A 100,985-nucleotide genomic window follows, 5' to 3' on the forward strand; every position below is an offset into this window, starting at 1 on the left:
GAGAAATCTGAAAGGCTGTGATCCATGAGATAACTGACCTTTCTCTCTTAACTGCTGAATGGCAATGCTTCCTTCCCTGCTGAACGCTGACCTGAATACATTTACAAGTGCTGAAATATAAGTGCAGAATTTGAAATGGCAATGCTTATCCTTTTAATTAGAGGCTAATGCTTGACATTATAGCACTGTGACTGTTTCTGTGGTTTAATTTATACGCTTTCCAAATGCACACAAATTTTCACTCGTAAAAGCTTAAATATTAACACATAACAATAATATATGGAAACAGGAGTAGTACATATTGAATTAAAAATCATGTGTATGCAAAATATGAGTCAGTGTTTCTACATTTACGTTGCCACAATTTGTAACAAAGCACAATGTTTTCTTTGTAATTTCTAATCCTCTTAATGTTCATCAAACCATAACCATTCAATATGGTGTCCACTGTTCATCCACCACCTGCAGGTATTACATAGGTGCTTTTATTTGTATTCGCTGAATATTTAATCACTCACAGAGCAGATGTAAACACGCAACTCGCACTGTGAGGCTTCAAAGCTGGACAGTGCACCAGAAGTGTCCGACTGAGACAAGGCTGACTGAGCAGATACAATGAAGGCTTGTCCTGCATTACATGACAGACTTGGAGAAAGGCAAAGCGGTGCTAACACGGTGCAAATTCAAATGACCTGAGTGGCTAGTGGGAGAGCAAAGGGGGAGGGTTGAGAAGAATCTCTGTTAATTCAGATATTCCCAAAATGCTCATTTGTTCCTAAGTGAGATGAATGAGGCTCGTGGTTCAGTGGTTGGCTGATTGAACGGAGTAGATATGTGAGGAAATTGAGTTGCTTGACCCACCACTGGCCCGACAGGATGGGGCAGTGCACAGCAAGAAAGAAATGCGTGGGTGTAACACCTGCCCTCTAGAAAGGACACGGTGTGGATTGACAAAGCTTTAAACAAAGCAGTCTCACAACGTGATCCATTCTGAAGGTGTTTCTGGCAGGGGCAGGTCCAAAAATGCTTTTCTATAGGGGTGACAAGCTGAGATCACCACATATTTTGTGGTGGTACCGAAGGCTAATCATTTTACTCAAAGGAGTATAAAGACAATGACAATGTGTCTGCATGGCAACAACAGTAATAGAGCTCTGGCTCTGCAAAAAAGCTCTGTGGGAAAAATGCAAGTAACTGGATGTAACTTTTGTAAGTTTGATGACTTTAACGTGCTTTTTGAGACCCTCAAAGCGCTTTACAATTCCCCTCTGGCCATCACCAGTAGGTGAAGTGTCTTGCCCAAGGACACAACGACCGAGAGTGTCCGAGCCGGGGCTCGAACCGGCAACCTTCTGATTACAAGGCGAACTCCCAACTCTTGAGCCACAATCGCCCTGATGACTTTAACCCCTCCAGCAGCACTTTATTCTGAGTGGTGGCCATATTTAGTCTTTTGTGGCACTAGCCACCCCTGGCCACCACTTAGCATTGCCTCATGTGTCCTGAAACTTTTACTCATACTAAATGGTTTCTTGCAATGACCATTTTGCTCAAGTCTTCAGAAAAAAGCAACATTGAAAATGTACGCATAATAATTAGTTACCCCTAATTTCTTCATATTTTTCTATCAAAATAGAAAATATGTACAGTGGTGTTGTATGAAAAATATGCAAACATAAATGGAAACATACCATATAGCATGACCACAACATAGCCTGGACTCTCTGAGGCAAGCCATCTTGTAATTTCCTTAAGTAGCCTTCAGGAATAGTTGTAAGACATTTCTCCTTGTAAGACATTTAAAGCTCCTCTTTGGATGCTGTCTGCCTTTTGTTCCATTCACTATCAACATGATCCCACACTGCTTCAATAGTGTTGACATTTGGGCTCTGGGGAGGCCAGTCTATGATGAATGGTGTTCCATTGTATCTTGATGCATGTTCAATCATCCAGGTAAGGAAATCCCAGAAAGTTGATTCTGCTCACAATAGATATGCCAAGTTGTCAGCTCTTCGGACGTTACCTTTTGGAGATTCAGTTAAAGAAATGGGAACATATTATGTGTTTTGTGACAGGCTGCTTGAAATAACGTAGCTAAAGATACTATTTAAAATGGGTTCTGTGATGAGTAGACACAAAAACATCCGTTTTGTTAGGTGCTTTTTATATGCTGGATTAATACACAGGTCAGTGTTAAATGGCTTAACAACCAAACAAAAGCATTTTTCTAAGAATGGTCACGTGCAAGGAATGGATTAAAAATGAGCGAAAAACCAAACAATGTCCAAAAGAAAAACTGGAGAACGATTGCTAAAGATCACTTTAAAAAAATTAAAAGAAACATCTTGTAATGTTGAACCAATTAAAATCATCTGTCACACTTGAATTTTTGTTTTTGTTTTTTTTTTGTCCTGTGGCACAAACTCATAAAGACAGATTTATCAGTGTGGAGACATCATTTTGATTTACACAGGTCTGTAGATAAGGATTTCAAAGCTTCAATAACAGATTATTAGAAAGAGAAAACGCACAGAGCAAGCATGCTCCGTGTCTTTGCACCTAGAGGTTGTGTGTGGCCAAGTTCATGATGCGATATTTCAGGGGTGGATTACTGTGGAATGTTGATCTTATATGTTGTGTCCCTCTCAAATAACAAGCGTTGGCAGGCAGTCTCTCACATCCACTGTGCCACAATAACAACCAGGCTGCCAGTGGAGAGCTTGAAGGTTGTACAGTAAGTCATTTGCCAGCGCTAAAAGAATCTTTTACGTGGTTCAATGCGTTTTAATTCTCGAGTCATCGACAGGCAGCGTGTCGAAGATGGATCTTAGTTTGGATGCCTGAGTTTACTCGCGACAATGAATGTTGTGATTTTTATTTTTCATCTAGTCACCCTAACAGGTAAGAAATTGTTCTAAACTAATGTGTGCTTGATAACTTTTGACATAGTGTACTCGCCTTTTTTACATTAATTAAATGTTTCAGACATCAGTTATAATTATACATAAATAAAAATACAAATAAATTCCTCATTAATTATATTTACAGAAACTTCTCTGAGGTCAGTGTAAACTGATCCAATTCACAGAACACAACTAATGAGCAAATTTAAGCTTTGTACAAACTGGCTCTCTTGCGAGGCCAAGTACAGTGAGGCTTTTTCTTCTGCGTTTCAACCCTTCATCTGCCTGTCACCACATGAAGTCATCTGCATAATTATAGACAGGCAATTCCTTAGTTTACTGTGTTGAATGTCCCGAGAATCATTCAAGCATTCAAACTACATGTTGCTGTAAAATGGCCTTCATTTCAAGGTCAAGGGAAACGAAAGGAGGTCCTGCTTTGGCTTGTGACAGATGCGTAATGGAAAATGGAAAAAGAATATCTCTGTTAACAACCCACACAGTGGAGCCATCACATGTTTCAATGAAGTGTTGCCAAAATTAAACTCTCTGCACATACACACTGTTTGTTGTGTTTACACTACAGGCAGTCCCTATGTCTCCAGGACACAAATATATTGACAAAAACGAAGCCAAAATGCAGAAGCAGTGCGTAAAAAAATTAAGTTATATCGAAGATTCAGTGCCCGAGTTGTCCAGAGCCTGTCCTCACCTCCTCACCACTCCACCATTGTATTTAACAGTTGGAGGATGTTTGTGCTGATATGCTGTGTTTAGTTTTCGCTCAGTGTGATGCCGTGCATTACTGCCAGACATCTCCACACTAGTCTTCTATGTTGTCCCAGAGGTCTTGTAGTTTGTTCAGATGCAACTCTGCAAACCTTGGCTCTGCTGTCATGTTCCTTTTCTTCCCTCCTGGCAAACCTTCCAAACAAGCAACTGTTAATTTGTACTGTTGTGAACTTGAAAATGAAATTGAACATGCACAGGCCAGTAGAGCTCTCTGTGCATTGCAAAGTCTAACTTTGGGATGAATTTGCTGGGACATCAACTCATGGGAAGATTGGTTTTCCACTTGCAAACAATCTTTCTCACTATTAACCCTGGAGAACCCATGGGGTCAGAGCCGACCCCATTGGTTTTCTAGGGAAACCATGGGGTCAAATTTGACCCCATGGGTTCTCCCGGGTTAAATGATGGATGATTGGCATGGGCCTTATAACCTCTCCCAGATTGATGGGCAACAACAATTCCTTCGCAATTCCTTAATCCAGTGCTGATTTTTGCTCCTTAGCATTCTATTAAAACACACTTGAATGTCCCAGAACAGCAAAATGCCCAAACTTCTGCTTTTATAAAGGTGCTCACACTTGCTGATGATTAGTTAACCAACTGCATTTTACTAGCAGCACCCGGCTGCTACCTATCCTTTTAATTCCTATGAAACCAGTCACAGTATAATTAGTTTTTTACTCACAAATTTTGCATTTTTACTCAACTTTTGTTAAATAAATAACAGAACAGTATATTTTTTCATGTCTGTAGTTCATCTGAGGTAATATTTAAATAACTTCAAGTCCTGCTAAGGAAAAAATAATAATGTCCAGATACAAAAACCCTTAAAACCCTTAGAACTAAAAGGTATACTTTCTTTTTACAGTCTGCATGTATACGTTTTATTTATATATCAAGTAAAAGTCTATTTTACATTGTAAAATTTCATGTCAGCACATTAAGAGTTATGCAGCACACATACTATAGATACTACACATTATCACGTCTGTTTTCCAGTCACATTAATTTAAGTCACCCTAAGTGTCAGGTGTTCTTAAAAACCATCTGATTTTCCAGCACTCAAGGAGAGCTACCAAGAGTGGTGTCACTGTTTAAATGACTCCAGACGTAACTCATCACAAAGCAACTATGTTGTCTGTTTCAGGCACGGCCTGGGGCTCCTTGGAAGAAACACTTCTATTTAAAACCCTTTTCACTGGTTACAATAAGGTTGTCCGTCCTGTCAGTCATTTCAAGGACAAAGTAAACGTTACTGTCGGTCTTCAGCTCATTCAGCTCATCAGTGTGGTGAGGTCTTAGTTCGCAGTATATCACCTGTCATAAGATTCACTGTTGTCACACAATGCTAATCTCTGTATGAGTAACACAACACATTTTTTGGATCCACAGGATGAGGTTAACCAGATTGTCACCAGCAATGTGCGACTGAAACAGGTTTGTTAATTTTTTGTTGTGTTGTCGTGTATGAAGGAGAAGGAAGGTATTCCTCTATAGTCACTTCTGGCATTGACAAAAAGGCCAAACTCAGTCTAATATTATCCTGCACTGACTTTGTTTTGATAAAAATTCTTCCTTTAATTCATTGGTAGGTGATTTTTGCCAAATACCCAGGATACTATTTTATATTTTATACTATTACTTCCTCTAGTATTGTTCAAAAAAGACAGATTAACCAAAAAAATCTGAATTCGAATTATTATATGCTGTCAGCTTGAAGAAACACAATGAAACACAGAGTAGCTGGTACTCCTCTACAACACTGCAAATTTTGGTATCAATCTGATTCTTTTGGAGAATTGGAATATAAATGTGCCTGTCTCTAAAACCCTTTGGATCAGTTTCTGTTGTTTAAATTATGGTACTTGTTTGGGGTAAATTATATTTTTTTGTTTCCAAAAAATAATGAATTAACCCAGGACAATGGGCTACATACTGACCATATAAGAAACAAAGTATTGATCCTGTCAGACTAGTATCGATGCAGTACCATAACCAGCATTGGTATCAATACTATGGGTATTTTGATAGACCCATCTACCTCTAGTAGCTGGACAGGGTTAGGGCAAATCCATCACTTCCTTTCAAACCAGGACCACAGCTATATTTGAGCTACCAAAGCCAATACAAGGAGGTTTTTCCCAGCTGGCTGAGATTTTTCCCTACCGACACAGGGTCGCCACAGGGACACCGATGGTCTGTAGGGCTGCTGACCACTAACCACTAACAACCAATTGGGGAATATAAATTTTCCCCTCAGGACAGGTTCCCTATAGCCTGTTCACTGACCAGTCTATAGGCCTGTGCGACTAGAGCTTTATTCACCTGTTCCTACAATGTTTGATTGTCGCACATCCGAAAAGACTGGTTAACATCATATGGTTAGTGATCACATGTCTGCAAAACCTCAAAAGTAGACAGCAATCATTTCCACGAGAACTGCCTGAGAAATGACAAATCATCATTATGTTTGGTCTATAATTAACTCACACTTTTCTAAGTAGTTTATGATAAACTATGATCCAAACACCAAAAATCACAGAACAGTAACTATTGATTCATTACTGATTACTTCAAGATAGTTTGTTGTCCTCCAAGCATTGTGCAAAATACTTTGTCCCTCATTACTTCAGGCTTGCTTCACCATCATTGTGTCCACTTTCAGCATGATGATCAGAATTTTCACTCATTAACAGCTTTTGTGATGTTTTCTGTTTTTTCCACTAAACGAACCATTTATACTGGCTGCTATTTTTGAAGTATAAACTATTGTCCTGGCTGTCCCTCTCTGTATTTCAGAAATGGAAAGATGTGAACTTGCAGTGGAACCCAGAGGATTATGGTGGCATCAAAAAGATCAGAGTACCTTCCAGGGACATTTGGCGTCCTGATCTGGTTCTTTACAACAAGTACGTATTCAAGCTATAACTGACCAATGCCAGGTATACATTTTTTTTTTTTTCCTAAAACAATTTCCTTAATAAAATTATACTTGACCTGAAAATTCTGACTGCAAGAAAACAATCAGCACACTCATTAGTGATATTTTGGATCACACATTTCTATACTTGCAGCATGTAGTGCGTGATAGCTTGGATTTCATTGTGCTAAATTTGGCCTCTGTATAGCAGATTCCCCCCCCCCCCCCCCGTGCCATATGCCGCATTGACACACTGCTGTTTTTTTCCCTTGACAACCAGCTCTGCTGCCACAACAACTTGTGCCAACTGCACCCTGTCCTCAAGTGCTGATGTCCCCCAGCGTGAACATTTAACTTATTATCTCCTGTGTTGATGCCGCCTGTGCTTGTCTGTACCCGCAGTGCCGACGGTGACTTTGCCATTGTTCATGAGACCAAAGTGCTGCTGGAGTACACTGGGATGATCACATGGAACCCACCCGCCATCTTCAAAAGCTACTGTGAAATTATTGTGTTGCATTTCCCCTTCGACCTCCAGAACTGCAGCATGAAGCTGGGTACCTGGACCTACGATGGGAACTTGGTCGTCATCAATCCCGTAATACATATTACCCCATTCACAGGCTGTTTCTTAAAGTTAGTTGAGGAGATTTATGCCACTCTCAACTAGTCTGCCTCAGTCCAAAAAAAACAAAAGTGTACACAAAACCTACAAAATAATGACAAATGATAACTTCTGTTTTGCATGAATTAAAGACAAAATTATTAATTGACACAAGAACTCAAGCTGTCATTTATACATACACTAAAACGGTGTTGCAACATGTAAATAATTTCGTTTCCTTTATTTACACTGGCAAGGGATAGACAAGAAGTTCCCCTTCTAGTCTTTCTGATAAGCTTGTAGACAACTACAGTTTTAGCCAACTAAATTTGAGGAAAAGTCATGAATTGCATATAAAGGATTGACAGAGTGACTATTACATCAGCCATTAAATTATTAACTGCTGTTTTAAAGCCTCAATTTCTGACTTTAACCATGCTTTGCTTAAGAAACCAGATGTACTACTTGGACAAGAGTGTGGCGTTAATCAGCTAGCACTAGCTAACTAGCTTGGTTAGCAAAGTGCACATGATACAAATACAAGCTTAAATTAAAATGAACAAACTGAAACAATCAGTCTGTTAGTTTTTTACTTCAACAAAATACTGAACAGGCTAAGATGCAACAGACTAAGAAGGTGCTTAATCTGTATGCCCACATTATAGCCACTTGTCAATCACAGCCATGTCTTAATCTCTTCGCTATATCTAGCACCCATATTTTAAGAATTCAACTGGAAATGAATCGACATCTATATAGTAATTTTCTAGGCTTTATCAGCTTCCACTGACCACTCGAAGCAATCAGTTAAATGTACTTAATAATGCATTCATAGGGTTCTTTATTTAATACCTCCCTAAAGAACCTCTTTTCCATGGCTAATCTAGAATCTCTAATTAACCAAGCTTGTGATTGGATGGAGAACCTGGAAATAACCCATTCAGGTACAAGAAGAGCATGCAAACTCCACAGAGAGCGCACAAGTGAGAGTCTGAACCAGGTATTTTCTTGCTGTGAGGCAGCAGGGCTAACCACATCACCACCATTGAAAAAGACTTAAACCCAGCGAGCAGGATGATAAATTAATGAGATTATTTATCAAGTCAAATGCAGGGTTATTTTCTCACAAACACTGTTACAATCTGACTTTCTTTGCAACCAGATGAAAAGAATGGAAGCAGATTTAAAGCTTACTAATTTAACTTTCTTTATAACTTTCTTTACATTTCTCTAGAAAATTTACATAATAGGAATAATTATCATCATATTCATATTTCCTGACAGGACAGTGACCGCCCAGATCTGAGCCACTTTATGGAAAGCGGAGAATGGGTGATGAAGGATTTCCGTGGCTGGAAGCACTGGGTGTACTACGCCTGCTGCCAAGACACCCCCTACCTGGACATCACCTACCATTTCCTCATGCTGCGGCTTCCTCTGTACTTCATTGTTAATGTCATCATCCCGTGCATGCTCTTTTCCTTCCTCACTGGCCTTGTCTTTTATCTTCCCACGGATTCTGGTATGTTTACACTGAAAAATGTAAACCAAACAATAAAACATCTATCATAGATCATAATATACAGAAAGTTTTAAACACATCCTCTCACTAAAAAAGATATAAACCATAATTCTTATTTGATATACTAATATACATTAATATACTTGAGGAAGTTTCTCACAATCTTGACAAATATAGTACTAGATTTATCTCGAGCTTTGCTTTTGTTGTATGCTTTTCAAATATTTTCAAAGGGAATCATTACCTGCGAGCCAATACTTCAGCCTCTTTGGAAAAATGGTATGTTGTTTCCTTTCAAGATGCTGACAGAAAGATTTATGCCACTTTCATGTCTGGAAGGAACAGCCAGATAGCTAGCTTAGAAGTCTACAAGCTAAGCTATGTATAACATGTCCAAAGGTAACAAACTCCATCTACTAGTACTTGTAAAACCTCAGTAACCTTAAAACCTTAAAATTGCATAGACAATTGCAATTTTCACCTAAAAAAAAATCTGTTTAGAAAAGGAAACATTTAAAATGTTATTTAATCACGTTTTTCAAATCTGTTTAAGCACATTTGCTTGAGCTTCAGACAAAGCCAGCTCTTTTACTGTTTCTTGTGTATGTGTACATATATGCAAATGATGTAAATTGTCAAAATTAGACCATGGCCACTATTTGGCTTTCCTATTATGATATCAACTGAAACCGTGTTGGAAAAATCCTTAAATGCTGCCTGTCAGTCCAAAGTGTCTCTACACTGGCTTTTTCAGGAACTGCACAGCTTATGTGCACATCTGGCCATGTTCCCAGTGTGTCGGTCTGCTTCATTACCCAGAGTCCCTCTGTGCTGTCATGTCTGAAAGCAGGCCTTTGCTTTAATGTATAATACATCACTTGATCCCTGTTTCTGATATGGCTGCTGACAGGAGGAGGAGATGCTAGTGCCAAAAAAGATGCCCTCCCTGGGATAAATGCTCTTACTGGGCAACAACAAAAACAAACCCAAAAAAAAAAAGAACATGTCTCACATTTTACTCATGTGAAATGGTGTCAAAATCTCTTTATACTCCTGGCTTTATGAAAGAGGAAAAAAGTAGCCTATCACTGTTTGGATTTGATTTGCTTATTTGGGTGAACGATGCAAATGTGCTGCTGTATAAATTCAAATTAAAGTTAGTTGATGGAATTCAGGAAACAGCCCTCCCTGGTGGCAGTTTAATAAGATTGCATGTTCATGCAGTTTAATCTGCACGACATTTGCACCTATACCTTCATGTTTTTCAGGTCAAGTTATGGTCTAAACATGTTATCAGCCCTTCAGTGTATCGGGGATTAGTTATGGCATAAACATGGTGTCCTACATTTACCATCGTAGTTCCTAAGAATGTAATTACGTTATTTTCTTTCTTTTTTCTTTTTATTTGAATTATGTTTAGACTACTGAAGAGGTCAAGAATAGTAAACAAGAGAAAAAAAAGATCAGATGAACATCTACGTATCATGTTCTGATCAAAACTGCATACTGCGAAATGGAATTTGAACTGAAATAATTTAATAGCCAATTTTATGTTCTTTGGTTAGTAAGTCCCTATTGTCACATGACCAGAAATATTTACACAGCTGACTGTGTTTGAATTTCTATACCTCATGCGGATTTTTACACAAACTAAGAAAGAGTGAATGGTTACAATGGTGTCTTCCAGGTGAGAAGATGACCCTCAGCATCTCTGTCCTGTTGTCTCTGACTGTGTTCCTGCTGGTCATTGTGGAGCTGATCCCGTCTACCTCTAGCGCTGTACCACTCATTGGGAAGTACATGCTCTTCACCATGGTGTTTGTCATTGCATCCATCATCATCACTGTCATTGTTATCAACACCCACCACCGCTCCCCGAGCACTCACACAATGCCAAACTGGGTCCGCAAGGTGAGCACAAGAAAGCAAAAGACTACATTTTGATAGTGGAGCTGAATAACTAAAGGAGTAGATTTGCTCAAGCGAGGCAAGCTTGAGTTTTTCTCCTGCATTATATTGCCATCTAGTGGTAACAGACTTAAAATGTTTTTTTTCTTCTTTATCCATCTTTTCTGGCATTGTACACTCACTGACACATTTTTCGTCTCCTTCATGATAGGTTTTTATCGAAACCATTCCCAACATCATGTTCTTCTCAACAATGAAACGCCCGGGAAAGGAAAAGCAGATAAAAACCATCTATGGTGCTGATTTTGATATCTCAGATATCTCTGGAAACCAGGCCTCTGCTGTTCCCTACTACTCACCCATCACAAAGAATCCTGATGTGCGCAGTGCCATTGATGGGGTTAAATACATCGCAGAAACCATGAAATCAGATGAGGAATCCAGCAGTGTAACCATCCTTATAATAAACTTTTTTCCTAATATGTTGCTAAAATCCAATCTAGAGTCCTGCAATTGATACATTTTCTCTAATGTTTTTTTTTTCAGGCTGCTGAAGAGTGGAAGTTTGTGGCCATGGTGTTGGATCACATTCTGCTTTGTGTCTTTATGGCTGTGTGTCTAATTGGCACATTAGCGGTGTTCGCAGGCCGCCTCATTGAGCTGAGTATGCTTTAAAGACCCATCCTTTATATTCTACCAGCTACACTTCTCAGGTGATCACATTCACCTTTGGTTTTTGAAGCTCCTGTACAGACCTGACAGCATTTACAGCTTGTTCTGCCTTTCTCTTGTTGTTTGTTTTTGGAGTGTGAACAATTGTATCCTGTAAGAACATGTAATTTGCAGTATTTTCATATTTATATTCAACATATTTTGACAGAGTTACTTTTTCCCTTGTGTGTATGGACAGGAACATGTGTGCAACTGGACATAAATCTAATGTTGTGTAATATTGTGCAGCTTTACTTGACACCTTTATACTGTACAGCTGAATAAAATTGTTTTGTCCTGTTACAAGGTGAGATATGACTGAAGGGTAGACTTTATAGCGCAATAAGCAGAAAAACAGATTAAAATTGATAGCCTCCTTCCTGCAGCTCCTTGCTTTATTCTGTTCTATTGTCCTGATACAAGAGCACTGGCACGTGCTTCATACCACTAAAAATATGAAAATTCTGACCTACACCTTCCAGGGTAAACATAGAGATTAGGAAAAAAGAATCCAGTTCTAGCTAATGTACGTAGCAGCACACGGCAGACTGACAACTTCTGGAGCATATTTGAATGTCTTTAATATCAAATGGTACATGTTAGAATCATAAAAGCTATAATCAAATTATAGCTGGTAATTGTGTTAATTGTGCCTAAGTTTAAAGCACGAGGGTCTGATTTATAATCGTGTCACTATTATAAGTCAGACTTATTTTTCTGAAGCACTTCTGCCTTTTGTTTCCCACGTCACTGTTTACACTGTACACCTTATGTCAACTCTCTATTTGAAATTCAAATATTAATGCAAATCAAAATTCAAATTCAAATTTTATTTGTCACGTACACAGTCATACACAGTACGATATGTAGTGAAATGCTTGGACAACTGCTCGTGACCTAAAGAGAACAAAAAAGGAAAAGGCTATGAATAAGATAGGAAATAAATATGAAAAATTAAAAAGGGTAAATTTAACTAGGAAGGAATAAAATATAAATTAAGGTTAAAAATGAAATAACTGTACAACACAAATTAGAATGAAGGGTAAATTTAACTGGGAAGAATAAGATAAAGATAAATATATAAATTAAAGTTGAAAATAAAATAACTGTACAACAAAATACACAATACACAATATAGAACTATATAAGAATGTATGAAGAAATCTAAATATAAATAAATATATACACAATAACAGCAGCTGTACAAGTAAAAAATGCAGATTCTGTACCTGTCCACTTTTACTTGTAATGTGCTTTTACATGCTTACTTAGCTCTTGGCTCCTCAGTTCACAGCAGTTATTTGACAGGTGCATGAATGTAATACTAGAGATGTTGTTCTCCCCTGTTCCTTGCTTTACAATTTGCTACTGGGTCCACAGCAAGGTGCTGGAAACAATCCTAAGTGATTCTGGTTCATGTTGACATGACAGCGTCACACAGTTGGTGCAGATTTTTCACCTGCATGTTTTTCAGTGTTTTAGCTGACAGGAATGGCTCTCATCTGGTTCAGAGTTCAATGTTTTGTGCATTCAGAGACGCTTTTCTACATACCTTGGTTGTTACAAGGGATAGTTTTAGTTATATCTACCTTCCTGACAGCTTGAACCACACTCACCATTCTGACTAACATGCAACTGCAACAAAAGTCTGCATAGTTCGTGACCAAGAATAACAAAAAACACAGAAAGATTTATGATCACAGAAGACAGAACATTTCATGCAAAAGATAACTCGTACAGTTAAGTATATCTTGTATTAAAAGATTATATGGAGACAAAACAGGATCCTTCCATTCAGCACGTGAGAAGGGCTGAATGTTAACATTTTCCATCACTGTCATCATTTTTATGATGATAACTGTGGTTCTCGTCATTTTTAGATTAAAGCCTTTTTAAAACTATAATTTGGCATAACATGCAGATACACCCTTTTCACAAAACTTTTACTTAATTGAAAATTAGCATTTAAATGCTTTTTAGTCATTTAAGACAGTCTTCAGTCTTTCGTAGCGATGATTGGTCATGTGACTTGTAGACAATACTCTACCATACTTGGCTGTTGTGAGGTGGCGGTTGAATTTCCCCGTACAGGGGCTTTCCAGACTTTAAAGTTTTTAAGCAGTTTAAATTTAGGTAGGCGTCTGGTAAACTAAACTTTTACTAAGTTTATGTTTGGGTTAAAATGCATCCTTCAAGCCTGTCTGTCAGCACTGCGGAAATAAGTGGTCATAGTTATGCCATCTTTCGTCTCTTATACGTATTTACGTTGTTTTCGAAAAGGATAGAAAGAAGGCGCTACGCCACGCCTCTTTTCACTATCTTGAAAAGTGATTGGTTGAGATGTGTTGACAAATCATGGCTAATGAAACTTGTGGGTTGGATACTAAGCAACGCGGTCACGTAACAGTAAGAAGAGCGCTAGTGTCAAGTTATTTTTAAGAAGTTAGTAAAGGTGGAAGGCGAAGTTTGGATCGGTAAGAAGCTCTGATTAGTATCTGCCTCCAGCTTCACGTTAGCTCGCTGGCTAACTGACGGCTACCTAAATATGACTAGCGCATGGGTGCTCAACCGCTGCCAGACAGGTGAGACTGCATTATTAAAAAGATATATACAAGTTATATCGGTTGCAGTGATTTTTAACTATGTGTAAACAACGTTAAAACCTCTCTAAAAGCAGTCTTGTTAATATACGATATTATTTCGGTTAACTGACGTAGTTAGCTCTACGTGTGTAATGAGATTACAGCTGAACCGGTGATTTTAAAGGTTATAAGTGAAAGTTTTCCTCAGTGTCTCTAGTGACTGACAGTGCCTACTGGTGAGGAGGAGGGGATTAACGTTACGGCAAACCAGACATGACAGCTGGCGGCAGAGGGAGGGTCAACATAATGATGGAGGCACCGGAAAGAAGCCGCAGCTTCAACTTTTCATCTGAGGAGCTGGACTCCTCTGCCCTGTCCTCCAGCATGTCCATCGACAGGCTCTTCCCGGCTCTCCTGGAATGCTTTGGGATCATTTTGTGCGGGTACATCGCAGGGAGGGCAAACATTATCACCTCCACCCAGGCCAAAGGATTGGGGAGTTTTGTTTCCAAGTTTGCTCTTCCAGCACTGTTGTTCAAGAACATGGTGCTGCTGGACTTTGGTAATGTCATCTGGCCATTTCTCTGGAGCATCCTCATCGCCAAAGTGTGCGTGTTCTTCCTCGTCTGCATCCTCACATTGATAGTAGCCAGCCCCGTCAGTCGCTACAGTAAGGCTGGGCTCTTCTCAATTTTTGCTACCCAAAGCAATGATTTTGCTTTGGGATACCCTATAGGTAAGTAACTTTTAATCCCAGCAAACACAAAGCTTGTCATTCAGAGCTGTGACGTGTAAACATGTTGTCCCATTGTTTGCCCATCCATCATACTCAGAGTTCAGTTCCCCAGGATTTTATTATTTGTTAGCAAACAGATTTTGATATCACTGCTTTTGCGGCTTTTCTTTTATTCACATCAAGTTCATCCATAAATAAATAAATAGAGTGGTAGATATAATGTGAATCAAAACTGCACCCAGTTGAAAAAGTCAATTTAAGTTCAAATTAACTGACTAGCATTAACTGTATATCTTTAATATTTAATTATATAATGTTTACGTGGCCAGAGATGCTTTTTGTTTTGCACTCACTTCAGCACTTCCATCCACTGTCTTCCTTCTGGGATGTTTCAGATTAAGCCTGATTTTCTGCTTTATGCTTAAAGTCAGAAATAGAATCAAGCTATTGCAGTGATAGGAGTTATGATCACCTGTTCATGATGCAGCACACTCACATTTCTTAATTTTACTACAAACTACTGTATAACATTTTGTAGGTATCCAGCTCGGTTTTGTTTTAAACCTTTTACACATTTCTTCATCATTTTTATTTTTTTTGCTTTATCTTCATCCACAGTTGAAGCCCTGTACCAGAGTACATATCCAGAGTACCTCCAGTATATCTACCTGGTGGCACCTGTGTCCCTGATGTTTCTCAATCCCATCGGCTTTGCCCTCTGTGAGATCCAGAAGTGGAAGGATCAGGGGAACCATCAACAGAGCAAAGTAGTGATTGTGGGAGTTGTAGTTTTACAGGTCATAAAGAACCCCATAGTATTTATGGTTGTTATCGGCATCATTGCCCACTTTGTGCTGCACCAAACCATTCCCGTCTTCATGGCTCAGTTTGTGGATGGCTTGGCTAACTCTTTCGGGGGAGCAGCTCTGTTCTACCTGGGCCTGTCCATGGTGGGCCAGTTGGGGAAATTAACCAAATCTACAGTGGTGACACTGATATTACTTACTACAGCAAAACTGTGAGTGGAAGTAATTTAGATTTTTATTGCACTTGATTTTCTAGAAGAGGGCGATATTAGTGTTATCAGACAACCTTGTCTTATTTTTATGAGGTGTACTATGGAAGTTTAGAGAGAGTCAGCATGTTCAGGCTTTTCAAAGTGCTCCCACCATGTTGTTTTGTGCTGATGCTTTAGATGAGTCAGACCTTTCTCTGACCAAAAGCTGTTATCAAATAGATGACATATTAAGTAGTCTCAGGCACAGCATGCTAGTCAGTGCATGTAAAGTTTGTATAGTTACACTGCATTTCACATCAGTGTTAAATAAAGCTTCAGGTAATGGTACATGACTTGATTTGGCTTTCAGGTTACTAATGCCCCTGATTTGTAAGGACATGGTGGATCTGTTGGACAAACGCAACACCAGCGCTTTGAACCACTCCAGCCTCTCTGATTACGCCTTTCTTTATGGAGTGTTTCCCACTGCACCGAGTGTGGCCATCTATGCCGTTTATTATAACGCAGAGCTAGAAGTTGTGAGTTCTTTACAGCTTCCTGCCAACATACCATCTACCTTGTGCTTTCTCTCTCTAACTCACTGTGCATGCTTTCTTTGTTCTGATTCCTGACAGGTAACTGCTGGGATGGTGATCAGCACTTTCCTCTCAGCTCCAATAATGTATGTTTCTGCCTGGTTACTCACGATCCGTTGGACGGATCCTCAGCGTTTAATGAATTCACTGCAGAACGTCAGTTTCAACATAAGCATCGTGAGCTTAGTTGCACTGGTGAGTCACAGCTAGTTGACTAATCATCTATTCTTTATCAGCTGATCACTGTTTAAATGTATCTCAGTGGATGGGAACTAAGGTCATAGTGAACTCAAAGTTGCCTCTACTTAATAACGCACAGGGCGCTCACTGACTGTATTTTCTTTTTAAGGTCAGCTTTATTAATACTCATCTCCTGTTTATCTGCTCTGATGTTCTACCATTCAGGACAAGTAAATTAGAGATGCAGGCAGTCTTTGTAGATGTTTAAACCACATTGGCAAACTAACCTTAAAAGTCTATGCCACTAACAGGATATGCAAGTAGACAGATGTTTTAGTGACTTGCAGAGTTGCTTCCTCATTCTTTGCCTGTTGATATATCTTTTAAGGAACCTGAAACTTGTTGCCACGATTATCTTTTTGCAATGATTAAACAACATTGTTTTCTTTTTTTATTGTTTCCCTTCAATGTTTCCATTTTTTTAAACATCCACCAAGGAGATTACATTTTTGGAAGTGTTGTAGGAGTGTAGAGTGGGGTCACATGATCAAAGTGTGCCACATTTGTATGGAACAATCATTTGAAGATTTGGAAGTTTTTCGTGTAACCCATATACTCATCTCTGCTCCTTAACCCCTATATGCCAGTATGTTGTACTGACTACATATTGGCATATGGGGATTCTAAATACCATGTTATCTTGGACCTTTGATCACTTATCCAAGGTCAAACTTTCAAAAAATGCCCTTTATCTTTAAAAGTATGCCTGCATATCTGCTGCCTTTGTTTGTATTGGCAACAGGAAATGATACTGGTATATGTGAATTCTAAATGTCAAATGATAGCTTGCATCCAAATTTCACATTAGACCTGTGATCTCACTTTTTACTTGGCATCTGCCTTTTTTCACATTGAAAGAAAAGTTTTAAAGATAAAACCTTTGTAGCTTTAAAGAAAAGAGAATGTGCTGCCTATTAAGTTAGAAATATACTCTTGTATAATGTTACATAATAAGCTCAGGTTATAAATTACCTACTACCTAGTATCTATTACTTACTCTCACAAAAATGTTTTTCTTCGAGATATAATACTATCTGCTTAAAAGTAGATACTGCCCAGAGAATAAACTGTCTTGATGGAAGTTTGCTCCCTCAGAGTGCTTGTTGTTTAGTCATGTGTTTCATAGTTCTCAGTAATTTCCTGTTTACTTTCTTCAGAAAATGAACAACCAGTCACCACTAGTGTACTATTTCTGGTAAAGTCTTTGTCTTTGCAATAATAGATAATTTACAATCCATGTTTTCTCTCACAGGTGTGGACTATTGCCGTCATGTTTTTAAGTAAAAAATTCAAAAGGCTGCCTCACTTGTTTACAGTTAACCTTTTCTTTGCACAGGTAAGCATGGTATTGCATTCATGAAAAACTAATAGCACCATTAATGTCTAATATGTCTAATGATTAAGTAAATCATATAAATCATATCTATATGAAGGAACTCACCTGTGGGCATTCAAAAATGACTAAGTGCCTGTATTTGTTATTTTGTTCTCTGTAGGTTCTGACTTGCATTGGGATGATCTTGTGGAACTTCGTAGTGAAGGAAAATAACTTCATTGGTCAGGTCCTGACTTTCACCTTATTATGTACCTCACTCTACAGCACTTTTATATGGCCAGGTACGCACACTACCATCTACCACAGGAAACCTACATTGAACTAATTCATGTTGGTTCATACTGGTGAGATGTATCTGTAGTGTGACTACAAATTTTGAAATTGATGTTTTGTTGTTTTAAGGTTTGATAGCACTCTCACTTGTGCTCTTGAAGTCTGAGGATCTGAAAGTTTCACCGGGCATGTTGGTCATTGCGGGCTGGGGGTAAGAGGAATGTGCACAGACTGGAAAACACGTCACTTTGGTTTAGACTGACATTCATGATGCAATCAACAATGTAAATGAATGAATATATCATAATATAATGTGATTTTGCATGACACCAACTCACTTAAAATTAAATAGTAAAAAAATGTATATCTGCAACCAAGTGTCATGCACGTTGTTCAGGGTAATCCCATTGACCTGGTTTTTATATTTTAATACTGTGACTGAATTTGTTGTATCTATGGTTGCAGGATTCCAGCTTTAATAGCTGCAGTTTTGCTCATTTGTGGGGAAAAAATGTTTGGAGTCATTGATGCAGCTTTCTTCTATGGCAGAGGACAGGTAATAATACCCGGCGAAGTCATTTTCCTGTTTTCTGCCATGAAATTACAGATAATGAAATACAACCTGTATACAATTTGGATGTTTTCTTTCAGATAATCTGCACCACATTTGTAGTTGCCTTCAGCATATTCCTGGGAGGAGGCTCTCTTGTGTGTCTCAGCAGAGGAAGCTGGGCCCAAAATGTCCAAACTGAAGAGGTGAACTCATTTGACTCTCCAGAAGATCCTTTGATTGAAAATGAACCCGAAAACCAGACCGTGTTTGAGACTGACCCCCCACCAAGAGATCAAGGTGCGTTCTGGTTTGCCAGATGTCTGAAGCGAGATGTTATAATTTAAATCTCCTGATCAAGACTTGAGCATGCACATAGAGATGTCAGTTGTTTACAGCCAAGTTGGACTGGAAATCCAAAGTTCAAATTAACCCTTATCTACTAGTTTTCTACAGTATACTGCCGCACAGTGCAACCCCTTCCTCTCAGATAAGGTTTCAGTTAATCACGTAGACAAAGTCTCTGCAGTTACCAAAAAGCAAAATACACACACAAAAAAAATCTTTTTTCCCCAAGGACGTACTGAAGACACAATTCTCTACAGCAAGGAAGCTGGTTAATGCTGAGAAAGGAGTGTCAGAAAGGAACAAGTTCGATGCAGTGCTTTTGTTTTGCTACATGCCACTGATTCATGGTCATAGTTCCAGTAAGCAAGACACATTATTGCAAACTTGCAAACCAGTTCTGCAAGTAGTGAAGAGAAACTGTTTGAATGATTCAATACAAGAGTTTATTATCTTGTGTTGTAAGTACTTGTGTTGTATCAGCAAAAATATTTGTCACTAGTATTTTTGGGGGGACTGTATTTTCATATGCATTATTCATAGTCAGTGAAAGTACTTTACTTACTTTCCTGGAACTTGTATTTTATTGAATATCTGCATCCTGTGTAAAATGAGATAAGCTGAGAATTGCTTCCAAATATTTCTTTTTACTTTATCAGCATGCCTCGTATGTGACTGTGCACCAACCCAGCCCCTGCCTGACATGATCATCAGTGCAGATATGAGCAGCACACCAGCCACACAAGCAGGTACTGCACTGATAAGAAACTGACATTAGTGTTTTTATTGTGAGACTTCAAAAAGCAGTAGGATTTAGTTCATTTTATAGTATATGAGCATCAAACTGAATATTCTTGTAATTTATCAGGTTTAATTATTTCCTTATTTGTTTCGCTGCCCCCCTCAGGTCAGTGTGAGAGCAGGTGCGAGTCCACAGACTGCCTCCTTGTCCAAGTGGAGGAGCTCCAACAGGTTGCAGACAGACAAGTGGCCCGTCATGTGCTCATGTGTCTGCTTCTGACTGTCAGCCTGCTTGCTGTGAGTAAACAACCACCTTTCAGTTCTACAGTGACATGAAGTCAGCCTTCATCCGCCTGCATTATTATATTTAGTGCATCTCAAACCAAATCAGATACGAATGGTTGAGCTGTGTAATTTCCAACTCCTGTCACTGGAAGACTTTAAGAAACACATTCAGAGACCCCATTAGAAAAGTCATGCGTCTGGCTCTTTATTTACTGTTACATTGAATTTTATATATTTTTATTACTGTACGAAGAAATCTTAAAATAGTGTATTAGGGACATCTAGATTAAAAAACTGAAAGTACAAGAAAAGATACTAGGTATTGCTGGTAGATGCTTTGGTATACTTTCATGTGTCAGCTGCCATGTAGTTCCTTTTTGTATATTATGAGAAATTACTGATTCTGGGCTTAAATTAAAAGCTTTTCCTTATTGCTGAAGCCAGTTTTAAAACATATAATTTGATCTCACTTATTCACTGCAGGCATACGAGGGAGGGACTCTTTTTGTTTTAATGAAGGTCCACTCAGCTGGTTCTACAAGCTGGTTCAGTGAACAGCGTTAGTTACTATTTCTAGTTCAAAGGTCTTCTTACATCCTGTTTTCACAGAATTTGTCCAGCTGCGTGTGGCTGCTCTTTAACCACAATCCTGGTAGACTCTACTTGGAGTTGCTCTTCTTTTGTGCTGTGGTCAACTATGGACAGGTTTGTGTTAGAAATATCCTGTTACCTATTCATGACTGTATACTCACACCCACAGCACTAAAGTCATGCTTCTCTTTTCCTGTTGACAGGGACTTCTCTCCTTTGCTCTTTTTGGGCTGGACAAACATTTGATTTTACTGCCGTTTAAAAAGAGGTAAATGGCTTTTATATGAAACTGCCAAATTATAAAGCACATTCAGACATTTTTAGACACTTACTGGCCACTTCATTAGGTACACCTTACTAGTAAAAGTTGGACTTTATTTTTCCCATCAGAACTGCTTTCAGTCTTATGCAGGTAAATCAAATTTACCTGCTGGTTTATATGCTCACTGGCCACTTTATTAGTTACACCTTACTAGGTTGGATTCATTTTTGTCCTCTTAACTGCCTTAATTTTTCATAGCATAGATTTAACGAGGCACTGGAAAAATTCCTCAGAGATTTCCTCCAAACTGAAATAATAGCATCACACAGTTGCTTCAGATTTGTCGGCTGTACATCCATGACGCAAATCTCCCATTCCACCAGGTTCAGCGACAATGTTCAGTTGGTAGTAAGGAGCCGAAAGACAAGAAATATCCCCCACACTATTACTTCAGCACCACCGTACACCTTTGATACAAAGCGGGATTGACTCATACTTTCATGGTGGTTATGTCTAATTCTGACTCTGCCATCTGAATGTGGCAGCAAATAACTCGCAATTGTCCAATTTTGGTGAGTTGGTGTTTATTGTAGCCTCAGTTTCCTGTTCTTAGCTGACAAGATTGGTGCCTGTCTGCTTCAGGGTTCAATGTGTTGGGCATTCAGTGATGCTTTCTCACAAATCTTGGTGGTTGTGAGTGGTTATTTGAGTAACTTTTGCCTTCCTATGAGCTTGAATCCGTTTAGCCATTCTCCTCTGACCTTTGACATCAGCAAGACATTATTACCCAGAGAACTGCTGCTTACTGGATATTTTTACAGACCATTCGGACCTTAAAGATGATTGTTCAATTCAATTCAATTTTATTTATATAGCACCAAATCACAACAACAGTTGCCTCAAGGCGCTTTATATTGTACAGTAGAGATAGTGTCTGTCTCCCGAATCCAAACTGGAAGCTGGTTCCACAGAAGAAGGGCCTGAAATCTGAAGGCTCTCCCTCCCATTCTACTTTTAAATACTCTAGGAACAACAAGTAAGCCTGCAGTGTGAGAGCAAAGTGCTCTAATAGGGTGATATGGTACTACAAGGTCCTTAAGATAAGATGGGGCCTGATTATTTAAGACCTTGTATGTGAGGAGCAGGATTTTAAATTCAATTCTGGATTTAACAGGAAGCCAATGAAGGGAAGTCAATACAGGAGAAATATGCTCTCTCTTTCTCATCCCTGTCAGTACTGTTGCTGCAGCATTTTGGATTAGCTGAAGGCTTTTCAGGGAGTTGTTTGGACATCCTGATAATAATGAATTACAGTAGTCCAGCCGAGAAGTAATAAATGCATGAACTAGTTTTTCAGCGTCACTCTGAGACAGGATATTTCTAACTTTAGAGATGTTGGGCAAATGGAAAAAAGCAGTCCTACATATTTGTTTAATATGTGCATTGAAGGACATGTCTTGGTCAAAAATGACTCCAAGGTTCCTCACAGTGTTACTGGAGGCCAAGGTAATGCCATCCAGAGTAAGAATCTGGTTAGATACCATATTTCTAAGATTTTCAGGGCCGAGTAAAATAACCTCAGTTTTATCTGAATTAAGAAGCAGAAAGTTAGCGGCCATCCAGGTCTTTATGTCTTTAAGACATTCCTGCAGTTTAACTAATTGGTGTGTGTTATCTGGCTTCATGGATAGATAGAGCTGGATGTCATCTGCATAGCAGTGAAAATGTATGCTATGTCTTCTAATGACACTGCCTAAGGGAAGCATGTATAATGTAAACAGAATTGGTCCTAGCACTGAACCCTGTGGAACACCATAATTGACCTCAGTGTGTGAAGAGGACTCTCCATTTACATGCACAAATTGGAGTCTATTAGATAGATATGATACAAACCTCTGCAGCACAGTACCTCTAATACCTACAGCATGTTCTAATCGCTCTAATAGGATATTATGGTCAACAGTATCGAATGCTGCACTAAGGTCTAGCAGGACAAGCACAGAGATGAGTCCACTGTCAGAGGCCATAAGAAGATCATTTGTAACCTTCACTAAAGCTGTTTCTGTGCTGTGATGAGCTCTGAAACCTGACTGAAACTCTTCAAATAAGCCATTCCTCTGCAGATGAGCAGTTGGCTGTTTGACAACTACTCTTTCAAGGATTTTTGATATGAAAGGAAGGTTGGAGATTGGCCTATAATTTGCTAAGACATCTGGGTGGCTTTTTACAGTGGGGCAAAAAAGTATTTAGTCAGCCACCGATTGTGCAAGTTCCCCCACCTAAAATGATGACAGAGGTCAGTAATTTGCACCAGAGGTACACTTCAACTGTGAGAGACAGAATGTGAAAAAAAAAAATCCATGAATCCACATGGTAGGATTTGTAAAGAATTTATTCGTAAATCAGGGTGGAAAATAAGTATTTGGTCAATAACAAAAATACAACTCAATACTTTGTAACATAACCTTTGTTGGCAATAACAGAGGTCAAACGTTTACTATAGGTCTTTACCAGGTTTGCACACACAGTAGCTGGTATTTTGGCCCATTCCTCCATGCAGATCTTCTCGAGAGCAGTGATGTTTTGGGGCTGTCGCCGAGCAACACGGACTTTCAACTCCCGCCACAGATTTTCTATGGGGTTGAGGTCTGGAGACTGGCTAGGCCACTCCAGGACTTTCAAATGCTTCTTACGGAGCCACTCCTTTGTTGCCCGGGCGGTGTGTTTTGGATCATTGTCATGTTGGAAGACCCAGCCTCGTTTCATCTTCAAAGTTCTCACTGATGGAAGGAGGTTTTGGCTCAAAATCTCACGATACATGGCCCCATTCATTCTGTCCTTAACACGGATCAGTCGTCCTGTCCCCTTGGCAGAAAAACAGCCCCATAGCATGATGTTTCCACCCCCATGCTTCACAGTAGGTATGGTGTTCTTGGGATGCAACTCAGTATTCTTCTTCCTCCAAACACGACGAGTTGAGTTTATACCAAAAAGTTCTACTTTGGTTTCATCTGACCACATGACATTCTCCCAATCCTCTGCTGTATCATCCATGTGCTCTCTGGCAAACTTCAGACGGGCCTGGACATGCACTGGCTTCAGCAGCGGAACACGTCTGGCACTGCGGGATTTGATTCCCTGCCGTTGTAGTGTGTTACTGATGGTGACCTTTGTTACTTTGGTCCCAGCTCTCTGCACGTCATTCACCAGGTCCCCCCGTGTGGTTCTGGGATCTTTGCTCACCGTTCTCATGATCATTTTGACCCCACGGGATGAGATCTTGCGTGGAGCCCCAGATCGAGGGAGATTATCAGTGGTCTTGTATGTCTTCCATTTTCTGATGATTGCTCCCACAGTTGATTTTTTCACACCAAGCTGCTTGCCTATTGTAGATTCACTCTTCCCAGTCTGGTGCAGGTCTACAATACTTTTCCTGGTGTCCTTCGAAAGCTCTTTGGTCTTGGCCATGGCGGAGTTTGGAGTCTGAATGTTTGAGGCTGTGGACAGGTGTCTTTTATACAGATGATGAGTTCAAACAGGTGCCATTCATACAGGTAACGAGTGGGGGACAGAAAAGCTTCTTACAGAAGACGTTACAGGTCTGTGGGAGCCAGAGATTTTCCTTGTTTGAGGTGACCAAATACTTATTTTCCACCCTAATTTACGAATAAATTCTTTACAAATCCTACCATGTGGATTCATGGATTTTTTTTTCACATTCTGTCTCTCACAGTTGAAGTGTACCTCTGGTGCAAATTACTGACCTCTGTCATCATTTTAGGTGGGGGAACTTGCACAATGGGTGGCTGACTAAATACTTTTTTGCCCCACTGTAAGTAAAGGTTTAACTACAGCCAGCTTGAAGGCCTGTGGTACATAGCCGATTATTAGAGATGAGTTGATCATATTTAAGATTGAAGCATTAATTAACGGCAGGACTTCTTTGAGCAGATTGTGAAGGAAATCCCTGTAGGTCAGCAGTTTCTGAAATACTCAGACCAGTCTGTCTGGCACCAACAAACATGCCACGTTCAAATTCACTTAAATCACCTTTCTTTCCCCATTCTGATGTTCAGTTTGAACTTCAGCTTGTTCTCTTGACCATGTCTACGTGCCTAAATGCACTAGGCTACAGCCATGTGATTGGCTGATTAGACATTTGGGTTAATGAGCAGTTGAACAGGTGTACCTAACAAAGCAGCCAGTGAGTGTACAATGAATATAGCAAATGCACAATAGACTATGTTTACATTATATTACGGTGTCCGCTGATTTAATTTTGTTCTGTGTTTAGATTATACAGTCTGTGGTATGGAAAACAAGAAGAGCAGCCACAGAGTGATTTACCTGAGGAGATCAGGATGACCTGCACCCAGTTCACCAAATACCACAAGCAGCAGTGTTTTCATGACATTGTTAAAAAGAGAAGGTGAGAGCACATTGTCTTACTGACCACTGCTCTGGTTGAACACTGATGACAAATGCGTTTTCCAGTAATGTCTAGGCAAACCTTTGCTGATGCTCGGTGACTCACAAACCACAATACCTTCAAAACAAAATTATTCCTGATTCAGTCATTTTTCTGTGTGTGGGTTCTGTCTGCTCCTCTGTTTCTTGTGGCTCCTTTTACAGACAACTATCCTTTGGGTGAATTCTTCTTTTGACTTTCAGGTGTGGAAAGAAGACTATGGTGGACTGTTTTCTTGGCTGTGAACTTGTTGAGTGGCTTCTGCAGGTTGGTTTAGCTCAGGACCGTGGCGAGGCAGTACTCTACGGGACACGGTTACAAGAGGGTGGTGTGCTCCAGCACATCAAGCAGGAATACAGCTTCCAAGATAGTCCGCTGTATTATCGCTTCATGGCATAAGCTGCTTGCATTAAAAAATGAGCTGCTTTTTTTTTTTTTTTTTTTTTTAAAGCCTAAAAGAAATTTCAGTCAAAACAGGAAATTCCTGTACAGCAAAAGACTCGATGTACTGTTCCCTTTAATGCAAAAAAAAAAAGGCAGCTGTGTGTAGATTGTCTCAAAGGGAAGGAGGAGTGTATAATAACCACCTCAGTCTCTATATCCAAAATGACAAGTTTATTTCTGAGACACTGTGTCAAAGCCACATTGCTAAAACTTGAACATGAGCCGCACATATATTCCTATTCATCCAAATCTATTGTTTGGAGGCAACATCAAAAGGAGATACAACTTAAAAGCAGCCGAATAATTCCTGACTATGTGAAAAAGCTGTGACTCGCCTACTGTTTAATGCAACACACTTCAGGAAAATCAGGTCAGGCTTCAGATTGTGATGGATGTTTACAGAGAAGAGGTATTCTTTAAGGTGTGTAGGTGTATACTGTATGTGTCACACTGGAACTTCACTGGGATTGTGATTCAAGGGAAGAAGCTTCCAAAAGTAGATTCTTTTCTTTTTTTGTTTTGTTTTGGAGTGCGGGACACTTTATTTGTATGTTTTATGCCATTCTGTGAGTGATGAAGCACAAAGAGGTGTTCTCATTTAAAAAAAAAAAAAAAAAAAAGTGCGTGTGAGGGGGGGAAAAAAAAAAGTCTCCTCTGCTTAATCCAGTCATTGATCTACTAGGACACCTTTGTGTTTCCTCACTCTTATCAAGAATATTTTATTTTGCCAAATAAATAAAGGGAAAGGACTCACATTTCACCAGTTAATTATTAATTTCGCATGAAGCAAAGGTATCGTTGCTTTGGAAACCTGTACTTGAACAGGTCTTGACAGTGATGTACATTATTCATACAGCTTTAACAAACAGCAACTGTCCAGTTCGATCAACATTTTTACTTGCTTTTGTTTGTCCATTTCAGTAACCACATAAAAAAGTAAACGTTAGCAAGAAAATCTAAGTCTTCACCTGAAAATGGGTTTTGTTTTAGAAGTTTGAGATGCTGCAATTATTTTTTCCCCTCTCTCAGGTAAACAAGCAAATTAATTAATTTTCTAACTCTGATATTAACAGAATGTATGTAAATATCTAAGTTACTGTAATATAATGTGTATCATCACACATTGGCTAATAAAATAAAAGGTTTATTACCAAACCTTAACTCGTGTATTCATGAATTTGTTATTGAACAATTGAGCGAAAACTTAAACCTGCATTTTATAATGTGGCATTTATGAATTTTTCACTCTGATCAATTTTATGAACAATGGTTTTGAATATTACTCAGTTGTTTCATACTAGTTCATTGTACAAGAAGGTTTTGGTTGTTTTTTTGTTTGTTTTTTAAAGGCCTGATTTAAAAAAAGAGTCTAGTGTCAAACTGTGGAATCGATTTGTGGTTGCATGTAGATGTGGGCCTCTGTTTTTACAGTAAACAGACATTTCCTTCTGAACAGAACTTAAAAACAAGTTCACCCGAAAATCTGGATTGACGACACCACGTAGAAGTTGTTTTTCCATGTTTCATAAGCTACAGTACCTTATACCTTTTGTGATCCAGGTGCACACTTTTAGCAACTAGTGACCACAAAGGCCGAGTTACATATTTTGGTAAATTGTGGGCTTGAATTCATTGTGCAGTGGAAATGCTCCCAAAATGTTCAGATTGTGTTATGAAAAATGAGACTTTGAGCACTCATATACTTCAAAGGTTTTTACTGTGATTCTATTAGAAACATGGTTTGTTAGAAATGTCTGCAAAGTATAGTCATTGTTTTACATTCAAGTTTATTACAAGGGGCACATCCATTAAAAACACCACACTGAGTATTTAATTCAGTAAATTAGTAAAAGTGGATGTCTTGTCAAATCTAAAATAAAACTTGCTATAAAGGTGAGAACGTTTTAGCCAAGTTATGCTTTTACATTTTGGCAATTCTAAAAAAAAAAAAAAAAAAAACTTTAACAGCCCAATTAATTTAAACATTTTTAGCTTTCATCATTTACTTTCACAGGTTCACAACCGCTGAAGATGAACAGTTTAAATAAAGACCTGGAATACAAAGAAGAACCAAGGAGATCCCTGCTGGTAGCTGGAGTCAAAGAGTGCTTCAAGTGCTTGGGTTGAACTCAAGTACTGCACCTCAGGCAGATCGAAGTTCTGTGAGCACCACAGATGGCACACTTCCTGTGGTCATGAGCATGCCCTGATGCCATATCCACATCCCTCAGGATATTAGTCATTGTCTCTGCAGTGATATGACCTTCTGTAAATAAAACCATAGCATGCATAAACAGTGGTGGTGACCATAAAACCATTGTCCTGATGTTATCTTAGTTTCCCCTCGGTGCAGCTATTCATTAACCAGTACCCTTTTCCTCTCCCAGCTCCTGCAATCGTCCATTGTGGCTGCAGGTGAGAAGATGAAATGCATCCCACCAGCACTTACTTCATTCATAGGCCCTCATTTGTGGATGTTCCCATCTTAATTGTGATGCTACACTGCTTTGAGATGTTACGATATCCACCTATAGAAGAGGAAAATGTGAATAGCCATCAACCAAGTAGCACAGTGTTTTTGTTCTAAAACTCATGATGATACACTGTGTTCATGGGGTTCTCATTTAGTTCTGCACCACTTCAGCTACATTGAATAAATGAATGAGTTTATTGCCATTGTATGTCCAATGTAATTACAATGTCTCTCCTTTAAGAACTGCAAACAACCATTTACATTTGCATATTTACACGATTTAGACACTGAGAGTAAGGTTGTACTGAAGGCATTAACTTAGCCAAAAAGGTTTAATAAACTCAGAAGAACAAATAAATACATTTTTAAAAAGATCCATCCCTTACATGTACTGTAAGCGGGACAGCCAGCGCTCTCTTGTGGCTAAAATGCCCAAGTGCTATATGACATGTTTCATTTATTCTTTGTCCAATTACTTTTGATCTTTCACACTACAAAATGGCTACATCTTGCCCAAAAACTCTGTCAGTCTTTCAATTTAATTTGCTTATTCGGGTGAACAGTCCAGCTATTGTGTTGCAATACCAGCTGAATTCCTGGTGAGCTGATGGAATTTAGAAACAAGGTCTATGGAAATAGTTTCCCTTTGTGACAGTTTATCAACATTACATGTTGGTGCAGCTAAATCTGCTCTGGATTTGCATTTCTGGTTTCAGGTTTCAGTCTTTCTGTGCTTGAATGACGCAGGATATGCTTTTTCATAGTGAAGCTTTTGTTATAGTGAAAATACAGGATGTACCTCTACACTAACTTACTCTGTAAACATTTAATCAACTCAAGTTTTTGGACACAGTGTAAGTTGTGGTAAAAGGATATATGGCAACCTATTTGATCTTTAACTGTTTTTCTTTTTTTCATTTGACGACTTTTAGAGTCTGTAAGAGGTCAAGAATAGTAAAAAATACAATTATTGATGAAGGATTGAATTATTTAAACTTCTTTTGTGATCTGTTGATTATATCATATGAACAAAGCTCTTCTACTCTGTGCTACTTTGAATTGACTTTAAATTGAAACAGTTCATTATCAATACTTTTGTGTCATCTCACAGCTTTTTAGGTTTTTATCATCCTTTGAACTGGTCTCTAACTTCTCCACTGGGAACTAACATTCTGTCGTATTATCACACATATTTACACAAAAGCTGCCTGTGTTTCAGTTTCCGTACCTTCATTCATAGGTAAGTAACTTTTAATCCCAGCAAACACAAAGCTTGTCATTCAGAGCTGTGAGTGTAAACATGCTGTCCCATTATTTATGCAGAGATAGAATTATCCATAATATTATAATTTGTTAGCAAATTTGGTATAACCACTTCTGAGCCCTATATGCTTTAGAAATACTAAGAGCAAAGAAAAGAGTTGGAGAAGCGGTGAAGGGTGAAGGCAACAGTGGTGCCTGTGGTAACCAGAGCACTTGGGTCAATGACTCCCAATTTGGGTGAGTGACTCCAGCATCACTATCCGGCATAGTGCAGTCCTAGGAACAGCAAAGCTAGGGCACACAAGCACTCAGGCCTTTTAAGACCTAATCATCCAATGGTTACGTTTCCAAAAATATCTTTTGTTGTTTTGCTTTCATTTCAGCAGCTAACGATTCACATCCATCCACAGCTAGTTGTTGGGTAATTGTTTATTTGTTTTCATCTGATTTTTATATTTTTATGTTTGTTTGTTTTTATTTTAGCTTGACTAAGGTCTCTGTGAAGACTAAGTCCACTTAATAACTCGCAGGGCTTTCAATCACTTTATTTTCCATATCAAGATCTCATGTTTATCTGATATTATCACCTGGGACAAATAAAGGAAAAGTAAAAAGATAAACACCTGGTTGAACTACCTTGGAAAACGAATCTTAAAAGGTCCTGTTTTCAGCATTTTTAACTACACAGATTTTTTACCGACTTGCAGACTTACTTCCTCATTCTTTGCCTATTAGTAAACCTTTAAAAGAACTTGAAACTCATTTCTGCACTGACATAATATTTGCAGTGATGAAACATAACGTTTTTTTCTTCGCTTTAACTGTTCGCCCACAGTGTTTACTTTTTTGAGTCATGTGTTTCATAGTTCTCAGTAATTTCCCATTTACATTCCTCAGGAAACAAAAAACAACCAACTAACACTGTTGTGTACTATTCTTGCTAAAGTCTGTGGTTAAAATAGTGCATTGTTTACAATCCATGTTTTCTCTCACAGGTGTGGACTATTGCCGTCATGTTTTTAAGTAAAAAAATCAAAAGGCTGCCTCACTTGTTTACAGTTAACCTTTTCTTTGCACAGGTAATGTCACGGTTAGGTGGTCCTCACCGATTACCTTGCCACTTTTTGGGGGTGTTTGTGTGTACTGTGTCGTGTCTCCTCTCCATCTTGTGCATGTGTTTTGCTGCGGAGACATGTACCTCTGGAAGCCGTGGCACGGCACGGCAGCTGACCCGAGGGGTGGGTCCGGAGCTGGAAGCGTCGCACCTGGACGTAATTACTTCGCCGGCTACAACTGATCTGAAGCAGCCCTATTTAACGGTGCAGTCGAGTCACAACCAACGCTGGAACGTTGAACTAAACCGGGTAGCGTAATCGTGGCTAGTATACTCAGCTTGTGAAAGAGAGACGGTTGTATTACAGTGCGTGTGCTTTTCTCATCTGCCCTCAGGATTCAGAGATCGGAGGAGGAGCCGGTGTTGTGCCAAAAAGTGATTGTCTGCCAAAAACTGATTTCCGGTATTTGCCAAAAAGCGATTGCTCATATTTAAAGTGCTATAAGTAACTTGTTGGGCTATAATATGTTAAACATATGTCAAATGCATCCCTTATGGATGACATAAAGTCATCTTGAGCCACAAACAACATTCGTGTAGCAAGATACAAGCCGCAATCAGTTTTTGGCAGCGACTTTTATATAACCTTTATTTATGCAGTAAAAAAAAATCTCATTAACATTAAAAATGTATTTTGTAAGAGTAAGTTGCCCAACAGGACAGCAGAAATGGCAGCAAATATTACAATAGTTCTGTAAAAATATTTTAAGTGGGGATAAAGGACCGGATTGGTTATAATGTAAGTACAAGTTGTAAAGATACTTAAAAAACAGATAATTTTTTAATTCTTTATGTAACCCCTTTGTATCCCCTGTTCACCGAAGTCTATTTACGAACATACGTAAAGATATTACACATAAAAAATACACAGAAACACTGGAAATCAGTTTTTGGCAGACAATCACTTTTTGGCACAACACCGGCACAAGGAGCGGTTTTGGATTACTACAGCACTGTCACTGCGGGGAGAAGTCATAGGAGCGGTTTGGGATTATTACAGCACTGTCACTGCGGGGAGAAGTCATAGGAGCGGTTTGGGATTATTACAGCACTGTCACTGCGGGGAGAAGTCATAGGAGCGGTTTGGGATTATTACAGCACTGTCACTGCGGGGAGAAGTCATAGGAGCGGTTTGGGATTATTACAGCACTGTCACTGCGGGGAGAAGTCATAGGAGCGGTTTGGGATTATTACAGCACTGTCACTGCGGGGAGAAGTCATCGTATAACTGCACTGCTCTTTCTGGATTACAGACTCGAACTATTGACTCACCTTTTCACTGTGAATAAATTCACTGTCACTCTGCAAGGAGTCTCGCACCTGAGTCCTTTAATTCCATTTCACCATGACAGGTAAGCATGGTATTGCATTCATGAAAAACTAATAGCACCATTAATGTCTAATATGTCTAATGATTAAGTAAATCATATAAATCATATCTATATGAAGGAACTCACCTGTGGGCATTCAAAAATGACTAAGTGCCTGTATTTGTTATTTTGTTCTCTGTAGGTTCTGACTTGCATTGGGATGATCTTGTGGAACTTCGTAGTGAAGGAAAATAACTTCATTGGTCAGGTCCTGACTTTCACCTTATTATGTACCTCACTCTACAGCACTTTTATATGGCCAGGTACGCACACTACCATCTACCACAGGAAACCTACATTGAACTAATTCATGTTGGTTCATACTGGTGAGATGTATCTGTAGTGTGACTACAAATTTTGAAATTGATGTTTTGTTGTTTTAAGGTTTGATAGCACTCTCACTTGTGCTCTTGAAGTCTGAGGATCTGAAAGTTTCACCGGGCATGTTGGTCATTGCGGGCTGGGGGTAAGAGGAATGTGCACAGACTGGAAAACACGTCACTTTGGTTTAGACTGACATTCATGATGCAATCAACAATGTAAATGAATGAATATATCATAATATAATGTGATTTTGCATGACACCAACTCACTTAAAATTAAATAGTAAAAAAATGTATATCTGCAACCAAGTGTCATGCACGTTGTTCAGGGTAATCCCATTGACCTGGTTTTTATATTTTAATACTGTGACTGAATTTGAATTTATCTATGGTTGCAGGATTCCAGCTTTAATAACTGCAGTTTTGCTCATTTGTGGGGAAAAAATGTTTGGAGTCATTGATGCAGCTTTCTTCTATGGCAGAGGACAGGTAATAATACCAGGGGAAGTCATTTTCCTGTTTTCTGCCATGAAATTACAGATAATGAAATAAAACCTGTATACAATTTGGATGTTTTCTTTCAGATAATCTGCACCACATTTGTAGTTGCCTTCAGCATATTCCTGGGAGGAGGCTCTCTTGTGTGTCTCAGCAGAGGAAGCTGGGCCCAAAATGTCCAAACTGAAGAGGTGAACTCATTTGACTCTCCAGAAGATCCTTTGATTGAAAATGAACCCGAAAACCAGACCGTGTTTGAGACTGACCCCCCCACCAAGAGATCAAGGTGCGTCCTGTCAGGAAACCTTTAACAGACGCTGCTGGCTTCATTAGTCTGAAATCGTCAACAGTTAGGACGTTGTCAGATTAATGGATACTGAATATCTGAGGCACTAAATAAAGACCTTATCTACAGGTCATCTACGCTTAAGTTCAACACAGTTCAACTTGTCTGTGGCATTCAACTCATTCCCATCAAAAACAATTTCAGTTAAAGTAGAAATGGTCTTCAGTTACCAAAGGACAATATATACATGCACACAGAATCATTCCTCAGAGGAATGACAGTAAGTTTCAGATTTGTTAAAATTCCATATCACCCACAAAATTACTCGCTTGTACAGGCAAAGAAAGGAATGTGAGAAAAGAACAGATTACATGCAGTGCTTTTGTTTTGACTAAATGCGAGAGTCATGGTCATAGTTCCACTGTAAACAACAAACTCTAGTATATGTAAACCAGTTCTGCAAGTAATGAGGAGAAACTATTTGAACCGCTTAATAAAAGACTCCATTATTTGATTGAAACACAAGCATTCGTAATTCAGTTTTTACAAGATCCCTCGTACCACTGACTGAAATGCAGCTCCAAACCCGATACCTCCAACATGTTTTACACATGGTTTGTAGACTGTCACAGTTGTACCCCTCTATCTGTTGCATAATTTGACGTACCTCAGCCTTTTCTCCGTGTTTAACTTCCTTCAGAATTACTTCTTTGCCAAGTTGTCTTTTAAGCATAGGCACAACTCTGGGTCATTCCTTCCATTTGGTGCTTTTTTTTGTGTTTGACCGATTCATAGTAGAGTGTTAGGTCACAAAACATTTCTGAAAATGGCCAGGTACAGGGACTAAAAAAGGAGTGGAAAAAGCAACCGATGTCCAAAGAAAAACTTTGAAAGACCTTCTGAAAGCCTGAAAAACGGAGGCTTGAGACATTTTCACAGTAAAAGTCATAGTATATGTGTAATATTGTATAGTATATACTGTCACTGACCTGCATGCTTTTGTATTTTACAAGGGTTTGTATTTATCTATTTGTGTTCTGCTGCTGCCCCCCTCAGGTCAGTGTGAGAGCAGGTGCGAGTCCACAGACTGCCTCCTTGTCCAAGTGGAGGAGCTCCAACAGGTTGCAGACAGACAAGTGGCCCGTCATGTGTCTGCTTCTGACTGTCAGCCTGCTTGCTGTGAGTAAACAACCACCTTTCAGTTCTACAGTGACATGAAGTCAGCCTTCATCCGCCTGCATTATTATATTTAGTGCATCTTGAACCAAATCAGATACAAATGGCTGAGCTGTGTAATTTCCAACTCCTGTCACTGGAAGACTTTAAGAAACACATTCAGAGACCCCATTAGAAAAGTCATGTGTCTGGCTTTATATTTACTGTTGCATTCAATGTTACATATTTTTATTACTGTATGAAGAAATAGCGTATTAGGGGCATGTAGATTTTTTTTAAGAACTTACATGAAAAAGATACTTGGAATTCCCGCAGATAAAAAAGATGAATTTATGAAAAAAAAACCATTAACATATGTATAGAAAACACTTAAAATGTCTTTCTTTTAACGAATGCCCACTCAGCTGGTTCTACAAGCTGGTTCAGTGAACAGCGTTAGTTACCATTTCTAGTTCAAAGGTCTTCTTACATCCTGTTTTCACAGAATTTGTCCAGCTGCGTGTGGCTGCTCTTTAACCACAATCCTGGTAGACTCTACTTGGAGTTGCTCTTCTTTTGTGCTGTGGTCAACTATGGACAGGTTTGTGTTAGAAATATCCTGTTACCCACTCACACCCACAGCACTAAAGTCATGCTTCTCTTTTCCTGTTGACAGGGACTTCTCTCCTTTGCTCTTTTTGGGCTGGACAAACATTTGATTTTACTGCCAGTTAAGAAGAGGTAAATGGCTTTTATATGAAACTGCCAAATTATTAAGCACATTCAAAAGTTTTTATACAAAGATGCTTTTCTGCATATCTTGGTTGCTCCCTTTCTATCACCTCAAAGTAGTCTGTTCATTCTCCTCTGAACTCTGAGGAGTTTTTACACAGTGTTTTTACAATATATTACGGTGTCCGCTGATTTAATTTTGTTCTGTGTTTAGATTATACAGTCTGTGGTATGGAAAACAAGAAGAGCAGCCACAGAGTGATTTACCTGAGGAGATCAGGATGACCTGCACCCAGTTCACCAAATACCACAAGCAGCAGTGTTTTCATGACATCGTTAAAAAGAGAAGGTGAGAGCACATTGTCTTACTGACCACTGCTCTGGGTAAAGACTGATGATAAACATGGTATTTATAGTGTCTTTCTGTTCTAATGGACACTCAACGCACACAAAAAGCCACATTCACCCAATTATACAAGTGCTTTTTAAAATTTCCTAAGCACTTTGTCATGCACACACAGTGGGTTCAGTATTTTGCCCAAGGGTACCTTTACGTGCAGGGATTGAATCACTGCCCTTCCGATTGGTGATCAGCTTGTGCTACCTCCTGTTAATGTCTAGGCAAACCTTTGCTGATGCTCGGTGACTCACAAACCACAATACCTTCAAAACAAAATTATTCCTGATTCAGTCATTTTTCTGTGTGTGGGTTCTGTCTGCTCCTCTGTTTCTTGTGGCTCCTTTTACAGACAACTATCCTTTGGGTGAATTCTTTTTTTCACTTTCAGGTGTGGAAAGAAGACTATGGTGGACTGTTTTCTTGGCTGTGAACTTGTTGAGTGGCTTCTGCAGGTTGGTTTAGCTCAGGACCGTGGCGAGGCAGTACTCTACGGGACACGGTTACAAGAGGGTGGTGTGCTCCAGCACATCAAGCAGGAATACAGCTTCCAAGATAGTCCGCTGTATTATCGCTTCATGGCATAAGCTGCTTGCATCAAAGAAAAAGGTTTCTTTTAACCTAAAAGAAAATCAAATCAGTTCGAACAGGAAATTCCTGTACAGCAAGAGACTCAACGTACTATTACTAAATTCACCATCGTGGCACAGTGATAGCAACGAGGACCCCTGTCGGCAATGTGAGAAATGTTCAAAGTGCTGCACACTCATTCAAAATGTTTGTTGTCTTTACATCCAACATTTCAAGTTCATTTCTGAGACACTGAGTCACGGCTACAATGCTAAAACTTGAACACGAGCCATAAATTATTTTAATCTAAATCCCAAAAAGTTCATTCTCATTATCAAGAAACTGACCTCACAGCCATGTTTGTCACATGTTTGCCAGTGGTGCCAGTGCAAATGTACTGTTTATGTTGGGGAAACCTGCCGTCAGCAGACACTGAAGAAGTCATTTGTATGAGTGACGAAACGTTTCTCCCACTGAAAACACAACGTCCAGATGACTTGGTATTCAAAGTGTGTCAGTGTATACTGTATGTGTCACACTGGATAAAAGGGGAATTCTAAATTTCAAGGAATGAACCTTTCAAAAGTTTAATGTTTTTGTTTTTACACCATAGATTTGATTTGACTTTGTTTCATGCCATTCTGTGAGTGATGAAGCACACAGAGGTGTATGTCCAAAAAGTCACTCCTCTACTTAATCCTTTTCAATCCTAATTTCTACAAAGACACTTTTACATGTTTTGTTAGTTTTTTACTAAAAATCACTCACCAAATGAATAAAGGGGACAAATGATGTTATTTGATGTTATTTCTTTGGAAACCTTCACTGGATATTATTTATGAAGTTTTAACCAGAACTATAATTGTTAACATAGCAACTGCTGGCCAGTTTGATTAAAAAATGTCATTTTTCAGTCATCATATTGAAACATAATGTGGTAGCAATATACAATGAAAATGTATATCTTCTGAGCGTGATGGGAAAACACTTTTAGGAACAGCTGCAGATCTTCTTTTCTCTCAAGGTAACAAAATATATAAGGCGCATTTTCTGTGGCAAAATTTTGTTTTATTAAACCAAATTTTAATAAAATGCATGCAATTCAAAAATGCATCATCACACTTTGGCTGTATATTCATAACGTGTTTAAAAACAAACTTTTATTACAAAAGATTTCATTCTTGCATTATGTAATGCATTTGTTATGGAACATTTCTCATCAATGATTCATTAAATAAGAGTCAAGACTTTAATGTCATGGGATTTAAGAACATTACACTCTCTTCAACTTTCTAAGCAATAGTTCTGAACAGTATCCTGTTGTTTTGCAGGTTTATTGCACAAGCATTTTTGTACTTGATTAAAACGTAAAAAGCAGAATGCCTTCTGCTAGTGTCAAAGTGTGGAACTACGTTGTGGCTCTGGCCTCATTTTTGGCTGTAAACAGAAAGCTCCCTCTGGATAGAACTTGAAAACAAGTTCACCAGAAAATCTGGGCTCTCAACACCATGTAAAAGATGTTCCTCCATCTCTTTTATCATCTCCTTCTCCAGCTGCCTCATACCTTCTGTGATCTTCCTTCCTCTGTCCTACAGAGAAAGGAAAAAACACAAGTTGCACACGTTCAGAAAAAAGGCCCACACAAGACAAAATAATAATAATTGTACATAAATCGCAGGCTTGAATTGAATTAAACTGTAAAACCTTGTGGGACTCAATGATGGCAGCCACCAGTTCATGTTTGACAAACAACTCGTGCTTGCGGTCAGGCTTGCTCTGGAAGCGGGGTTTCTTCTTCACAGGGTCATCTAGGCCGTAACTCGGGGAAGACGTCTCCTTTAACAGGTGAAGGTTTTTCACGAAAATGAACGGTTTGAATACAGACCTGTTGTTACAAAAGAAGAACCCAGCAGATCATCAGTAGAAATGCATTGGAAGAGTGCTTTAAGCGCTAAAATAACATTAAGTACTATACCTTTCAGGATCTGGAGTTGCTGTAAAATAGTGAACCCCTGGCAGATCGGGATCCGTGGGTATCACAGAGACCATACTTCCTGTGGTCATGAACATGCCTTCCATGTTGATGCCACTATCTTTATCCCTCAGGATATCCATCATTGTCTCTGCTGTGATATGACCTTCAGTAAATAAAATCACACCAGTGGTGCAGATTATGTAACCTTTGTCCTCCTGTGACCCCAATTTTTCTGAGTGTGTTCATTGACTAACCGTTGCTCTTTTCCAACAACTTCTTCCCCTCACAGTATCGGCTCCCAGAGGCTTCTATTCTGGCTGTAGTCATAAAGGAGTAGACCGTGGCAAAGTTGAACTCAGTCTTCCCATCCCACCAGCCCTTACTTTGGGCATACGCCCTCATTTCAGGATGCTCCTTGTCTATCTTAATGGTGATGCCATACTGGTTTGAGATGTTGCGATATCCACCTGTAGAAGAGGAAAACATGAGCAGTCACTAAAATTAAATCTATTTTACTCTAACTTTCCTTTACTGAGGTAAAAAAAAACACAAAAAAAACAAACAAAAACAACAACAACCGTCCTTTAAATGTTAGAAAGTATTCTGAATAGGACAGCCAGCACTCTCTGGTGGTCAGAATGTGTAAGTACATCTAGGACAGGTTTTGGTCTTGTTAAATCTCAAACACACCTCTTTCTTTCCAGATATACTGAAATTAAAAGCTGAGACTTTGCCCTTTAATGTAGTAACCACTATTTTATTCCAAAGGACATAAATGTGTGTAATTTTTGTATTTGTTCTAATGCCACGTATAGACTAATGTATCTAATCTACTTAAATTATCAGTGTAAATATCCAACTAATGTGCATTTTGTTATGAGGCTCACCTCTTGAGTCCTGCAAAATTTGCAGACTGCAGAGTAGTGAGCGATTCAGTCCTTTTGTGCTTTTTATGCCTTTTAATACCCATAAATGTGCACACACTGAAAATATTTATTCATCTTCTCTTCTGAATTTAACAGCTCCCATCCATTATTCTTTTTACTACTACTTATCACAAACATTATATAAAAGTTACTGGTCTATTTAGGATGTCTACTTTCCCAGAGTATTCCCTGAATTGGCCAAAGAAGTCTTATGTTCAGAGTGAACTTTTTCTTTCCAATTACCTTCGACTCTTTCTGCTGCCCAGTACTTTCCTGACGTTTCCAGGAGCCATGCTTCCTTCCTGTCTGAGATGAGGAAGCTGTTGTGGTAGGTGAAGCTACTTTCATCCTCCATGCACGATCCTCCCTGACCGTACTTCTCCAGCAGCTCGGTGATAACGGTCACTGCGTTCTCAGCTGTATCAGCTCTCTCAAGTCCAAGCCTGTGAAATTGACAAACAAAATTTTAAACGGAGACCATGCCATTACATTTTCTTTTGCACATCAGGATACATTAAGCTAAGTATATAGATACTTTAAAAAGCAGACAACTTCTATACAGGCGGGTTTACCTGACGAGATCCATGCCGAGGAGAGCCTCCTCGCCATCTGCACTCTGTCGGCCCCACACTGCTTCATTTCCAATGCACACTTGATGCTCATTTGCACCCATCTCTGCCCCCCACAGCCATGCTGGTCTGCTCAATACAACTGCATAAGTGTGGGCGACCTGCTCAATCTCTATATATGTGCACTTTTCACAAAAAGAAGAACACACAAGGGCAAAAGGTATTAATGGTTATCAGCTGGGACGCTCCGCAAGGAGTAGCACTGTGGTAGACTGAAGGTTGGAGGGCAATGATATGGTCTCTTTATTACCTACCTCAACCTTCTCCCCTGCAGCATAGTCTGTGGCAGGAAAATACACAACCTCCTGGACTTCATCGCAAGGCCTGTCAGAGTTTTTCCCAAAAATGATGCGCTGTCCCTCAGTGGATGGGGGCAGAGCCACAAAGGTGTCACACGAAGATGGGCGCATATTAATCCCAAACTATCTAAAAGAAAGGTCTTAGTTATCCAAGACAGTTTTCACTGGTGCTCAGATTTAGCAGATGTAGTAAACCGTAAACACACAAAGTCACTTGTAAGCCCTGTAATGTTAATATACTGTTGACGTATAGCGCTGAATAGCACATAAGCAGACTTACCCAGCGTTGTTACCATCAGTTTCTATTCTCCTGCGTTTCTTTCGTCTGTCAAAGTTCACAAACGCGGAAACAGTGCAGTCACGTGACCGAGATGAAGTCAGTTTCGTTTTCGTAGTTAAAAGAATTGCGCACAACTGTTGCTGTCAGTTTTATTCTTATGTACGTTTCACTTCACTTTATCAAAAGAGATAAAAACATAAGAAACTAGTGTTCCAGTTTCTCAAGGGGATTAAAAAACGTTAACAGAGAGAGAGTTATTGTGTTTAGGCCTGTGAGAATAAAACGGTTTTAAGTTTTCTTTTGAATTCAGACACTTTTCTTATTGAACTCAGGTCAGCAGGCACATGTTTCAGGACCACAGATCTGCACCTGAAGACCCGAGAAGTCTAGTTGGATTAAAAGCACTGAACAAGTCATTGGTCCTAATGTACTGGGTGGCCAAACCATTGAGAGTTTTTCTTAATTAATTAGTAATTAGTAATTTAAATATGGCCTGTATTTATATAGCGCTTTACTAGTCCCTAAGGACCCCAAAGCGCTTTACATATCCAGTCATCCACCCATTCACACACTGGTGATGGCAAGCTACATTGTAGCCACAGCCACCCTGGGGCGCACTGACAGAGGCGAGGCTGCCGGACACTGGCGCCACCAGGCCCTCTGACCACCACCAGTAGGCAACGGGTGAAGTGTTTTGCCCAAGGACACAACGACCGAGACTGTCCAAGCCGGGGCTCGAACCGGCAACCTTCCGATTACAAGGCGAACTCCTAACTCTTGAGCCACGATCGCGCCAAAATAGTATTTTCACATTCCCGTGTAAGGACTATGACTGCTGCTTTCTGAGCAAGATGAAATCATTCTTCTAATGATTCTACAAAAAACAACAACAACAACAAAAACAGCATTGTAGTAATCTAACTTGCTTGATATGAACGCATGGACCAAAGGCAGTTTCAGATAAGAATGTAACTTTTGATGTATTTTTCTAGCGATAGAAATAAATTCTGGTGACCTTACTAATATAATTAGCAAATTTGAGGTCACTGACAAATACGTCGAATGTCAAAGAATAGTACGAAACCCATAATGTATTTTTTATTTGTGTTTTTATACATAAAACTGCACACGCACAACTGCAGAGCTGCCTTTATTTCAGTCTCCATCTTTACAATTGACGGTCATTTACATTTTCCAAATACTGTGGCTGCAGTTTAGGCAACACTGTGTCACGTGATTTTTGCCATCCCACAGACCAATCAATCTGCGTGCCTGAATACGTCACGTGACACCAATACAAAACCATCTTCGTGACAGCGGTTTTGTTTACATGCCGAGGAAGCTACGCTACTACCTGCGTTAGCTAAACGTTTTTCACTCAGCTAACGCTATTGGCGCGCCACCATGGGGAAGTCGTTTGCTAATTTTATGTGTAAGAAGGATTTTCATCCTGCATCGAAGTCAAATATCAAAAAGGTAACTGCTTGATAACTGTTGACGCTGCTGAAACTACTGAACGCAAGCTTAGCTTCCTAGCTACTGCTACTAGCCTAGCTCGCTACGTCTGAAAAGCTTACACTATGCTGACTGCCTTATTAGCTGACTGTTAATTGTTGACTTCAGTGAGTAATTTTATTTAGTCTGTTTTATGTGAACCATAAGGTTGGATAAACCAACAAAGTTAGCTGGTAGAGATGTTTTATAAAGCTAGGAAGAGTGAGTGCTTTAGCTTCCCTGCGATCTTTAGCGACAGAGTGAACATTAATACTCTGAACTTTTTAATATAGCTCACAGTCACATGCTGCTCATTTGAAGTCTGGCCAGATGTGACCATTTATTTACTTTTATGTTGTTTCTTTTCATATTTGCTTACTGTTGGATGTACTTTTGACTACTTGATTCAATGTGAGTGTTTGAAAGTTATAGTATTGGCATCCATAGTGTATAGGGTGGGTTTGATTGTGCACCTCTGATGCAGTAGTTTAACAGCCAAAATGGTTACTTTGAGATCCTAAAGATACTATCACAGAGGGCAGATTGGTATTAAGTGTTTTATTCTTTTTTAAGTGTTTAAAAGCAATCAAAATTGTTGCTCATCCAACTTCTTTAAGCAAACTAACCACTTCGTGATATTTAAAAAATCGTCTTTAGTTTAATATGGATTGAAGAGTTGGTAGTAGGTATATGAATATGATTTGCCTTTAAAACTTTCAATTCAATTCTGTTTTATTTATATAGCGCCACACACAACAGTGGCCTCAAGGCACTTTATACTGTAAGGTACAGACGCTATAATATTCCAAAGAAAACGCCAACAATCATATGACCCCCAAGAGCAACCGCGTTGGTAACAGTGGGAAGTAAAAACTCCCTTTAAACAGGAAGAAATCGCCAGTAGAAGCAGGCTCAGAGGGGCTGCCGTGACCGGTTGGAGGTGAAGGGCAAATTTTACTTTTGCTGCTGTAACTTTGCACTGTCCACTTTCTGCTGTGACACAACAAATTCCCCACGAGTAGGACTAAAAAAGGTTTACCTTATGGCTTCTCTTATGTCTCTCTTATGGTCCAAAGTTTGGACATTTATAATGATTGTTGTAAAATGTAATCATCAATATATCAAATACTGAAAAATTTCTTGAAAATTCCTGAAACTTTCACTAACTGTTCTTACCACAAAGAGGGGAAAGTAAATCAGGATCTGTATTTTGAGATAGATACATCAAAAACATCTGATATTTGGCTACTTAAAATTCAAAAAACAAATAAATAAAGCAGTCCTGTATAGTATCAATTGAGTACATACAAAAACAGTGATTCACATTGCAAAAGACAGCTGGTGATGAGTTTTGAATGGTATATAGTTGTATTTCACAATAATAAAACAAATATAATACTTTTTTAAATGGAAGTCTTTGTCACAAAAATAAAGAAGAAATGGAAAAAAATATGACAAGTTGTACAACTAAATGAAAATATCAGCAAATAGTCTAATCCAAATAGAACAACATTCTGGTGTTTCCAGATCGCCCACAATGACTTTTCTCTTTCTTTCTTTCTGTTGTAGGTATGGATAGCAGAACAGAAGCTGACCTTCGAGAAGACGAAGCAAGAAGACCTAATGCAGGCATATCTGAAAGAGCAAGACACTTACAACAACAGGTTAGATAAATACCCAGGAAGATACCTGAAAGAACACGTACAACGCACGTTTTTGTACACTTATAATTGAATATTGAATATTTTACTCAGTAAACTGAAAACTTTTCTTTTGCAAGAACAAAATCTACAGTAGACATTGTCTTACAACATCCTCCAACTTCTTATTTGTAAATGTTGATAAATACTGTTTAAATAATAATTGCTTTTTTACCTAAAGGTTGTTGATGGGTGATGATCGTGTTAAAAATGGCCTGAATTTCATGTATGAGGCTCCACCCGGAGCATCCAAAGGTAGGTTGTATTTTATGAAACAACTGTAATGTGTAATAAAGATCTCAATTCTGAAAATGTGGTTGTTAAGAAAAAAACATTCCTTTAATGTAAATGCTTGTTCCTTTTTATTTTCTCCTCATAACTGTCTTCTGTCCTGAAGAGGAAAAGAAAGAGGTAAAGTAAAATTTTACTGTCATCATTGTTTCAGACCAGGTGTGGTGAAATTAAGTGAACACAAATGTGTTGTTGTCTGTAACTCACAGACCTAAATTAGAAATAATTATTTAAAAAAAACACCTTATGGTTAAACATCATAAACTGTGTTTTCAGGAAAAAAAAATCTTATGAATGCATTGCAAACTATATGGTCCCGGTGACCCTAAAACTATAAATATAAACTAATGCTTTTACCTTTATATTCAGTTACTTGTATGTGCATGATGGTTTGACAGCAAACAACTTATATAGGTTCATTCATTTATAATAAGAAAAGTTACTATAATTTGTAATGAAAGACTTCTGACTTTCAGGAGGGGGAGGAAGAGTACAAATTTGAGTGGCAGAAAGGAGCTCCTAGAGAGAAGTAAGTGGTTGATTTTCATACACAATGAAGTTTTCTGCATTGCTGCCAGAATTTGCATTACTTTTTAAATTGTATCTTTTTAGGTATGCAAAGGATGACATGAATATTAGAGATCAGCCCTTTGGAATCCAGGTGTGTAATGAGTTCTATTTATTTAAATTTATATTGCACAAATAATCCCCCAGCCTGGCAGTTAATGTGTAAAGCTGCTTTCACACATGAACTTGGGAGAATTTCAGGAGCGTCAGGTCGGGATGTTTTCCACAGTTGCCCTTTCTCACATGTAGCGCACAGCAGGAAACGGTCTGCTTTAGACACGTTTGCACTACTGGAAATAAACCGTGTGGTTTAGGTGAAGAAGCTGCATGGGTAGAGCGTGCAGGAGGTAGGACATAGGACAACCACTTTTCACATGTGCCTGTGTCGGGCAAGTCCTTGAAAAGTTCAGGGCTGCAGTTTATATGTGGAAAATGGCTTAAGAGTCATGTTAAGCAAGTGACAAAAGAAACTATGTTAAATTTATGCATTCAAATCCTACAAATGAACCTTTTAGAAAAATCCCTCTGTAGCCTATGACTACAGAGTCAGCTGTAGACAGTTATTTGTTTTTGTTTTTTAGAGGATCAGAAGCTAAAGAGAAAATGGCAAACACCGTCTTATGTAATGCTCTGTGAATTATAGTGTATTTTTCTTATTATTAAAGGGTTGCATGTGCCTCCAGTGTTCGGCCAATTCTAATTTTTGTTATTGCCCAACTTTCCAAGGTGCGCAACGTGAGATGCATCAAATGTCACAAATGGGGCCACGTGAACACGGACAGAGAGTGTCCTCTGTTCGGACTGTCAGGTATCAATGCCAGCTCTATGACCTCAGAGGATGGCGCAGGTAAATACATTTTTTTTGTTTGTTTGTTTTTTAATCTTTTAAATGAGAAATTCTGTGTTAACGCTGCTTTGACATCTATATAAAGACACCACTATTATTGTTGGGTACAGTTTTTTATTTTATGGCAGGATAATCAATAATGAGTTTAGCTGTAGTGCACATATACAGAATCTTTTTGCAGTGGAAAAACTCAAATAATTATTACTACAAAAGAATAAAGCGCCAGAAAATTTGCGAGCACTGGGAAGCTTTGCCTGTCACACGATTCGCAGCAGGTACACCGACTGTATCGTCCCTCTCTGGCTTCTGCTGGAGCTCCCGGCCTTGAGCTGATTCTGACTTGTGCAATCAGCCAGTTGAGTAGTAAAGTAATAATGTTTACCCTGGGAGAGTCCAGTCAGTGGTGTTGATGGTGGAGTGCTGTATTGGTCCCCCTCCTGTGCCGGGAGAAAAAATGTAATTATTGTGTATTCTGATTCCCTTAACTGCTGCTTTGGCAGAGAATGATATTGTATGATTTGCTCAGCCGGAAGTGGATTGAGTTGATTTGATGTCCCATTCTGTTAACAAAGCCGCCTCTGAAATTCCCACTGTGGAGATAGTGGATGGTATGGCTCTGACATCAATGGGACTCTGAGGCTGTGATTTGTGCCAACAGGTCCGTCGATGCACCCCTCGGAGTTAATGGCGGAGATGCGAAACAGTGGGTTTGCTCTGAAAAAATCTGTCCTTGGTAGGAATTCAACTGTTTGCGATCCATTGCAGGTAATTGTGTCTCACACTGTCATCTCCGTGCACACAGGACAATATACGAACACACGCGTACTGTAAACTATACCCTTGAACGGGAGAGAGAATAACTAACTACAGATGCGGTTTGTCTTTTGATCGAATAGATTTGTAGAAAAGTGTAAAATAAAAAGTCAGATAAGTAGATTTAATAAAGAAGTGTTGTCACTGTCAAAGCCGATCAATGTAGATTTATTGTCAGGGCTTATATTTATTCGTAAATTGTAATGTTATGTGTGCTTTGTGATATTCCAGGATTATGTGGCCAGTGAGGAAGAGGAAGACCCCGAAGTGGAATTCCTGAAATCTTTAACAACCAAGCAAAAACAGAAACTCCTCAGGTGAAAAACCTTCACACATGATCACTTTTATTTCATTAATATTTAAATAAAATGTAAATATTTAGACAAAATTTAAAACATGGTGTGATATGTTTTAGTGTCTATAGCTATTGTAGGCCCAGTTTTCCTATTATGTTTATATTACATTTAGTTTTTTGTCTTGTATCTTAATGCATTTTTTAAATAATGCAATCACTACATTTTCCGTTTCTGGTGAAGTGTTTAACTCCAATCTCTGCAAACTTTGTGCCTAATCAGAATTTATTATGCACAAATATGCTGCGTCACTGAAGAATTTTAATTGAATGCTTGTTTTCCTTTATTTTTTGTTTTGCAGAAAACTGGATCGGCTAGAAAAGCAGAAGGCAAAGAAAAAGAAGAGCAAAAAACAGAAGAAGAAGAGCAAAAGAAAACACAAGAAAAAGCATGAAAGCAGCGACAGCTCGAGTGACTCCTCCAGTGGCAGCAGCAGTGATGATAGTGGCTCAGATTCAGACAGTCATAGCAAGTCCAAGAGCCAGAAGAGAAAGAAGAACAAGAAAAAAGATTCCTGTCGGGATAACAGCTCTGAGTGCGAGCGACAAGTCAAGAGTCAGAGAAAGGCCTCTTCTCACAGGAGCAGGTCACCGAGCCCTCGCACTGGACAGAAGCAGACTAAAGAGGAGTCTGGAGATTATAGACAAACAAGGATAGAGAGGGGAAGGAGCAGGAGTCGGAATCGCAGCCCCAAGAACGCGATCACGCTGGAAGGAGGTCAAGAGAGAAAGAGGCACAACAGCAGGGACAGGCAGAGACCTAGCAGCTCCAAGTCTGGCTTGGACAGAAGTAGAAGCCACGAGAGAGGCAGGGAGGACGAAGGTAAAGACAGACGTCACAGTAGAGATGGTGAGAGGAACAGAAGTAGCACAGAAGGAAGGAAAGGCAGAACAGCAGATGGGAGGAGCAGAAGCAGAGAAAGGAGAAGAGAAAGGGAGGGCAGAGGAAGAAGCAGGAGTAAGAGTAGGGAGAGAAGAGACAGAAGTGGGGACAGAACAAATAGAAGACACTGACCTCCTTTATTTAAGCTTGTTTTTCCTGCATATAGAACTAAAGGAAAAAGGAAAATCTCATGCATGTCTCTTGCACTATCTATTAAGTAGTAATTTTTGTTATGCATGTAGGGTCCCTTTATTTGTGTGTTGATCTCCGTTTCTTCCAGCAGAGGGAAGCAGTCAACAGAAAATATCTAGATGCATGTCAGTGCACACTGATGCTGTTTTGTACTGTATGAAAGGGTCTAAATGAATTGGTTACCATTAAAAGCAATTTGCATCTGATCCATTGATGGGAAAATGTTGGACTCCTTTTCAGGGTCACTACCAAAAAAATAAAAAATAATAAAATTCATCTGATGCAATTTTTAAATCTTACTTTTTGATTGTGTTTGTGAAAATTGTTTAGATTTTTTTTTTTTTTTTTTTTTTTTTGTTAAAAGCAGGACTGTTATTTTCTGATTAAATCTTTAAATCAATTAGTTTATGGAGTTATTTATCGCGATGTTTAAGTTTAATGTCAAATTTCATGAAAGTGAAGACGTGGACTGATGAGCCGTCAGTCTTTATACCCGTGTGTTTTTGTGCTCTGGACACCTCATAGCAATTTCATACACTTTTTTTTTTTTAAATCCCCAAATTATTATTATTATTATTTTATTTTTTTTAGTAATGGGCACAAAATTTTAAGACCAGTTTCCCCGAATTTTAATGGCCTTTAAAGTGCGTTATCCACGAATCTCTGTAAAACGCTCGTTGGGTTTTTTCCGGGCGTTAAATGAAAATAGACAAAGAATAATTTGTGTACAAATAGCCAGCGAGCATAGTAACACCCCGTTATAAGGCATGCAGTAGATGTGTATAAATTAAGGCAGTTACAATTGCAGTTATTTCATTGGCTACTTTTACATGAGACATTTACATTAAATATAACCTGTAGAGTTTTAAATAATTTTTGTAGCGATTTTTCTTTGACATTTAGACTTACAAATTGCAGATTTTGCAAACTGTTTTGATGTCGATAAAAATGACACATTTTGCCTCCCCCCCCAAAATAATAATAATAAAAATATGGAGGAAAAAACAGTTGCTGAACGTGTCGACAAAATATTAAATTTCAGCGTTATTATTTAGGCTGTTTATATATTTTTTGATTAAATTCAGATTGGAAATGTAGTAATTTGATAGTTTTCACTTTCTGCCCGTTTCCTTGAAGCCGCTGCTACACAAAAGGAAATGAAAATAATTTCCCTCCTATTGCCTTCTGGTCAATTTAACATCCTCCTTAAAAAGAAAAGGGAAAAAAAGAGGGTGTCTGGATGAGATGCTTTTCCGTGACGTATTCCTAGTCCTGGATTCATGCTGTAATTATTCCCCGGCCTTTTCTTTGAGAGTCGGACGCTGCACTGGGTAAGCACAAAGAAGTCAGAGAGCATCCTTGAACCCTTTCAGTGCGGGGCCACTGATATTCAAATAACATGCAGCTACCGTTTGACTGCGCCGTGCAAAGAGCATTTTAAAATTCAACATTTGCATGTGACTCTTTGCCCCCCGTCTTTTTCTGAAGTTTAAAAAACTGTTCCCATATAACGTGTTTCTGGCAAAGAGAAAGAAGCCACATCCTTATTCTCAGTCCATCGATTGCTATGCAAATGAAAGCAGTTAATTTGGACAATTAGAATAAATATTCGGGGACCTTTGTCAGCGAACCCCCTTGGAAACCCCTCGATAAAGTGAAACCGAACAAAAGATGTCTCGGAGATTAATTAGATATTTGATAAGACACGAATCCCTAATCGCAAATACAAGACACATGGGGCTGCGATGTGCTCCAAGTCATAATTAATACCATTTAACAAGATTTTCATTTGGGCATGAAATGTCTTTTCCGGGGCATTAAACATTGATTTATTCCATAGAGGAAATAGTTAAAGTCGACGTATTGTAGGTGATTTTAAGAAGGAAAAGAAAGCCTGTGATGAGCTGTCACACTTTAAAAAAGTAAAAAAATAAAAAATATATATTTTTAGATTTAAACCTAATAAATAAACAAAAAATATATAAACTCTACATCACACACTTAAAGCCTTTTTTAAGATGTTTTAATTACGATAAAATGAAAGCCTTATACGTGTGACTTTATACAGGTAAACATTTATATATAGATAAATTTTTTTAGCAAAGAAATAAAATGGTTAACCAAAGTTTAAAAAGCCGTTTACATACATATCCACAAAGTGCGTCGAAAGTAAACTCCCTGATTTCCAGGATACCAACACGAATAAAACAATCATAGCCTAACATTTACATGAAAATAACACATAGTTTAGTCGTCAATATACAAGGTGTAACTCACATTGTCCAACCAAAGTTCAACAGGTTTCGCGCATTAGCAAACATCCATTTCATTTTCAAGCTGTCTCCCTCAAATTTTCCGAAGGCCTACAGTAAATCACTCTTTTTTTCTTTCTTTTTTTTTTTTTTTTTGTAAAGATGAATTTACGAATGAAATACTCGTCACGCCTGTGGAGAATATATATTTTTTTAGATTTTGCTATCGCTTCTGGAAACATTTTCCCCTTTACTGTCCGTCAGATAAGACCCGTTTTCATTGCTGTGCAGTTTTTATTATTATTATTATTATTTTTTGTGTGTTTTTTGTTTTAATCTGGATTGATTTTTTGGGAGATGCCTCAGGGTTCGTCGTGAGGAGACGGATCCTTAACAGTAATTCTGGGGTTCACCCCTTCCAAAATAAGTTCTGGGGACTCGGACCTCGGGGTCTCCAGGTTACTGGTGTCGGTGTCACTGTCGCTTCCCTTTTTGCCTCCTCCACCTGCCGTGTGTGTTTTGATGTGCTTGCTCAAATGATCACTCCGCATAAAGCGCTTGTTACAAACCGGGCAAGCAAACCTTTTCTCGCCGGTGTGGGTGCGCAGATGTCTCTGGAGCTCGTCGGACCGAGTGAACCTTTTGCCACAGAAAAGCCAGTTGCAGACAAAAGGCCGCTCGCCGGTGTGCCATCTCAAATGCGCTTTGAGGTGAGACGTCTTTCCGTACACTTTACCGCAGCCGGGAATGTGGCAGCTGTGGAGTCCCTTTCTCCGCAGGCTGGCCCCGGCGGGTCCCAGCCGCTCAGCCTCCTGGCAGTTCGGGCAGTCGCATGTTGCTCTGCCAGAGTACCTCCTGGACGACCTCGAGGAGCTACTTATTCCTGAACTGCCCCCTGAAATCATGGCGTTGGCGGCAGAAGCGTCTGTGTAAGAGGGGATGACTGTTTTGAAACCGTCCTGCGTTAACAGGTGCTGGCTGGTGGACAGTAGGTGAGACGCAGAGGGGCTGATTCCAGTGGAGCTAAACGCCGAGTGGGTCAGCGAGGAGAAGTCCGGGTTGTAGCCACTGAGCTGGGAGTGGATAGCCTGCGGGGTGCCGGAGTGCAGAGAGGTCTGAAGGGTGCTCGCGGGGTTCTGGACATCGAGCCACGACCCGGGATTTGTGTGAACGTCCCACCACGAGGACGCACCATTGGTAACGTCACCGGAGATGGTTGAGTGGAACCCCGACTTGTACCACGACTCGTAGGGGTGCGCCATCCCCACGCGCGGGTACAGAGTCTCTGCTGATGTGTGGACTTTGGAGATAAAAGCTGACTGTCCAGATTCCTGGGTCGTGACGCTGGCGGAGTTGGAAAACAGACCGCTGTACTCTGTGGAAAACGCAGACGAGGTCGGGGAGGTGGAGGCTAAGCAAAAGGCGCTGTTGCTCGTGCCACTGGTCTGTGTTAGTCCTGTCGAAGCGCGGCTCGTCGCTACCGTGAAACCGGGCAGACTGGATCCTAAGTTGCAGCTGGAGGAGGATCTTTTCCACGGGTGAAATCCACCTTTCGAGAAAGCGCTGGAGTCAGGTAAAGTTGTAAGAGGACTGGTGTTGCCAATTTTGTTACAAGTTGCAGCCAGCATCGCTAGAGGTGTAGTTCCAAACCGTGGTTCTTCCTGGGTGGAAAAAAAGAAACACACAAACACACAGACACACACAAACACATGGGCTTAGAACAGAGAATAACAAACGAGAAAATGAGGAAAATCATTTCGCTTGGCTTGGAGAGCACTCAGCATACATGACTAAAATTAATTAAATACGACAAAATTTCATAACTTTACTGAAACGTCTTTGGAAGCGAATGAACCCGAGATTTTCTTCTTAAAGGCGTGTATGTGTACAGAGTGTGTAACATGTAAGCAAAGCAAGGTAAGAAATAAAAGTGTTCATCGAGTTTCTAAACATGTTAAGAAAATCTTTAAACGACTGCAAAGTTTCATCTCCATGTTTTATACGTTTTGTCCAAGATTAAAAGTTTTAATTGTAGTAACTGAGAAAATGATAAATTCTACCCGTGGAAAACACGCGTGTTTTGAAAAGCAACAAACACATCCCGCCGCACAGCAAAGTGAGCGGCGACAACTTTACGCGCAACTTCTGTGCTTGGACACAAAGTCAGACTCACCCCAAGTATAGACGTAGCCATATCCAGGGTCTGTGCTGTGATGAGAGGGTTCGCGATTTCAGTGCTGTATGGCTCCAATTTGTGTCAGATTTACCGTGTTGACTCAGGTCACACGGTTTCTCTCTTGGCTCGCAGCTCCCAACACTACCTAGTTGTAGCGAGCGTGTTCTTTGAAGTACAGCTGGCGAGGACGCGCAGCCAATCTGATAGCTGCATTCATGGCCGGGGTTTCAAGTCGGCCAATGAGAGAGCCGACCACAGACAGAAACACCAAAAACCCCGCCGTCAATCATCTGTTTGTGCAGCCTCCGGCCAGACTGTCATACAAGACACGATTTGGTGTTTTTTCTTTTTTTAAATGCATACAGTTATTTTTATGTATTCTCACACGAAGGCTCAATGTCTCCTTTCATTCCAGAATTGAGTTTTTTAACACGTCAGTTCTCCAAGAGGTAAGCGTTTCACTAATTCTCTAAGGCTTTTGTAGATTGCGGCTTCTAAGGTGCAGCTCCAGGTTTTCCCTTCTGATTTTTTTTAAATATTCAGATCATGCGCAACACGTCATTGAGAAATTGTTGATTTAAGCGCAGTCTGTATGCTTGTGAAAGATAACTCGGAGATGGCTTTATCAGAGCGGTCTGCAGAAGTGCAAGCGCAAGTGCAAGCTGCTGCGTGTTAGGCACGGTGGGAAACGACTGGGGTTTTAAAGTGGTTGTGTTTATATTGGGAAATCAGAGACGGATTAAAGTTTAGCCAAGAAGTCCAGAAACAGGTCTGACAGCGCAGACCTCCGCTTCTCCGAGCGCAGTTAGATTATTTATGAGCCTGCTGCATTCGAGTGACTTTATAGGTGAAGGAAAGCAGATTCATGCAAGACTCGCAATTAATCAGTTAACTTTTTTCCAGCCAAAATCTCCACTTATTTGTGCCTATGCTCGTGTTTGCGCGCGCCAGTGCCACACGCGTACCTCCCTGCCCACTTGTTGGGGGGTGGAGGGACGCAGGTGAGGGGTTAATTAAAAATGACAGCTCACCTGATAAGTGAAAGCAGTAGATCTGTTTTAAAAGACAAGTATTTTATAGTCGAGGAGGGGGGGAGAGAAGTTTCAGTATCCAGGAGATTCCTGCTGTAAGGCCGCCAGTCATCTCCATTAAACCGATTTATTAACGCGATGTCTTCATTGTAGCTGAGAAATAATTTTTTTTAACACCAGCCCAATCCCACATTTAATTAAATTGCGGACAATGAAGAGGATGCCGCGTTTCGCCAGTTTCTTCTTCTTCTTTTTATTATTATTATTCTCCTTTCTCTAAACTCGAGACTTTTATTTTTATCCCTTTGAATATAACAATTCAATAAAGCCGCATATTTCATAGCTTGTTAAAAACGCTCAGGGATAATGGCATAATGTAAAATTGACCTGCTCTGATGTGAATCATCATCCTTTTAAAAGTTAAAGCAATTTTCCAGAGAAAGGCTTGACCGAAAGATGTGCATTACAGTATTCAAAACGCGCAAATAATGCTCTATTATAGAGTGTGAATGCTGCCAGTAAACACAGGCGCAATTTGTTCAAATACTCTTTTTTTTCCCTTCTTTTTTTTTGCTTTAAAGCCCCACCTTTAGAAGGGTGAATAAAAATCAGTCTCATCAAACAGGCTACTTGGCGCTGCCAAGAAAATGGAATCATTTTTTGCAATCATGACAATTTGGCAGAGTGCTGTTAACAGTATTAAGCGTTTATTCTACATAAGCACAGTTTATTGTTGCTAAATAAGTTAAACGAGTCTGAGGATTAAATGAAATTTAATGTAAGCGTTTATAATTTTTTTTTTCCTGCATGAAAAATATCTTCACCCTGCAATTAATTTCAGATTACCATTATTTCTTAGTTTTGTTTACTGTGTTTGTAATGAATTATATAGTTAAAATGAAATCTGCTATTGTTGTTCTTATATTAATATTTCTTCTTCTTCATAATAATAATAATAATGTATTACTATTATAATTATTCTGATGAGCAGTGTGACCGTTCACATTGCTCCTAACAAAGAAACGTGTGTAGGAATCACAAGACCCTTGTGCACTGATAAATGTTACCCACCTATATTTTTTATTTAAATGTACTAGTACAGAAATGTTTGTGTTAGTTCCATTAACCCAGGCTGATAAAATATGGGTGGTTTTTTCATAGCATGTTTATTTGGGACAAGAGGGGAGAACATGATCTTTCCTTGTCATTCAAAGGAAAATTCTGAGTTGAATCTGTAATTCTGGACTCCATTCGTGAGCACTTCTCTGTGGCAATTAGGAGCCTATTACAAGCCATTAGATTGATCAATGTACCTTAAACAATGGGAATGATTTATTTGGTCGAACAAAACGCTCTGCATCTATTGTGATGAGTCTAAGTGGGGGTGCATCCATCAACAAAAGATAAATGATTAATTCAGACCTATTCATTTAAATTCTTTCTACAAAGCCAGCCTCACTTGCCTCAAATCCAGATTATTAGAGCCTCATTTTCTGCATGTTAAACTAGACAGGCTGCTGGATGGGGCAATGGTTTTTGGTTGTGCCCCTGTGTGCTTTAATTTGTATTTCTGCAGCGGGAAGTTTATTTGAGGATGTTTAACTAATTGTTGTAATTTCGTGTGCTCATGTGGCTACACCTGTTTCTCTCAAAAGGGGGTTGAAGTGTAAACTGTGAGTGAAAAGGATGTTATACTTTACTTCTGTGGTGCTGAAGCTGTACATTTTTTTATCTGGGAAGTCCACTTGGATCACAATATCAGAGGAAGCCCAGTTTATAGAAAATAAATGGGTACAAATATGTCAATTTTATCCTTTTTTTGTTATTTTATGGCTTTTTTGTAAAATAAATGTATAGATAACGTGTTATATATTTTGCATGGATTTCAGTTGTGTGTTTTCCATGAATTCTTATTGTTATATTAGTGACAACTAAAGAGAGACCACAGTCAGAAAATAGATGGCATAAACTGAAGTGCATTGGGAAATTAACCACTTGACAATCAGCTTTTATTTCCATGGGAAGGTAACAAGCTATAAAACAAGGGAACAAGACAAATTTGAGCAAACCTTTGAGCACTGAGACCCACAATAATTACAACTTGTGGAAGCCCCAAGTTAGACGAGCACCAAGACTGGCGATGGAAATGTTCATTAGAAAAAGAAAAATCAAATCAGACAATACAGTCAAGCCTCTGAGAAGGAAAAAATCTGCTTTTAGTAGCCACTTTTCTTCAGCACTGTAGTGCTGATCTTATAGGAGCTCATCGACCTGCATCAATATTATCGACAGCTAAATTTGGAGGTGCAGGTCAGCTCGCCAGCTTACAGTGTCAACTTTCATTTCCAGGGGCTGCAGGTTCTATTTTGAGCGCAGCGAGTGATCTGCTTAAAGTGCAGTCGACTGGTTGCATTTGAGGACTTAGCTTAGCCCATTTTCCTTCAATGAATGAGCTTTTCTTATAGCTGTAGTGGAATTCAGTGGACTCTTCTAGTGTGAGAAATGGCTCCAAAAAAGGTGGGTTTTATTAAGGAACAGATTTGTTTAAAAAAAGGAAAAAACTATAGCATACCCTGTAGATTATGCAATGACAAGTGCTTTTCTGACTGCGTGCATTTCCACATTGTCTTGATTAGGGCAAGGGAGCTGATGCACTAAAGCCACCACCATTGATTGGAAGGTTTGGCACCTCGCTGAAAATAGGGATTGTTGGCCTGCCCAATGTTGGGTGAGTAAAACCTTATTTATACAGACAGGATGGGCTTCTCACTACATTTCATGTGCCCCATGTCTACTGTTGAACTGCACCAACTTGCTGTATGTAAGACAAGATGTAAGCTGCTGCATGACAAGTGCAGACAACTTCTACCTTTATTTCATTGTTCCATGAGAGTTTCTCCATGTTACACCTTTTGCATGCCTTGCTACATGGTGATAAAAATAAATAAATAAATAAATGAATAAATGGCACGATTTTAAATCTGCGTGCCAGAAAGAGCTGCTCCTTGGATAACTGTGGGAAACGTTTCTGTGTTCCTGAATAACCACAACAATGTTTGAAAAGCTCTTAAATTCCTGGAGCCACATGTGTCCCTACTAGCAGGGATCAAACTCCGCAAGAGGTTTTCAAACCAGGTCTTCCCTTGCATGCATCTTAACCCTCTCTCTCAGCTACCCATCCTTTCACAAAGGCTTCAGATGTTACCGTTGTTTCCTTTTTTGAATGTTACAGCAGAAAAGTGTTATAAGGGTAGACCTGGGGCGTCAAGCATCTGCAGCTCATAAAAACCCACGGTGATAAAAAAAAAAAAAAAAGGTTAAAGTTTGCATGCCTTTTGTTTCCTCAATGTCTGGATTTATGACTGCTGAATATTACTATTAAATCAGTGGAAAAAGTAGAAAAAATAAAAGAGCAACACCTTACATGTGGGAGCGTGCTGCATTTGAACTGAATGACAGCATGCAAAAAAAAAAACCCTGCATTCCTCTTACTGTGTACTATTGTTTCTGTCCTTTTACTGAATGAGGGAGTGGGGTTCTTGATTGGTTTTGAAAGCTCACTTATCGCTCTGCAAAGCCCATTGCTGGTCAAAGCTCAGTGTACGTCTCAGGCAGTCTGTGAGTCAAAAGGCTGACATCACGTTTCCATGTCACACCTGGTCAGACAAATCTTTTTTGTCAGCATCTACTACATCTAAGACCTTCAGCAACATCCGTGACATAGTGTAATAACAGTGCAGACCCCACCATGACTTCCCTGTAGGCCCCTTTGAGTTACAGAAAGGGCTACGGTGATACATCATGTTCCTTTTCAGCTGTCATGTTCTCATCACTTTGCCCCTCTGTGAAACTTTTTTTTTCAGTAATTTTCAACAGAACAGTTGTTTTTTCGAGCAGTTTGGAAAGTTTTGGAAAACCAATGGCTTTTGGAAGGACATTGGAAACATTGTCCATGCTCTGTATTGTAATTAGTCAAATGAAAGTAAGCCTTACTGTTTTAGTTAAACTGTGGACAAGCTGGATTTCTTCTTCTGTTCTTTTCTTCTTCTTCTTTTTTAGCAGACACTTATTACTAGAGGGAGGAGATATTTATACAGAGCCTGTTTTCTGCAGCCATTTGTTCACATGTGGTGTGTATTGGTAGCTGTTTTGAAGATTATTGCACACCATCTCATCATCTCTCTAGTGCCCAATGTTTTCGTTTCTTACCCCAGCAAAACCACAATGTCTTCCTGGGTTAAGAAGTAGAACTCACTGAGGTTGCGGCCTGCCATACCACGTTTATGTCAAAGTACAACTTGTCAACCCTCCTATGGTTTCTTCCTGAATGAACTATGTTCAGATGCCAGCCAGCTGTTAGTTGGGCGTAACTGACCACTCTTCACACATTGGAAACTCGAGAGTGTGATTCAGCCAGCCTTTCAGCTATTCCTACACTTAGACCACAGCACATGCTCACTGTGTTTACTGCCATTCTCCTGCTCATAGGCTGGAAAAAAGTTTATTCTTGTCTGTTAAGGCTTAGAGAAACACACTATATGGTCTGCATAAAATCTCTTTCACTTCTCTTATGCTACCAATACACAGTATCTACCTTTTGCCTTATTCCGCAGCTCCATTTGACTTAGAAGGCAATGTAAAAACAAGACAATAACTGAATAATAACCTCAGATTGGTATGCCTTATATAAGCTATGCATTTTCAGCTGTTTTTATATAGTGAGTGGAGAAATTTGTCCAACTGTGTCATTATGACAATGAATAAGACCGTTTGCATGATGCTAGCCAAGATTATCAAGATTAAAAAGGCATTCAGACAGAAGAACTGACCAGTAGACTATCATGAGAGTCTTAACTTCTGATATGACTTGTTAAAACAAGCATCCATTGCTCAAAGCATGTATATCCTGCAGAGATATAAATCCTTGATATACACCAAGTTACATGTTTGCACCAATCAAGGTGGAACCTCCCCGCAAAAGAAAAAAAAAGTTAGTATGTCACCATGTGCATGTGCTTTTGTCTCCCCTTCTGGCAGTGAAGAAATTACAGAAACACTTCCATCAGAAACTTTTCCTGGATACTTGCTAGATTCCCCCCCCCCCCCCCCCCCACACAGTCCTAGTTAGTGTAGCCTACCTTATCTCCATTGTTCCATTTCCACCACTTGTTGATTGGCTCAAACTGCACGTAGAAACTAAAGCTGCAATCAGCACCAGCGATGTCTAGGAAACAGTTTATTTAAAGGAAAGCGGAAGTGTATGAAATGTCTTTTTATGTTATATAAACACTGAACCTATGGCGCCTGATGCACCGCCTTTTGACACTTCTGACACCACCTGCCAAGCGAGAGAAAACATACCTCAAAGCCCATCGCACTACAGTTGGCATCATTTCAAGGAAACATAGCATTCAACCTGGAAAATGAGCTCCAGGTTTAAAACTCTAATATACTGTGAATTACCAGGATCCTTACCTTGCACTGATGGGTTTCACCAGCATTGTTGGACTAAAATCGAACTTGAATGAAAATGAAATTTAGATGTGAAAGTTACAAACTGTAGCTTTGACTTTATATTTACCAGATGATAAACATCCCTTAATATCCCTGTTCAAGTTCACATTTGGGCATTTTTTAATTTGAACACCAGTGACACATGCTATCTTTATTAAAAGATGTCTCATAATAACAATCCAGTGAGCAGCGAGAATCCTAGCCTATGCTAGCTAGTCATGAGATGTTTACCTTTAGCTCCGTAGCGGAGCTCTTTAACACATTTGTTTGAGTTACTGCACTTTAAATGTAAGTGTTAGTCTTTCACTAAAAAGATTGATTGATTTCATAGCTACAAATCTTGACTTCCTAGTTTCCATAACCCACCAGCTGAAAAAACACCCAAACTCTGGCTGCAAACTACTAATCTTCTTTTTGTTTTTTCTTTTACTTACTGTCACATCACCCTCAGATTTGCACTGCAGCAAGTGTGTGCATTGCTGTGCTGTTCTCTATATTAAGCATTAAAGTCTACACCTGAGAGATGTTTTAGTGTTACTTTTCTTTTTTACCCAAGGTGACCCGGGAAAAGCTTCAAGTATGTTAGAAAATCAATCTAGCTTTATATAAGGAATTAATACATGCACTTTGGCAGTCTCAAGCAATTTCATGCCTATAGGACTTAACAAACAATAATTTCAATGTGAAGCACTGAGTGAGGGGATAAAGATGGAAAGTCCTGGATTATGCCATCATTACTCTTAGACACTCACCATTGTCTGTAGATTTTGAAGTACACTCGAGCTGCTTGTGCCATAGAAAATAAATCTCTCTGTGATCACAGCATGAGGCTGCATTTTGTGAGTCCTGTTCAACAGCCAGTCGAATCCATTTACAGCAGATCTATTATGGGATTATCTAACCTTGTAATTGACGCAGGATTTTATATTCAAGAGCTCAAATATTCAGCCTGTTAGCGCAACCTTTTCTGCCTCGTGTGCAGATTAAAAAACAACAACTTCATTTTGCATAAATAACTGACATGTTTTAGGATCATGCTATTGAACCGCCAGACCCTACACTGCAGCACTTTTAGATGCCTTGACCTCACTGCTGTTTTTATTTTCAGTAAGTCAACCTTTTTCAACGTGCTGACAAAGAGTCAGGCTGCGGCTGAAAATTTCCCCTTCTGCACCATTGACCCAAATGAAAGCAGAGTGCCCATTCCAGATGAACGCTATGATTTCCTCTGCCAATTCCATAAACCTGCCAGGTATGAGGTCTCATCGTTCCCGTATTATTCACACTTCAGATCTGTAGTCTCTGACAGTCCCCTTGCTATAGGTATGAGAAAACGTATACCAATGTTGTTGACATGTAGCTGTGAGCTTTTAGATTGCTTCTCTGCTTCTTTCAAAGAAGAGCCAAAGCATCTTTCATCACCTGGTTATCATACATACTCATGGAAACTGCTTAAGCAGGTTCAATTCAGATTTCCTGCGCTATGTTGTATATTAGATATACCGTAGCCATATGCATAGATGACACTTTTTATTACTAATTATCCCTCTAACCACACAATTAAACCTCCCCACCTCTCACAAGGTCACGCAAATGATATTTTGCATGTTTCTTATTTAAAGAATATAATTTAAAAACAACCATAAGCATTTTGAATTGATTCTGAAAATTATTACCTGTGCATCTAAAAGCCTCATATATGTTATTCTTAAGTGCCATAGACCTGCAGTGTTGTTCAGATTATAACAAACGCATCAGTGAGCCATTCTGCTGTCATAACCTTCCAATCAACCAAATACCATTTATTAATTATGTCTTATATTTGGTCTTGTCTTAGTACTACTTTAAGTGTCTATTGGCAGTGAACATTGGACTACAATACTTTTAATAAGCTGTCATTAATACGCGTGTGTGATCCTTAAAATGAATCTGTTGTCACTTTTATATTAATGTCATTTACAGTACTGTGCAAAGGTCTTGGGCCACCCCTCATTACTTTATCTTTTGTTATAAAAATGAGAAATAGGTGCAAATGCAGCATATAAGATAAAAAAAAGAGTTTATATTACTCTAATGAGCTTGAAAGTCAATATTTGGTATGGCCAGCTTTATTCTTCTACACAGCTTTCTTGTAATTTCTTTAAGTACTGTTCCAGGCTTCTTGAAGGACATTCAAATCTCCTCTTTGGATGTTGGCTGTGTTTTGTTGTGTTTTCACACACTGCTTCAATAATGTTGAGGTCCATGGTCTGTGGAGGCCAATCTATGACGGTGTGTTTTTCTATCATGGCAGAGCCTCCACCGTGTTTGGTACTGCTGGATATGTACCTCAACAATTTCTCCCTTTCTTTTAAGTGGCTTCTTGATAGCCTTCCCTCTGAAGCCATTTCTGATGAGGCTTCTTTGGACAGTAGATAGATTAACTAAAGGGTATAGGGTAAATATGGTATAGGTTAACTATATTTCCCCACTAATATCTCTTTACCCACCACCTTATTAGTACAGAAAATTATATTTTATGCATGAAAAACTCTGTTCTCCTTGGAATCATTTTTAGAAATTGGAACAAATTGGAAGTTTTCGATTAACAAAATGCCTAAAGATTCCATTTAAAACTGGTTATTTGCTAAGTTGTCTGTTATGAATGAGCACAACACTGCTTCCTCCCTTGAGTCAGATGCTTTTTTATGTTTGAATGAATAATAGTGTCAGGTGGCTTTATAAGCAAAAAAAAAAAATCATTCCTCTGAAAAGGGTCAGATATATAGTCTGGACTGAAAATGAGTGAAAAGCAGCCAAAAACCTTTAGAAAGTGAAGAACTATGACTCGAGTCAACTGTAACAAAAAATAGAAGAAAGTCTGGCTCGTTTGAGGCAACACATGAAAAATCAGAGGTAGCTCAAGACTTTAGCACAGCACTGTAAAAAATTAATAAAGTAAAATCTAGAAAAATAGTTTACTCTTACTCTGAAATGTGGGTAGATCCTGCTTTTTAGTGACTTGCGACTTGAATAACATTGTCATTGTAACATTATTATAATCTGATACTTTGTCTGCCTCGTACTACACCATCAGCTTTCAAATTTCACAGCACTTTATATTATATTGTAGTAGAAAACAGCAACACATCAACCAGGACATCCCCCCCTCCTGTGATCCATTAACCTGAGTGTACTTCATATTGAATTGTATTGGACTGAAGCACAAAAATATGTTGTTTCCATTTTCATCTGAATTATCTGACTGTTTCCTTTTTTTTTCTTTATTTATTTTATTGCTTCTTTGGTTGCAGCAAAATCCCAGCTTTTCTTAATGTTGTTGACATTGCTGGTCTGGTGAAAGGTGCTCATGCTGGCCAAGGCCTGGGAAATGCCTTCCTGTCCCACATCAACGCCTGTGATGGCATCTTCCACATGACACGTGAGTATATATGTGCATATACATATAAATATATTTGGGATTTCGTCATTAGGAAATCATAAAATACTTAATATATAATATTTCATAGTAGTGCTAAAACAGTTGCACGGGCAACATTTGATAATACCAGGACTCCAAAACCAGACATCTGAAAGCAGCAGTTTTAGTGGAGTTTTGCTAGCGGGGCATCTTGTGTGGTCGGTGCCAAGATGAACATACCAGTCAGAATTAATGAAGTCAGGCCAAACCTCACATTCCTACTGGGAGGCTCCCTCAATGAGAATCACAGTAGTGGGGAGTGCCTGGTTTCGACTTCACACAATCAGTAGCATATTCTGAGGGCTGGAAACATCACAGGACTGTTGAGAAGGAGCGCTCCTTATTATTGTAACATGATCCCTAATGCCACTTTTGATTAGGTTTGGTTACAGAAGAGGTAAGTAAGTTATTAATAAATAAAATCTATGAAATTTTGTCCTTTCTTTGTTTGTTTAAAGAAAACCCAGTAAATCTATTCTAATCTATTGTCACCTATATCTAATGTTACTAATGATGTTGTTTATTTGCTATGATTCTAAACGCTGCCTGCTGCTACTGTGAAAGTGCAAATGTAATTATCTCATCAAATTATTCCCAGTCTGGCCCTCAGCGAGACAGCCTTCAAACCACTTTCTAAGTCTTCTCCTGCCTCCAGTTCTTCTGTGTCTCTGACATGGTCTTTGTCTTAGACAATTAAAGTGTTACACGCTAGAATAATTCAAATTACAGCAACTGAAATGAATGCAGAGGCCCCATTTAAAAATAGCTGAATTTCTTTGCTGATTGTATGCTGTTATTGACTTTCCCACTGTGTGAAAGGAGCTCTGATTAAAGTCGGCTGTGACAGGCACAGCGCAGACAGACAGAAAGGGTTAAGATTAAGGCCATTTTTCTATATTGTTCCTAGTTGTCTCTGTGTATCACTGGCAAACATATTACTTCTGTTTCAGTGCAGTTTTCAAACAGCATTGCTGCATGGTGACTCTGTAGTATGTGAGACGTGGAGCTAGCAGACCACCTGCTGTAACTTAGTAATGATTTACAGAATGGATGAGACGTGTCAGGTGAGGTTAACTTTTGTCAGCTCAGTTTTTATGGACTTTTTCTGGAATCACAGGCATATAATCCTTTTGTTTTTTTTGCTCTTACAATAAATCTGTTGGTCTGCTACTGATGAACTCACCCTTTGGTTTCCTATATATATCTATATATCTATCTATATATATAGATATATAGATATATACTGTATATACTATATATTTTTTTGTTTTAATTTTTAGCAAATCAAAGGAAAAAGACAGAATTAATTCTGCTCCCAAGGACTCTTTTGGATATTCCTCCATGCCACTTACTGCTGTCCAAGAGACACATCACTGAACCACACCATTGTAGTCATGGACATATTACTTTATTATGCAAAAAAATCCATACTAGTCTATTTACAAACAACCTTATGCACTGATATAAAGATAATATAGATAATAGATAATCACTTTTATCATCTTAGAAAGTGGTTTGTTCCACATGCGTGTATATTCAGTTCTGTTTACACCTCTTCACAAGTTTTTGGAGTTCTTACCACAACTTGCTGATTTGGGGCTGAATTTCTTTGAACTAACTGCAGTTTGTTCAGTACAGTGAATATTAAAACATTACTAACTCCCAAAATGAAAGTATCACATGTACAAGGTATTGAAAAGAAAAGATACAGACAGCACTGAAAGAGATACTGACAGAGATGACAGTAATCAACAGATGATAATGCAATCCAATCATCTGATATCGAGGCACTGAGCACCACAAACAGAACTACAAGAAGCCTGAGGGTTCAGCTGCAGTCAGTGCTCTGCAGTGCCAACTGAGGCAAAGTGTAGATGAAGCAGTGGATGTTTTGGAGCCAATGCTGCAGGAGCTAAAAGATGGGGAAGGCTAAAATGGCCTGTGTATGTTATAGCTACTACAGTTTCCCAATATAGCCGAGGGCTAGATTGTTGAACGCTTTCCTTGGTGAAAACATAAACTGGCAGCAGAACTGAGGATGCAGCTAATGTTTACGGTGCAAGCTGCTGTGTGTTCATGAGCATGCTAAGTGGCCACAGACAAATAAGCTAAAATAGGACTGTTTCATTTTTAATAAACAATATGGCATATCCTGATAAAACTGTAGTTTTTAGCAAATGTTACACAAACAAGTTTAAATAGTGCTTTTATTGGAGATTGCTTTCATGTCTGTTCAGGAGTCATTTATTTATTCATGCAGTGTTTAGCAGAGCTAAAGTGGTGTCACTCAATGCATAGCTGTGACTCATAGGTTAAATTAGACACTCTGCTATCTACACTCACTGACCGCTTTGTTCAAATGCTCGTTAATGGCAATATCTAATCATCCAATGACATGTCAGCAGTGTAATGCATTTAGGCATGTAGACATGTTCAAGATGACCCGCTGAAGTTCAAACTGAGCATCAGAATGGGAAAGAAAGTTGATTTAAGTGAATTTGGTTGTGGCATGGTTGTTGTACATAGTGTCTGAGCATAGGGAGAAGAATCACAGCTTACAGTAATTTCTAATGTGAGCTTCAGTAGATTTTCTTAGTTTACATGCTGTGATCAGCTGACCTGCTGCTCTTTGTGGATTTACACAACTGAGTTCAACAAGATGTCAGCAGCTTCACGAGCTATCCTGGCTGATTTCCATCTCATACACGGACACTGACACTATATATTTTTTATACTATCTTTATACTAGACAGTGCGAAGTTGGTATAATGTTGGAATTCAGTGAATTAATCTAAGTAACATCATTTTAAATGCAGATTATTCTCTGCTACACTCTATGTAACCTAACTCTGACCATGAACATCACAGCCACTGTGTGCCAGTCCAACACTATACTAACACAAAGTTAGTATAGTGTGGTTTGTTTTGCAGAATAAAAGACATCACACACAGATCCAATATGTGATAAAATTATGAGATTACATGTAAGCTTTAAATTTGCAGTTTATTAAGCATCACTGAGCAGTCCTTACCTTTTAATCTCTTCTTCCTTTCCTGTCTTTTCTTACATCTTTCTTTATCTCTGAGTGAAGTTATCTCACATTCTTTGCTTTGGAGACCTGACAGGACATTGGGTAAAAAATAAACACAGAAGCAACATGGGATTTTTTTCTCCAATGTCCCTTGTGGGTTTCCATACTTTTCACTTCCTGTGAAATATAGCAGTTGGACCTTTAGCTATCAACACACTGTGCAACAAACTGCACACAAACAGTTTGTGTGTTTGCTGATGTTTTTTGAGCTGATAGAAACATTGAACATTTGAAATTACCTCCCACTTAAAAAAGTCACTCCCTTCATGCTTCCTCCTTCCTGTATTAGTGATTAAGCCTGGTGGTGGTTTTATAGTATATGGGATATTTGGGCTACTCAGTATCAACTGAGCATTGCTTAAATGTCACAGCCTACCTGAGTATTCCTGTTGATTATGTCCATCTTGTTATGACCACAGAGTACCCATTCACTGATCGCTGCCTCCAGCAGGATAGCGTGCCATGTCACAAAGCTCAGATCATTTCAAACTGGTTTCTTGAACATGAAAAGAAATTCACTGCAGTCAGATGACCTCCACAGACACCAGATCTTAATCCAATAAAGACCCTTTTAAGCACTTTGAGGTCAGGGAGAGTAGAAAAGCGCTATATAGGAATGAGTCCATTTACCTTTGAGATGTGATAGAACAGGAGCCTCTCATTATGTATGTGCAACCAACAAATCTGCAAAACTGTGTGATGCTGTCATGACAACATGGACTAAAATCTGTTTCCAGGACCTTAATATATATGTATATATATATATATATATATATATATATATATATATATATATATATATATATATATATATATATATATATATATATATATATATATATATATATATATATATATGACCTGGATGAGTGTGAACCTACACAAAGATATATCACTTTAAAAACAACAACAATAAAAACATATATTTTGCATCTTATTTTAAACAGCATGACCAGATTGTTGTCATTTTTGTGAGCTGTATATTAGTAATACTTTCATGGGTTATATGTGGTTAAAACGACCCAAAGTTGGGCCAAATGTAAAAACTAGATCCACACGCAAAACCAACTCTTTTGTTTCTAGTCGCACAAAGAAGACAAACATTCCTGACAATCGGAAATAGAAATCGAAAGCTTCTCTGTGTGTGTCTGTGTGTGTGTGTCTTCAACTATCTGTTCTGGCATACCATTGTTTCCCACCTTTGTGAAGTCCCTGGAAACAATGTGGTTTGTTTCACAAGTTAACCATTAAACATACCCGCTTTTGTTTTGTAATTATATCTATCTGGTGTTAAGCAGACTGCAATGCTGAAGCCACTGCTTTTATATAGCTTGATTATATGGTTGTGAGGAATCGCACTTTTTTGTGCCTGGAGTGGTATGTTTTGGAGTTTATATAGACACTATAGAGAGAGATTAATCAAGAAAAAAGGTCAGTGCAATTTAATGATCGGCCTGAACCTAATGAAACTTTAAATATCAGAACAATTTTCTGTCTGGTCTTATTTTGCCGTATTTCCTTGTCTGTTAAGGGCTATAACTGTAACTTTTTCCAGGCTGTAGTAAAAACGTATTTTCCTTTGATTTTGGGTCCGTACATTATGAATATTTTTCTTCCCCTAATACCTTTGAAAAGGCTGTTTAAACGGAGGATTTGCTTTTAACAATGCCTTCCAAAATCTATTAGAGCACACGGTGACATCCTGAAAGCCGATTCTGCTGAATGCACGCCGTTTCCTGGTCTCCCAACAAAATACTTTGCAGTCTAACTGTTCCCAGCCCTTTTGCACTGACTGGAAAGTGTTTGGATCGTTACTGTCTGTGACAAGACACAGACATGTTCTACTTCATCTACTCCTCTGTTCCCCGCTATAACTCTGCCAGCCCACCTGGCCTTATTCCCAGATGTTTGGTTTCCAGCAATTAGATGTTTGAATGCTCACACAGTGCCCCACATCACTGCAGGAAACCTCTAGTTCACTTCTAATGAAGACTTATTTATGGTTGCACGGCACTCGGGAAGAATCTAGCCTAAAGATACCGGGTGCATTTAATCTTCAGGGACTTTCTTTGGTTGTGAGCAGCAGACTGGAAAGTAGCTGTTATTTTTGGCAACTTTTCTTTTACTGTGATAGCGATGCTTTCAGCACCTGAATTCCTGGTTAAGTTGAGGTTTTCCTACTGCCTGAAGGTTCAGTTTAAACATTTAGAAAAATAAAGTCGATCAATCAAATGAGATCTTAGTTATGATAGCAGTGTAGATGTTACATAGCTGTGGCCTTTGTGGAGCTGATGTTGTCTATTAATTTGTAAGTTATCGTTTGATGCCATGCTAGTAGTAATTAGTTAGCATCTGCAGAGTGTTGTTGGCAAATCAAAACATACAATAACATCAGCGTGTATATTGGGAAGTTGTGAAGAACAATTTTAGCAGTTCTATTCATAGCTGTTTTTTTTTGTGGTGTTACAAAAGTAAAAATGTATTCATTAAAAAATAAACATGAATGTTTTGAAAAAAATCTTCAAAGTATTGAAGAAAACTGGATAGCTCACAAAACATATGATAAAGAAAAGCTTTTTTTTTCTATGAGCTTCCACAGGCATTTGGGTTTTTGACCTTAAAACATGAACATGAACATTACTGCACTTCTCCAGTTAAGACTGCCAGCCATTTATAAGTCAGCACATATAAATGGGATAAAAAATATCATATGACACTTCTTGACTTTCCAGATGCTACTGGAAAAAGGAGATTCTAAGGTTTGTGATGGTTAGAAAAATCTCGTTTACTGTTCAATTTCCTCCTTAACATTTGCTAAGGAGGAAATTGAACAGTAAGAAATGTTAAAGAGGAAAACTGACATTACAGACCAGTGTGCATCATGTAATGAATGAAGAAATTGCAGTTTGGCCATTACGCTAAAGGAACAGCGCTTCCTGGCTCTGATATATCCTCTTCTGGTTGTTTTTCAAGCTCAAAGTTAGAACCAAAGTTAAGACTCCCCGGCCAAGAAATAATCCAGCACTAATATCCCTGAATTTCATGTTTTTGATTGGATTAAAAACACAAGATACCATGTTTTCATTCGTAGGATTTAGTTGAGCAGGTAAAGTAGATTTTGGTTCCGTTTGGCAGAGCCAGGAAATGGCTTTTCCTTGCTAACAGTCTGTATGCTATGCTGCTTTATATTTACACAGTTGGTGCTGTTTGAGACATGTACAGATCTTTGCATCTACTGCAACCTTTACTAGAAAAAAGTTGATAAAGTCTGTACACATTGCAAACTAGATGCACAGTTAATGCACTGCGAATCAGAGCTTAGTTAGAGACCAATAACCAATGAACTTCTTTAATTCTGAGGATAAGTCATGTACTTAGTTTGAAGTCTTAGACACCTGGAAAACATAATTTATACTGCTGTTGTATAATCTGCAACTCACCGAGTGCAATATTACAAAGGCACTGGGTGGACTCCAAACTAGCTTGCATGAATGTAATAATTTTGTTAAGTCTATTAAAAATGTAATATTCATGATGTAAGACTAAATTCCTTAATTTCTTTTGTTTTTTAGACTTTGAAGGTGCAGGTCAAATCATCGTTTATTGGGCTATAATGTAAGGTGTAAGTATATTCATATATAGCTGATAATGTAAGTTTGAATTTTAAGCAGGAGCAGGTTGGATTATTCCAACCTATTGTAAGTGAAGGTAAAAGGTAAAGACAAATGAAGGGCAAGTTAGTTAAAAGAATCAGGAATTCATCAAAAACTTTGGGAGAGCTTTTATCTATTTCAGTTGTGGGTGGTGGAAGTTCTGGGATTCAAATCAAAATACCTTAAAAGTGACAAGATCTACAAAAAGTTGATGATTTAAAGACATTCTTTGCCTTCACTGACTTCCACATGAGTCACCCTTATCTGATGAATTCATGAAGGCAGGCGATGGCAGGTTAGTGAGACGTTTGTGTTTGTTTATTGCATCGTTCAGACGTCATCCCACACTTTGCTTAATGCTCGCAGTGAAAAAATCAAACCGATTGTTTAGCTACAGGCACTACAAGCAAACTGGATCAGCTATTCAGACAGAGATGATTTATGGCTGACTTGCCTCCCCACAGACGCCAGTAATGGCTGTTCTCCAAGAATTCAGCCCTATCACTCACCAGCTCACAAATTCTTAAACTTGACTAACGTCCAATAGACGTCACCTGGCCCAGCGTGCTCACCGTGTATGATTTTGTCAGCCGCTCAGTTGCAAAATCTTCTGTTGAACTAAATTAACTTTCAAAAGCTTTGGTTGTTTTTCTAAAAGCAATTTTAATTTTGTTAGCAGCCTTTTGTTAATAAAATAATGAAAAACACAGTGAAAACATGTGAAAACATGTACACATCGTGCAACATTACAGCACAAATACATAAACAAGTGTCCTGATTAATGTGTTACATGTGGTCTCTTGTCCAAAAAATAACTAAAAGTACACAAACTAGGGTATGTAATTGAGTTTATTTAGCTAATAGTAAACATATGCAGTAAAACTATTTTGTTTTTAGAGTAATATCTTTTATTTTCTTTCATGTCAAGGTGTATTTTCCCCCCCTTATCAGAACAAGTAAAGCAACAATATGTGAGTCAGCTTTAATATTGAAAGCATTTGTGAATTAATACTTCCAGACTTGCCTTTCCCATGGAAAATAAAAAAATAACCATATAAATTCATTATGAAACATCGAGTCCTGATTAACAATTAAACAGCAGGGGGATGTAGCTTTTAGCAAACATTACAAAAACATAAGCATACGGCATTTTGGTGGGAATTTTTTTAAATTTATAGCAGTAGCATCATGAACATTTGGAACTCTGTTAACAGTGTGTGGGCCAACGTAGGCAAATGCAGAGGAAGTAATAAAAAGATACAAAGATAAACATTAAAAGAAAATACATATTTTTGTCTTTTTTAGTGATTTTCCCCCTTTTTCCTATAAGCTATGCTAAACAGTAAAATGAGCGTAATGAGTCCAGTCATGTTCTCACTAGCTTAGAAAATGTCAAATCATCAATGGCGTGTAATATAAACAGACTAAGAGAATCTCAGTGTGCTAACACTCAATATTGAAAAGCATTAAACTAGATAATATTCTTTATTGGAAATCATTGCAAAGGCTCGAGAATGCTTGTGAAAATTACCATAAGTGAGCATAAGCTCCAGTGCAAGTGGAATTGGCAAACTGTCCTGTTGTCTGATAAATCACTTTTATATAAAATCAATTTTATATAACATTATGAAAAACAAAAAACAGGCAAACAAAACAAAACAAATTAACAAAAAAAAACATTTTAAGGACAAATCATTGTAAAACTTAGGGGACGTCTACAACGGAACCATTGTTTTGTAGCTGAAAGTTGGTTGCTGAGGAAAATTTCAACCTCCAGTTGCCTAGGCAACCTTGTATTTACAGTCTTGTCAAATGTTGATCCAGGGTATCCTTCACTATCACTGTCACTTTATTGGTTTCCCTCAGAGTTGACAGAAGTCTAACCGGGGACCTGTCCATAAGTTGCCAAAAGTCAGCGACTTTCTGTGTTCTCTGGTCACCACATCGCTGAGAATTTATTCCAGTGTGGAGGCCCCTTCACGCCTGAATTATTTTTCTACAGTAAATTTATGTAGAGCCTATGATACAGCCTGTACAAGTGGTAGAAGCCTTTAACAGCATTTATACCTTTAAGGGCCTCCTTAGATTTCTAGGGAAGTGCACAACAGCTTGAGTTTGGGAGTAATGTTACACAGAAGTATACATTCCCTGTTAGGCATTGTAGATGATAAACAAAGCAATTTAAAGCTGAAAACTACACAGTAAAAGCAAATCAGATGTAATTTTGGCACATTAAAACAAGTTGCGTATAGGATTAAAATCAAAGTCTACACAGTGTTGTATTCAGATTAAATAGTTTACAAGGAGAAAATGATCTACTTTCCTCGCCATTCTTTTGCAATGATTCACCTTGTACAGCCGCCTTGCTGGGTCCTGCCACCTGCCTTTCTTTCTATTCACTGGTAAAAAGTAATAATTGTTCATTTAAACTGGTGATAAAAAAAAAAATTCCTGACATGTATGCGAATCTTTGCTTTTCTAAGCTGTTGTTTTAACCAATACTCAAACTTTAAAATCTCCACCATTTAGTTGCCGTGGGATCGTCCTCCTTTTGTGTGTTTTCAGGCTGTGTCGAGGTGCTGTCACAGCATTTAAATGAGCATTTTGCTTCAGCGAGAATGAAGAGTTTTTGTCAGCCTCCACTCATCATGGATGATTAGAGAAAAATGTCTACCCATCTTGACTGGAGATCGCCACAGCTCCAGATAACATGCTCGGTGATTGAAGGTCGCAATATTTTGAATTCTAATGGGCCTGCAAGATGAATTGCCTGAAATAGACTGTAGAATCTTCCTGCTTCCTCCCCATGCCCCCCTTGCCTGTCCGCTGTGAAAAGAACCACTGGGAATGGCAAGGCCCGATGATCATAGAATTATTGGATGGTGATTCTAAACCCTTCAAAAGGGAGTTGCTATGGAGATCTCGTTCCAAACTGTGAAATGATTCACCTTTGAAAGGCTGGAGGGCCTGAAAGCTGAACACATCATTGTTCAGGTGGCGGTTGGTTAGGAAATTGCTGGTGTCTGTGCAATCAGCGGCACTATAGTAGTTAGGGATCTAAAAAGGTTTGTTCTCTGAATGATGTGGGACAACAGTGGTCTGCATATGACAGTTCCTTTCAATCAAGGCACTCTCACGCTCAGCGGTTTAACAAAATGAATGAAATGACAGAGGTTAAGCTAATGATAAGTGAATTAATACCGTTGTTTCTGTCTGTAGTCAGTTCGGGAGAACAGACTACCCACAACATTCAGTTTTCAGCTGCACACGGATCAGACATGTCTGAACGACTTTTCCCTACACATATATACTTTTTCACTCTGTGATATGAAACCTGGTGGAAAGATGCACTTTTAAAACTCAGTTTACCATTAGATTTTTCAGCTGTCAGTAGATTACATAGGAACTGGAGGCACTCTGTGAGGTACAGATATTCATACTATTGAGGACTATGATCTATTTTTAGCTGGAATCATGTAGAAAACATGAGTATATCTCTGAAGGGCTACAACCCACTATTTTCAGAAATCAAACTGCTTTTTAGCAGCCAGTGTATTTGCCGTAATTGATATTGGCTGAGAAACAAGGCAGAATCTTCCACAAACTCTGTTACTGAAGCCATGTGCTACAGATATGGCTGTCAGTTTCATGCATCTTAAAAAGAATGTCAAGAAGATATCTCCTGAATGAACATAAATACCCGTATGTGTATTGCCTGTGTTTTTATGTCGGGAAGACATCCATAATGTGCTTTTCCTGACAGACTCATAAAATAGCTTTTACTGCTCTAAATACCAGGAGAATTGCGGCACTGAGTTTGCATGAACATTTTAAGAGCAGCATGAGGAATGCAAGTTCTTCAGATGTGCTCTTACCTATCTTGCATGTGAAAACATGCACAGGAAGTTAGAAGTCAATGAATACTGTAATTTGACTGAATTATGTTGACCACATATCCTCCCAGGTAGCAACATCAGAGGAAGCAGCTCAATCAGTATTGATCTTGACTTGACTCAGATGACTTTCTCGTCTGTGTACCTGGCAGATAAGTATTGTTGTTGTGTTAAACTTGGTATTTGTGAATTTTGTTGATGTGAAGTTTTGAAGAAAAAAAAAAAGGTTTCTTCTGTTATTTTGGGGGGTTTTTTTGGTTTTGTCTTCTTAAATACTTTTCATTTATAAATATCACTTTGAGTTCTATCTTCTGCAGTGCTGCTGTAATTTTACAGAGTTTAGCCTGATCCCTAATCAAGCCATTGAACACTGCACAACCTCTAGAGACTAATCCTTTTGTTCTGTCAATAAAGGAGCACCTGTTAATGGTCTTTTCATAATGTACACCATTTAAAAAGAAGCAATAAAACTGAACTGCGAGACAAACCTGACTCCTGAAAGTTGGCCTTTCCAACCTCTTCTTTCTTTTTTTGTGTGTTTTTACTGTCTTGCATGTGGTTTTGTGTGGCGCCACAGTTTCATAAGGGCTGTCTTCACTGAGCCCTGCCCCGACCCATTTTTTTAAAGGCTAATTGTGGAGATTGCCCCATCAGATTTCCCTCCTTTCTTTCACTTTGTGCATTTGTTGCCGGGCTCTAAGCCTTGAATGGGAAGGCAGTAGAGTAGATGCAAATGTTAAATTAGGCGAGATTAATTAAAGCAAATTATTTTGGAATATGCGGTAGTCAGCAGAGAGTGGCAGTTGATGACTAAATAGTGAGTGATCAGCTGCTCTCCTTCCTCGAAAGCTTGTTTGAATTTACTTTTTTATTAACATATATAACAATAGTTTAAACATTGTTAATTACTTAAGACATTAAAAAAAATGGGCTTACTTTAGGCATATAGGAACATACATGCATTTTAATGCTTTAATTAAAACCTACACCAGCCAAGACTGGATGTATCTTTGTAAACTTCTATGCTCTAATTAATATGTGCAAAATTAAGGAACAGTTTCCCTCTGCTACACAGTGCAAAACTGTACATCATGATTGTTTATAATGTATGTATATTCTTGCAGCTAACAAAATGATTACATTGCATTATATTTTCTGAGTTCATGCAGACACAATAGCAAATTTTCATTCAATCAGTGCTGAACAGGGAGATGGTAAATTGGAGCAGCAAAACAATAATTCCACTGATTAGCCCCTTTCTGTGTGGCGTAAGTGAACTGTTTATACTGTGGAGTACCTCTGCAAGAGGAGAGGAACCAAAACAGCCTGATTAGGCAAAGAGTAATTGAATAAGTTCATTTCACCATGAGGACAACGCACAGGATGACAGCTTGCACAAAAGTCTACAGCTTCTGTTGACTTGCATGGCTAATAAGATGTTGCTTTTTTTTTGGTTGTCTATCATTTTCTTGTAGAGCTTGATTGCAAAAGTTTGCTTTTATGGAAAACCAAGGATTTATGGCTCCTTAACACAGTGAAAGATATAATATTCTGCGTGTACAGAGGTTTTGGTAAAAGTCAGCATAAAATGTGAAAAAGCTCATTGCTGGTATCAGAGGAACTGGTTCTTATTTGTCAAGTTTATAAAGCAGCATTGTGAGGCTGTACTCTGACATAATGTTGCTCTAAGCTAACAATCGTAACAGTTGTAATGCTAGTTTGAATGCTTTACAGGTATGATGTTTACAGTGTAGCCGTCTAGTTGTAACAATGTAAACTGTGGGGCAGGAGAGAAGCTCAATTGCCAACTTTCATTTGCTCTCCAAAAAGGTCATTGGAGCATGCAACCTAGCATAAAACCTTCCAATACAAATACTTAATATGCATACAACTTAATTTTCCTCATCATGTTTTACTACATTTTTCTTTTTTAATTTAAAATGCAAGAACAAGGCAGATGGAACCATGGGAAATCAGAATATTTCATCAAAAATAAAATCAGTGTAGAACATTTACTTAAAAAAAAACAAACTACTGAGCACCATTTTAGCTACTTTTCTATTATTACCTACTCGGATCCACTCGGCACAGTTCGCCAGAGTTTTCAGGTTTTCCATTAGGTAATAGTACCTGGTATCACATACTTTCTGGTACCTGCTCGACCGGGATCCCAAGTGATCCAAGCAGGTCTTAAAATGTGACATGGTCAGACTGCGTGCCACCGATTGGCTAGTCAGTAGCGTCACTCGATGACTCATGAGAGCGTCTCATTCACAAAAATCAAAACCAACATTTTTGAAACTGGGCAACAAGAGAAATGGCTACAAATAATAAAACCGTGGTCCCTGAGTCTGACAAAAGAGCAGCACCAGATATATTCTCGACCACTGTTAAAGCGTTCATGTCGCATATTAATTACATTAATATCCGAGTCGATCCGTGGCGAGTCGGTCCAAGTAGGTACTAATGAAAAAGGGGGTTTTCAAGATGACGTTTGGCCCTATTACCTATTCTGACTTATAACATAAAAAGTGGCCGCGCAAGAGTTTTAACTCTTAATTGTTTATTAAATATTAGAAAAAAAATATTTAGACTGTTGGTGCCACTCCGTGCCCTTCCTCTGGACACACCCATGCGTAGGTGGCAATAAGATATAATGCGTCTGTTTACTTGGTGTACTTAACAAAGACATCAATTTGTTTTAATTTTAAAGTTCAAACTAAACAAACTTCTCTTTAGGAGCCTCTCAAGTGATCTACATGCGTCACATATGGTGATGTTTCATTGTACAGATAGACCTGAAACTCAGGTATGCTGTTGCTCATCATAGCTATGAATCATCCATATTTCCCATATATGTGACTGTTAGAACTTGTTGAGATTTTATCTCAAAGGGCCCTTCCTGTCGACAGTTCTCCACACATTCAGGTGTCAAAATATGAATATTGATTGTTGATAAAGTTTGGTAAATATACACATTCCAAACATCACTCACCTGACAGCCACTTCCTTGTTGAATGATATGGGATTCCTATTATGCTTCAGTGAAACCTCACGAGTTGCTGTTGTTGACTGATATATGACAATGTGTGCAGCTACAGTGGGGCAAAAAAGTATTTAGTCAGCCACCGATTGTGCAAGTTCCCCCACCTAAAATGATGACAGAGGTCAGTAATTTGCACCAGAGGTACACTTCAACTGTGAGAGACAGAATGTGAAAAAAAAAAAATCCATGAATCCACATGGTAGGATTTGTAAAGAATTTATTCGTAAATCAGGGTGGAAAATAAGTATTTGGTCAATAACAAAAATACAACTCAAGACTTTGTAACATAACCTTTGTTGGCAATAACAGAGGTCAAAGGTTTACTATAGGTCTTTACCAGGTTTGCACACACAGTAGCTGGTATTTTGGCCCATTCCTCCATGCAGATCTTCTCGAGAGCAGTGATGTTTTGGGGCTGTCGCCGAGCAACACGGACTTTCAACTCCTGCCACAAATTTTCTATGGGGTTGAGGTCTGGAGACTGGCTAGGCCACTCCAGGACTTTCAAATGCTTCTTACGGAGCCACTCCTTTGTTGCCCGGGCGGTGTGTTTTGGATCATTGTCATGTTGGAAGACCCAGCCTCGTTTCATCTTCAAAGTTCTCACTGATGGAAGGAGGTTTTGGCTCAAAATCTCACGATACATGGCCCCATTCATTCTGTCCTTAACACGGATCAGTCGTCCTGTCCCCTTGGCAGAAAAACAGCCCCATAGCATGATGTTTCCACCCCCATGCTTCACAGTAGGTATGGTGTTCTTGGGATGCAACTCAGTATTCTTCTTCCTCCAAACACGACGAGTTGAGTTTATACCAAAAAGTTCTGCTTTGGTTTCATCTGACCACATGACATTCTCCCAATCCTCTGCTGTATCATCCATGTGCTCTCTGGCAAACTTCAGACGGGCCTGGACATGCACTGGCTTCAGCAGCGGAACACGTCTGGCACTGCGGGATTTGATTCCCTGCCGTTGTAGTGTGTTACTGATGGTGACCTTTGTTACTTTGGTCCCAGCTCTCTGCAGGTCATTCACCAGGTCCCCCCGTGTGGTTCTGGGATCTTTGCTCACCGTTCTCATGATCATTTTGACCCCACGGGATGAGATCTTGCGTGGAGCCCCAGATCGAGGGAGATTATCAGTGGTCTTGTATGTCTTCCATTTTCTGATGATTGCTCCCACAGTTGATTTTTTCACACCAAGCTGCTTGCCTATTGTAGATTCACTCTTCCCAGTCTGGTGCAGGTCTACAATACTTTTCCTGGTGTCCTTCGAAAGCTCTTTGGTCTTGGCCATGGCGGAGTGTGGAGTCTGACTGTTTGAGGCTGTGGACAGGTGTCTTGTATACAGATGATGAGTTCAAACAGGTGCCATTCATACAGGTAACGAGTGGGGGACAGAAAAGCTTCTTACAGAAGACGTTACAGGTCTGTGAGAGCCAGAGATTTTCCTTGTTTGAGGTGACCAAATACTTATTTTCCACCCTAATTTACGAATAAATTCTTTACAAATCCTACCATGTGGATTCATGGATTTTTTTTTTCACATTCTGTCTCTCACAGTTGAAGTGTACCTCTGGTGCAAATTACTGACCTCTGTCATCATTTTAAGTGGGGGAACTTGCACAATCGGTGGCTGACTAAATACTTTTTTGCCCCACTGTATATTTCAAATCTAACTATACAATGTTTACAAAAATGTCTCATAAAGACGCTCTATCCGTTTGGGTACAATTATTCAAGTAGCCTACAATTTTGAAGCACTTTTCATGTAGGACTGGCTGTAAAAATACTGAACATATTCATATTATGTAATAACTGATAATTGATTTATTGTTGAATAAAGCAAATATGCATGGCTTGGAGTGAAAAGGAAAACAAAAGAAAGTTGTTTGTGCATGCTGTGGATATTTGACATGGTTTCCATTGTTTGTGTGTAAGAGGACAGCTATAAAGAATTCCAGTAATTAACAGTGAATGGTTGTTAAGGCCTCACACACAGGCCTAGAGAGTGGAGCCTTTGTGACTTCCTGACAATCGCCAGTTGAAAAAAAAAAATTTGCTTACTTGTTTCAAATTGTCAAGTTATTTTGTTGTTGTTTTTTATAGTGTGCTGTTTTTTGCCTGCAAGAGTAAAATTCTACTTTAAACATTCATGATAATCTAGCAAGAGCCATATAGAAATATGATATGTAATACTTTTATATATACATGGACATTTTTTTTTTGGGGGGGGGGGGGGGGTTGTAGAATTGTGACCATTTGATGTCTTACTTTAGAACACAACACTTTTAGTTACCGGTAAGTAAAATATTAACTTCAGAAGTTTTGTTTGGAACTGAGTCAGTTTTCATGCTGCACAAACTGTACTTTGTAAATTGAAGAAAATATTTGCAAGACATGTGGGAGAATTGTCCACTACAGTTGCCAGTGTTAATGTTAAAGGCTTGTCACTCTCATGTGCCAGATGTACAACCCACCCACCACCACCCCACCAGCCCCACCCCCACCCGCCACCACCCCCCCTTCCAAACCCTGAGCACTGCTGAAGAATCAGAAGGAGTCCTAAGAGCCGCTGGTGGCTAAATGGTCTGCTTCACAGTCTCATTACCTAATCACCAGCATAGCCACAGCTAAGATGCAAATGATTGGAAAACGGCTGTCCTCTTTCATATAAGAACGCTGACATTTTCTCCTAAATCATGCTTAGTTTTCTGCGTTTTTTGTTGGTTTTTATGTTTTTTTTCACTAAATGGCTAATAGTTTTAAAACGGAGAAGTAGGAAATGCAAGGCCAGATGCTCTCCGCTTCATGCAGAATGACAGACAGGCCTGTTTTAGTTGCACTTAAAGCCAATTTTAGTGGAACTTGGCTTGACACTGTGAGCTGGTTTCTAACTGTTCTGACACACTGAAAATAAAGATTAAATATATTCCTGAATATTGCATTTCTATGACTGACATTGTGCTTTTTTATGTGGATGCCTTTTTTTCATATTCTCTGCAAAAAATAATGCTTTTCCTGGGCTGAATCTAATCACTGTTTCACATTTGATTTCCAAAAAGTCAATGTCATTGATTCTGTTACCCCAATTTGTTGTTTGGATTATACGTGTTCATCTAAAGCAGTGCTGTTGTTATTTCTAAGAAGAAGAAAAAAACCTTTATCCTGATGCTCTCCCTATGTGTTTGTATCTTATCCCTGCAGGTGCTTTTGATGATGAGGATATCATCCATGTGGAGGGGACAGTGGACCCAGTGAGGGACATGGAGATCATCCACGAGGAGCTGAGGCTGAAGGATGAGGAGATGATCAGCCCTATTATTGACAAGCTAGAGAAGACAGCCATTAGAGGCAGTGACAAGAAACTCAAACCAGAATATGTGAGTCAATGTCCCAGCAGGCCCTTTGCTCCCCCTCACAGCAAGGCACAAATAATAACCCACCCACACATGGCCAAGGAAAAAAAAGTATGTTTTTTTAATCTCCCTCCAATAGGTCTCACCCCTCCCCCTGGCCCATTTTTCCCTTTCTGAGATTGAAAGTGATCAGGGGTCAGGGGTTTTCTGCTGTAGAAATCATTAATAGAGAGTTACTTATTCAGCTACTGACCCTGGGTCACAGCACTGGGCTAATGAAAGTGTTTCCACACAGCTCTTTTCATCTAAAGTAATACTCAAATCATGGCACAGCTCTGTCTCATGCTTATACACCTACAGCAGCTCGGGAAATTGTGTGAGGCCATATAGTGGGTGACACATATGCCTATACCTTGCTATCAATACAGTAAATGTTTAGAATATGCTTTGACAGAAGATTCTCAGTTCTCGGTGGTGCAGGGCAAAATGCAAGGCAAGATGAGAAAAGAATCCACATCTTGGATGCTAGATCAAAATATATATGGATGCTCGCACACACTCAGGTGGTTATATTGTTCCGGTAATGAGGCTGAGCAGCTAACTTTAGCAATGATTTGGTTGCAAATGTCACATGATGCCCTTCCATCATTGGAGCAGGTTAGGATGGGCCAGCAAGCAAGGGGGATCTGGCCTTTCACTTGGAGCAGCATGCCCAATTTCAGGCCCCAACACACCAAGGCTCTGACCACTCATTACACTAACGAGAGGGGCTATTTCACCTGCTGCAGAGGCCCCCGTGACTGGTTGGTTTCCCTCAGACGAAACCCCCCCACCCACCCACCCCCTTACAGCCAGCAGCACTTCCCCACACCCCTGTAGCCCCGCAGACAGGAGCCATTCAGGCTAGGCAGGTGGCCGCTTACGCACATAATTGCTAACAATTTTAGGCAATGAATAAAAATGATCTACATTACTTGTCAAAGGTTGTGCACGCGTCGGCAAGTGAGAATCTATAGAAGACCTCTTTAGATGGCAAAGAATGGTGCTTATCAAAGGCTGCACTAAGCTTTTAGATGGGAGGGATTGTGTGATTGTCTCACAGGCTGAGCCTAGCGTGCGACATGCTCAGCTGTGTGTAGGCACACGTACGCACGTCTAATTCAACATCTATATGCAGAACATCGAGACTATGTCTAAAAATGTACAGTTTAGTAGAAACAATGGTGCTCGTTCTTTCTTTTGCAGTGCCACGAAATAATGTGAAATAAAAAGGATATTGTGTGCAGCCTTTTAAAAGGTGATTGCTTGAAAGACCTTTGAAATGGGATTTAATTTCCTTTGTCGCACTCATTTGTCTATATACTCTAAAGGTGGTGTGAAAATTCATGAATAAAAGCATATTTTATCCTGTTCCTAACAGATTTAAAGAATTCGTTTAATGGGATTGAAATGTGAGAGTGTCTTATTGTACTATTTAAGTCTGTGGTGATTATCACAGTGGTAAATATGACATAATTCAGGATGATGCACCCTGTTTCTTGTTAAAACATGGCCTAAAAATTCAAAAATCAGGGGAGGGTTTTTTGCACGAAAAGCAGCAGTGTATTTTAAATAAAATCAAGCATCTCAAAGCCCACAAGTTGCTGTGTTAGAAAACTGAAAATATTCTTAATTTGAAAAAAAGAAGAAGGTCAGCATTGAGTTCATGTGAATTTGCTTCTGTTTGCACTCATCAAGTGTTGGATTGAAAGGGCAAAGTGTTGTCTTGCAGAAAAATGCAGACCTTTGCCCTGTTACATAGAAACACAGTGCCAGCATAGTGTATTACTCTGAAAGAAAACTACTGTGCAAAGCAGCATATAATTATGCAGTATAAGATAACACCAAAAGGACAACACTGAATAATTGTAGTTTGTGACACAAATCAGCCTAACTTCCTGCTGAAACCGGATGTCGGCACAAGACAAAATCCTTAAAGACAAGACTGACATTATCAGATTAAAGGATTTGAGTTGTGACGAAGTATGCAGTTTTATCGAAACTGTTAAAAAAAACACTGCTACACAGATGATGTTATACTATTTAGGAAAACTAAAGACATATATGGAAATTACTGTAAGGTTCAAATTCCTAAAAGTTCTAATATTTTGTTGTGCTAAATTTATGTGCACGCACCACTACAAGGCTCAAATTTATGCATTGTTAAAAAATGTAAACATGTTTTCTGGTGCTGTGTTTACAAGAACAATGTTTCATTGCTTTTGTCCAAGTGAATCCTCAAATCCCCTCTCCCTGCAAAACAATAATAAGAAACCGGCCCACCAGCGGCGCTTCATGGTGGCAAGCGTATGTGTTTGACCCCTGTGGGACCTATATGCCTTTTATTAACACCTGCCTGTTAGAGGAGCTCTGCACGGCGGCTGCGAGCTGATGAGGGAAACCTGGAGCGGGTTCAGCCTGTGTCACTGGCCGTTTGCTGTTTCCATTTCACAGATGATTAATCTCTCTGTGAAGACTTGGGCCGGCGCGGGCGGAGTGTATGCAGCTCTTCCTGCGCTCTCTCCCGCTGGCTGCACTCTGGCTGCCTGACTAAAAGGCCTTTAGAATTCCTGTGGAGAGAGATGTGCAGAGAGTGAATGCAGCTGGCTGGGGGTCAGTGTGTGGAGCTTTTTCTGCCATTGTGTAATTGAGGCTCTGGCAGGATTTTTTCCTCAGTTCTTTCAAAAGGGAGTATGATTGTGAAGTGCTGCAAGGGTTTGGGGAGGGAAAAGGAGGTAGGGGGAGTGTTGCAGGGGGTGGGGGAGTTTTTATATGAAGGGGGAGGTCAAGTTGACAGGAACAAAAAGAATGTGTTCCGCTAATTTCTGTGGGGCTGGATCAACAATAATAGGCTCAATTTCTTTATTACAAATTTTATAACTACCTCCCTCCCATTTTCCCACCCTTTTCCGCTTCCAGATCCTGTCAAGACCCAGTCTTGCCTGTGGTCTCAACCCACAAGTACCTCAGTAATGAATGTGGCATACATAGCTGGAAATGCTCAATATTTTCTCCAGAAGAAACACTGAATAATTAGCTCTGTACCTCACTAGTCCTTATTCAGTAGGACTACATTCTGCAAAGTGCCTGAGGAGGGACCAATAATTTACACCTTACTAACCAACTTCCAATTAGTTCCCCGCTCTTTCCAATTTCGTCTCCTCTCTCTATCCTTTTCATTAAACAGTCCCGATGGAATATTGATGTATAAAGCTGAGACTCTGAGAGAGACACCCCAGAAGGCATTTTGTCATGATTTAAAGGAGGGAAGGGGGTCTTGTGCATGCCATCCCTGTCAAAGATAGGCCACTCCTGCTTGAATGCGAGCAAAGGCCATTGTTCATTTTGGCATCAGGATGCCATGCATTTAGGAAATAATTAGCCCATACCCTGCTGGGTTTATATTCTTTTTCATCTCCTTTAATGGCTCCTTGTTCATTCTATTTTAACCCCATACAGGACATTATGTGCAAAATCAAGAGCTGGGTAGTGGATGAAAAGAAACACATCCGCTACTATCACGACTGGAACGACAAGGAGGTAAGCCTTTGATGTTGCTGTCACATTTATTGGCGCGATTTAGCATGCTAATCTTTTCATCTGACCTAAAAGTACAACTGCGGTTTCCTCTTCTTTTGTTTTTTGTGTTTTGTTTTTCAAGCAACATGTTTTTTGTGCAAATCGCAAGTTAATATTATGCACAGTTATATTTTGACATTGCTTTTTTACAAGCTAATGACATCTGGCCATGCTGATCTTGATTTAGAGGCTTCCTAGTTGCGCCCCACAGAGCCTATACACCAGACTCTAATTTGATTTGGCTTCGCTTGTCTCTGTGTTGTCCTCAAAGGCTACTTTGGAAAGTTGTGGATTCTCAGTACTTGCCTTGTCTGTCTTTTTCTACAGATCGAAGTGCTGAACAAATACTTGTTTTTGACATCCAAACCAATGATCTACCTCGTTAATCTCTCTGAGAAAGACTACATAAGAAGAAAGAACAAATGGTGAGTACTTCGAAGAAGGGCGGGAGCAGATTCATCGCTCTCACTAATCATCGCTAAAGAGCTTTCCTTCTACTTACGTAAGGAATAGCGTTCATTTTTACTTAGTTTAATCTAAACGTGTGCGCATTTGCCGTTGTGTGAGACTTACTGTGGTCTCCTGCTGACAACAACAGTCATATCTCTGTGAGAGAATCTGCCTGGAGGTGGCACTAAGTAAGCTCTAACACAACACCCAGCCCCAGACTCTGCACTTCATTAAGCCCATACGAGCATATGGTCTCCATTTCCAGCAAAATTTCTCATTTCCATATGATATCAAAGAGAGCGATGATTAAAATCATCTGGGCCAGTAAATCATAGGGGCAAGACTCCTTAAAGATTATCTGAAATTGTTTTTGCAAATATTTGGTTTTGTCTTCACATGTTGTTGCTCTTGCTTTACAAGCATCTCTTCACAGCCATGAAATTCCCACAGTTCAGAACGACAGCCGAGGCTTCCTAGATGTGTTTAACTGACTGTTTTCCATAATAATGCGCATGTACGGGGAATTGCATGACTCATGCTTTCAGGTACAACACTGGTCACGATGTCAAAGGGCTAAAGATGACCTTGAAGGCACTGATATAAACTTCCAGCTCTGTGATCCTTACAAGCACTTTTTTGTAGTAATGTTGTCATGTGGCCTCAGTGAGAGCTGATCCAGAAGGCTGGTGTTTGACATCCATTATGTCTGAAAGGGCTACTTTTTCCACACTGCAGCCATTTTGTCAATAATACCAACTTGTGGATTGTTATCACACTTTTCCAATTGCCCTCCAGGCTGGTGGTGTCACTTCTTAGAAAATTTGTTTTTGGCGCTTTACTTGGCAGCATTGTATTACAAGTGAAGTTGTTTACCTATGACTGTTTGTTAAAATGTTCCTGACACGAAAGTATGACTGTCAGACGGAGGGAGGAGGAAGAGAACTCATAAATCAAATGATTCATGGCAAGTGGAACATCCGTCATCAGTAGGAATAGAGGTTCCCCCCTCCCCCCTTTTTTTTCTCATGTTGTGTGTGTGCGTGCATGTTTCTAACTGTGTGAAATGCAATAAATCGCGGAGTGTTTTAAACAGTAGTGCTCAGATGTCCCGAGGGCTCCGCGATGAACAATGCCGACATCAAAGTGTTGATGTTTGACAAGTGATGAGTCACTTCCCTTGTCCAGAGAGGAGCTCACACCTGTATGGAGATGATTACAGGTAGATCTAGCTGTCCCTAATTGTACAATAAATGCTGCTCTCAGCCCTAATGGCAGCTAGTCTGCTGCAGAGACGCCAGACTGCCATTTGGCTGTCGCCATGCTCCCGTGTTTTTCCACCAGCACAGTTGAGATGATGATACGGTTAAGGACTATTCAAAGCAAACAGCAAGACAAATTGCAATCCCAGGTTTAATGTGTTCAGGGAAAGAAGGCGAATCGTAGAATGAGGCAAATAAGCCAATTTTATCTGTGTCTCTCAGGACACCCATTCAGGCCTTTTCACAGGTTCACTTCCCTGCTTCTTTTTATTTTTTTAAGCTCTTTTATATTTAAGGTGTTTTGCTGAGATGCTGCCAAGCAAGATTGAGGTTCATGCTATTTAATCTCAGTTACACGATCCTGATATTTTTAATGTATGCATTATAATTTAGTTTTTTTTTTATTATTATAGCCATTTAATAGCATTTTCTCGAAATAGTTATGGCAATTGCATCATCGTTTGCAATAGTTTTATTTAGTATTGTAAGTCTCCAAAAACATTCTGTTGTTAACCGGGATCATCCTGTTTGGAGTATGGGAACCACATACCAAGCTGGCCTTGTTTAGACAAGAATACAGAGTATTAGCTTTAGAAAGCCATCATTAATGGAGGGATCAGACAAGGAGCAAGGCCTCCTTTCATCCCCAGGTTCTCTGCTGGAGACAGTACATCATTTACTGTTGAGAGGAGCACATGGCTCCAATCCTATACAGTGTATGTGTATGAGAATGCGTACATGTGCATGTTTGAAGTCTGTTTCAGAGGCGACTCCATGCTCATTTGGATGCTGGTGTAATTGCGGTGTGGAGATCAAAGGCGCGCTGGCCGAGTGATGTTCCAGAGGAGACTTTACCACACAGCCCTCTCCTCTGTGCAGAGGGGGCCGCCTGCTGCTCACCGCTCCCCTCTCCCCTCTAGCCATGCACTGCCCCCTGCACATCCCCGCTCGTAAAAAATGATTAAGGCTGCATTTGTCATGTGTTTATGACTGAGAGGCATTGCGTGATAGGGAATGGCATCTACAAGAGTCTATCAAGAGGCTTTCTCCTCTTTCCCCGGCGTCAGTGAGCTGCCTGGAAGACTATTCAACAGAGCGCAGTGTGTGTGTGTGCGTGTGTGTGTCTGTGAGAGCGCTGTTGATAATGTGGTGGCTGCAGTCTGCCCAATGCTGGCATCTTTACTCGTCATCTAAGACGTTGTGTAGGACTCTTTCTTTCTTTTAATAGATTTGATATCAGATATTTATTTAATCTTCTTCTTAATCTTCGAAGAGTATTCATATTTTGTAATGACAGAAGACACAATTAGAGGACACTTCAGCTATACTGTGATGTTTTTTCCTCCCTTGTCATTTCTTTTTCTGCCTTTTTCTTCTCCTTCTTTTGGACAATGTGCATTAAAGTAAATTGGTGCCTCTTAAGTAGATGAGTTGACCTTTAAGGAAACCGGCAAGCGTGACCTGTCTGTGAGTGCCTCTGCCGTGTGGGCTCTCCTGGTGAGTGTAAGAACTGCAGGGTACCACTGCTTGCAGCTTTTATTAACTCTGTGCGTGTGTGTGCGTGTGTCTGCGTGCGTGTGTTTGCATGTGTGAGCATGTATGTTAGTCAGGGTCTGTTTGTCTGCCTGTATACAAGTGGGCATAGGTCTGAGGATGTGTACTTTTCTCTTTAATCTCCAAATACTTTTTTGTTGTTGTACTCTTCCAAACGTATTCGTACTTTATCTCTCTTAAGCATTGTTTGCCTCCAGTGCGTGTTACGTTTGGTACCTCTCTCATTATTCTTTATGCCGGGAAGCGCCAACTTTAACATGCCACAGCTGCTCTTTCTGTTGGTCTCTACCTAATTGTGTTTTCCTACCACAAATGCATCCATATCTATAATCTACTTGCTAATGTTTTCTTGTCGTGATGTAATTCAGAAAATCTTCTGCAATCCTGATTCCCCTCGTTAGCCATTTCAGACAACGGTGATGCTTCAGAAGACCTGACCAGTCTGATTTCAGCACAAGGCCTTGTTTAACGCTGGTGTGTTCAAAGATAAGAAAGCAATATATGATTGATATATGCATTTTTTTTCTTTTTTTCTTCTTTTTTTTCTTTTTCTGCTCATTCTGTTGGTTTTTGGTTTTTGCCCTTCTCCCCCGTCCCTCTTCTCAGCTGTTTCTCTTTCCCTCTTTCTTTCTCCCCTTCTTTCCCCCAGTCAAGTCTGTCCCATGTTCAGTAAGTGAAAATAAAATAAACAATAGAAGGTGAATCAAATGGACCATTATGGCAAGGCTGGGATGGTCAATTTGGTAAAGTAAATCCGTTGGGCATCTTTCTTTGCCTTTAGACAACAATTCTGATGGCAAAAGAGCCAAATGGGACAGGCAAAAAAAAAAAAAAAAAAAAAGCAATATTTCCAGTATCTCTTATTTCACTAATTCCAAAGTAATAATAAGACCAAAACCAAGAAGACCAATCCTATTAATGTTTTTTATTTTCCAAGAGCAGTAAAAAAATATACATGGCCCACAATGTTGAGATACAATAAATAGAAACAGTGCAAAATTGTGGAAGCTGTCCTTATATAAAATTCTGTTTTCAGAAAATAAAAAATACCCCATGTATATATTTTAAATAGACTAAAAATGAACCCCAAAATACACCAAATTATAGTTATTTGACTAAAAAGTACAGCGCCTTTCTGTGGTGGAAAATTATATTAAAGCTTACATATGGATATGTATTTGTTTCAAGGTGTATCTTTTTTTGAGTAGGAGCAAATTGGTTTTGGGCTGACAGAGCAGGAGGATGAGAAAATACTGAGAGAAAGAGTCGGTGCACCAGTTTAAATCTCAGCACTGGATTTGTTGACAATGAGAAGAATGTAGATTTGTCCCCGGCGTAACCTTTGAGGCAAATGCGGTGTAAACATGAGGTAATATCTCCGAGTAGGTTGAGGAAATCCAGCCACAGAGGTTGTTATTTCCCCAGAGTCTGATACTCCGGTCTGCCTGTAGGAGGAGCTTTCACAATTGAAGTAAAGGAAGCCCCGAGAGGAGCTGCAGCATTGTGCCACTCTGTCTCACAGCAGACAACTCGATGTGGAGAAGGGGGGTATACTATGTCTGCTCAGCTTAAGGGTTGACTTGTATTTTGTTACCTCTGCTTTTTGGTCCTGAAGAATGTCAGTAACAACTTTATCATGCATTATTTTTTCGCTGTCTTATAATTTTGACAAACAAACACTCGTTTCAGGAACCACACCAACATTTAAAGACTGAAAAAAAAGTCAAACCCACAGACAAAGCCAGTCCATGAAAGAAATCACTGCTACCCACTTCAGCTACTCCAAACCATAATTCACACAAACACAAGTGAAACTTTATTGAGTGCAAAGCCACTGGCTCCATCCAAGTTTTTTTTAGGAACTACTATCTAGGGAGTTAGAGTTCACTTTTCAAAGCCATGTGGGAGATATACGATTGCATACTCCTGTTTGATTTGTCCACTCTGTCCTTGTTCAGTGTGGGATCCCGAGAAACACTTTCCCATGGTAGGATGCATACCCTACTATCCGCAGTCGGTCCTAATGGATGCTGTCAGCTAGCTTTCAATGAGTGAAAACAACAGGAGAGGAAGTACAGTAAAACTGAAACAGATGTAAAGTCCTGTCGACTCTGTTAGCCCAGTTATTGACTGTCCCCTGTCCAGGTAATGAAAGGGCACTGTTGTCGTGTACCACATGACCCCATTGTCTTTGATGTGCTTCGTGATGAATACCTTGTAGTAAAATTGAGACTAAAAGTTTTTCATCTTCTTTCTATATTCTTCAGTTTGGTCTCCAAACCCCGGTATAGATTACTCCCTCATTCCTCAGCCTCAAATCTGATAAATGCTGAGTCAGTCTGCCCCCAATAGTTCATAATCCACTTATTCTGAAGACACACACGGGGGGGATTGTTCTCCTGGCATTTTGCTGACATAGAAATAAATGTCTACGAGTTTCGCATCTGTGCAAACGCTAGATTTTGATAGTTGAGCTTCTTGAGATGAGCTTTGTGTTATCTTTGCGATAAGCTTAAGGCCAGGGACACATGCTGCAGTGAGTGGCCTGTAGCCTCGACAAGTTTAATGAGACAAATAAATGAATTTTACTGTTGCCACATACAGCTCCTGAGCGCTTATTATCAGGATTATTGTTGAAACTGTTATGAATGGACGAGGGGAGAAAAAAAAGATGTCGGATTGTAAGCGGTGTTGGGGAGGGGGGGGGGGGGGGGGCATGATTGGCTGATGTTACATATGTCCTTGATTACCTTCCTTCTGCTTTTATTCTAATAAGTGGCATTCTTTGTACTCCCTAGGACAGCTAGACAGTCTGACACACGATGAGAATAAATATTGCATGTGGTAGACATTAAGCTGTCATCCTGGAAAAAAAGAAGAGATGGAGAAATCCGTGTGGTGTTCTTCAGCGCTACACTTTGCCTGCTCTTGTCACAATTGTCACATCTTGATGACTCCCCCCTCTCTACCCCCAGCCCCCTTATTTTCTCTCGCCCAGTCAACTGCCATGAATGACAGCATGGATACCCCATATAGAGAATTATTTTGGGTGATGTAGAATGTACTCCTCTGGGTTACTGTTTGAATTTCTCATGTTTGCCTGTTTTTTGTTTGGTTTTTTTTGCACCCCCACCCCACAGAAATATCTTTAATGAGTTATGGCTTTGATATTGTGTCCTTAACGACCATCTTAAAGACAAATCTATGGCGGATGGGGTTGTTAAGGTTTCATCTATCATGTGCAAACGTTTAAAGTCACAATATTTAATGGGTGTAGTTATCAAAGAAAGGAAAGTTGTTTTAAAAAGCTTGTTACCAGCACACCCTCAAGGTTTGTTTGAGATACGATGTGAGATGATGCTCTTAATTAAAGCTGCTCCCATTGTGCGTGCGCCATGTTCTGTTTCCTCCAGCCCATGATTGCTTTGAAGATTGAAAGAAGTTGGTAATATTGCTGATAGTGTGTCTGTGTGTGCGCGCGCGTATGTGTGTGTATGTGTCAGATCTCCTCCCTTTCTTAAAGACGTGATGGGTAATGCCTTTCCATCCGGCTATGGCCACAGGGAGCACAGAGCGTCTGCACTCTTGTCGCTCAGGAGCTCACCACTGGGAGGATGAAAAGCTTCCCACAGAGCCCCCGACTTCCCAGCCTCAAAAGCCACCATGAGCTCATACCTCTCATTTCTCTCTCCCGCCACAGAGGAAGGGAAGAGGAGGGGGTAGTATATGCTGTGTGCCGCAACATCTTGGCCCCCTAGGTTGCTCATCCTTGTAACCTGGGACCAGACAAACAGGGGGGACTCTGGGTTTATTACTTGATGATTCTGTGCCTGGCATCTAAGCCAGTACCTGTCAGGACATGTGAAGGGAGTAAGTAACACATTCAGCTGAGCTACCCGGACTCAGGTGCTGGGAGCTCACCTGTGGGTGTGTCAGTGATCGAGCTGTGGAGGATGTAGGTAGCGGATTACTCTTCGGGTCTGTCAGCACTCAATCGCATCGGGACTGAGCACTCAAACCGGAGGTGGCCGACCTTATACAGGCTTAACTGGCTCTGCACTCATGATGAAGCCAACCTGTTTGAGTGTATGTCAGACGCAGGCCCAGGTCATTTCTCAGGTAGCTGCCCCTGTACTTTAGATGTTCCTATTGTTTGAGCCATTTAAGCAGATCAAAGCTCTGACAAAGCCCAGGGAAGCCCCCAGGCATTCAGAAACACAGGAATTATCCCCCTTTAGGATTCTCACACAAAAAGACAAATAGGCAAGCTCCGGAGGGTGGCCCACCTGGGGAACATCTCTATTCAGAGCCAGTCTGTTGCAAAAGGTCCAATTGTGGGGTTTTTTCTTCTTGTAATTGTAGAATATATTGTGTTTTAAATTACATGTACTTTAAATACAATAAGCATTAGATCCAAAGCTTGCAACAAATGGTGTGATGCCTATTATATTTTCTAGACGTAAGATGTAAGGTGTCACATGGTCTTGGTTTCATGTTGACTGTTTTTTACCTTTAAAAAATAATAATAATAATAATGCATACATGTTTGAGTTTTGCCAAAGTTTTTCTGGTTAAAAAAAAACTATATTTTTCCATTTGATCTGAGAGCACAAACACAGCTTGTTCCTTGGACTTGTTTGAGCCTTCAAGCCAGTGAATGATTAGCAGAAATAATGTCTCTGTCACCCTTAATCACATTAAAACGTGGTTAACATTTAATTTTTCCCACTTGATATGCAAAAATTTCCACTTGATTTGCAGCAGAAGCCATTGGAATTCCATTATAAAAAGAATAAAAATTTCAGGCATCATTTGTTCAGAGAGGGATATCAAGAGCAGAAAGTGCTGAATCTTTCTATTAACCGAGCAGTGAGAGATGGCACTCAGTTCTGGGACATAATAGAGACTGACAAGACACATGCACTCGCACATGCTCTCTCTCACACATGCACACACACACGCACACACACACACGCACACACACACACGCACACACATCTTTCTCACTTGTATTAGTTTAGAGTACGAGGTTGATGAAGAAGACCTACAGGGAAAATATTTTACTTACATCTTATTACTGATTTTAACAAAACTGCATATCTTTTCACTTGCTTATTTTTAATCAGGCAGTAAACCTTCCTCTAAAACAAAAGTCAGGCCTGTTTCTTGTGTTAAATAGGCATTTCACACTGTGAATGGGCCTCCACGAACAAGAACACCCCTTTATTCTTTAGTATGACTGAGAGCCATAAAGACACAAAGAAATCTGCAGCATGTTTTACATAAACATTTTTCCAAATTTACACATCCACATAAAATTTCACACAAATAATTGGAAGGGACATAAATACAAATTGCAAAGTGGCACGGGTAGACAGTGGTGAAGTTGACAGAATTGGTTTTGGGAGTCATGTTGATGGCACTTCAAAGCTCTTAATTGACAGCGCTTTGTTTCTGGAGTTGTGGGAAGGGGGTGTTTCATGTTCCTGTGGCAAGGTGTTTGTCTGGTCCTGTGTCACTCAGTGCAAGGACCCGGAGACCCCCGTGCTCATTTGCAGCTCACGTTCTCCGTCTCGGCTTCACATTATTAAAATCATCCCTCAGCCTTCTACCAAGAGCCTCTTTGTTACTTGGCTGGCTTGGCTCAGCTCTGTCAAGTCTTCACCAATTACAGTCTCAGGTACAATGGTCTATTCAAAGGATCACAGCCCTTGACTGGTGTGGAGAGAGTGATTTGTGAATCATTATTCAGCCGCCTGTAGAGAACGCAATACCTGAGGAATGCAAATAACGTGCCACCAAATAGACAGCTGTGCTGCTAAAAGTGACAAACTACAGCTGTTATTATCTCAGATTGGATTTTTCCCCTCTTGGAGCGCCCTCCATCTCCTATGTTTTCAGGTTTTCTGCTTTGGCTAAATGTGTTTTATTTTTCTGTCCTTTATTGGCGAGACGTTGGATGCCACCTTATTGTGTGTTATTGTGGTGGCAGTCAAGCGTCAGATCTGCATACATGGTGTGAACAGTAAGGGAAATATTAGGTTATTCCTCTTAATAGATGTCCATCTGAAAAGGCAGACAGATGACCTGGCATATGAGGCATTTCAGATTTACTGCGCCGGCCTGTGGTGTTATTTTAACTTGTTGAGAAAAACATTCAATCAAAGCAAAACTGTGCTCTTCGTTTTGCCCGTTACCTTGTCATATATTGTATATTGATAATCATTAGGTAGGAGCAGCGATAGGGTGCTGCAGGTGATAAAGCGGTGACATTGTTATTGGAATAGATGTGGTATTGAGGTGGTGTGGTTCCTCCCAGTCTTTGATTCTTATGGGCTTTAAACAGGAAACTAGGATTACAGATAATGACAGGGACCCCTTAGAATCAATCCAGCCCAGGAGCCGCCGTGTGAAAATGGATTTGTGTGATGCTGCTCTTTGAGATCCGTCCAGTCCCAGCCTCGGAGCTTGTGAGGCTAATCTCATAATTGCTCTAACCCCCTCGTATTGTTCTGACTGAGGGTTACCATTAGCTGTGAGGATATCTTTGTCCTGCAATGTCAGGTGTCCTGCTGGACAAGAACACGTAAAGGAAAAAAAAGATCATGCAGTTAAGAAAGTGCCAAAGATAACAGTAGGTGGTTAGTTGCAGTGCTTTCTCGTTGCTTGAATGTTAATGTTTATCTAACATTCAAAAAAACACTCGGCTGGTGGAAGATTTCTTTTTTCATAGTTTAAAAAAGTATATCGTGAATTTCACTTCCACATTTCAGAGAGAAATGTGTGACTTTTTGCTTGAGCGATTTCAAAATGCACTTATTAAGAACAGTCTTGTTGTCGAACTGATTATTTTAATGTCTATTTAAATCATTTATTTATTATCTGCAGGAGCAAAGGTGTCACATTTATTCGAGAAGTGCAAAAAGGGAAGTCACAGCTATTGATTAAGTATAAAAAAAAATGTGACCACAGTGGCATCATCTGTTTGTTTTTTGAACTCTTTTGAAAAGAAGCCATGAGGTGAACTGCTGACCTTAGCCACTTTTCCACCTAAAAGTGGCTAAACTGTCTTTCTGTGCAATTAATTTAAGAATACCTCAAATTACAACAAGGACAAAACAGCGTGAAATGACATACAAATGTCTTTAAAAGTCTGAATTAGGTTAATGATACAAAACACAACATTTAACACCATAAAGAAGGTGCTGAAAACAAAAAGAATCAGGTAACATATTTAACAATAAAATAAAATGAATGAAAACCCAAACTTCAGCAAAATTTAATATTCTTGACACTTTTTACTGCTTTATGTCTTAAAGTGGAAATGAATGCCCTCCTACTTTTGGCATCATTTTAGGATCACTGAAAATATTAGGACCTGTTTTATACACATATATATATATATATATATATATATATATATATATATATATATATATATATATATATATATATATATATATATATATATATATATATATATATAAATCCAGTTTTTGTATTTTTATTATGTTTCTTTCTCTTTGATAAAGGACGTGTAGTCAAGTCTGATTTTTAGTTGAGAACTTGAACGGAAAGAAAGTCAAACTCTGAAAGGAAATGCCACCTTTAGAGTGCAGTCTCCCACAAACACTCATATTTTCAGCTGCTCTCATGAATATGCATGCATGCAGCGAATAACAAATACGTTCATGTTAATCAAGTCCTCCAACGTGTTTTGCGACTGCTGTTTTTATTTTTTTTTAATCAGGTTGGTGAAAATCAAGGAGTGGGTGGACAGTCATGACCCCGGAGCCTTGGTCATCCCCTTTAGTGGCGGCCTAGAGAGCCTGCTGCAGGACAAGAGTGAAGAGGAGAGGCAGAAGTACAGCACAGAGCACAAGACGCAGAGGTTAATTAGCATTCAGTCTCCCCACACTTTATTATCAGCTGTGTCCTCCATGCACTCCTTTAATTGCATGTGCTGATAGAATAATAAATGGCAGAGTAATTACCATTATAAAGCAAAGGATCCCTCTTCTTACTGAACAACTCAGTCAAAGGGTTTTCCTCTAAATTAAGTTTTTAACTGTCATCTGTCATCTGTAGGTATAATTATAACTTGGGCATTTTGGGTTTATTGTTCTTGTGTGAAAACCTCTATGGAGAGAAAAATTGTGACAGCAGATTTTTTTTCCCCTTCTTTCTCTCAGCAAAGATCGAGGCATTGGGTTGAATTCTTAAAAATGTTAAATGAGTCTACAAGCCTCCTAATTAATCAAAGAAACCATTGGAGAGTTGAATGTCTTATGCGAAACGAAGTGACCCATCTTATTCACTTAATGAGTTTATATTGGAATGAATGGGGCCTTGCCATTGAGGTGAACTTTGTCTAGGCAGCAGCAGCGATAAAGAATACTTAAACAGTTCAGACCCCTCGATTCAAGCTGAAATCTCTCCCCACCAGTGCCCTGAGCAAGATCATCAAGGCAGGCTACGCAGCCCTGCAGCTGGAGTACTTCTTCACTGCTGGACCAGATGAGGTCCGTGCATGGACCATTCGGGTAAGTGCCAGCTGCCTGCTGTGCGCATACGTACATGTGAGCGTGTGTATCAGACTCACACACACACACACGAATACACACAGTATCCCATGTTCCACCCTGCTGGCACCTTCACTGATATCGCACACTTTCAACTTTGTCATGGTTGTGCTTTAGCTAGTCATTACAGACCAAGGATAACTTCAATTACTGGTGAGCTGCTGAACAGTGAAACTGGGGGCTACATTGATTGAGGAGGGCAACAATTGATTTTGCCCATTACGTCCATGAGAATGTTTCCATCCTGTGCAGATCTGCCTGCCCTCCTCCTGCCGCTGGAGATAAGGAGCCTGTGCATTGTGCCTGCCTAATCTGTGTGACGGAGGTTGTCTGTGCCAAAATTGATGTCGCTTTTCATTCGACTGTTTGTGGGCCTTGCTGGGGGCTCCTCCTCCCCGTGTGTCTCAGTTTACTGAGCCCAGCCCGCCAAGAGCTTTGTGCAATGGGATCGCAGCATTTACATCAATACAGATGTTTGCTTTGCATGTTGGTATTGTGTCCACTTATATTTTCTTTCCTTGAGCAGATAGAAGTATCGAGTGCAGAAATAATAAGCTATTTTGTCTGAGTAACATTTATACATTCATATCGGTGGTTTAAAAATACAAAGTAACTTTTGAGAAACTTCAACAACTAAAGATTTGGGTTGTATTCAGTCATACAAATCCATATCCATTCTTTCATCCCATCAGATATTTCAAAGGATTGTAATTTGAATGTTTTTTTTTTTACGATACAGAATGCTTTCAATCTCATAAACATAACTTGTCCGTTTGAAAAAAGGAGTCCCATTTTCAAAAAAGCATTGCAATTTTCCACAATGGCATCTATTCAAAGAACTTGTCACCAAGCAGATCATTATGGTTTTGTTCCCCGAGTGTGAGACCGTTCACTGTTCACATTTTGTTGTTCAATTTGTTCAAAATCTTGAAATAGCCCACTATAGATGGTGGAGGCAATAATGGTAGAAAAAGTCTCATGTGTGGGCGGGTTACAGATTTGACCACTGATGGAAATACTGCTTAAATTTTTATCTTGCCCAAAGATGGCATCACTTGTCCACTTACAAAACACACATAAATAGGGGTGTTTGTTCTGCATGTGATGCAGCTTTACCAAGATCATTTTCCCTTGACTTTGAATAAGCTCATATTGGCTTCAGCCTATTTTCAGACATCTACTTTTCAGTGCATGGGTGGATTATTTTGCATAAGATTTACGAGTGCACTGTTCTTCACGAAAAGATGAATCGATTTTTCACACAAACAAAACACTAATTTAAAATGCTATCTCGTGCTTCATTATTATTACTATTATTGTTGTTATTATTGTTATTATTAGATAGAGACGTGGCTTCAGACAGTTACATTGTGAGTAATACACAGGTTTCCAAATATGTCCTAGAGGACTCCAATATGCATTTGTAATATCTGCTATAGCAAATTGCAGTGATAAATGTCCTGTTTCTTTTTTAACTAATAAGAAAGACTTTTTTTTTTAAAAAGCACAAGATTTTTCCTTTTTCTCCATTTAAATATATTTATATAAATATATAATAAAATTGCATGTTTCTTATAAGGAACACAATGTTCACTTGATTTTTTTTGGCATGAGAAAAAATGACACATACTTTTTTTTTAATGGGATCTATATGAATTTCTGCTCTCCACTAGACAGGGTCTCCTTTTTTTCCCTAATTCTTTTATATTGTGGTTGAAACAAAATTTAGCCACCTTCAAACGATTCACCAAAATCATATTTCGGGTGAATGTTAAATGTTATGAGATTATATGACACCCATCCACACATCAAACTTGATCCTTTATTTTTCTTTTCTAAGCATTTTTAAACTAAGCACAACCCAGAGGGGAAGATGAGCTCACTCGCTCTTCATCCTCACAAGACACGTTACATTTTAGTCAGATGACATCACCGTGTTTAGATGCACACGTCTCAGCATGACTGATGTCCTCGCTATTTAGAGCAAAGTCCCAAAACACTTCAAAGGCATCCTCGAAAACACGCTTGTCCTCCTCAGCATAACTGATTACAGCCAGCCTTGATTGTGTGTGAGGGGCATTTAGTCAGGTAAGCATCAGTGAGTAACTATATTAAGCCAATACATCTTGCATTGTAAAAACTACACTCAGTAATGTCGTGTTCCTAAGTCCTTTAACATGCTTTATTAGGCAGCCTCGAGGTGACCATTATCTATCAGCCTGCTCTGCATAGCTCTTAACTAGGACAATGTGGATCTCTTGTAATGCACCATATGAAAAAAATCCCTCCCTTAATCTATTTTTCTCCAGATAGACAAACCTTGATGCTGATTAATGGTAGTTAAACTCACAAGCACTCCGTCAATGAGATTGCAAGTAGATGGTAATGTATTAGAGTCATTAAATACGCATCATTCTTTTGGCATGAAATATGTTGACCCCAACCTGATTATATACATAATTAAAACTGCTCAACAGTTTCTGAGCACGGAGCTGCAGAGCAGAGAGGGAGCGAGCAGGTCGACAGGCAGGAGTCATAATGATGCACAGCAGCCACGTCACTTATTTGGGTCATTTGTCATTTCCACCCAGCATTATTTCAACGCATATAAATTGCACATTTTGTCAGTCACCAGTTTTGTCTTGGAGTGTTAGAGAGGGCTCAAAGTGCAATATATAAATTATATATACATATTTTATACATCTATTAAACTGTTACATGTAAATTGAAATCTCAAACAGCTCCAGTTAATATCAAATCTCTGCTGTGTAAATGTAAAAAGTTATAATACTCCAAAACTCACAGGAGTACATTCAACATAGTGAAATACCACTGAAGGGTTGAGCTGAATTTGAATTACCAAACTCTCACAATAGTAAAGGCCTGATGCAGTGGGGTCTATACCACGCTTGCTTCTCACTGCAATGCTGGGTCTTCTTGCTGTCATGACCAGAGAGCCGAGCAGCGACCCACAATGAGGCAAGATTGCTTGGACAGAAATCAATACCACCACGGAATGGGAATCAGGAGGCATTGATAGCAGTGCTGGGTCCTTATCGGTGTCCAGGCTACCCTAGCAGGTCACAACTGAGTGGAAAGCTATCCAGAAATCAGGACTGAGGCAAGAATACCCCCGACTGAAAATCACTCCCAGAGTGATCACAACGCTATCACCCCATCAAACACCGTGTCGCTCGCATGCTGTAATCCATCTTCTCCAAAACAATTCATTTGTCCTCTCTTTTCCTTCCTTGTGACAGAAAGGAACTAAGGCTCCACAGGCTGCGGGGAAGATCCACACAGACTTTGAGAGGGGCTTCATTATGGCGGAAGTAATGAAATTCCAGGATTTTAAAGAGGAAGGCAGCGAGAGTGCTGTCAAGGTGAGCAGTCAGGGTGCCAGAGGAGATGAGGGGAAGTCTCCTGTGATCAGTGGAGCTGACAGTCGCCACACAGCTCCTACTGAAAACTGCTCTTCACCTTTACTCAGGGGAAGAAATTACTGCACACACTGCAGCACCACTCCTGACAAGCCAGCTGATTCTGGCTCTAAACACTGCCATTCTGCTCCAGCTGTGCATATCTTTATCACAATGTGTCTTAACTGGCTGATGGTAGTTCTTGCTCGTGGCTCAGCGCAGTCGCTCCAAGGAAGCACTTCTTCACCTCACCAGGCATTGATCAGATCTACAGAGTGCGCTGTTAGCTTAGAGCTCTCTGTTACCAAATCCCCAAGCCACTGTAGGCATGTGACAGTGATATAAAGCGGCAAGTTAAATAAAGTGTGAAATTCCTTAAATAAGGACTGTTTCATGGTTTGCAGCACAGAAATGTGACTTGCATGTCTTCTGTTTTTATGGGCAGTGTTTGTTTTGACCTTTTTAACTGCACCTTGTGGACACACCTATCAAGTGTATTAAGTCATTTCACTGCTAAAGGCAACACAATACTTTTCTTTCCTGCTCCAAGTTGTACTTTGACATTGAAAATTTGTTTAAAATCTGCAAACTGCAATCAACTTATCGAATGCACACGGTTAATAATGAGTTCATCGACACTGTAGGATGCCTTTTAAATTAAAGGTGCACTTTTTTTCAATCCTTTATTTTCTTTAACGAGAAAAAAATCTACTTTTAAATCTCAGTTAATTAAAGCAGAAGTGACTCTGATTTTATGTGCAACACTTGTGCGAAGCAGCTGTAAGCCATGCTGTCGCAATCCCCCTATCACCACCATCAACTCCATGTGCCCACTTACAGACTCAACTAATGTAATTATGGTGGCACAAAGGGCCCACGGGGACCAGTGTGGAAAGGAAGCACAAAAAAAAAAAAAACATTTAAATCTCCTTGCTATTCAAGTCCTTTTTAATAAATATTTGATATTTAATGCATCGGCAGTGTATTGTCCACACCCTCCATAAGCTGCAAAAAGAGAGCGAAATATGTAAGTCTCTGGGGGGTTTCGCCATTGTTATCAGAGGTTGAGATCTCAGTGTCAGGTCCTTACTGCATGCTCTCTTACTAATCCCTTTTTGAGCCTCAGAAGAACATGGAGCGTTTCTGACTGTGGCATTAAGGTCCATGCTATTTAATGCCAGTTGTGGGAATAGGCTGTCTGAATAGGGCCAGTGTACAGGGATATCACATTATTAGTAATCATATCTGCTTAAGCCAAGCTTGCTGCTCCAGATGGCTGCTTTCAAGTGCAAATGAACCAGTTAGACGTGTCTGGTTTAATACATACTCAGGAATCACAAATAGCCATTGATTTTTTTTCCTGTCTCCCTCTCCATCCAGTGTTTCTGGTGGTATTGAGCTTGGATTAAATGGTCTCCTGAGCCTTTAAAGGGACATTGATTCTTCTAATTAATTGTGCACTGTGCAGAACCAGAATGCATAAACCTGTCCGTATTAGCACTTCAAGTCAATTATTTTGAGTTTGCCGGGAAGGAGAACAAACACTTACTGTACACAAAAGAAATGTTAGAACTTATTTTGTTTCCTTGAGAAGTTTTATAGTGCTGTAATCAAAGACTTATTAACATTTTGTGCTTGTGCACATGAAACTGAAATGGGCAGAAGAGAGGATTATCACTCAGTGGGAATTCAGGCACCCCTCAAACAAAACATGCGTGCACTTGTGTGTGCGTGCGTGCGCCTGTGCAGGCGTGTGTGTGTGAGTGTGTATGCATGTGTAGATGAACATTTGCAAGTGTAATTTTAGTTCAAGTTAAATCTTTTCTAATATTATTTAAATTATAAAGAGTTTTTAATCTGCTCGAGTTCATCCACATGACAGACTAGCTATTTCTTAGCATACAGCTTACAATCTTTTATATTATTTTAATGATTCTTTTTATTTTTTTAACCCCACAGGCAGCTGGTAAATACAGACAGCAGGGAAGAAACTACATCGTCGAGGATGGAGACATCATCTTTTTTAAATTCAACGCGCCGAACGCACCAAAGAAAAAGTGACGCAAGAACAATGCGTTTGTTTGCACAACTGACTGTCTTGTTGCCTTATATCTGGCCACTTTTACACTTTTTGTTTTCCATGCTGTAGGACTGAATCCCCCACTCGTGTGCCAAGGCACAGGTTCAGTAAACTCTGACAGCTTTGCTATTTAAGATCAGGATCGGCCCCCACTCCAAATTGTAGCAGCATTTGAAGGAGCATATTACTCTCCAGATACTTCATTAATCTCCATCACGGGTGCCAGCACTGACACAGCTGACAGCGGGGACAATGCCACCTGCTCCTCTCCCCCTTCTGCAGATAATGCATGTTTTACAGTAGCCCAGATGTCTACACTCAATAAAACATTTGACAAAACCAGTCTGTGTGTGTTTTGGGATGTCTGTATTGAGTGGGAAGCTGCATGGGGATAGTGATAGCGGTCCTGCCGACCGCTGATTAGAGAATTAAAAGACACAGCTGACACTGACTGTAGCATAGAGGGGACAATTATAATTAAATCTGTTAACTGAAGCTGATTTTGGAAGGGCACATGCTGGATGCAGGTGTCTTGGCCAAAAGAAATGGTCACTTTAAATGATTATTTGCAAAGAGACTGAGTTAACCTTTCATTTATCATTTTTATGACATTATTGTATGATATTATACATGTGCTCTCTTTCACTATGCCACCAGCTTTTTGACTCTGTCCCTAAAAAAAAAAAAAAAAAAACAAAAAAAAAAAAAAAAAAAATAAGAATAGCACATTTTTTATGTTTAAAGTTTCCTACTCCCATCCTTGAACAACAAATACACATCTGCACACACACACACAAATCCAAGAAATATTCATACAAGCCATATTTTTACAAAAATAAAAATAAAAACTCCAGCTTTTAGTATATTCTGTATGGTATGAAAATAGAAGTTGATACAATCCACAAGCACAACCAGAAAACGATTCCTGTTGTCTGAAGTAGTGTTTTTCTCACCCCCTATACTTTGTGTGTAAGTGTTTGTGAAGCGTTTATGCTGATGGAATTGTATGGCTGCAGCCGCAGTGCTCCAAAGTAAGATTGTATTCTCCGTGGGAGTCCGAACAAAGAGCTGCAGATCAGCAGTGCTTTGCTGAATATCTTGTAACCATTAAGACTGCGGAGAAAAAAATGGCTTTTTGATGGGAACAAAAAGATTGAATAAAAATGGTCATTTTTCAGAAAGAGTATTGCATATCCAAGTTTTTTGGATGGGATGTTTTATGGAGTGGAGCCTGTGCTCGCACTACAAAGCATAGTGTTTGTCATGGAAATAAGGTGGATTATAGTTTTCAGAGTTTGAGATCAGTGGCAAAATA

General features: G+C 39.4%; 7 protein-coding genes across 10 annotated transcripts; 5 read left to right on the top strand and 2 right to left on the bottom strand.

Moving 5' to 3' along the window:
• Positions 1–4,826: 4,826 nt before the first annotated feature.
• LOC146651126 (acetylcholine receptor subunit alpha) lies at positions 4,827–11,695 on the top strand. The gene is made up of 8 exons (XM_085384505.1): positions 4,827–4,985; positions 5,088–5,132; positions 6,495–6,604; positions 7,018–7,213; positions 8,504–8,741; positions 10,429–10,652; positions 10,861–11,097; positions 11,196–11,695. The coding sequence occupies exons 1-8, from the start codon at positions 4,827–4,829 to the stop codon at positions 11,322–11,324; spliced, it is 1,338 nt and encodes a 445-aa protein (XP_085240631.1). The 3' UTR covers positions 11,325–11,695.
• Positions 11,696–13,477: 1,782 nt separating this feature from the next.
• Positions 13,478–25,826, top strand: LOC146651127 (lysosomal cholesterol signaling protein-like). The gene is made up of 16 exons (XM_085384337.1): positions 13,478–13,942; positions 14,151–14,678; positions 15,297–15,696; positions 16,046–16,214; positions 16,311–16,466; positions 17,764–17,847; positions 18,008–18,128; positions 18,250–18,331; positions 18,586–18,676; positions 18,772–18,970; positions 19,675–19,764; positions 19,923–20,053; positions 20,651–20,746; positions 20,836–20,900; positions 25,189–25,323; positions 25,566–25,826. The coding sequence occupies exons 2-16, from the start codon at positions 14,216–14,218 to the stop codon at positions 25,759–25,761; spliced, it is 2,478 nt and encodes an 825-aa protein (XP_085240463.1). The 5' UTR covers positions 13,478–13,942; positions 14,151–14,215; the 3' UTR covers positions 25,762–25,826.
• An 8,372-nt stretch (positions 25,827–34,198) lies between these two features.
• LOC146651128 (lysosomal cholesterol signaling protein-like) lies at positions 34,199–36,979 on the top strand. The gene is made up of 5 exons (XM_085384338.1): positions 34,199–34,312; positions 34,794–34,889; positions 34,965–35,029; positions 35,235–35,369; positions 35,809–36,979. Exons 1-5 carry the CDS (start codon positions 34,280–34,282, stop codon positions 36,002–36,004), a joined length of 525 nt encoding a protein of 174 aa, XP_085240464.1. The 5' UTR covers positions 34,199–34,279; the 3' UTR covers positions 36,005–36,979.
• A 63-nt stretch (positions 36,980–37,042) lies between these two features.
• scrn3 (secernin 3) lies at positions 37,043–40,163 on the bottom strand. 3 transcript variants are annotated; one of them, XM_085384344.1, is made up of 8 exons: positions 40,097–40,163; positions 39,772–39,939; positions 39,461–39,642; positions 39,132–39,331; positions 38,217–38,429; positions 37,963–38,125; positions 37,692–37,872; positions 37,043–37,576 (listed from the first exon to the last, which is right to left on the bottom strand). In XM_085384344.1, exons 2-8 carry the CDS (start codon positions 39,925–39,927, stop codon positions 37,415–37,417), a joined length of 1,257 nt encoding a protein of 418 aa, XP_085240470.1. In that variant the 5' UTR covers positions 39,928–39,939; positions 40,097–40,163; the 3' UTR covers positions 37,043–37,414. The 3 variants fall into 3 exon arrangements, with proteins under 3 accessions (XP_085240470.1, XP_085240471.1, XP_085240469.1); XM_085384345.1 differs by having other exon boundaries at positions 37,963–38,113; positions 39,772–39,943; positions 40,097–40,158; XM_085384343.1 differs by having other exon boundaries at positions 39,772–39,943; positions 40,097–40,158.
• A 1,238-nt stretch (positions 40,164–41,401) lies between these two features.
• cirsr (corepressor of RBPJ and splicing regulator) lies at positions 41,402–47,529 on the top strand. The gene is made up of 10 exons (XM_085385191.1): positions 41,402–41,572; positions 43,160–43,254; positions 43,472–43,545; positions 43,688–43,701; positions 44,058–44,110; positions 44,194–44,242; positions 44,875–44,995; positions 45,654–45,760; positions 46,040–46,125; positions 46,463–47,529. Exons 1-10 carry the CDS (start codon positions 41,501–41,503, stop codon positions 47,172–47,174), a joined length of 1,383 nt encoding a protein of 460 aa, XP_085241317.1. The 5' UTR covers positions 41,402–41,500; the 3' UTR covers positions 47,175–47,529.
• A 1,718-nt stretch (positions 47,530–49,247) lies between these two features.
• Positions 49,248–51,814, bottom strand: sp9 (sp9 transcription factor). Its single transcript, XM_085384296.1, has 2 exons — positions 51,661–51,814; positions 49,248–51,148 (listed from the first exon to the last, which is right to left on the bottom strand). Exons 1-2 carry the CDS (start codon positions 51,679–51,681, stop codon positions 49,850–49,852), a joined length of 1,320 nt encoding a protein of 439 aa, XP_085240422.1. The 5' UTR covers positions 51,682–51,814; the 3' UTR covers positions 49,248–49,849.
• A 3,263-nt stretch (positions 51,815–55,077) lies between these two features.
• On the top strand, positions 55,078–100,137 carry LOC146651132 (obg-like ATPase 1). 2 transcript variants are annotated; one of them, XM_085384209.1, is made up of 11 exons: positions 55,078–55,211; positions 55,331–55,422; positions 59,317–59,460; positions 61,502–61,629; positions 78,557–78,732; positions 82,207–82,287; positions 82,654–82,751; positions 93,340–93,480; positions 94,036–94,132; positions 97,432–97,554; positions 99,550–100,135. In XM_085384209.1, the coding sequence occupies exons 1-11, from the start codon at positions 55,197–55,199 to the stop codon at positions 99,649–99,651; spliced, it is 1,197 nt and encodes a 398-aa protein (XP_085240335.1). In that variant the 5' UTR covers positions 55,078–55,196; the 3' UTR covers positions 99,652–100,135. The 2 variants fall into 2 exon arrangements, with proteins under 2 accessions (XP_085240335.1, XP_085240336.1); XM_085384210.1 differs by lacking the exon at positions 59,317–59,460 and having other exon boundaries at positions 99,550–100,137.
• The last annotated feature ends 848 nt before the right edge of the window (positions 100,138–100,985 follow it).

Source organism: Rhamphochromis longiceps, linkage group LG16 (genome assembly GCF_057381845.1).
Source record: "Rhamphochromis longiceps isolate RC_006_pf linkage group LG16, R_longiceps_female_GT1.1, whole genome shotgun sequence".
NCBI lineage: Eukaryota > Metazoa > Chordata > Actinopteri > Cichliformes > Cichlidae > Rhamphochromis > Rhamphochromis longiceps.

Excerpts from the sequence above, each read along its gene's own strand:
- LOC146651126 (XM_085384505.1), top strand. The coding sequence starts at position 4,827 with ATGTTGTCTGTTTCAGGCACGGCCTGGGGCTCCTTGGAAGAAACACTT. Across the intron at positions 5,133-6,494 it reads GCAATGTGCGACTGAAACAG|AAATGGAAAGATGTGAACTT; the intron begins GTTTGTTAATTT and ends TCTGTATTTCAG. Across the intron at positions 10,653-10,860 it reads TGCCAAACTGGGTCCGCAAG|GTTTTTATCGAAACCATTCC; the intron begins GTGAGCACAAGA and ends CCTTCATGATAG.
- LOC146651127 (XM_085384337.1), top strand. The coding sequence starts at position 14,216 with ATGACAGCTGGCGGCAGAGGGAGGGTCAACATAATGATGGAGGCACCG. Across the intron at positions 20,054-20,650 it reads TGACTGTCAGCCTGCTTGCT|AATTTGTCCAGCTGCGTGTG; the intron begins GTGAGTAAACAA and ends CTGTTTTCACAG. Across the intron at positions 20,901-25,188 it reads TTACTGCCGTTTAAAAAGAG|ATTATACAGTCTGTGGTATG; the intron begins GTAAATGGCTTT and ends TTCTGTGTTTAG.
- LOC146651128 (XM_085384338.1), top strand. The coding sequence starts at position 34,280 with ATGTGTCTGCTTCTGACTGTCAGCCTGCTTGCT. Across the intron at positions 35,030-35,234 it reads TTACTGCCAGTTAAGAAGAG|ATTATACAGTCTGTGGTATG; the intron begins GTAAATGGCTTT and ends TTCTGTGTTTAG. Across the intron at positions 35,370-35,808 it reads GACATCGTTAAAAAGAGAAG|GTGTGGAAAGAAGACTATGG; the intron begins GTGAGAGCACAT and ends TTTCACTTTCAG.
- scrn3 (XM_085384344.1), bottom strand. The coding sequence starts at position 39,927 with ATGCGCCCATCTTCGTGTGACACCTTTGTGGCTCTGCCCCCATCCACT. Across the intron at positions 37,873-37,962 it reads GCAACTCCAGATCCTGAAAG|GTCTGTATTCAAACCGTTCA; the intron begins GTATAGTACTTA and ends TTGTAACAACAG. Across the intron at positions 37,577-37,691 it reads CCATCATTGAGTCCCACAAG|GACAGAGGAAGGAAGATCAC; the intron begins GTTTTACAGTTT and ends CTTTCTCTGTAG.
- cirsr (XM_085385191.1), top strand. The coding sequence starts at position 41,501 with ATGGGGAAGTCGTTTGCTAATTTTATGTGTAAGAAGGATTTTCATCCT. Across the intron at positions 43,255-43,471 it reads CAAGACACTTACAACAACAG|GTTGTTGATGGGTGATGATC; the intron begins GTTAGATAAATA and ends TTTTACCTAAAG. Across the intron at positions 44,996-45,653 it reads GACCTCAGAGGATGGCGCAG|GTCCGTCGATGCACCCCTCG; the intron begins GTAAATACATTT and ends TTGTGCCAACAG.
- sp9 (XM_085384296.1), bottom strand. The coding sequence starts at position 51,681 with ATGGCTACGTCTATACTTGGG. Across the intron at positions 51,149-51,660 it reads TGGCTACGTCTATACTTGGG|GAAGAACCACGGTTTGGAAC; the intron begins GTGAGTCTGACT and ends TTTTCCACCCAG.
- LOC146651132 (XM_085384209.1), top strand. Across the intron at positions 59,461-61,501 it reads CAATTCCATAAACCTGCCAG|CAAAATCCCAGCTTTTCTTA; the intron begins GTATGAGGTCTC and ends CTTTGGTTGCAG. Across the intron at positions 82,288-82,653 it reads ACGACTGGAACGACAAGGAG|ATCGAAGTGCTGAACAAATA; the intron begins GTAAGCCTTTGA and ends CTTTTTCTACAG.